The following is a 144,179-nucleotide window of genomic DNA, read 5'->3' on the forward strand; positions in this document are numbered from 1 at the left end:
CTCAAAGCCCTCACGAACGTCATGAAATTGATACCAAAGAAGAGTTCTTCAGCTCCATTTATCTCCATTTTCGATTAACTTCACGGTAAGATCTCTCTAACACTAAATTAAATCAGTTAACAAAGCTTCGAAAACTTACCAATTGATCTTTTCCTCAACAGGTTGAACCCTAATAAGGTTGATACCATTGCTAAAGGTCCAGATCTAGAGGTTCGTCTCTTAGACCCCTACTGTTTTGTATATGTCAACCCTATCTCTAGCCATTTATGGCTGCAATACTATCCAGTCCCTTGACTAATTGTGTTTGTTATTGTGTTGTCCGTCAATTTGTAGTTCCTGTTTTGGCATTTTCTAAATCGAATGTTAGGAGATCTGCTCTTTTCCATGTCATCTAAACTTGAATTAAATTGCTTTGACATTATACCTGCAAAACAAAAGGCTAGCCTTTTAATCTTTAATATCCTAGGAGAAATGACCCATGGTACTTCCCATATCCCATCGAGGATCCTGATAAAAGTCAACGAATCAGTCTCCAAAATCAAAGGAAGCAAATAATTATTGATATAGTATTGTAAAGCCATTAGGAAAGCTTCAGCCTCTGCTTTCAAAATAGTTCTATCTCTAATCATTTTATATTCTGCAAAAATTAACTCACCTTCCCAATCTCTAATTCAAAAAGCACTAGAACTAGTTTCAGGATTTCCTTTTATTGATTCATCTGTGTTACATTTATATACCCTATGATTGGGAAATTCCCAATAAACAATATTGCATTTTAAGATGGGTGTATAACCTTTAAGCAATTGCACTATCTTTGGCCAGTCCCTAGGCAATTCTCTCAACCTTGGAAATAAGTAGGAAACATATCGAACTAAGTTTTTATTTACCTCCAAATGCATAGTATTGAAGATCTTTTTCCTCCGCGAGAAATGTAATTCCTTATTTTCCAAATCTCCCAAATAATAAAACAGGAACAACTTTAACAATACACTTCAATTTATTTGCACAATTAGCCTCCCACCATATCTTAACTGTTTATTGCAACTGTATAAATGGATCTTGAATGCCTACGACATTTTCATAACCCACCCATAGCATTTGAGTTGCTGGACATGATATGAATATATGCTCTCTAATCTCTTGTACATCAGAATCATAACAACAATGAACTTTATCTACCATGCCTATTTTGTAGAATTTCCCCCACCAATAGTCTTTGTTTACAAAGCCTCCAAAAGAGAAAACTAACTTTGAAAGGTAACCCTTTGATCCATATATTTTTGAAATCATCATTCACCTCTTGCCTCTGCCTTATTAGATCCCAAGCACTTTTGCCGTAGAATCTGCCTGAACATTTTGCATCCACCAAGACTTATCCCAATCTGTGATTCTGTCCATCACTTGGACTTCCTGAGTTATGTATTCCAAGCCTCTAACAACTCCTTATTCCATACCCCTTGTGTCATCAAGGACTTCACCTCCTCCAAATGATAATGGTTATCGACCCCAATAGGTAAGTAGTAATGAAGAGCACCAAGTTTAGTCCAGTTGTCAAACCAGATACTTGAATTACCATATCTTGGTTCCCACAAAATCTCTTGATCAACCTGATTTCTAGCTTCTAACATGAACTTCCACACTTGAGACCCTCCATTCCATTCAACAACATGTGGTCTATGTCTTTTGCAATATTTGCTCCATACAAAATTAGCCCACATAGACTTCTTTGTTCTAAAAGACCACCAAAGCTTTGCAAATAAAGCCTTTGACACATCAAATAGTGATCTAAAACACAACCCTCCTCCCTCTTTAAGTAGACGGATACTATCCCAAGATACCCAGTGCTTATATCTTCTTTTTTTCATTAAAATACCATAAGAATTTTGCAAAGATTCTGTGTAGGTCTTGAGTAACACACTTCGACGGAATAATTGTAGCTAACAGATAGATCGGGATGCTTTGTAGGACTATAGTTATGAGCATATTTTTACCTCCAAGGGATAAAATTTTATCTTTCCAAGCCTTGAGGTTATTTTGTACTTTTTTTAACTAGATCACAGAAATGTATTTTCCTCCTCTTGGCATGACCAATTGGGCATCCAAGATAAATTAGGGGAAAGTTTCCTCTTTCAAAACAAGTGGAACTCCCAACTTCTTGACAATAGTCAAAACAATTTTATTAAACATGTAATATAAGCTCTTTTCTTTATTTATTTTCTGATCCGATTCTTTCTCATATCTCTCCAAAATATCCATTAACAATACCAAAGATATATTGTTTGCAGATACAAATATTATGGTATCATTTGTATATGCAAGGTGATTAATGTTGTCACTCCACTTAGGCATGCCAAAACTCTTAAAATCCTTGTTATCAAACAACAGATTGTTCAAAGTTCTTACAGTACCTCAAAAGATATAATAAATAGAGCAGGAGATAAAAAGTTTCCTTGCTTCACTCCTCTAGATGAGTGAAAAAAATCATGCGCCTAACCATTTATAAGAATAGAGTACTAGTTGTTAGCCAATAATCTCCAAATTTCTTCAATCTTGAATGCATTAAAACCCATTTTTTCCAGAACCTTTATCAAGAAGAATCAATCCACGCTATCATATGCTTTGGTCATGTCTAAGTTATTCACCACATTAGTAGGTTTCCCCCTCTTTCTAACGTCTGTATGATTTCGAGCCAATAATACATTCTTGATAATACTCCTCCATTTCACAAAGTCAGGTTGATTTTGCGAGAATAGTTTCGGTAACACACCTTGATCCTATCATATATCAACCAGGATATGACCTTATTCAAAAAATTACTCAAGCTAATTGGCCTCAGATCTATAAAACTCTGCACCACCTCTTTCTTAGATAATAAGATCAATTTGTGTGAGTGATGAATTTAGGAATGGTGTGCCCTTGAAAGAAGGAATGAACCACATCTACAATATCAGTACACACAATGTCCCAACAAGATTGGTAGAAAAGACCAGAAAGACCATCAGGTCCACTTACACTAGTTAATTCAAATACTAACCTTTTAATCTCTTCTACTGTAGATAATTCATTCAGCATATCATTGTCTCCGGCATCTACGATACATGGAATATGGTTCATTAGTGACATTTCATCAGAGTAGCCCCTCCAGTGAACTATTTTTGATAGAAAGAAATAGCTTCATTTATCAATTTTTCTTCTCCTTCTGTCCTATTGCCATATTCTTTTATTATTCTGTGCAAATATAATCTCTTCCTTCTTCCATTTACTAGGTTGTGAAAAAATCTAGTGTTCCTCTCTCCTTCTGATAACCAATGAGTACCTGCATTGTGTCTCCATAATTCCTCTTCATATCTTAAGTATTTGTTGAATTTAGCCTACGCTTGTTGCAAAATGGATCGGTTTTCAGTAATAGTCAACCATTTTAATTATGGTCAATAATTACATATTACTTCTACATTACAATCCACTTTCCTCTGTTGGAATAATTCAATATTAGAAAAGGGAAGAAGAACAACTCAAGTTATACCTTTTAGCAAAATCAAGTGAAGAAAAATACAGAAATACTATCCCATCAAATTTTCACTATTTTTGACTTTAAAAGAAAGGAAAGAGAACAAGTTTGGTAACCAAAGAAATGTTAAGGTATGAGTTTTTTTTATCATTTTTTTTTACCATTGATGAATCTCAATTAAAGTATAATTCTTTTCATTTTTCATCTTCTAGTTCTATCCTCCTCTACATATATGAAAATATATCAACCCAATTAATACATCATCGTAATTCCCAATAAGATTCAACTTGTATAGCAGGCTATATGAGTAAGAAGTAATATTTTTAGCTTTATATAGACTAGAGAATTCTGTTGAATTTCAGGTGACATGATAAAAAACCATCAACTTCCATTTTTTTCATACTTATTAGCTTCAGCAATTTTTTTTGCAGATATTTCAAATCTTCACATGTACCATCGAAGGTACCTGCTAATTTTGATTTAAGTTTTAAATTGACGGAAGTTTTTGGTGTGAAATTTTGTAGATCTGAAAGGGAAAGGAGAATGTTGGAAATTTGTGGAGAGAGAAGGATGATAATGTTTGATTGTGGTCAAATGGTTAGTTTTAGAAATAATCAGAATCATTTATTAATTTGAGGGACACATGTTGTAAAATTAAACCCCACCGTAGAAGTGGACAAATGGGCCACTTTAGGGGGAGTCAAATCCAATTTATTGTGCATTTTGGTGGGCAATACATTGATAGTTTCCCATTGTGGGACTCGGCTCCCCTCCAGTGGTCCATCTGTCTAGTTCCTCCACTTGGTATTAAATTTCCCCCAAATTAATAAACAGTTCAGATTATTTGCTAAAACTAACCATTTAACCACAGTCAAACCTTATCATCCTTTCCTCTCCACAAATTCTCAACCTCCTCCCTTCCCTTTCAGATCTACAAAATTGCACACCAAAAAATTTTCGTCAAGTTAAAACTCAAATCGAAACTAGCGGGTACCTTCAACGGTATATCAGGTGAAGATTTGAAGTATCTGGAAAAAAACATGTTGAAATTGTACACATGATAGGCTAATAAGTACGAAAAATGGAAGTTGATATTTCTTTATCACATTAATTGAAATCCAGGAGAATTCTCTAGTCTATACGAAGCTAAAAATATTACTTCTTACTCATGTAGCCAGAAGCACGAGTTGAATCTTATTGGAAATTACGATGGTGTATTAAATTTTCATATATGAAGAGGAAGATAGAATTGGAAGATGAAAAATGTAAAAGATTATACTTTAGTTGAGATTGATCAATGGTTAAAAAAATGGTTAAAAAACTCATAACTTAAAATTACACTGGTGATCAAACTTGTTCTCTTTTCCTTTCTATTAAAGTAAAAAATAGTGAAGATTCGATGGGATATTATTTTTGAGTTTTTCTTCACTTAATTTTCCAAAAGTTTATAACTTGAATTGTTCTTCTTCCCTTTTCTAATATTGAATTATTCTAGTAAAGGAAAGTGGATTGTAATGGAGATGTAATATGTAATTATTGAACATAGTTAAAATGGTTTGTTTGGGTAAACAAATCTGAACCATCTAGTAAAATGAAGAGCATGTGTAGAAATATACCCCCAACTGGAGGAACTGGATGTATTGTCCACTAGAGGGGAGCCCAATCTGAATAAATTCAACTTTTATATGTCTATATTTCTTAATATTTTTTATTTAATAAAATTTATATTTATTTCCTTTATTTTAGTTGTCGTTAGGGCTATCAATATGGGCTACGCTTGTTGGGCAGGTTTGTCCTAACTCGTAATTTGATACGGTTGAGCTATTTTAGGCCAATTTAAGAAATAGTTTTTTAGCTCGACCTGAATAAATCTGGCGATTTGTGAGACTTGAGAAATATGAATAGGGCGGGCCTGCGAGCTAAACAAAAATTAATTAAAACTAAAAATAAAAAATAATATTAAAAATAACAAGAGTGTAAACTCAAAATCTATTTAAAGTTGGAAAAATATTACAATTCAAATACAAATAATGTTTATAAAATATGGACTACAAAAAATAAAAAATTCTTAAAAATTTCTAGGGAATCACTACATAGGCTAGCCTATGAAATAGTATCATCTATTTATGCTTTTAATTTAAAACAAACTTAACAAATATTATAAAGATAATTTTATTTATGGATTTGATTCAAAAGTAGTAACACTAACACTATGTAATGTTGTTTTGTTGATATTTATGATAATATTTTTAAATTATTATTTTGACTTAAAAATTATAAAAATATACTTTTTAGGAAAAAGGATTGACCCGACAAAGCCCGTAACTCATGTACCTGTGGGCTGAGTCGATCATTTTCTAGCCCACACCAAAAATAGGTTGACCCGACCTGGTCAGTCAAATTTCAAAGCCTCTGTTAGTTATCCCTGATGGAGTGGGTCAGTCCATATTGACAACTTTAGTTGTCGTAGGTTTTTTTGTAGTTAAATGATATAAATTCTAACTAACATTTTAAGTTGTATTTTTCATCATTAATAAAAAAATTGCAATTTATAGTATTTTTCTTATGATTTTGAATATCTGAATTTTTATTTTAAAATATTGAATAAATGTGACCTAACTTTAAAATTTAGTCAAATTTACTTTTGAAAAATTTAACATGACAACTAAAAAGGAACTGATGGAGTACACAAATGACAAAATTCTTCATATTTTACCTTTGAAAGTTATTATCCTTGAAAATATGAATTTGACTTGATTCATATTCATTTGTCAATTTGATTAATCAAAATATATTAATTTATGTTATTTTGTTGAAAACTTGACTTCAAGATAACACTAAAATAGGGTACATTAGTGAACTTAACAAGTTTCTTAAAGGGCGTGAAATAAAAAACGATGACAATTAAATAGAAATTGAGGGAGCATAATAAGAGATGCTAAATAGACACGTCTCAAAATAAAAAAATAGAATCTATCTATATCTCTATCATTCTATATAAGACATATTTTCTTCGGAAAGTCAAACGAGTAAGTCGGTAGTTTTCCCCTTTCTCTTCCTTCTTTCTTTACGACATGCTTACCTATTAATGAAAAATAATCCACGTGTTGCATCTTTCATCTTCCACATTTATTATTATGAAAACTTTCTTTTATGTTCCATAGAAAACAACATATTCATTTTGTGCTCAAATTCGGAGGGCAAATGTTTAATTCTAATTCCTCAAAGATTCGCTCCTACAAACAAAAAAATATGCATGCTTTCTCTGCATCTTTTATTTCATGTGTTTCCTTTTCCCATTCATTGTTTTCTGGATTTTCCTTTCAATCGGAAATTTTTCCTGTTGAATTGTTACCTTCCTTTTAAAGTTAATATTAATTTGGTTGACTTGTTGAATTCAAAAAATTTCTTCGACTTTGATTTTCCTTATATTTACTCGGTTTGCTTCTTCATTTTAATATTTTCCAATCTTTTAATCTTAATATAATGGTTGAATTAGTTCTTTTGCTATGTGCTTTGGAACACACAATTTAATATGTCAAGAGCTATGCTCTCTTGGTGTTCGCAAAATTTCTTCAATGAAATAAACTGTGCTAGACTTCATGTACAGTGATGTACAATTGAGAACTTAACAAATGATTTCAGGTAACACTTTTTCATTGTGAGTGTTGCAAAGTACTTTATCGCGCGTCTCAGATGTGATCTTGTAATTCTTCTTATTTGAACCATAGTTCCTCAAAATGTAATAAAAAGAATTAACAAGTTATGTAGTTCTAACTTGTGAGAATGTGCAGAGCCATTTTATTTGTAACTTCTCGTAACTTGTAATAGCCAAGAATAAGATAAGAAACTAAAATTTATCATTTTTGGAAATAATAGGAAAAATCTGGAAAAATTTCCTAAGTGTAAAAAGTGGGTTTTTGGTCATTTTGAAATGTTCATAGCTTTTAGCTCAGGATCAGTTAGAGTCAGTTCTTTATATGATTGGAAATCCCTTGCAAATATCTTCCTAATGCCGCCGAGTTTGCGAATTTTTGATATCATATAAGGGAGATATGCCTTCCAGAAGTTAGGTTGTTGGATTGAGGAAGGTCCCACTATTCATCCTTATGTGGAATCCATGAGTCGGACTCCTAAGTGTGCAAGTCTATGCACTTCTTTTGCTAGTTCCTTCTTCTCTTTCTTAATATGGGTGGTACTACCCATAGAAAACCCGCTTAAGGCTTGAGCAACAATATTAGCCTTACTTGGGAGGTAAAATATGCTCATGTCATAATCTTTGAGATACTCTAACCACCTTCTTTGTCTGAGATTAATCTTATTCTGAGTGAACACATATTGTAAGCTCTTGTGATCAATGAAGACATCCACATGAACACAATACATATAGTGACACTATATCTTCAAGGCGAATACTACAACAGTCAACTCTAAGTCATGGGTTGGATAATTCTTCTCATGAACTTTCAACTGTGTGGAGGCATAAGCTATAACCTTGCCATTCTGTATTAACAAGAAGCGTAAATGAACTCCAGATGCATCACAATACACCACAAAACCTTGAGTAGCTTCTGGTAAGGTCAAAACTGGGGTCGTGGTCAACCTCTTCTTCAAATCGTGAAAGCTTTTATCACAAGCTTCAGGCCATTGAAACTTAACTATATTCTGAGTCAACTTGGTCAAAGGAGACGAAATAGATTAAAGTCCCTCAACAAACCTTCTATAGTAGCCAACCAAACTCAAGAAACTCTTTATATCAGTTGGAGATGTGGGTTTAAGCAAACTCTGAATTGCTTCTATCTTTTGGGTATCAACTCTAGTCCCATCATTGGAAACAATGTGGCCCAAAAATGCCACATACTTAATAAGCCAAAACTCACATTTTAAGAACTTAATATATAATTCCTTATCTTTCAAAGTCTGAAGGACTGTTCTGAGATGACTAGCATGATCCTCTTCATTCCTTGAATAGATTAGTATGTCAACAATGAAGATGATAAAAAAACATATCTAAATAAGATTTGAAGACTCAATTCATAAGATCCATGAATATTGGAGGCGCATTGTTCAACCCAAATGACATGACCAAAAACTCATAATGCTCATATCTAGTTCTAAAGTTGTCTTTGGAATATCACATTCCCTAACTTTCAACTGGTGGTAGCCTGATCTAAGGCCAATATTGGAAAATAAGGAACACGCTCAAGCTGATCGAAAAGATCATCTATCCTTGGAAGAGGATACTTATTCTTGATGGTAACCTTGTTCAATTGACGATAATCTATACACATCCTAAGAGAACCATCCTTAATTCTCACAAACAAGACCAGAACGCCTCAAGTTGAGACACTTTGATCAAATGAAACCCTTATCAAACAGATCTTTCAACTCTTTGAACTTAGCTGGTGCCATTCTATATGATGGAATACAGATTGGACAAGTATATTGATACGCTCAAACTTACTTATCAAATGAGAATTAAAGCGGTCGTATCAAGTAAAAAACCCAACTAATGAGGTTGGGATCGTTCCCACGAGGAAAATAGTTCAGACTTAACTTAAATCTGTTACTACTACTATTTGGTCAATTGTTTTTCTTGGAAAGCAAAGACAATAAAAAGGGGAGTTTTTTACTTCTAAATGAATTAAAATAACTAGCTAAATTAAAGGAGACACTAACAGCTTCAAATGATGGAGTTTAATCAATTAATAAAAGTAACTAGGGTTTACGTTTTCCTCACAGGTTCATAACTTGATAATTCTAACTATAATAATTTTTTCCTAGTATCTTGCATGCAAAGTGATAAGTTATGTATTTCTAAATTCTTAATCCGGCATCTAGAAAATTTCACTCCGCACCTTGGTCCGGCAACGTGTGTTGCTATACTAACCCTTACATTTACCTCATATTAAGCATCATATTCGATATTTGACTAAGTTATTACCTAGTACCAATCAATACTAGCCTATTAGATAGTATACACTAAATCTATGTTGATAATTCTTTTCTTATTGTCTACCTCCTTGGTCCGGCAAGTAGCATTAAGGCGAGTTCTAACGTTGGCCATCCGTTAAAAAGACTTTTAAGCGAAAAACTTATCAATACATGCAAGACACTATTCCAGAATTGTTATTTTAGTTAGGTTTTACCTCATTATTCACCTATGGTTCCCATAACCCTAGTTATAGAGTTTAGTTACCCATAGTCATAATCACAATATTCAAATATGTAATATAAGAATTCATGCACTTACTTCAATGAGAAAGAATAAAATCCAAAATTTCACATGATTAATCGATAAAAGTCACCAACAATCAATTACTGAAATTAATTGAAGACTAAAGATTCTCCAAAAGTGTAACAATAATCACCAAGTCTAATCCACAAAAGAAGCTCAAATAACCAATAGTCTAACTATATGAAAATCTAACTACCAAAGAGTCTAACCCCAAAAATGAGGTTTTTTGAACTATTTTTAAAAAAATAAAAACCTAACTAAATAAGGACTCTATTTGCTGGAAATCTGTCAAAACACGGTTGGGTCGACGGACCTCGCGACGGATCGTCGTGGTCACGACGGGCCGTCATGGATTCCATCGTCCCATGCTTGTGCAATTTCTTCTGCTGCTCTCTTTATTACCCTCGACGGCAGGTATGACGGATCGTCACAGGCACAACGGTCCGTCAAGGGTCTCCATTCCAAAATACTTGAACTCTTGGAATTTGGGTACTAGGACTACTTTTCTGATCTTCATGACAAACTAGCAGGACGGACCGTCATGGATACGACGGTCCGTCACGCACTCCTTAACCCCACACTTGGTCAGAATTCCCCATCTTCCTTCAGCAGCTGCACTACGATGCCACCTACAGACCGCCACGAGCACGACGAACCTTCACAAGCTCCGTAGGTGGTACTTTTCTGTATTTCTTGCTCAAAAACCTCCGCATTCATCTTTTAGATAGATTTCCTGCAAATAAAGAGAAACTTACATAAAAATTAGTACAAAAAGGCTTTTTTGACACACTAAACTTAAGGAAAAAGTATTAAAATTACAGTGAAACCACGGTATATCAATACCCTTAACTTAAATTCGTTGTTTGTCCTCAAGCGACACACTATGACTCAATAGAAAATATTTGTACAATAGTATCCATGTTTTATCTTTCGCAATCTTTTTTCTATCAATCCCGATCAGTCTCATCAGGTTTATGCATGCTATCACTATTAGGCTTGAATTATGTGGAATCAGACCATGACACAGACTCACCATGCACTAACACTTATCCTCTTCAATTTCTCACCGAGGTGATAATATTTCCGGTATTGCAACTAGTGTTCTCACTTCCAAAACAATATCCTCATTTTTCACACAATGATTTCAGTTTTAGTATAAGGATTACTTTTTAACACTCACTCTCAGAACAAATTAATACTCATTCATGCATATTTCCATAAGCTTGCCTTTATTTTCACTGCTTTAAATTCGCTATACAACTCTTAGCTCGTAACATAGGCTCAGGGTCAGGTAGGGTATATTTAGGTATACTTTAGTGACTTTTTGCCCTTCTTGAGATATCGGCTAAACATACCACTTTTTATCATTTTATTTCGCCTAGTGTCTCATATTCTTTCACCTTGCTATTTTCCCTTCTTTCTTCACTTGTGTAAGTGACTCTCTTCTTTTCTTGCTTGTATTTCTTGTATTTTTTTATTATTTTTTTTCACTTTTCTTTTAAATGATTCTTGAGTCACTTTACTTTTGTTCTTTCTCTCTCTTTGTTCTTTCAACCCCACTTTCCAGAGCATTCCTCATAATAGTCACCCTCAAAGCCATGAGTCAAAGTACACAATACCCAAAGTTGGGTCAGGGCCATAAAAAAGGTTGTTACTGCATTAGCCACCCTCAATTTATGCTTTTGGCATAAGCTGAGGTGCACATGTCCAAGGAGGGGCCATGACCAACACATTATTCCCAGAAAAGATTAGTTGGGGTGAAAAAGAAAGGTCTAATTTAAGCTCAAATCATTTGGATCAAAGAAGGATTAATTTCATTTGGTTTTCTTTTATTTAGGCTAAAAATGGCTATATTGAACAAGGGCCTATGATCCTTTCCTAATTGTCTATTACAACTTACTTTTAACAGGACTAATCAGGCATGTTCTAGCTTAGTACAAATAGTGGACTATTCAAATCTTCCACACACTAAGTTGACATCTCATTATTCTACCAAATTATCAGACACCTAGTTCGAATTTTAGACTTAGGGTCATGCAGTGGTGTACCTCTATCTCATTCTTAGAGCCACACATTTATCAATTACTATGCCTAGTCATGCATCATTTTCATTTTATCAGGATATCATTTTAGCCATCATGCTTCATAATTAAACTATGTACACAAGATATAGACATGCCAGTTCAACAGAAAAAATAATCAGTCTCTTAGGGAAAAAGAACACAGGCAAGAAAACCCCAAAAGAGGATAGTGAATTGGGCTACTAAGACTTCACCCTAGCACTCACATTCAATTTACCCTACCCCTTACAAAAAGACATGCAATTGTCTCCAATGCATAAAAAAATTCAAATACAAGAGTGGTAGGTGAAGCAAACCTGGGGCGCAAATCGCCAACGATCAGCAAACTGGTGGGTCCGGTTACCCGGAACCCACTACCTCTGTAATCTGGACACCCTCAATAGTGTCCACAACATCAACAACACTATCAGCAGTGCCTCCTGCTATATCCACATTTCTAAAGCTAGATGCCCCAGCATCTAACTCTTCTGCCCTCATTTGATGCGCCTCCTCATCAGCAAGCGAGGCTCTCCTCACAGCCTCCATCTCACGGCGCTCCCTCTTCCGTGCTTGAAACTCATCCTCCTCTCGACCCCTACGCCTCTTGGTATGATCTCGAGGGGAGGTGGTGGAATCTCAAAAGTGGAGAATAAGGCTGCCATCACTGTGTCTTCAGCAGGCTCTACAGAAGGGGCCTCAGACTCAGGCACCCTAGCCTCTAAGATCATATCGATGTCTGCGCGATGACTGTCGACCGTAGCCTGAAGGGTCGACACATCCACCTGAGGGGCTGGCCAGGCTAGCACCCGCAACTCAAAAGCGTCCAAGCGTTGATGAACCTCAGCGATCTTCCTCTCTGTGTGCTGGACCATTCTACGCTTCAAGCGCTCTTCTGCCTCAGTAATAGACCTCTGCATCCAAGGCTGGATATGATGCAGATGTGTAGCCATAAGTGCCTCTAATTTTTTGACCCTAGAAAGCGGGATCAGAGCAGGGAAAGGGGCTGAGCAAGAGGAGCTCAGGGTAGTGCTACTACTCGAGATAAACTTGACCGGGGTAGTGTCAGTGGAAGCCGCCTGCGTAGTCGTGTGGGCCTGTGCTACCGTATCAACCAGATTTCACCAAGTGGAGGCAACTCTGGATGGGGCCCTCTGCGTGGAGCCAACTCATTGGTCTCATCCCTGATGAGGGCGATATAAACAGTGCCCAGTGGGGTCTTGAGCTGATCAACGTGCCATATAGGCACACCTGCGGACCTGCATAGAGAAAATATCATGCACAGGAAAGGGTAAGTAGTTGTGACCTTAAAAGCCCTCTCCTGCATGACCGCCTATAGAAGCCAAGCTAAGTCCACCTCAAACCCGGATATCATCGCCGCCATCAGTACTGCACGATCCCATGTGACTATATTATCAGCGACTGTGGGGGAAAGGCAGTGGCGGATAATCAACAATAACAACTTCGCCATGAAGGTCAGGTTAGCCTTCTTGATGGCTCCCTTCGGCTCGGTCACCCAGTCAGAACCCTTTCCATCAACAGACAAGTGTAGGGCCATCCACCTCTTGGTGGTCTCTCTCAGCGATGGCTCACGCAGGAATTGGCCATCTTTGATAATTTTCCATCGATAGTACTCGGACATGCTCCAGTGGGGCCTGTTTGGCGGGGGCAGCCCACCTATCAATTTGTGATCTGAGAGTAGCTACGTAAGAGGCGTAGAACTCTCTGACCAACTCTTCACTATAACATTCCAACGAACGCGATGTCCACTCCAGTTGATGTCTGGTGAAGAGATTGTGGATCTCTGCATAGTCGGGAGACTTCCCGTAAGAACCCGCCGCTCCAATGTAAGTGTCTGTGTCATGACTCCTTTGTCATTCAGAAACTTTGCATCGGAATAGACTTGATACTACCCGTCGACACACCACCGGTTGGGGTGGTCGGCAATTGGGGTGAGAGCACGAGTGTGTGAATCGGTGTGGATTTCGAACTGTCAAACTCATCAGACGAGGCAGACTGTGCAGCGGTGGCGGGTGTAGGGACCTCAGCAGAGTCGGAGGCTTCCTCCGACCACAAAACTCCTAAGGAGCCAAACGTTCCTTCTTCATTAGTAGCTGACCCAGAAGGTGTGCCGGTCAGTGTGCGTTCCTTATCAACTGGGAGGCAGTGACTACGCCAGACTCCACCTTTTTAGGTGTGGCTCTGGAAGCACGTGCAGCTCGGGATGGGGTGGAAGTGCGTGGGGGCACGTACTCGGGGTCACGCTCATCATTGGTCAGACGGGGCGACAGACTTCGATCACTCGCGTGCGTTGACTCGATCTTGTTTTGGTGCCATAATAGATAGTACCGTAAATAATCATTATTAGTACTAGAAGGAGCAAACAAGACAAGCAAAACGACACAAAATAAATAAAAGGGTAAAGATGTAATGACATTTCTATAGTAATAGTGAAAGACGACAGACCAGGTGACGGCTTGTAGTGAATACGATGGACCGTCATGGGGTCCATTATGTCTTACTTAACTTTGTTTATATGGAGAACCCTGAAGGAAAGTCTCTAACAAGTATGACGGTATATGCAGGATGGACCGTTGTGATTATGACGGTCCGTTGTCGATGTCCGTCGTGGGACACTTTGAAAGAAATGAGGAACCTTAGGAGAGGGGTCTCTGACCGTCATAACGGTTATGCAGGACAGACCGTCGAGGGTACAATAGTCCGTTGCAGATGTCCGTTGGAGAACACTTAGAAAAAGTGAGAGACCCTTAGGAACAGACTCTTTGACAAATAGAATGGTTGTGCATGACGGACTGTCGTGGGAACGACGGCCCGTCGCATGTGTTCGTTGGTGGACAAATTGGACAGTGGGGTGTTAGGGATGTTGGAACGGACCCAATGACGGTCCGTCGTGGGTAGACGGTTCGTCATCGGGGTCTTGTTCTGTCATTCAGTGACAGAACTGGGGATGCCCCATTCATCCCCTATAACCCAAATGGAATTGTTTGTGTTTTAACCTACATTTGTCTAACCCAACTACCTAGTAAACTACCAATGGTAAAGCACCTATTTCTAGAGTTTTAACATGGCAATTTTGAGGATTCTCAACCTAGGTCAGACAAAATTTTATTAAAGAATGAACCCATCAAGAAGAACTAGGCTAATACTAATTGATAAACAAAAATGCAATGTAAATGGGTAGAAATCAGAGACAAATACATGAGAATTTGAGAAAAACAAGCGAGGAAGGTACTTGGTGATCAAGTAAAGAACCACAGCAGCAGACTCCGACTAGTAGATAGTGAATTTCAGGAATTGGGGAATTTGGGAAAATGATCGGTTGTAAGAGAGGAAGGTATGAAATTGGAAGTTGAAAAGGGAGGGAATGGGAGGAAGAGGGAAGGAAATGGGTGAAATGAAGGGGTGGGGTTTTTAAATGTTAAGAATTTTTTAAAAAACCCCAGCCGGGTCCTCGGGTACGCTTCATTAATGACGCGACGAGTCCCCGACGACGGTCCGTCGCAGTTGTGACGGTTCGTAATTGGTTCTATCGCGTGTGCCTTAGTTTTGAAAATAACAGAATGACATGCCTAGCATGACGGATTCATGCGATGGTCCATCGCGGTTGTGACGGGCCGTGGATGTATCAGTCAGTGACTGCTGCAGAGTGATTTTCTGCAAAATTTCCTGGTGATGTGCCTACAAATTTAAAACCCATTAGTAGAAAATGCTACCATTACTAAAAAGAAAAAACTATAAGTATTGGGTTGCCTCCCAACAAACGCCTTATTTAATGTCGCGGCACGACTGAGGACACTTGATTACTCAGCCTTCATCAAGATGATATGCCTCTATCACTTCATTCACCGATGCAGTGTGCCAAAAATAGAGTTTTATTCATTATCCATTCACTTTAAACCACACTCCCTCCTTGGTTTCTAACTCAAATGCTCCATGAGGGAATACTTGGGTAATTAAGTAAGGGCCAGTCCGTTTGGACTTGAGCTTGCCCGAAAGACAACGCACCTAGAGCTATCTAAAAGCGCCAAATCCCCAACCATAAACTCTCATTTTTCACTTTTTAGGTCATTATCCTTCTTCATCCTTTCTTTGTAGGATACAACAGATGTTGATTGGAGCTCACCACTCTGCCTCATGGATCTACAAATGTTGAAGGTTGCTTCTTCATTGTTCAACCGATATTTCATCTTCCCATTTTCCATATCAACTAAGGCTCTACCCATTGTAAGGAATGGCCTCCCAAGAATAATAGGCACTTCAAAATCGACTTCACAATCAAGAATAACAAAATCTTCCGGAAATATGAACGACTCCACTTTTACTAGCACATCGTGGAGTATCCTTATAGGCCTTTTCATTGTTCTATCAACCATCAGTAGCGCATCGCAGTGGGCTTTGGGTCACCCAAACCCAACTTCTTGTAAATCGAGAGGGGCATGAGATTTATGCTTGCCCCCAGATCACATAATGCTTTCACAAAATGTAATGACCCGACTATACAAGGAATAGTAAACGCACCAGGATCTTCTTTCTTTTGTATGAGAGATCTTGTAGCAATAGCACTACAATGCTACATTCTATCATCATCGTCGAAAGTGAACGATCTTTTCTTTGTAACCAGATCTTTCATAAACTTAGCATAACCGGGCATTTATTCTAGAGCTTCTACCAAAGGGACTTTGATAGAAAGCTGCTTCAACATTGTTATAAAACGCCGATATTTACCATCCTCTATCTTTTTCACTAATCTTTGAGGAAAGGGAGTGATGGTCTAGGCATGGGAATTACCTTTATAGGGACTTCTGCATCTTTTCCAGTGCTATCTTCTGTTTCACCACTACCCTCTACCACCTTATCATTATCCTTTCTCACCTTTTCCTCATTAGAGGGCATAGGTGGGTCAATGGTTTGCTTACCACCCCGAGTAGTGATTGCCATACAATATGCATCATTTTTTGGATTTTGGACAGTGTCTAGGAAGAGTGACCGGTTGCCGCGTGTTCACAGTTGCAGATAATTGGGTCATTTGCAACTCGATCTACTTAATCGATATTGCATGATCGAATTTCTACCCAATACCTGCTAAATCACTCCTTAACTCTTTAATTTTCTCATCATTAGCATTGAACCTCCTTATCATTTTGTGCAACATATCCTCAACTCGCGCCATACTATCTCCACCATCCCTAGGAGTAATTCACGATTTTGAGGAGGGACATAGGGCCCATTCCAATCGTTTCTGTTATCGTAGTTACCCCTATTGAAGTTGTTGTCGCGGTTGTAGTTTGCATCTCGGATATAATGACCCTTACGGTTATAGTTACCATAGATCCTACCTTGGTTCTCTTGACCTTGGAGCCAATTATCCTGATTTGAGCCTAGGGCACTCGGTCGAAAAACCCCGGTCTGCTCATTTACTGCATAGGAATCATCCGCATAATAGCATTCATCATTTGGTGGTGGTGGTTTAGACAAGTAGTTAAGTGCATTTATCTTTTTGCACCCCTACTGACATGTTTTAATACCAACCCAAGCTCAGTTCTCATATGAGCCATCTCATCGCGAATCTCATCTGTGGCCGGGTTGTGAGTGGATTGCACTGCGAAGGTATTTCTCCCTGTATCTGACTTCCTATTACTCCAAACTTTATTGTTCCGGGAGATTTTCTCTAACTTTTCAGCAATCTCAGCATAAGGACACTCCCCATCAGAACCACCCGCTATAGTATCCAACACCACTTTATTATTATCATCCTGTCCCCGATAGAAGTATTCCTTCAGTGACTCATCATCTATAAGGTGATTTGGGACGCTTCTAAAAAACGAGGTGAATCTATCCCACGAACTACTAACTTACTCTCCTGGTAGTGCCACAAAGTTGTTTACTTTGTCTTTGTAGTTTAGTTTCTTGGAGACCGGGTAGTAGCGTGTTAAGAAAACGTCCCTTAGTTGGTTCCAAGTGAAAATTGAGTTGTAAGGAAGCTCAGTGAACCAAATAGTAGCCTCTCCCGTCAGTGAAAGAGGAAACACTCTTAGCCCTATTACATCCAAGTCCAAGTCAGGCCTCCCTACACAGCTTTTACACACTGCCCTTACCTTAGCTATATGGGCATGTGGATCCTCAAAAAGCAGCCCTGAAAACAAACCTCTGGCAGTTAGCATTTGCATCAGGCTACTAGTTACCACAAAGGTGTGGCCTGGTGGTAGAGGGGGCAAGACAAGCGGCTCATCGGAGTCTGCTATATTGTCATAGCCTCTGTAGTATTCTTCGGGCCGTGGAGCGGGATTTTGTCCCCTCTGTTGGTGTCCCGGAGCATCGGGTAGCAACTGACCAGGTATATCAACCAGAGCTGGGATGTTCTAGTTTGGATCATCATCATTAATTCCCAAGTTTCGATTCATGTTGCATAGTGTACGCTCTAATTCGTGATCGTAGGGAAACAAGGGTTATATTCCTCTCCATGTATTTGGCATGCAAAGAGTATGGTTCTGCAAGAATCAAAAATAATAAAACAAGGTAAAATCAAGAAAATATTGACTAAACTATAATAATAAGTTTAAGTTAATCTAAAAGCTACTTTTCCTGGCAGCGGCGCCAAAATTTGATACGCTCAAACTTTACTTCTCAAATAAGAAGTAAAGCGGTCGTGTCAAGTAAATAACCCAACTAATGAGGTTGGGATCGTTCCCACGAGGAAAATAGTTTAGACTTAACTTCAATATATTATTACTATTTTTAAGTCAATTATTTCCTTGGAAAATAAAGACAATAAAAAGGGGGGTTTTTTCTTCTAAATGAATGAAAATAACTAGCTAAATTAAAGGAGACAACTAACAGCTTCAAAATGTTGGAGTTTAATTAATTAATCAAAGTAACTAGGGTTTACGTGTTCCCCACAAGTTCATAACTTGATAATTCTAACTATAACAGCTCTTTCCTAGTATCTTGCATGCAAAGTGATAAGTTATGTATTTCTAAATCCTTGGTCCGGCATCTAGAAAATTTCACTCTGCACCTTGGTCGGGCTACGTGTGTTGCTATACTAACCCTTACCTTTACCTCATATTAAGCATCATATTTGATATTTGACTAAGTTATTATCTCGTACCAATCAGTACTAGCCTTTTAGATAGTATACACTAAATCTATGTTGATAATTATTTTCCTATTGTCTACCTCCTTGGTCCGACAAGTAGCATTAAGTCGAGTTCTAACATAGGCCATCCGTTAAAAAGACTTCTAAGCGAAAGAATTATCAATACATGCAAGACACTATTCCAGAATTGTTATTTTAGTTAGGTTTTACCTTATTATTTACCTATGGTTCCCACAACCCTATTTATGGAGTTTAGTTACCCATAGTCATAATCACAATATTCAAATATGTAATATAAAAATTCATGCACTTGCTTCAATGAGAAAGAATAAAATCCAAAAGTTCACTTGATTAATCAACAAAAGTCACCAACAATCAATTACTGAAATTAATTGAAGAACTAAAGATTATCCAAAAGTGTAACAATAATCACCAATTCTAATCCAAAAAAGAAGTTCAAATAACCAAGAGCCTAACTATATGAAAATCTAACTACCAAAGAGTCTAACCCCAAAAATGAGGTTTTTTGAACTATTTATAAAAAAAATAAAAACCTAATTAAATAAGGACTCTATTTGCTGGAAATCTATCAAAACGCGGCTGGTCGACGGACCTTGCGACGAATCATCTTGGTCACGATGGGCCGTCATGGATTCCGTCGTCCCATACTTGTGCAATTTCTTCTGTTGCTCTTTTTATTACCCTCGACGACAGGTATGACGGATCATCACAGGCACAACGGTCCGTCGAGGGTCTCCGTTCCAAAACACTTGAACTCTTGGAATTTGGATACTGGACTACTTCTCTGATCTTCATGACGAACCAGCAAGACGGACCATCATAGCTACGACGGTCCGTCACGCACTCCGTAACCCCACACTTGGTCAAAATTCCCCATCTTCCTTCAGCAGCTGCACTACAATGCCACCTAAGGACCATCACGAGCACGACAAACAGTCACAAGCTCCGTAGGTGGTACTTTTTTGTATTTATTGCTCAAAAACCTCTGCATTCATCTTTTAGACAGATTTCCTGCAAATAAAGAGAAACTTACATAAAAATTAGTATAAAAGGGCTTTTTGGACACACTAAACTTAAGGAAAAAGTATTAAAAATACTGTGAAACCACGATATATCATATATGGAAGAAGATCTATAGCAAAGTTTATCTCTCTCAGGAGGGACTCTGGGAAGATCATCTGGAAATACTTTTAAGAACTCTTTTACTACTGGAACTGGTTGAATATTAGATATCTCAACATTAAAGTCATTAACTTGGACTAAGTGATAGACACACCCCTTAGAAACTAATTTCCTCCTTAAGGTACGAAATAATACGACCCTTAGGCACTGCTGAACTGCTTGTCCACTCCAAGACTGGATCATTTGGAAACTAAAGCTTGACTACTCGAGTTGTACAATCAACTGAGGCATTACATGCATCAAGCCAGTCCATACCAATAACGACATCAAATTCTACCATGTCTAACTCAACTAAATCATCCATGGTAATCTTGTGATTGACAAAAATGGGAAAATCACGATAGACTCTTTATGCTAGAATGGATTCACCAGCAGGTGTGGAAAAACTGAATGATTCACTAAGTTACTCAAGTATAATATCAAAGTTCATGGAAACATATGGAGTTATAAAATATGAACTCGCTCATGAATCTAGCAATGCATAAACAGTAAAGTTGAATTCTCATGCTCTTTTTGATTATTGAAAGCATACAAGCGATTTGTTCCTCGCCAGTGCTGGAAAAAGATCCTATAGGTGCAACCCTATCTAGTGGAGCAACTGATTAAGATTGGGTTCGATTGCCCCTATTACCACAACCTTGCTTATTCTTTGGAAACTTTCTCATTAAATGCCTGATCTCACCGCACTTGAAACAACTAGTGGAGCCCTCATGAAAAACACCGGAGTGGTTTCTACCACACTTGGCGCAGGCAAGAGGCTTACTACCCCGTTTCGCCACACCACCCTGCGAATATGCAGGCAGGTGCACTAGCAGATGATGGGGCATAACCCTTCTTTTATCGTTGGAAGGATGATCGGTTAGCATTACTCTTCTGATTCCTGGACTCATTCCATGTCTTAGCTCTCTTGCTTCTATAATCTTCTATGTACCTTAAATTTTCCTATTCAACCTACTATACATAGACCATCAACCTGGATATATCCATGTCACCTATTAGAATCGTAGGCCTACCATCCTAGCTTGATGAACGACCCAAGCGAGTGATAAATAAGCTCATTCTGCTCCTCATGTCTTTAACTATTTCAAGAGCATAGCGGGACGATTGGGTGAACTTCAACCCATACTCATGCACACTCAAAGAGTCATATTACAATTTAAGAAACTCCCGTAACTTATCTTCTTTCAATTCACGGGGAAAGAAATGCCCTAAGAAAGTTTCTTCAAAACAGGCCCAACTCAGATGTGGTGCATCCTCATCTCTACCCTCCTTCCACTGATTGAACCAAGTCCTAGCCACATTTTTCAATTGATATGCAGTTATTTCGACTCTTTCAACATTAATGACATGCATCTTGTCAAAAACCTTTTTCGGTTCCTCAACAAAACTCTCAGTATCAACAGTAGTGATCGAACCCATGAAACTTGAAGGATTCATTCTTAAGAATTCATGAACCCTTGAAGTGCAGCCTCTTCTTTTCAATTTTCCCTTTCCTATCCAACTTGATTAGTTACTACTTGGCTTAATATCTGGATAGCCTGACGGAACTCATCATTGGTAACTTTCCCTTGAGGTTGCACTTTAGGTGGATTGGGCGACCCTGGTTCCTTTACATTCCTCCTTACTGGAGGACCTCTTGCTGCTCTTCGTGGAGGCATGTTTATCTGAAAACACGCGCAAACACGAATTAGAGAGAAACTTTTAGAGATAAACTCTAATGCATAAAGGGAATATGAAAGAAGTGAAGTATTTCCTAAATATTTCAACCTTTTAATTATAGATATAGCGCGCTTCACACCGATAACTAGGACTCTATAGATACGAATTCATAGACTCCCTAGGACTCTTGAATTTTGTGCTCTTATACCACATTTGTCATGGCCTGAGCCTACACCCTAGGCATGGTTGTCACTCAAAGGTCATTGCTGGCCTTGAGCGGACCCTTGTTTTGGCTTGCTTAACTCAGCTGAAGACAATACAATAACTATAATTATCAAGCTTAACTAAACTCATTAAGCATACTAACTGATAATGTTCTAAAGGTGTAAAACATTCATCTGGCTATAAGTGGCAACTCGAGTCTTAACAAAAAGAAAGAAATAGAAAGACAAAAGGACGAACATATAACTGTCTATTTATAAAGCCTTCTAAAACAAAGATGGATATTGGGACAGACCCCACAACATCCTAATAAATAAAATACTGTAAAAACAATAAAACGAGTCCTCCAGAATGCCAGGAGGCTCACCAACTGATTCAGGAGTGCTTTACTGGATCAATGGTGCACCGGATGACGATCCTCGTTACATGTGTCTACATCATGATACTATGCAGAGCAATTGGCATCAGTAAATTAAATGTACGAGTATGCAAATTGGAATGCTAAAACAACTTAATCTTGAAAAGAGTAAAAAGAAATACTTACCTTGACTCTGCTCAACTTATGAATAATGTAACTCAATAGTACGAAATCATTTCAATATAAATCTATTTAAAAGCAAGTGCAATATGAAGGAATGTTGTTTAAAAACATGTTGTAAATTCTAAAAGTATACAAGGATACAAATAACTCCGAGATGTATGTAAAAATACAAATAAACTGATGTATATATATATATATAAATAAATTTAACTTCTGTGGGAGTTTCTCTAATCGATAACTATTACTTAAGAGCTATAATGATGATACAACGATCTACCTCAAGCTGACAACGCATCTTATACCTGGCCAAAGGTATAAGACCTGAGCTGCCTAATGGATTCACTAGTCTACTATGAAAAGGGTTCATCTAAAATGTATGACCCTTTTCTACCCATGGTGGCTACATGGTTTATGGGGGATGTGAGTTGTCTGAACTTTTCCCCATATCAGTGCTCAAGACTACTCCTAAAATATACAGGATCTTATGTTATAAAAACATACTTATTCTGTGATTTGAGATTAGTGCTCAAAACTTAGCTCATGGGCTATCTTGGAAATCTCAGTTTCCCTACATGCTTTATTTAGAAAGTTATTAATCTTTTTTCAAAACTAGCCCGAAAGGTGTTTGAAAATCTTACTTTCACTTATTTTTAAATGTGAAAACATTTAGTGCTCATTTGGGAATACTTAGTCCCCATATACTGCTTTAAACAAATACTTCACTTTACTCTGAACTGAAACTTAAGTCTTAAAATGAAATTAAAACATTTTTGAAAGACTTATGAAACTTGAAATGAACTTCTTCTTATTATATTTACTCCTTACTCAAACTGATCTTTAAGTCTTAAATCAAGTTTAAAGTATTTGTAAAAGACTTCTTGAAAGGACTCTAGGAACTCTATATACTTGTCTCTAACTTTCCTTGAATTTGAAATTATGGATTCAAGGTTGTAAATCTGTGTTTCTGGATGATTTCTATATGATTAGAATTCATTTAAAGTCGTTAGAATCATTAGGAAGTGTTAAAACACTTTAGAAAGGCTTGGTCGGACTGAATTACGAATATTGGGCAAAAAATGCCGATTTAGGCGTGTTCAAGGTGCGCTGCGCCATCCCCCACTAACTGAGGCACCAAAATGGCGCATTGCAGGCGTGCCGCCCCAGGCCCTTTGACGGAGATGGGGCACGCCGGTCCTAGTGTTGCCCAGGTAACGCCTGACAAATTTCTCAACTAATTTTTCAATGCTAATCCCCCTAAACCTCCGTAGTTCGTTTCCCAAACCATTAGGATCATTAGTACCTTAAATACTCAATAGATCTAACTCGAAAAACAACCCAAAATTACGAATCAATTCAAATTAGGCATTCAACACCTCAATGAACAGGATTTAACCAATGCTCTTCAACAACTTCACCATTCTTTTTCAAGCAAGCTTAGTGTGTGGGTAAATTGACCAACACTAAAAGATCTCACATACTTTTATAGGGATCACCCCCGATGAAATCCACTCGCAAATCTTGATGTTCTTGACGAATTCTTGACTTTTCTCCTTTCCTTCTTCTTTTCTCTGTTCTCCAAGCCCTAAGCTTAGATTTGATTTTCCAAAACCGAATTAAGACTCTTTTTGTAATGACAGGAAGCACCCCCTAGACGTAACACGGCGTACTCGTCCTCTCGCAGGTCTTATACATGCACTTAGACATCTTTCATTGCATAAACATAAAATAGCAGAAAATTTGGAACTCTTCATACCATAACACAAGACTAAAATTCATCTCATTTAAAACCTTTCTAAAATAGAATGGAAGTATTAAGTCTCGATATAGCCATCTTACAACACAACTATAACACAATAGGGACCAACCCTTATAATACAAAAGCCTACAATCTAATACTTGAACTTAAAGAAAACTCTTGGCATAAAAGTCCTTGAATCTTTAAGGACACACCCAAACATGGGAATAATAATACAAGATCTTCATTCTAGGAAATGTCCATAAGCCGCCGCCGCCTACACTTTGTGTAAAAAGATGAAGAAGAATGGTGTTAGTACAAGAATGCACTAAGTATGATAACCATGCAAAAACATGCTTTAAAAGGGAAATTTGGTTGTAAAACATGCATCATTTATTTTTTATATAACTTCATGAACATTGATACAATAGGCACAATATAAGCCACATAAATCATCATAGACATGGAAGCCATTTATCAGAATTGAGATAATATTCAATACACACCACACATTACCTTTTTTTTTTATCTTTACTCTTTTCTTTAATCAACTCTTCAGTAATACTTAGTTCAATGTATTAACTTAAGGTCACCAAAGATGATCTTTCATATAAGATTCATCAATACAACCACATATATTCATAAAGTCATAAGCACATCATAGGAATAATTTTCACATAAGAACCATCACCTAAGACAACCACAAGTCACACTAGTGTAATGTGCATGTCACGACCCAAATCGGATCGCGACTGGCACCCACACTTACCCTCCTATGTGAGCGAACCAACCAATCTAAACCTTAACATTTCAATGTAATAACAACAGAAAGTAATGCGGAAGACTTAAACTCAGTAATAAAAACCAATTCAATAACTATCAATATTCAACATCTATTATTCCCAAAACCTGGAAGTCATCATCACAAGAACATCTACTTTAAACTACTAATTCTAAGAGTTTCTAAGAAGCTAAAAATACATAAGAAGCTAGTCCATGCCGGAAGTTCAAGGCATCAAGACATGAAGGAGAAGATCCAGTCCAAGCTAGAAGCGTTAGCTCACCCTGACGATCCGGTGTGACGAAGACTGGCTTGAGTTACTGTTGAGTCGAAGATGACGGCACGTTTGCTGCACTCCACAAATAACAAGAAGAAAAACATAAAAGTAGGGGTCAGTACAACCCACGGGTACTGAGTAGATATCATCGGTCAACTCAAAATAGAGAACAGTATATATCAAGTAATATCATAAATCAACTATAAAACTCAACATGTAGCAACAACAAGTACTATAATCATCAGTAATTACCATCAAGTTCATCCATGAGGGATCAAGCCTCAACACCATACTCATTTGGGAATTAAGTTTTATTAAATTGAGTATATTATCATCTTCCAAGATTCATTATCTTTCTTCCTCTTGTGTCGGTACGTGACACTCCGATCCCCTACTACTATGTGTCGGTACGTGACACTCCGATCCCCTAATTCTATGTGTCGGAACGTGACACTCCGATCCCCTACATGTGTCGGTACGTGACACTCCGATCCCCTACATGTGTCGGAACGTGACACTCCGATCCCCTACATGTATCGGAACGTGACACTCCGATCCCCTACATGTGTCGGTACGTGACACTCCGATCCACTAAGACTATGTGTCGGAACGTGACACTCCGATCCACTAATATCATTCTGTAAATCATCAAGCCTTCTCTATACCAAGGCATCATCAATCCCATTACTTTAATTCATCAAGCCTTCTTCTATACCAAGGCATCATCATTAATAATGTATATTAAAGTTTCTTTTCAAGATTTGGGATTCAATATTTTCATCATGCTTATCTTATCACAATCACATAATCATATTCATGCAAACATACCATTAAGCATATAGTAGGGTTTACAATACTACCAATACATATCATTCACTATTAAGAGTTTACTTATGAAAGCATGAAAACCATAACCTACCTCCACCGAAGATTCGTGATCAAGCAAGCAATTTCCCAAGCTTTGTGTTTTTCCTCTCGTTCGATCCTCTCTCTCGTTCAACTTTCCCTTTCTTTCTCTTGTTCTTTCTATTTTCTTTACTCAAACCCTCTTTCTTTTACCCTAATTAGTATATAATTAAGAATAAAAGATGGCAATAATACCCCACTAATTAACTTAGGGTTACCTCTTTTAACCCCCAAGAATTTGAGTTATTAATATAAACCCACGAACTTTATAATTAAGGCAAGAACAGTCAAAAACGTCCCTTAAAACTTAACCAGAAATCCGACTCCAACTGGGATTATGCAAACTGTGACGGGCCGTCGCGCCTGCGACGGTCCGTCCTGCAGGTCGTCGCAGAGTTCAGAGACCCAAATTTCCACCAAGGGTCTGTGACGGTCCGTCACACCTGTGACGGTCCGTCCTGCCATTCCGTCACAAAGTTCAGAGAGTCGATTTTTAGTACCCAATTTCAGATTTTCTAAGTGTTTTGAAACGAGACCCTGCGACGGTCCGTCGTGCCCATGACGGTCCGTCGTGGGGTTCGTCGCTTCTGCCAGTTTTTCCAGAATTGAAGTCTGTTGCTTAAAACGACTAAACAGGTCGTTACAATAGATACCAATTTACCCATCGTTCGTCCCCGAACGATCAAAAGAAGGAAAACAAGGGCGAAAAGGAGTACCTGAATCTGTAAACAGATGTGGATATTTTTCTCGCATATCCGCCTCCTTCTCCCAAGTGGCTTCTTCAACGGGTCGATTCTTCCATTGCACCTTGATGGATGCAATCTCTCTTGAACTCAACTTGCGAACTTCTCTATCTAAAATAGCAAAAGGCTCCTCCTCATAAGACAAGTTCTCATCAAGCAAAACTGAATCCCAAAGGATAATGTAGTTTCCATCCCCATGGTATCTTTTCAACATCTACACATGGAATACCGGATGCACTCCGGACAGCCCTGGAGGCAAGGCTAACTCATAAGCCACCTCCCCTACTCGCTTAAGTACTTCAAATGGTCCAATGTACCTTGGACTTAGTTTACCCCTTTTACCAAACCGCATCACCCCTTTCATGGGTGAAACTTTCAACAAGACTTGTTCACCCTCCATGAACTCTAAGTCTCTAACCTTTCCATCTGCATATTCTTTTTGTCTACCTTGCGCCGCTAGAAGCTTTTCTTGAATAGACTTCACTTTTTCCATCGAATCCCTCAAGAGATCAGTACCCCAAGGTCTAACCTCGAACGCATCAAACCAACCAATGGGAGACCTACATCTCCTACCATACAAGGCTTCAAATGGAGCCATATCAATGCTTGAGTGATAGCTATTATTGTATGAAAACTCCGCTAAGGGTAAGAAGCTATCCCAATGGCCACCAAACTCTATCACGCATGCACGAAGCATATCTTCCAACACTTGAATCGTTCGTTCAGACTGACCATCGGTCTGGGGATGGAACGCAGTACTAAGGTCCAACCTAGTACCCAATTCTGCATGCAATGTTTTCCAAAACTTAGAAGTAAACTGCGTACCTCTATCTGATATGATGGATAGTGGAACCCCATGCAATCGCACCACTTCCGAGATGTAAAGTTTGGCTAACTTCTCTGCATTGTAAGTCACCTTGACCGGAATGAAGTGAGCAGACTTAGTTAACCTATCAACAATTACCCAAATAGAATCATACTTACCCATTGTCTTCGGAAGACCAACCACAAAATCCATTGCAATTCTTTCCCACTTCCATTCCGGAATGGGCATTCTCTGAAGTGTTCCTCCGGGCCTTTGGTGTTCACACTTTACTTGTTGACAGTTTGGACACTTGGAAATAAATTCAACAATATCACGCTTCATTCTACTCCACCAAAAGTGTTGCTTTAGGTCACGATACATCTTGGTTGCACCCGGATGTATAGAATACCTTGAACTATGAGCCTCTGTCAGAATAGTGTTGATCAAATCATCGACGCGGGGTACACATACCCTTCCCTTGATTCTCAAAACACCTTCCTCATCGATTTGTGCTTCCTTAGCCTCTCCTCGCAATACTTTATCTTGAATTCTGCGCAGTTTCTCATCATCAGACTGTCTTCCCTTAATCTTGTCAAGAAAGGAAGATCTTGCCTCCACAGAAGCCAACAATCCTCCCTTCTCATTTTCTTCTAATCTCATCAAGTCATTAGCTAGAGTCTGAACCTCTCTAGCCAATGGGCGTCTAGAAGCTTGCAAGTGAGCTAGACTTCCCATGCTTCCCGCCTTTCTACTTAAAGCATCCGCTACAACATTCGCCTTCCCCGGATGATACAAGATAGTGATATCGTAGTCCATTAGTAACTCCATCCATCTCCTCTGTCTTAAGTTCAAATCTTTCTGAGTAAAGACATACTGTAGGCTACGATGATCCGTATAGATCTCACACTTAACCCCATATAAATAGTGTCTCCATTGCTTTAATGCAAACACTACCGCAGCCAATTCCAAATCATGAGTTGGATAGTTACGTTCATGCACTTTTAATTGTCTTGAAGCATAGGCAATCACACTCTTCTCTTGCATTAGTACTGCACCCAAACCAGAATAGGATGCATCACAATAAACAATGAAGTTCTTACCCTCTACTGGCAAGGTAAGGATAGGTGCGGTAGTCAACAAAGTCTTGAGCTTCTGAAAGCTTTCCTCACATTCCTCCGACCATACAAATGGGACATTCTGCTTAGTCAAGTTCGTCAATTGGGAAGCGATAGAAGAGAATCCCTTGACGAATCGGCGGTAGTAGCTAGCTAACCCAACAAAGCTCCTTATTTCTGACACATTAGTAGGTCTTACCCAATTCTTCACTGTCTCAATCTTAGAAGGATCCAACATCACTCCATCCTTAGAAACCACGTGTCCCAAGAAGGACACTGCATCTAGCCAAAACTCACACTTAGAGAACTTGGCATAAAGCTTTTTCTCCCTTAACATTTCCAATACCATTCTCAAATGCTCTTTATGTTCCTTCTTGCTCTTTGAGTATTCCAATATATCATCAATAAATACGATCACGAAGAGGTCCAAATATGGCTTAAAAATCCCGTTCATCAAGCTCATGAACGCAGTAGGGGCATTCGTAAGACCAAAAGACATCAGTACAAATTCGTAATGCCCATACCTCGTTCGAAAAGCAGTCTTTGGCACATTCGTTGCCCGTATTTTCAATTGATGATAAACGGATCTCAAGTCAATCTTAGAGAAGACACAAGCACCTTGTAACTGATCGAACAAGTCATCAATGCGGGGAAGAGGGTACTTGTTCTTTATGGTTACCTTATTCAGTTGTCTGTAGTCTATGCACATTCGAAAACTGCCATCCTTTTTCTTTACAAACAAAACCGGAGCACCCCAAGGAGATGCACTTGGTCTAATGAAGCCTTTGTTCAATAACTCTTGAAGTTGTGCTTTTAACTCTCTTAACTCCGCGGGAGCCATTCTATAAGGGGGTATAGAAATGGGGCGAGTACCGGGTTCAAGATCAATACAGAAGTCAATATCCCTATCCGGTGGCATACCAGGAAGATCTGCAGGGAACACATCCAGAAACTCACGAACTACTGAAACCGACTCAATTGAAGGTACTTGAGTAGTGTCATCCTTGAGATGTGCCAAGAAAGCTAAACACCCTTTACTAACCATTTTCTTAGCACGAAGAAAGGAGATGATACGCACCAGATTGGAAGTGTAGTCACCCTCCCACACTAACGGGTCTGTCCCAGGCTTGGCTAACGTCACCATTTTAGCATTACAATCCAAGATTGCAAATTGCGGAGAAAGCCAAGTCATACCCAGAATCACATCAAAATCATCCATTTCTAAGATAACCAAATCTACATAAGTGTTGCTCCCCACAAAGTTTACCAAACAAGACCTATATACCTTTTCAACTACCACAGACTCACCCACCGGAGTAGAGACACGAATAGGCATATCAAGAAATTCACAATGTAAATTTAGACCATTAGCAAATGAGGAAGATACATAAGAAAACGTGGATCCAGGATCAAACAATACAGAAGCCATGCAATCACAAACCAGAAGATTACCTGTGATGACAGCATCAGATGCCTCCGCTTCAGACCGCCCAGGGAAAGCGTAACAATGGGCCCTATCGTTCGTCTGTCCGTTGCCCCTACCATGTTGTGATGTAGTGGCCCCAGTTTGCCCATTACCTCTGCCGTTTTGGTGACCACCATTACCTCGACCACCACGTCCTCCAGAATAACGGCCTCTACCATGACCACCTCTACCTCTAGCTATTGGGGGTCTATAACTTTGTCTGGGACAATTTTTCCTAATATGTCCAATCTCCCCACATCCATAACACTCTCTGGAGTCAAGCATAGGCCCCTCGGAGAAGTGTTGACCGGTCTGAGGTGGTCCCCCAACTACAGTCTGTAGTGAAGACTGAATTGGTCGGACTGAGTAACTTCCCGAACCCTGTCCTTTAGTGTAAGAACCATTAAACTCACCTCCCTTTCAAAACCTTTTTGATGTCGATGTTGTGGTGAAGTCGTCTGGCTTCACTCCTTCCACTTCTATCACAAAGTCTACCACTTCTTGGAAGGATTTTGCCGTTGCCGCTACCTGTAAGGCCAAAATCCGCAATTCTGACCTCAACCCCTTCACAAACCGGCGAATCCGCTCTTGAGGACTGAAACAGAGTTGAGTGGCATATCTGGATAGTGCACGGAACTTAGCCTCATAAGCATTAACCGACATCCTACCTTGCTCTAGGCTCAGGAACTCATCCCTTTTCCTATCCCTCAAAGTCCGGGGGATATACTTCTCCATAAACAAACTAGAGAATGTGGCCCAAGTCATAGGTGGTGCCTCTATTGGTTGACACTCGATATGTGACCGCCACCACATTTTGGCGTTCCCTTGAAACTGATAAGTCACAAACTCCACACCAAACCGTTCTACTATACCCATCTTGTGTAGTAGCTCGTGACAGTCAACCAGAAAATCATAAGCATCCTCCGATTCAGCACCCTTGAAGACCAGAGGTTTCAATTTCAAGAACTTACTGAAAAGTTCATGTTGATCATTTGTCATTATAGGCCCAGTAGTCAGACGTGGAAATGTGACTATGTCCAATGGAACATCCATGCGGGGAGCCATAGTAGCCGCATGTTGTACTTCTGAAACCGGAGGTGTTGGCGCAGAAAACACTGGAGGTGCCTGGCCTTGATCAGATAACCCGCTAAGATAAGCCAGAACCTGATTGATCATCTCTGGGGTAGGTTGGGGTGGCATTTCCTCATTTTGCACTTGTTCAGTTTCCCCATCCTCCTCTTCTCTTATTACTTCCTCAGTCGGTGGAGGAGTCACTGCCCTAGTATCAGATGGGCTAGGTGTTCGTCCTCTTCCCCTAGAGGACGTCCTCCCACGACCTCTTCCACGGCCCCTCGCCGCTGTTCTTCCTCGAGCCGCAGCCCCAGTGGCTGGCTCAGTTATTTCTTGTCTAGCCGGTGTTGGTGTTGACGTAGTCGTTGCTCTAGTTCTAACCATCTGTGAAAGAGAGTGAAGATGGTCAGATACCAATTCGTATCGCCTAGATACCAATTGGACTCAAGTATTAGCACGAAAGGAAGAATGAAAGAGTGAAATTTTCCTAAAGTCTTATAGCCTCTCAAGGAAAAGTAAAGGCGTCCCCCTACCGTTCCTTAAGACTCTACTAGACCTGTTCTTGTGTGATGAGACCAACGAACCTAATGCTCTGATACCAAGTTTGTCACGACCCAAATCGGATCGCAACTGGCACCCACACTTACCCTCCTATGTGAGCGAACCAACCAATCTAAACCTTAACATTTCAATGTAATAACAACAGAAAGTAATGCGGAAGACTTAAACTCAGTAATAAAAACCAATTCAATAACTATCAATATTCAACATCTATTATTCCCAAAACCTGGAAGTCATCATCACAAGAACATCTACTTTAAACTACTAATTCTAAGAGTTTCTAAGAAGCTAAAAATACATAAGAAGCTAGTCCATGCCGGAAGTTCAAGGCATCAAGACATGAAGGAGAAGATCCAGTCAAAGCTAGAAGCGTTAGCTCACCCTGACGATCCGGTGTGACGAAGACTGGCTTGAGTTACTGTTGAGTCGAAGATGACGGCACGTTTGCTGCACTCCACAAATAACAAGAAGAAAAACATAAAAGTAGGGGTCAGTACAACCCACGGGTACTGAGTAGATATCATCGGTCAACTCAAAATAGAGAATAGTATATATCAAGTAATATCATAAATCAACTATAAAACTCAACATGTAGCAACAACAAGTACTATAATCATCAGTAATTACCATCAAGTTCATCCATGAGGGCTCAAGCCTCAACACCATACTCATTTGGGAATTAAGTTTTATTAAATTGAGTATATTATCATCTTCCAAGATTCATTATCTTTCTTCCTCTTGTGTCGGTACGTGACACTCCGATCCCCTACTACTATGTGTCGGTACGTGACACTCCGATCCCCTAATTCTATGTGTCGGAACGTGACACTCCGATCCCCTACATGTGTCGGTACGTGACACTCCGATCCCCTACATGTGTCGGAACGTGACACTCCGATCCCCTACATGTGTCGGAACGTGACACTCCGATCCCCTACATGTGTCGGTACGTGACACTCCGATCCACTAAGACTATGTGTCGGAACGTGACACTCCGATCCACTAATATCATTCTGTAAATCATCAAGCCTTCTCTATACCAAGGCATCATCAATCCCATTACTTTAATTCATCAAGCCTTCTTCAATACCAAGGCATCATCATTAATAATGTATATTAAAGTTTCTTTTCAAGATTTGGGATTCAATATTTTCATCATGCTTATCTTATCACAATCACATAATCATATTCATGCAAACATACCATTAAGCATATAGTAGGGTTTACAATACTACCAATACATATCATTCACTATTAAGAGTTTACTTATGAAAGCATGAAAACCATAACCTACATCCACCGAAGATTCGTGATCAAGCAAGCAATTTCCCAAGCTTTGTGTTTTTCCTCTCGTTCGATCCTCTCTCTCGTTCAACTTTCCCTCTCTTTCTCTTGTTCTTTCTATTTTCTTTACTCAAAACCTCTTTCTTTTACCCTAATTAGTATATAATTAAGAATAAAAGATGGCAATAATACCCCACTAATTAACTTAGGGTTACCTCTTTTAACCCCCAAGAATTTGAGTTATTAATATAAACCCACGAACTTTATAATTAAGGCAAGAACAGTCAAAAACGTCCCTTAAAACTTAACCAGAAATCCGACTCCAACTGGGATTATGCAAACTGTGACGGGCCGTCGCGCCTGCGACGGTCCGTCCTGCAGGTAGTCGCAGAGTTCAGAGACCCAAATTTCCACCAAGGGTCTGTGACGGTCCGTCACACCTGTGACGGTCCGTCACACCTGTGACGGTCCGTCCTGCCATTCCGTCACAAAGTTCAGAGAGTCGATTTTTAGTACCCAATTTCAGATTTTCTAAGTGTTTTGAAACAAGACCCTGCGACGGTCCGTCGTGCCCATGACGGTCCGTCGTGGGGTTCGTTGCTTCTGCCAGTTTTTCCAGAATTGAAGTCTGTTGCTCAAAACGACTAAACAGGTCGTTACAGTGCAAGTACCATCCTATAATACTACTCACACCAATTGATCCTAGAAGCCACACTAGACTAGGCATCATTTTCAACAAGTCACAACATGTTCATTTATCATTACACATAAGACCAGCATACTTCATTAATGTTCACATAAGAAATCATTCATTAGTTACCTTTTAGTCATAAACCACTTAGTTCATACCATAGGCAAACCACCCTCACAACCCCTTCACAAGCTTACTTGTAAATGTACACATGGAGTCTCATTCCTCCAAATATACTAAGCAAACCCATTAAGAAGTCATAAACTTAATCCACATGCATAATCATACTTCATATGTTAACATAAGCAAATTCAACCTTAACATGCACTCATACTAACCATACATAAACATAAGTCTATCTTTCATAAGAGGCTCTAATCATATCCTCTTTTATATCCCACTTGTGGAATGCACGAGTAGGGTCCATAGTCCTACCTATATTAAGTAAACTTCTCAAGGAGTTATGAGTAGAGTTTATATTCTTATCTTAGTTCATTTCTTAACTTTCGGGAGACATAGTAATAGCCAACATAGACCATGTGAGTTACATGGAATCCGGTGTTCTACTCCCATACCAAAAAGAGAGGGTACTACTTGCCAAGGTAGGACATTCATACATATTAGCTATCTAGTGAATCCACTAAGCTAAGACCTGCGGCTATACGTAGTTATGGAACAAGAAGATTGCTACTAGAAGCCTTGACTTGCTAGACATGGAGGTTTCTATCTCATGAGAAAACATCTATGTTGGGAAGCCGGACTTACTAAACGTGAATGTTCTATAGTGGGAAGGCGGACTTGCCAGACGCAAAGCCCCCACTCTTATTTTTCATGTTATGTCGGTGCTAAGCTCAAACTCCCTTTTAAAACATCTTAAGCCTTACTTAACATTAGTTCATAAAGTAGTCTTTAGGGACTTAATTCTCTCACACATCATATAGCTAAAAGGTTGCTAAGATGAGAATGACCTTTCAACATAGAACCTACATTATGTGAGAATGTCCTTTCACATAATCATATCATATCCATAACATAGTCTACTTTAGAGTACAATTGAGGAAATCTTTCAAGAGGCTCACTTTCACTAGATTATCATAAACCTTATTAATTCATACATTCATGTGTATGTATACATATGTGAGAAAGTCTTTCACATAAATACTTTTAGACAACACATGTTCATTCTTCACTAGTCATATAATTTTCATACATAAGAAGATATAAAGGTGCAAATGAGAATTATCCTTTCAATCAGCACTCTATATATATCATACTTATATCTATGCACGGGGGGAGGGGGGGTGTACATATAGGTCCTCATAATGACATAATAGCAACAACATTGATATTGAGAAAACCACCTTTGGAAGGATCACAACACCTTTACAATACCCTCAAGTCATGAACAACTCACACATAGAGTTTTAAGGATTATAGACCACACACCCATATTTCATCATACGAGACAAAAGCACATTCAACATTTGAATAGATAATCCTAAATGCATAAGATCACATATTAATATAGGGATCATATAGGTAGGGGTCATTCCACAATAGTACTTAACATAATCAATCATGTATACCACACTTTATCCTTAATATTCTCATACACATTATACTTCACATTATTAATACACCTTAATCGTTATAGTAACATGTAGTTTTACATACATAACATTCATGGCACACCTTCATACTCATGTTAATCATAATAAGACTTCACTTTACATCTATTCCCCTCATAGCAATGATCACAACATGTATATATATACAAGAAGTAAACAACACCATCATCAGTGGACCAAACAATCCTACATCAATTCAAATACTATAGACTAGAAGTTAGGTCACTTACCAATTTATCCAAGTGATGATCAACATATACCAATCCTCCACAATTATAATCATTAGATATAGATAACAATCGAATCTAACAATATAATTCAATTCGAGTACAATTCATTAATATAAAATCATATTCACAAAGACCCACATCGTAGGCCCATTTCGAGAATTAGGAGGATCATGGGTTCTTAAATAAATTACATAATAAATCATCATAAAAACAATAATTTATCATTTATTCATCAGTAGAATGACTTAGAAAATTGTTTGACAAGGAAACCATGCTTAGATTGAAAATTTGGAAATTTGATCATAGAAACTCTTTGGAAAATCATTGATAGAACTCCTTGAATGAAAGGTTATCTAAGGATCAAGTTTTATCATACCTTATTGATTGAAGACCCATAAAAATTGGAGAATAAATCGTTAGAATACCCATCTTCTAGCTTGAGCTTGAGCTTCACCTCCAATGGAGTTTTGAGAGAATATTTTTGGAGGGAAGGGTTTAGTTTTGAAGAATGAATTCCAATTTGGGTTTACTATGTTTTAACCCACTTGAAATACCCTAAAATAAGTAGAATAACCATTTATAATAAATCCCCTAAAGAAACAGAACACCCCTACACTTTTTTGGACTTTAGAAATGTCCAACATGACTTTTACGCGACGAGACCAAAACTAGGACATAACTGCGCGTTGCGGAGGCATCTCCCATATTTATTTTTTGAAAGAATTTTAAGGTAGAATGGTTCGTGTTGAGCCCGGGATGCGAGGAAATTTTTGCCAACGTTTTGGATCCTCCTCAAGGAACCGTAGGGTGGTCCTTGGGGAGTCGTACCCAAAATTTTTGACCCTAAACATGATCATTAATACAATAGGGTCGAGTCCAAATGACACACCAAAACAAGGAAAACATAGTAGAACACACGAGCACACAAGAGACTAGTTTCCCGACGTCTTGGTCGTCCTTTGACGTTTCACTTCAAACCTGTTCAAATCAACTATTGCAAGTTGTTTATCACCTTATTTACAAGTTATTAACTCTTACAACTCATGTGAGTCTCTACTTTATCCTAGTTTGTTTTGAGGGTGTTTCATGTTTTTACCCCAATAAACTCGTAAAAATGAAATAGGAAGCTAGTTGGTGAAAAGACTAGTTTGCCCTTCTTTAAATTCGGATTTGGACTTACCTCACTTCAACATCCCAACTTCTGATAGGCATATCTTACTCATATGTTATTGAAAATGCGCAAACGCGGCGGCGTTGGAAAGATCTCTCCAAGGGCTTTCCAACCATATCAAGAACTACCTCTAACTCATCCTGAGCTAGAAGTTATGCCCGTTTGAAAATAAATGAAATTCACTTTCTTAACTTAGACAATTTTTCAGATTTTTCTTTTTCTTTCCAAAGATGAATATTTTTTTAGTTTCTTAGCGTATTCTTAGACTTCTCAAATTGTGAGATGCTACAAAATCACACTAAGCAAAATAAGGGTAGGAAGCACCTAAAAAGCCCCAACCTAGAACCTAACATACATTCAAAATAACTCAGCATATACACTTAAATAGTACTTTACAAAGAGTTAGTACCTTGGTCTTAAATTTCTCAAGAAGGAAAGAGATGTGGGTATCTTTTATTCATGTCCTCATCAGCCTCCAATTAGCTTCCTCAACAAATTGATTCTCTACAAGACCTTCAGTGATGCAACCTCCTTGGTTCTCAACTTGCGAACTTTACAATCAAGAATCTAAATTGGCGTCTCCAAATAAGATGAATTGTCTTGATACCAATATTCTTGGCAGGCACAATAAGTGAAGGATCACTCGTACACTTCTTTAGCATAGAAATATGGAATACTGGATGGACTGTTTCTAACTCTGATGGTATCTCCGACTCATAATCTACATTGCCAACTCTCTTGGATATTCAATAAGAACTAATATATCGGGAACTGAGTTTTCCTTTCGTACCAAATCTCATAACACCCTTCATGGGTGAAACCTTCAAGTAGACTCAATAATCAATTTCAAATTCGAATCTATCCTTCTAACATTGGTATAGGATTTTTTATGACTCTGTGTTGTTTTCAGCCTTTCTCGAATAATCTTCACTTTCTCAAATTGCTTGATGAACCAAGTCTGGTCTTATCAACTCAGCCTCACTAACCTCAAACCAACCAATAGACGATTGACATCTTCTCCCATAAAGAGCCTCATAAGGATCCATTTGGATACTTGAGGGATATCTATTATTGTAAGCAAACTCTTTAAGAGGCAAGTGGTCATCCCTATTACCTTTGAAGTCTATGACACATGCCCTCAACATATCTAGGGTTTGGGTTGTGCGCTCTACTTGACAAGTCTGAGAATGACAAACAGTACTCATATTTACCTTTGAATCCAAACCTTTTTGGTAAAGACTTCAAAAATTGAGCAGTGAATTGTGCACCTCTATCTAAAATGATAAACACATAAACTCCATAAAGTTGTAATGTTCTTGAATGTACAATCTATAATAATCTTGTGTTGAATTGGTAGTCTTTACCGGCAAAATATGGGCTGATTTAGTTATTTGATCTACAATTTCCCAAATTGAGTTTAGTAAAATCTGAAGAATTTAGCATCAGATGAGGATTCATTTAGTTCCATCAGTTTTGAAAGAGATATTTTTGTCTCATAGGATGGTTGGTTTGGATTTTGAGGTTGTTTTGAGTTTGTGCAGTTAGGCCTTTCAGCTTTGATGTTTTGGCCAATGTTTGACTTCGGTCAACATTTTTTTGAACACACTCAAATGAAAATTTCATTAGCGTGATTACATCTTAAGGACCAAATTAGGTCTACAATGACCTTTGGTTTGGATCCAATGTGTTTGAGATGAGTAAATGTCCAAATTTAGGTAATGTTCCCAAATTATTACTCCTCCTGAAGCCCTTTTTTTGGCAAATATTTTGTGCCTAAAACCTCAACAAATCTGCCCAACACATTTTAACTCATACAACATTACATTCAAAATACAACAACTCAACACCAGCATAACAGCCACATACAACAATACAACGATGATACACACGCATACACTATACACATGACCCCGTACTCTTCTTCCTCACCTAGCGAACACGACCCAAACCCAGCAAACCCAACTCGCATAGACTTGTCTCTCTTGTCTCTACCTTATCCTCTCAGTACAAGAACCTTATCGGATCATCCAAATGTTTTCATCATGTACCTCAACAAAATCAAAGGGCATCTATTCTCAATCTGTTGAGAATCATTCAATATTGGTCCAATTTACAAGTCGCTTAGCCTTATTGTTACGACCCAAAGTACACCCTAGACGTTACATAACGTAACAAATCCCGAGAAGTCCTACACATGACACTTGACATATATATGATACAACATAATGAAACAGTTTGCCATAAAAGTGTAAGTCTACACATGGTCTTGACAAGATAATCTGATACATCAAAAAAAGTGGTTGAGACGTAACACGTACACCACGTAGAATGTATGAAAACTAAAACATAAGAAATCAAAGTAAAGGTGACATAGTCCTCGGAACATGAGGACTCACCAAGTCTTCAGCCATTAAGAATTCGATCACTAGCCACGAGCGGGGGGAGGAGAAGCGTCAGATTCTACATAATGAGACAATGTAGGCTCAATTATGCATTAGTTCATGAAATGTACTAAGTATGAAGTATATGCATAAGAATGTAAAACATTATAATAAGAGGACATACAGAAAAACATGATATGCATAACCATGATAAAATATGCATAACCTTCAAAAAATAATCATAACTCATGAACTTGGTCAATCCATCTTAAACCATAACGAAAGCTTCATAAAACTTTCAAGTGATTTTAGTTCATTTTGTGGGATATAAACTTTAACCGACATTAGACCATGCAAGAATAACATGAAATTTGATGTAACTCCCACACCGAGAAGGAAGAGTCTACTTTCCATGTATAACTCCATATCATTTATTCATATGTTATTTGTTGATCTACTAGCAAGATCATTTAAGATAGTCATACGGGTGCACATAGTTTGAAGCTAGAGGTTGCTACTAGAGACTACTTTATTTGCTTTCACCTTAAAATTGTCTCGGTGCTAAGTTAAATCCCAATAAAATAGACAAAGTCAATTATCAAAACGTAAAATCATACATGGAGAAGCACAATTAAGTTACTAGTTCAAGATTAAATCATCATAGAGTAGCTCTTTATCTCATGAATAATGCATGTGGGAGAAAACCTTCACCAATCATGATCTCTTAATAGGAGATAATCTTTCAGAATTTCATTGATACTTGTCATGAATCAACCTTTAGATCATAAAATATTTTTTATAAATCATGCATAACTTTTCATAAATTATCATTCATAAGTTCATAATTTTCTTCATAAAATCATATCTTCATAAATTCATAATAAAAAATAATGAATGATGCATGGGTTTGTATAGAATCAATTGAAAAACATGTAATTAAATCAACACATGCATAGGAAGATTAAAATTGAACAATAAACTCAAAACCAAACAAGACCCATGGAGATCGCATGAACCCTAATGAAAATTAGGTGAAACTGAAGTGGGAAGATAAGATCTTTTCGGACCCAATAGATGAACGAAATCCATTGACGAATTCACACATACCTTGAAGTTTAAATCCCAAAAGCAATGGAAGCAAAAAGAGACTTGAAGTATGAACCCTAGTTTCTTCCTTGAAGCTTGAGAGAATTTGGAGGAGATGAACTTGGATGAGATTTGAGAATTTGAGAGAATGAGATAGTTACAGGTCTTTAATTTAGGATAAAAAAACAAATTGGAATAGACCCTAATACCCTTAAGAATTATAACTGTTGGATTGTTTCTACTGTTTGTCTGTACTAGTCAATTGTAGAACCAACTTTAGAAATCATTGATTTATCTTTTCCATGAAACCAATTTACGACTCATCGTTCATCCTATTGTCCATAGACCCTATCCATCGAACCCAAGTTCAAGTCCAAAATTTTAATAAGTGTGGAACCTTTCAACGAGATCCCTCTACGATCCGTAGAACCAACCACGACCCCGTCAAATCCTTTCGTAGATCTGAGGTTCAAAATCAAATCTCTGAATCCTTTCTATGAAGATCATCTACGACTCGTCAAAATTCTTACTGTCAAGTCATAGGTCAAACTTCAAAAATTTAAAATTCCAAAAACTCAACTTGTGTCGTGTGAATTCTTCCATGTGGCTCGTAGGACTTCCTATGATCAGTAGGTCAGTCCTGTGGACCATTGCCTTAGTGGAAAATTGTACTTTTCCTTTTGATAACTTTACTTTTCAATTTCTGAGATGTTACTCTTATCTCTAAAAGAGTTTGAATTCCTAATTCGAACTCCCCAAATCTTTTAAGTTCACTCACTTGTTATTCCCCCTAAAACGACCTAATTTTCCCCTATAAATGCTCTTGCTTGGTCACTGTTGAGGAGGGGAATTTTTGTACTCCCTCCGTCCCATTTTATGTGGCATCATTCGACCCAACACGGAGTTTAAGAAATAAATGAAGACTTTGAATTGTTTATCAAATTGTCCTTCAAAAGTGGACTCACTTTTCTCTCTCCTCATAAATGTATTAAATTACTATTTAAAATTAAGTGGGACCAACAAGGATAAAAGAGGAATTGTACCTTTAAATACTTACCATATAAGGAAATGTGACATTTTTTTTGGGATTGACAAAAAAGAAAATGGTGCCACATACAATGGGACGGAGGGAGTATTATTTAGCTAATATAGTACACCCCCCCCCCCCCCCCCCAAGTTCATGAATTTGTTTATTTAGTTGGTTAAAGTGCGTAATATATCTTCCAAACGTGTGATTTAAAACTCTTTATTAAAATGGTGTTTCTTGACATTTTATTTCTATTATGTCCAATATAGTGTTTTCATGGTTTACGTTCTCTCCATAGTAAATGGATTGTTCCTTGTTTGAATATGTATTGTGATTTCAACTCATGTATGAAAAATCATGCCACATGCTTTTAAAAATATGAAAATTTGATAGTTAAGACATATTTGTTTCTTTTCCATGTTAGAGATATTGTTTGGTGTATGTTAATTGACCTATTCAATTCAAAGTAATGTTTGTAATGATATGGTTAAAATTTATTAAATAATTGATACCTTCTGTGCAAGCTATGGATTAATTGCTTTCAAATATATGTGTTTGTGTGAATAATCTAAGCTTACTGTCTCACTTTTGTTTAATCATCCAAAGAGTCATATATGCTAATCCCTTCCTCTTTTTTATGCAGGAATTTGGTCTCGAGAGTCCAGAATTGAGTTGTATACATCACTATAGATATAATATATAGTACTCCATTCGTTTCAAAAAGAATTATCTAATTTGACTTAGAACGGAGTTTAAGAAAAGAAAGAAGGTCTTTTAATTTTGTGGTTTTAAATTAAAGCTATGTCAAATGTACAAAAATGTTCTTTAATCTTGTGACCTAAAACATGTCACGTGAAAAGTTAAAGTTAAATTTGCTTAAAAAAAGTTATTTTTTTATACAGACTAAAAAAATTAGATCATTTTTTAAAAAAGAAGAGAGTAATATACATGTAAACTATTGTATACACAGGGCCAAACCCATGATGATCAGTAATTGAAAGCCCATTGAATGTTTTTTAACGAGTGAAAATTAGGTATATAGCATATTTTATAATAATATTCTCAATCTATAGCATTACAGTTTGTCTTTCAATGTATAATATTTAATATAGCAAGTTATAGCATATTATTAAAAATAAAACTTAAACTTTAAATAAATTAAAATAATTAATAAAAAAGGGACCAATTTTGAAATGGAAAATAGCATTTTTTTTTTATTTAAATAAAATACATTTAATAGAAAGATAACTGATTAGCACCTTTTAAGGAAATTTTAAAAAAAAATGATTATATCTAGTTATTTTAAAACACTCAATTTAGTTGAAAATCAAATTAAGTTGTGATTTATTTTCTTAAAACACTCTAACAAATTGATATCATTGTAAAATCTATTTTTTTTTTCTCGCGTTTCTCTCAATTTTTTTCAACAGATTTGATTTCATTTTTTTGTATTGATTGAATATATTTTGTTGTTGAGAAAACGTGATTTGTTGTGATGGACAATATTTTTTATCAACAATTAAACATGGTGGAAGGTGGAACTCATCAGGTTGGTATTTGTTACATTTTGTTGGTTTGTGTTCATTTGTTTTAATCAATATATATAATATTGCTTGTTTTGTATGAAACATTATTTTAGTATAAATCATATTTCAAAAAAAGCATGTAACTTTATAGATGTTTAATTTATAATAAAATTGAAGATTCTGATTTGTTATGTTATTTTTGTGTGTGACATGATGTTTTTCTAAAATAATTGTGTATGAATTGTATGTAAATTATGTATCATGTTAGTATCTAGTATATTTTGAATATATGTTACTGTTCGATAAACAAAGGTAAATTCTGTATGAAATGTTTTCAATATGTGTATGAAATTTATATTTTTTTTTGTAGATATTTTGTTTGTGAATGAATTATGTATTATGTTAGTATTTAGTATATTTTGAATATATGTTACTATTTGGTAAATGAAGTTAAATTTTATATGAAATGTTTTCAATATGTGTATGAAATTTGTATTTATTTTTTGTAGATATTCTGTTTGTGAAAATAATGTATATATGTCATGTGATGATGAAATGCATATTAATTGTGTATGAATTTATGATTTTATGTGTATGAGCTATCTTTTCAAAGTAATGTCGGTATGATATAGTTTTTTGAAAGGTATAATAAGTGTGTAGGAATGGTGTATAAAATATTTTGCAATTAATATATATTATGTTGTACTAATTTTTATTTCAATGTTGTGAAATAGGTAAATATGTTGATTTTCAGATGGAGGGCATCATATATGATACGTCTACTCTGTATAGTGATCTAATTAGTACGATAATATCGCAAATTAATATATATGTTACCAGTGGCGGACCCAAGATTTTTCGTTCAAGAGGTTCGAAATGTCTTTCGGAATGGGCCTTTTGAAGTTTTTTGAGTTTAAAATCACACTTTTGGCACGTTTTTATAATAAAAATGCTTGTAAAGCAAAACTGATTTTTTAAACAAAAATAAACTGAAACTATAAAGAAAAATAAATAAATGTTGTTGCAGGAATTCGAACCTAGGGTGTGCAGCTTAATATTCAAGGATCTTACCATTGAGCCTTCTATTTTTATTTGTTATTGAGGAGGTTCAAAATATATGCATCTACAAAAATATAAAAAATTTACCTTATATATATCATGTATTATTTTACCGAGGGTGTTCAGGTGAACACAATGGACCCAACGTGGATCCACCCCTGAATGTTAATATAAGTGCTATTGAGATAAAATATATTGTTAGCGATATGTGTCCACCTATTAGTATTCACAATGATGTTGGGATAAACGTTTTTCCAGATCAAAAGAGAATATTTAGATTTCTTTACAAAATATCCATTGTGCATCTCTTTGAAAGATTGTGAGATATATAATCAAGATTCTGGAGTTATTACTGATATAATACATTCTGAAGTTAGTTTAACACAAACTAGCATTGATTTATACTCTAACAATTTTATCCGTTTGATCGGAGTGAATTTAGACGAATATGTCGATGAGAATAGTGAAGGAGATAATGACGTAGTAAGTGACCATTCCAACCTATTTGTAGCTGAGAATCAGATTTACAATAATAGGGAAACACTTGAGGAGGTGATTAGGCATGTTGGACTTGTCGAAAAATTCAATTTTCGTGTAGTGCTTTCTAATGCATCTTAGTAAGTACACGTCATTCTTTTAATTTATGTTTTTTATTTGATTTATTTTGCTTTATAAAATTTAAATGTATATTTATTATTTGTTAAACAGTTATCACATGATTTGTCTTTCTGAGAGTTGTTCTTGGATGATGAGAGCATCTAGTTTGAATAAATCAAGTTTATTCAAAGTTAGGAAGTACAATGTTGAACACACTTGTTCTGTTAGAGATAGAGTGTATGCAAGACGTCAGGGGATAACTGACGTTGTAGCTGTCTTAATAATGGATAAGTATATTCATCCATCTACCGTATACATTCCAAAGGATATAGCTGATGATATGTTGAAATTGCATGGTGTTTTGCTAACATACATACAGGCGTGGAGAGCTAGAGAAAAAGCAATAAGATTGGTGTGTGGAGATCCGGCCAAATCATATGTCAAACTATCAGGAAATTCCAAAGTAAATTATGAATTAGAAATTTTTTTAATTGTGAAAGTGAAAAAAATTACCATACAGTTTGTTTTCAAACTGAAATAAAATTTTCTGTGTAGTAACTTTTATGTATGAATTTTGTATCATTTATGTGTGTATCTATATTTAAATAGGTATTAAAGCATGTATCTTTTTTGTATCAATTAAGTGTTCTTTATGTATCCATTCAGTAATGTATATGATGTTTTGAACTATCGTATTTTATAATTGAAAAAATTTCAGGTTATCTATACATATTGGAGCAAACATATCCGGGATCGATTTTGAAAATAGAAAGGAAGGAATGTGATAAATTTCTATACGCATTTGTTGCATTAGAAGCTTGTATTAGAGGCTGGGAGTATTGTAGGCCAATTGTAGTTGTTGATGGGGCCGGATTAAAATGTTCATATGGTGGTACAATGTTCACTGCCAGCACCATGGATCCGGGAGGTAATTTTTTATCCCTTGTACTTTTACACTTACACAATAAAAAATTATATGATATTACGTATGTTTTCAATTCGTGTGATATTTTTTTCAAAAAATAAATCAGGTCATACACTTCTGTTGGCGTATGCGATAGTGAATTCTAAAAACGACGCTTCATGGACCTGGTTCTTTGAACAGTTTAAGAAAGCGTATGGAGTTAGAAAAAACATGTGTTTTATGTCAGATCGAAATGAGAGCATATGGAAGGGGACTACTACTGTATATCCTGAATGTGAACATTAAGCCTGCATATGGGAACCATCAGTTAATGTGTTGAGAATTTCAATAAAAATACTGAAGATTTGAAGATTTTATTTTTTACACTACCAAATGCTTATATAAAACAACAGTTTGAGACGATTATAAAAAGAATAGACCAGATAGATCCGCGAATAAGACCTTACTTATTTGATATTGGTTATAGCTAATGGTCAAGAGTTTATTCGAATTGTAAGCGCACATGGACCATGACTTCAAACATCGCTGAGTCGTTGACAGGTTGACAAGGAGGTTACCAGTGTTTCACTTTTTGAATTTAGGAGAGTAACAATTTAAAGATGGATTCACAAGCACAATGAGGAGGCTGATAAAACAACATCTGATCTGACAAAAAAATATGATATGTATCTCCAGAAAAGTATTGCTTTGTCTTGCAATATGAACGTATGTTTTTTCTCAATTCAATAATAATTAAATGTATTTTATTTCAAAAAATTTAGTAGCATATATATATTTACAATTTCACATTGAAATTGTTGTTAAGGTGATACCTTCAACACTCGATATGCATGTTGCAACTGAAGGAGCAAAGAAGTACATAGTAAACTTGAACACAATGATGAGTAGTTGCGGGAGATTTCAACATTATGAAATACCATGTGGTCATGTAATCGCAGTTCTTAGATACAGAAAGTTGCATGAAGCAGATTTTTGTTCTGCTTTTTATAGCCTGAAGAATTTCAAAGATGCATATGTCATCCCTGTTGAACTTATCCCTTGCAAGAATACATGGGATACACCAAATTATATTTCAGAGCCTAAAATGATGTCACCGGGTCCAAAGAGAATAGTGGAAAGACCAAAACTTGAACGATGAAAAGGGTTTTCTGACGTGAAACTCAAAAGGTCAAAAATGACTTGCAGTAGATCCCGTCAAGTTGGACACAACAGAAAGACATGTTCAAATTATCCAATGATTAAAAAATGATATCTTGTGTATGTTGTTTTCACTGTTAGACACAATTTTTTATATATGTATTGTATTTTGGTATCATTAACAGTGAAACACACTATTTATAGATATGAACTAACGTATACAATTATTATTCAAATTCCATACATAGTACATAGTGATTACATGAATACTATTGAAAAACAAATTTCATACAAAGTTCATACAAAAATAAAATAAAATAAATCATACATCAATTAACATCTATTAACTATGGCATACGTAATTAATACAAAGTTTCATACATAATGATAAAATATTTTTCAACAAATATTTCAAACAATATGCATACATAGTTCATACATATTTATACGAAGGTGATAATATATGTGTATCAAAAAATATATGATATTTATCATACTCGAAATATAAGATAGTAAAAATGTGAACTAATTGTATACAATTATTATTAAAATTTCATAGAAAGTACATAGTGTGTCACGATCCAAAACGAGCCGCGAGTGGCACCCACATTTATCCTCCTATGTGAGCGAACCAACCAATCTAAACCCCAACATTTCAAACATAATAAATAGAAAAACAATGCGGAATACTTAAAACTCATTAACGAAATCAATAATCAACTTCTAAAACTCAAACTTATCATTATCCCCAAAATCTGGAAGTCATCATCACAAGAACATCTATCCTCAAATTACTAATTCTAAGAGTATCTAGAAAGCTAAAATAAATAAAAAGCTAGTCCATGCCGGAACTTCAAGGCATCAAGACATGAAGAAGAAGATCCAGTCCAAGCTAGAAGCGTTAGCTCACCCTGAAATCCGGTGTAATGAAGACTGGCTAGAGTTGCGGTTGAATTGAGGACGACGGTACGTTCGCTGTACTCCACAAATAACAAAGAAAGAAACATACAAGTAGGGGTCAGTACAAACACAAGTACTGAGTAGATATCATCGGCCAACTCAAAATAGAAAACAGTATATATCAGATAATATCATAAAATCAACTACAATACTCAACATGCAGCATTTACAATTACCATAACCCTTGGTCACAACACCAAGCACATCAATGAGGACTCACGCCTCCCCATCATACTCATTTGGGAAATAGGTTCATTAAATTGAGTATATTAACATCTTTCAAGATTCATTATCTTTATTTCTCTTGTGTCGAAACGTGACATTCCGATCCCCTAATACTACGTGTCGGTTCGTGACACCCGATCCCCTAATACTACGTGTCGGTTCGTGACACCCGATCCCCTAATACTACATGTCGGTTCGTGACACCCGATCCCCTAATACTACATGTCGGTTCGTGACACCCGATCCCCCTATTACTACGTGTCGATTCGTGACACCCGATCCCCCTATGACTACGTGTCGGTTCGTGACACCCGATCCTCTAACCTCATTCTTTCGTTCATCAAGCCTTCTTTTATACCAAGGCATCATCATTAACAAGAGGTTTTCAAGATTTAGGATTCAATAGTTTCATCATGTTTATTTCATCACAATTATATCATCACATCCATGCAAGCATACAATTAAGCATATAGAAGGGTTTACAACACTACCCAATACATATCATTCGCTATTAAGAGTTTACTACGAATAGCATAAAAACCATAACCTACCTCCACCGAAGATTATTGATCGAGCAAGCAAATTCCGCAAAGCTTTGTTTTCCTCTTCGTTTCTCCTCTCTCTCGATCGTTCTTCTCCCTCTCTCTGTTCTTTTTATTTTTCTTATTCAACCCTCTTTCTTTTACCCTAATTAGCATATAATTAAGTATAAAAGATGACAAAAGTAACCCACTAATTAATTTAAGGTTATCTCTTTTAACCCTCGAGAATTTGGATTATTAATATTCAACCACTAACTTTATAATTATAAGCAGGAATAGTCCAAAACACCCCTTAAAACAGTTAACAGAAATTCGACCCAGCCTGGGATTATGCAGTCTGTGACGGGCCATCGTGCCTGCGACGGTCCGTCCTGCTGAGTTGTCACAGAGTTCAGAGACTGAAATTTACTGAAGGGCCTGTGACGGTCCGTCCTGCCATTTCGTCACGAAGTTCAGAGAGTCGATTTCAGTACCCAAATTTTAGAAATCTAAGTGTTTTGGAACGAGACCCCCTCGACGGTCCGTCGTGCCCATGACGGTCCGTCGTGACCATGACGGTCCGTCGTGGGATCCGTCGTCTCTGCCAGTTTTTTCAGAAATAAAATCTGCTGCTCAAAACGACTAAACAGGTCGTTACATAGTGCTTACAACATTCATATTATATGGATCAACTATGTTTTTAAAATTTCTAAAATGTACAATGACTCCGCTGATATACAAATTGTATATAAAATGCATAAAAAATTCAAATACAATAATGATACAAAGTTCATACATATTTCATAAAATAAGTTCATAAATAATTCATACATATTTCATACAAAAGTTCATATTTCATACAAAGTTCATATATGATAAACTATTTTCAACATATTTTGGTACATGAATGTATTGTTAAATTAGTTAATATAAATTTGCAATATATTTCAAACAATATGCATACATATTGGATATATATTTATACAAAAGTGATAATATATGTGTATCAAAAAATATATGACATTTGTCATAGTCGAAAGATAAAATAGTAAAAATGTTGTGTTATATGTATAAACGTAGTAATCAGTTCATACAAAAATAAGGGTAACATTGATAAATTATATAAACAAAACTGAAATTCATATTAATAAAAAAACTGGAAAATAACATAAATTGTTATATTGTTAAAAAAAAAAACAAGAAGTTCAAAAAGAATGCAAAGTGTGCACTAAACTTTTTCTATTTCCTATTTCGTGGTCTTGGAGTGGGATAATTGGTGGTGTCCATAACTTGTTCTTTTTGCATGCGAGGTCCACCATACTTGCTGGTAACTGTACCTGTAACTTCACTGTCGCTTATTGCTCCCTCTTTATTCTTTGATTTTGCATAGTGTCAAAGTAATGTGACATACATCTAACGATGATATGTTGCATCGACATCAATATTAGACACATCAAAAAGTATCATTGCTAATATATTCAACAAAAAGAGAGGTGTATAGACCATAATCGCTGTATTCAATTTGAAATTAGAAAATTTTATAATAACTAAATATTTGAAATCAATATAGTATAGAGATTACATACTTGGAATTGTCTTCTTGTTGAGGAACATCTGTTACATGTTTGATTTCGAGAAGTTCGGGTTCAGACTTGTTTTGATATTCAGGGATATTGTTTGCATATATATCAAGTCTTTTACCATAAAACCCTGTACTTGTCAGAAATAATGGTATCATGGTTGCAAGTTTATCAACAACTTCTTTAACTAATTTGTTATGAACAACTCCGTCACTCATCGAATCGTATACATGTAGACATCTATGTTTGATTCGGAGTACAACAAGAAACCAATAAAATTTCTCAGAAACATTGACAGAGATAAGGACTTCGTCGATTCTGTCCCAAGCAATGTTAGCAAGCAGCTTAAATCCTCTAATGCACTAACCAACGTCGTGGTCGGGGGTAATTGATCTCAAGTTACAATCTGACAGTCTCCACTATTTCTCAATGTTATCAATCCACGCTATAAACCAACAGTCAACAGTGTTGTATGAAATTGATGTTTGAGAGTATTTTGCCTTCTTTCGAAGATAACACATAATTGTATTAATATGCTGTTACAACAAAAAAAATACATTCGATTTTTCATACATTGTCGTATCATATATACATCTATATAAGTACATGCACACATTGTATAAACATGTATATACATGTTTCATACACATTTCATACACACATAATGCAAACATAAAAACTATCTCATACATAATTCATAGATTAATAATGCACTAGTTGTTACTTAAATTCGTACATCAATTATTACACAAGATTCAAACAATTCTAAAAAAATAGCATTTATTACGTAAACTAAAATAGAGTTCAAGAAAATACTAATACAACATATGGGTATCAAAAATATACAATGTGGCTTTATAACTAATAAATAGCAGGTATATAACCTTTTACTCAATTCATGTATAGTAAAAGTTCATTATATACCTCAATACATACACAAATCATACAACATTAAAATACAACAATTCAAACATCAAGTAACATATAATTCAGATATATTAATCATAATATTGATTCAAAGTATGTCTTACCCCGTCCTCCTAAGGTCTGCCCTGTTGACTCATTATGTGAAAAAATCCTTTTCTGCGATTTTGGCAACGCCAAAGACCATTTGAAGATGAAAGGTATTTTTCACCTTTGTATATGCTGCTTTCCTGTGAATATTGCAATAAATTTTGTATAAGATTTGATATTGTTAAATGTAAAATAAAATAATATTATTTATATATATCTATACCTGTCACGCCTATTTGAAACATCTTTCATAACCCATTGGTTGAACTGGTCAATCATATAAGCTGGAACGTCAAAATCATTTTGACATGCGAATGGATGTTTGATTGGGAAGAATATTGGAACTCTTTTTGAACTGTTTTCGGCTTTCGACATCGAATATAAGGAGAAAATTCATATTTTCTGGGGTTCGTGTGTCTTTGTTGCACATCTGGTGTTGTGGTGGCGTTTAGAATCGGATCAAGTGCAATGATTTGTGTCATAGTAAAATCAGGGTAATCATCCAAAGTTGGTGATTTTGAAGTTGATGATCCAGATAAGTCGGCGATGAAAAAATCACCAGTTGACTTTTGAGCTTCATCTAGATAAGAAAAATCGTTAGCTCAAAACAAATTTGTAAAAGAACATACATGTCATAATATTTTATATAGCATACCATATGTGTTTGAAATGTGAACATATTCACCCATTGAAATCGAAGGTTGGTCCGTTTGAGGTTTATCAGACTGTGCAACATTTAGAGTGACGTCATCCTAATATTATTTTTTAAACAATATCAATATATTCTAATTTTTTTAAATAAATTAAATTAAACATTAGTATAATAGTTTCATTAGTATATAGTTTCACAAATATGAAAACAGTAATTAAACTAAATTTAAAATAACCTAAAATTGTAGAAGCAGTTTCATTACTATATAGTTTCGCATCAATTAATACAATATTTATACAATTTTCATACAGATGTTAAGAACAAATTTTTATATATTTTTAACATATCATTTTTGCAGTGCTCATACATGAATGAAAAACAAAGGTCATGCATTTCTACACAAAAGTTATACATAATTAATTAATTAATTAATTAATATATATATATATATATCGTGTTTGTCAATCTTATGAATGTAAGGAAAAAAATATTAAAATAGTAAAATAAAACATGTAATAATTATATTATTAAATTTAAATGTGATTGGAACTAACATTAGTTTTGAACTCTTTTAATTCCGCCTTAACCTGTTCATCATAGAATAATAAGTTTGATATGTATAATCTAAAATCTTAAAAATATTTTAATCGTAAATTTCATTTATACCTCTGCAATTTTTGCTTTCAACTCTACGTATTTTTGTTCAAAATCAACGCCCTGCTTTTCCGAGATTCCTTGCTCTTCAGAATCATAGTGACTGAGAGATTGATTTAAAATGGTTTCATCCATGACATTTAACTCTTCTTCAGTAAAAATTATATTTCTGAACTTTTGCTGCAGAAAAGAAAAATATGAGAATGTGTAGTAATTTAAAATTACTTTAATAACATTCAATAAAAAAATTACCTGATTGTCATGTGTTCTGAAATCATTTTCTTCAAATCATCAAAAAATAACATCATTTGTTGTCTTCCAGTTCAGGATACGCGGTGTGCGATCTGAAGCATGGATAACAATTGTGTTTTCAAATGGATGACAACACTCATAAACCATACCAACAAGGCTATATGGAACTGGCTAAACTTGAATGACGAAGGATTTTTTTATAACTTATAACTGCACGCTTTAAGTGTTAAATTAAAACACTCATTCCCCCCATGAAAACGTGGCATACTGGCCAGACTCAACTAAATCAAAATATAATTTAGGAATTGTTGTTTTTGAAGGGTCTGAAGCAGTCGGAAATGACGGAATGAAGTACAGCATTCCGATTTTTAAACGGTCATCCTCTTTCAAAAAGTTTTCCAATCTAAACTTGTGGTAAAAATTTGACTTGGGAACTTTGTCCATATCCCCAAAATTTTCTGAGATAAGTCTTTTTGAAATAAACGGGTCAGAAACAAAATAATAAATTGGTCCAGATTTCAGACCGGTTACAGCGACAAACTCTTTTAATCCAAAGTGTAACTCTGTACCATTTACGTTGATAACAAACATGTTATCTCTGTCATTTTCAGTTTCAAGAAGAAAACTATGGCGCAACAATTGACATTGAATTTTTATGTTATGTAAATCATAAAAAAAATTCAAATGGTGTTTCTCGTAAAAATTGTTGGAACTTATCTTGACCGAGGAAGGTCAACAGATTAGCGAACACATTCATATTGATACATGAAGACAAATGTGTTTGTACCTTCTTCTCCTATAAAATTGGTAAAACTAAATTAATACTTTTAACATACTACATAATTTCATAGGAAAATCATATATACACTGCTATATTAAATGGATAGTCAATTTAATTCATACACAAATCATACAAACTAATACATCAGTTCATACATAATTCATACAATATTAATACATATTAGATTTTAAAAAAAACTAATCTGTGACTTTCAAACTACAAATTAAAACTCATACAGTACCAATACATCAGTTCATACATCAAATCAAAACATAAAAAATACAGTGGCAATACGTATTATAATAGTCAAAATTATACGATATACAACATTAATACATCATTCATACACTGATATTCTAATGGACAATAAAGTTATTTCATACACATATCATACAAGGTTAATACATCATTTTATACAAATCATACAAATTGAATACATCGGTTCATACATAGTTCATGACAGTCAATGCAATTCATATACAAGTCATACAATTGGAATACATCAGTTCATACATAATTCAAACAAAATTAATGCATATTAGATTTTTTTAAAAATTACAACGTGTTCCTCATACAACGTTGAAATTCAATTCATACACGATTATACATAACTCATATAATATTCATACATAAAAAAATTGTCAAGTAAAATAATGAATAAACAACTATACAATACAAAAATAGCAACTCATACAAAACTCATTCAAAATTCATATATTATATGATTGCCAAATAAAATAAAAATTTAAACTCAACTACATATAATATTTTAACAAAAATTTTAAATAATTTTTTTTACTAAACTTGACAATTTGGGTTTCTTTGTGCATTTTATCTCTTATTCCTTCTTTGAGGACGTTCTTATCGATCGACCAATTTCAATACATTTTCATCTTTTATTTTTTAATTCATCAACATAGTCAGAATCTGAATCTGACGATGTTTGAATTTTTTTTCCCTTCCTCTTCATACTGCTTTCCTTTGCATCTTTTTTTTTTTGTTTTTTACAGTCTTTGATTTACCAGAACTGGCAGTCTGTTTTCCAGTTGATTTTTGCGTTTGAGTCTGTGTCAATATATTGAATGAAGAAGCATGAAAGTCATCATCTGATGACTTCTCAATCAATTTTCTACTTTTACTGGTTCTTCCACTGACTTTCCTCGACATTCTTCACGAACTTAACAAAAAGTAAAATAATTTATGAAGATGATGTGGAATGAAATCGATCTATGATGAAAATGGGATGAATCAATTCGTGATGGGAAAGATGATGGGTGAGGACGATTTAGGGATTGCTGGTGAATATGATGATGATCTAGGACGACTTGGGGAAGATACTTGATTAAGGCGTTTTGAGTAAGTTTGAAAGGTGTTCGGGTATAGGATGTAGTGGGGGTGGGTAGTTATTGGACAACGGTAAAGTAGGGATTTAATTAAAAATAAATCCCTAATATTTAGATTTTGATTTAAAAAGGTAACACTATAATTTAAACTTTAATTAGAAATAACTTATTATTTATTTTAAAACTGTAAAAGGTAACTGTAAAAAAAAGATAACGAAAAAAATTTATTATTAATATTAATCTGAAAAAAATTTAAGATTTTGTTTCAAAAAAGGTAACTGAAAGACTAAAAAAATATTTAAACATATTAATTATTATTTACATAATTACTTATAATTTATTTTTAATTAAATATATTTTTAATTGAAATGTTATAACTTGATAATTATATGCTATAAGTAATTTATTTATAAAGAGTGTGTTTATAACTTGATATATATGATCTTAAATGTGTATGGGGTGTTAATTTTTATTTTTAACTACACCTTTTGTGCTTATTTACTTATCTATATTTCCTCTTTTAGTTGATCCTATTTACTTGTCCATTTTGACAAATCAAAAAATGAAAAAAAATTATATTATACTCTCATTTAAACTTCTTGAAAAATTTTAAGTTTTAATTCATGTTTTTTGAAACCATAATTATTAAGGTAAAATTGTAACATTACTATGTTAATTATTGTTATTTTAATATGTGTGTTATTTCTAAAGTGGACAACTAAATAGAGATGGAGGGAATATAATTTAACTTAAATAAATTCTCTAATAGAAGAAGTTATTTCTTTTGTGCGGGTTCATTCGATTAAAAGATTTATCAACTCTTTTATTTATTTATTCAAATATTTTTGTACAAATTCTTTACTTGTTTTAAATTTTAATTCAAGTTATTATCTTTTCAAAATGATTCAAGTGCTTTTCTATAGTTAAATCATATTTTTTTCAAGTCTTAATCACTCTCAATTTGCTTAATGTGTTTAGTAATTTTTTTTCAAATATTTTTATTTACTTTTTAAAGTGTTTTTCCAAAAGTTAGTCAAATAAACCTTTCAGCTATAACTCCGCGTTAGCTGATATTTTACGTGTAAAACTTTTTTAAAATGAAAAATAAGAACCTCTTACCCTTTCTTTGAAATTTCGAAAGAATTCACTAGCTTAAATCTTCTTGAAATTAATTAACATTTTTTTGATTTTCCTTTAAAAATAAAGAGTACTTATTTCAGAAAAGTTGAAACCAATTTTGGAAAAAAACAAGTTTTTTTCTCTGTAAAAACACACCATGAAACCTTATCTATTTGTGGTGTACATTGGATAAGGGTAACCTTGTTGACTTTTTAATATCCAACTTACAATTTCTTATCTATTGTATCATCAAGACAACCATTAACTGAGACTATTAATTATAACACAACTACTTTGTTTTTACTCAAAAGTCATAGGTACGTCCATTACACTGCTAAACTCAGTATTAATAAAATATAACGATCTACCTAACAAAAGATGTATTAATCTGAATAATTTATGTCTATTACAAGTAACTAGCAATGAATATTTTATGAATACCACATGATACTTTAGATAACTTAAAAAGGAACACTTTTCCTTTCATCTTTGACAGAAGAATCACAGAAGTTATGGGATATTCCCTCAAAGTTCATTGACAGAGTAATTCAAATTTGCATCAGATAAATAATGCTTTTAAAAAATAAAAAAATAATTATTTTATTCTCTTTAATCCTATTTAAATAAAAGAAATTATTTTGTATTCTTACATTCTTTTTGCTAATATTCCTATTTTTTTTAAAACTCCCTTTGTATTTTCTTTCTTCATAATTTTGATTAGTTAAAATGATAGTGTGACGAAAATATGAATCAATAGTCAAAATGTATTGAACAGAATTAAGAATATTATCCTTATATCTTCTTAAACTTTCAAGCATTACAACAAACACATTTAAGCGTGGACCAAATTATCAAATTCTTGAATTAGATTCTATAATTCTAACTCTGTCTTTATTTAAAATTTGTCACTTTTTTAACTTATAAAATTATGTTAACCATTCATATAACGATTGCCTAAGAAAGGATATTTTTCAATGTTAAATTGATAAAAATTTACCTCAAACTAATAATTGACAAAAAAAAAGTAAAAAAAGAATCATTTATAGAAAAATTAAATAATAATTTCCATATAAAAAAGTATCAAACAAAATAAAATATTAAATAAATATATATGACATTTAATTAGATTTTAGACATCTAATTAATATGAAGGTTAGGTATCTCAGAGTTTTGAGTAAAGTAATAAATTATCAAAACATATCACATCCACACAAGCGTCATTACACGTGAATAATAAGGGAAGGTTTGTATATCTACTTAGATACGAAATTGTCTATGTTAGGAAACGATTTACGCTCTAACGTGAAATTTTCAACTACAAATTCATATTTAGTCAAACTCCAATAAAGATATCGAACATCGATTAAGAAAAAAAAAGAGAGAGAGAGAGAAGGTTAGTATGTAGTCAGTTAAGACTGCCAGCAATTTTCTATTGTTAGGACAGTTGGGTCAACGCTATAGACAAAAATGGTAGGAGATCAAAGCAATACTCCAACTTGCCTTAGAAAATAAAGAGAGCAACGTACATAACCAGCCATATATTTACATTCCTACCCAATAATTAATATTTTATCCGTTTTTATTTGTCTTAATCTATTTCCTTAAAATAATTTAAATATTTTTACTTTTGTGACAACTGAAATAGAGATATTATATCAAACACTTTGACTAAAAGAGTGCAAGTGGATGTAGTAAAGATATGCATAAATAGAAATACATTAGTTTCTACATTTTTGAAAATCAAACAGAGAAGAAGAACAGTATGGCTGGTGGAGGATTTAGTGATGATAAAGGAGGAAAAAGAGCTCATCTCTATGAGTATAAGATAACTGGCTATTTTATTTTTGCTTGTGTGGTTGCAGCAATGGGAGGATCTCTATTTGGCTACGATCTCGGTGTTTCTGGTGAGTATTAATCAAAAACCATCTTTTTTTTCCTGATCTGTTTAGGAATGTATTTCTCAAGTCATTGTTCGAAAACAACGAGACACCTAAATTTGTTACTAGATGTACAAAATACAAAGGCTTGTAGATATCAGTAAATTGATTTTTTGTGTCTTTTGCTTTATGAATCAATTAGTCAGATAGGCCAAAAAAAAAAAAAACACTTGAATTGTAGAAAGAAAAATTCTGATTCTAATTTGTGGTTTTTAAGGTGGGGTGACTTCCATGGATGATTTCTTGAAAGAGTTTTTCCCCAAAGTGTACAGAAGGAAGCATGCACATCTCAAAGAAACTGATTACTGTAAATATGACAATCAGATACTCACCTTGTTTACTTCCTCTTTGTACTTTGCTGCACTTGTTTCGACATTTGGTGCTTCACATGTTACCCGCAACAAAGGGCGTCGAGCTAGTATACTTTGTGGAGCAGTCAGTTTTTTTCTTGGTGCAATACTTAATGCTTTTGCAAAGAACATTGCAATGCTGATCCTTGGTCGATGTCTTCTTGGAGTTGGCATTGGATTTGGCAATCAGGCAGTCCCTCTGTATCTCTCAGAAATGGCACCTGCAAAAGTTCGAGGAGCAGTTAACCAAATGTTTCAACTCACAACTTGCTTGGGGATATTGATAGCCAACTTCATCAATTATGCAACTGATAAAATTCATCCATGGGGATGGAGATTATCACTTGGCTTAGCCACAGTTCCTGCTACAGTTATGTTTATTGGTGGGCTTTTTCTACCTGAGACCCCAAACAGTCTCGTAGAACAGGGTAAATTACAGGAAGCAAGACAAGTATTAGAGAAAATTAGAGGTACCACAAAAGTTGATGCTGAGTTTGCGGATCTTAAAGATGCAAGTGATGCTGCGAGAGCCATAAAAGATCCATTCAGGAATCTCCTCAAGAGGAAAAACCGTCCCCAATTGGTAATAGCAGCTTTGGGGATCCCAGCATTCCAACAGCTTACCGGCATGAACTCCATTCTTTTCTACGCCCCTGTCATATTTCAGAGTTTAGGATTTGGCTCAGGAGCATCATTGTATTCATCTGCTATAACCAGTGGTGCACTTGTTCTAGCTACATTCATTTCAATGGCTTTTGTTGACAAGTTTGGAAGAAGAGCTTTCTTTCTGGAAGCTGGAGTTGAAATGATATGTGTTTTGGTAATTTTCTGCTTTGAAATTCTTCCTGACAAGGCTTTCGTTATAGCATATACTTGACTGGAAGTTTGTTTCACAGGTAGCGGTTGCTGTTACTCTGGCTTTGAAGTTTGGAGAAGGTGAAGAACTCCCAAAAGGAATTGGCATCTTCCTTGTAGTCATAATCTGCATATTTGTTGTCGCATATGGAAGGTCTTGGGGTCCCTTAGGTTGGCTGGTGCCAAGTGAACTATTTCCCCTGGAAACAAGATCTGCAGGACAGAGCATGGTGGTTTGTGTCAATATGATCTTCACTGCCCTCATTGCACAATGCTTCCTTGTGTCTCTCTGTCACCTCAAATATGGAATCTTTCTGCTGTTCGCGGGCTTGATATTCATCATGAGCTGCTTCATCTTCTTCCTCTTGCCCGAGACAAAGCAGGTTCCCATAGAGGAAATATACTTGCTTTGGCAAAATCATTGGTTCTGGAAAAGATACTGCACCCCAGAAGAGAATGAACATGGTTTGGACGCAAAGTCTCTACCTCCAATCTAAGAGAACCTGGATTCCAGAGAAAGGAGATAGGCATTTGTTCCATGAGTGAATGAAGTGGACATTCTTCAAAGATTATACTACTACTACTAGTGTAAACACAATGGATTCCTTCAGGAATGAAAACTATATGAACATCTTATCTCTTCATGTTTTTCAATATGCTCTCCAAATATCAATTTTTTAGCATGTGTAAGTCTTACTCAACAAAATTATCATATCGCCACGTGTAATTGAGCCTATTTATGGGTTTACAAGTTATCAAATGGCAGAAATACTTGAAGAGAACCAGCATGACTAAAAGAACAAAAAGGAAAGACAGTATATTGACATATATAGATAAATTACAGGAAAACATACCATGACATATCGACATTATAGAAAAGAATAATTGACTTGATCGTTGAAATATTGTTATTCATTCATAAAGCTATGCTAGCAATTTGGCAAGCTCGTCTACTCCTAAGCTTCCTTTTGGTACTACATTCAGATAATCTTTTCGAATACCCTTCTTCTTCTCCTTTCTCGTACTCGTTGTTGAATTGACCTTTCTACTCGAAACAACAGTTTCTTTTCTCGAAGAAGCTGGAGTATCTAATTTGGTGCATCCTACCTCCAAATCACCAATTTCCTCTTCCCCGCGTCTTTGAACTGATACTTTCTTAGGTTGATGCTGAAAAACTGGTCCAGGTGGGACAGATGTAGAGAGAGCAACAGCCCTTTGATAGACAATGTCAGCATCGATACTAGAATCATTTAATACAACTGCACTCCCACTTTCAATAGCCTGCTTCCAAAGTAGTAAAATTCCTTCCGTACACGGCGTGATAGAGCTTACCAGCTGACAGGTTTGGTTCGTATCTACCGTTAGAGAATGCACCTTGTAACCAGTCAAGGGAACCAAAGATGAGGAATCAAACTTGTTTTCTACATCATCTGAAGCGCTCTCAAACTCACTTTCTTTATCCACCACTGAATCATCCGACCTTGTTTTGCATTCACGGCAGTCACTCAGAATTCTAGAATTGTCACCTGTATCTCCTGCATACACCAGAGGGATTTCGCTTTTACTTATCCCAGTCGTTGTAACAGAAACCTTATTGGAAGATTCCGGATAGTGATCCTCCGATCTATCTTCCTTCGTTCCATCCTTTCTAACATACTCTGCATCTTCATCACCCAGAGGAAAAGTGTTAGCACTGAGATTGCAAGTATTCACTTCTGTAACTGGTAAACTTGAACTTCCCGCAGTAGATGCAACCACTTGAACTTCAAAGGATCGGTTAGTGTTAGCAGCATTAACAGATTCCGAGCCCTCCCTTATCTCTGGATTGTCTCCGTCTTCAGGTAGAGAGGATACCCAATCCCGTCCTCTCCATATGAGTATGTGCTCTTGCTCAAAAGAGATTAACACACATGGGACAAGATCCTACAGTTAAGAAAAGCAATTTACAGTAATGAGGTCATAATTTCTTGCAATTCTTTTTTCTTTCCCAAAAGTAATTGTGTGCGCATACTAAAGCATTTACTACTATTACTGGGCATACCTTAAGCTTGGCACCTATCTTCCTATAGTCGCTTGGGTTCAATCCTTGACAATTTATACAGACCAATTCACAAGCTTCAAATGCTTCTCTGACATTCTTTACAAGGTCACAATACACCCCATTTTTTGCTGCAAAACATTCAAGACTTATTATCAGAGAGATTTCTTGTAGAGTTAACCACGTGTAGGAAAAACAAATGGAAAACAGACCAAGCTTGCAGATAGGTATCAGATTGCGTCCTTTTTTGCGCATTTCAGTTGCTTCCTCTAAAGTCAGACCCTCTGGAACTCGTCGAACCAACCTTGGGTAGACAGGAGTTACAGGCCGCCATAACATGAGAGGAAAGCGTGGCCGAGTCATGTAGTTGTAGTTTCGACCACGGAAAAGGTATATCACACCACCTTTATGGTAGATAATTTTTCCACCTGTCTTCTCCTGTACATATAGGATACCAAAATTTAAACCATGTCAAATAACTAGGCGAGGAGTCTGTAAGAAAAAGAATAGTACTAGAGAAAAACAAGATAAACTTTAGTATTGACAGAAATTCTATTTAGCCTTCAATGAGAGAAATAATTAGAAAGGTTTCCTTTCCCGGAAAAAAAAAGGAACAGTTAGAATGGCAGGTGTATTTTCTAGTTAGTAGAACTTCTTCAGCAAGAAGTGCAGATTCTTCACTTTAGGAGGAAAAGTCAATACCTTTCTTTAGGGCAGATTAGTTCTCATTAATAGTATAATGGATGATATCATGTCGTTGTTTCCTGTACCGCCAAAAATAGAAAGGAGAATGGATGCCCTAAGGAGAAACTTTCTATGGCAAGGTATAAAAAAAATAGAGTTCATTTGGTAAAATGGAAAACCATCACACTTAACAAGAAGCAGGGAGGCATGGGGATAAAGAACCTGAGGAGACAAAACCAGAGATATACAAATGAAGAACAATCTTTAAGAAGGATGGTAATGAAAGATCCTTTTGGGGAGGAAGGGCCTTGAAAAACTAAGGTAAAAATTTTCAGTACATATGGGGTAAATGTTTGGAAGTCAATCAAAATTCTCTGTCAAATATTCAATGACAATATAAGCTATAGAGTGGGCAATAGGCAGAACACTCCTTTAGGGGAAGACAACTGGTTCAGACAGGGCCTCTGAAGACAAGGTAATTTCCTGATCTTTTCTCAATAAATCAGCAACAGAAGGCTACCATCTATAAAGTCTGGTCAGCTCAAAGATGGAATCTTAGCTGCAGAACATTCCTAAATGATTGGGATATCAGTAGATTTTCTGAATTCTACAATAAACTCAATCAGTTCACAGGTTTTAGTCAGAATGATGATAAGATATGGTGGTTTGGTCACAGCTCAGGTAGATTTCTGTCAAAGCTTCCTCTCAGATGTGATAAATCTAACCAATACTATGACTGATATTTTATCCTAGAATCGTATTTGGAAAGTGAAAGAAACCTACAGTGTCTTGTCTTGTTTGGTTGGTAGCTAGGAATGCCTTTTTAACCGAGGACAACCTAATGAAGAGGGAAGTACAACTGTGTTCTAGATGTCACTTATGTGGTAGAGAACCTGAAACTATCAGTGATTTGTTCCTTCACTGTGCAGTGACTATCTAGTCTGGAATATTTTTCTAGCACTAACAGGGACACATTGGGTCATGCCAAATAGCACTAAAGATATGTTGTCGTGCTAGAACAAGGGCAGAAAACCTGTAGCTCAAAAGAATACTTGGATTTGATCCTTGCTTGCATATGGTGGACTGTTTGGAAAGAAAGGAACTCAAGATATTCTGAAGATAATGCAAACACAATTCAGAAGATAAAGATGAATTGTCTAATGCTATTTCATTTTTGGTGTAAACATGAATATTCACAGGCCTCTGAAACTAAAATAGATGCTCTAGGTTCTCTATAGGATGATATAAATTGCGTACGTTAGAATAGAATAAGTATTTCCTACTTAAAATAGGAATAGGTATAAGAATAAGAATAGGATTCCTAGTCGGAAAAGGATTCTAATGTAGTGACTATAAATAGGGTCTCAATGTAAAATTTAGATACACAATTCAATAATATTTTTCCCATACATTTATTTTTTTGAGAAAAGTAACATTTTTCCCATATATTTCTCACATTGTAATAGAGCATTGGTGAGAACTTCAAGTCACTGGTGTCAAATTTCGGTGACGACGGTGGGACTGATTTGCGTCATCTCTGAAGGTGTTGTGCAAAAGACAACAACGTCACGAGGCTCAAGAAGCTCAGGCGACCAAACCCCAACCAGACCCACTCACCCACCGGAAAATACCCCTCCACGCGCCCCCACGCGCCCGTCAGAGATGGGAATTTTTCTGCGAGATCTGTTCACGCGCCGGCGCGTGAGTGGTTCTCTGGTCACTTTTTTTTGAGAATTTCTTTTCTGTTGGGGTCGCCCAGTATTTCCAACCAAAACCCCACCAGTTTTCTCTAGATCCAATCACCAGAATTAGGGTTCCGGTGATTTTTGGGTCGTTTTCGGCAAGATTCCGGCGAAATTAGAATTTTCAGGCCACTGTGGGCAGATTCCGACAGCTTCCAAATATTTTCAGACTAGTGTAGCACTTGCGGCAGTTTTCAGCGTACATACGAGTCTATGGAGAATAGACGAGGGAGAGAACATTTTGGAAAACCTCGATCCAGGTGTAGTCATTGTCATAAACATGGACACACCCGTGACATGTTATATTTTGCAGGTCCACCACCTAGTTATGATCCTGTTGTTCTTAAGGAATATAGAGAGTTCCTTCGGTATCGTGCAAATAAACAAACGTCTCCACAAGTAGTTTCGGTTGCACAACCTCATGTTTCTGTTGTAGGTAATTCTTTTACTCGTGTGTCACAGTCTAGCACTCTTGGATCATGGGTCATAGACTCAAGGGCTTCTGATCATATCTCTGGTAATAAATCACTTTTGTCTGATATTGTTTATTCACAATCTCTTCCAGATATTACTTTAGCCAATGGGATCCAAACAAAACCAAAAGGGGTTGGAAAAGTCAAACCCGTATAATCTGTCACCCTAGACTCTGTTCTTTATGTCCCTGGTTCTCCTTTTAATCTAGCATCAGTTAGTCATTTGACGAAATCCCTACAATGTAGCATAACTTTTTTGATGATTTTTTTCTCATGCAAGACTGCAGTACAGGAAAGACGATTGGAATAGGACATGAATCACAAGGCCTTTACTATCTTACCTCTTCTGATTCCCTAACAGCATGCTCCGTTACAGATTCCCCACATCTAATTCACAAACGTTTGGGACATCCAAGTCTATCCAAACTGCAAAACATGGTGCCTAGCTTGTCTAGTTTATCCACATTAGATTGAGAGTCGTGTCAACTTGGAAAACACACTTGTGCTACATTTTCACGTGTGTAGTATTGAGGGTCGTTCAGAGTCTATTTTTTCATTAATTCATTCTAATATTTGGGGTCCTAGTAGAGTCAGTTCCACCTTAGGATTTTGTTATTTTGTTAGTTTCAATAATGATTATTCGAGATGCACTTGGGTTTTCTTAATGAAAGATCGTTTTGAGTTATTCTCTATATTCAAAGGTTTCTTTGCTGAAATACAAAATCAGTTTGGTGTTTCTATTCGTACTTTTCGTAGTGATAATGTCTTAGAATACTTATCATCCCAGTTTCAGGAATTTATGTCTCACCACAGAATTATTCACCAAACATCTTGTCCATACACTCCTCAACAAAATGGTGTCGCAGAAAGAAAGAATAGGCATCTCATAGAGACTGCTCACACTCTCCTCATTGAATCCCATGTACCGCTGTGTTTTTGGGGCGATGCAGTCCTTTCATCTTGTTATAGTCCTTTCATCTTGTTATTTAATTAACAGAATGCCCTCTTCTGCTATTCAAAATCAGGTTCCACATTCCATACTGTTTCCTCAGTCACATCTCTATCCTATCCCCCCTCATGTCTTTGGGATCACATGCTTTGTTCATAATTTAGCCCCAAGGAAAGATAAATTAGCTCCTCGTGCCCTTAAATGTGTCTTTCTTGGTTACTCTAAGGTTCAAAAAGGATATCGTTGTTATTCACATGATCTTCGTCGACACCTTGTGTCCGCTAATGTTACATTTTTTGAGTCTCAGCCTTATTATACATCTTCTGATCATCCTAATGTATCTATGATTTTACCCATACCTCAAGTTTTACCGGTGCCAACCTTTGAAGAATCTACGGTTACTTCTACATCTCCAGTTGTAGTGCCACCACTACTAACTTATCATCTCCGTCCATGTCCAGCCCTAGTCCTAGATGATTCATGTCATGTGGCAGACCCTGCTCCTATTGCGGACTTGCCTCCTCCTAGCCAACCACTTGCACTTCAAAAAGGTATACGATCCACTCAAAATGTTAACCCACATTATACCTACTTAAGTTATCATTGTCTATCATCACCCCATTATGCCTTTGTGTCGTCTTTGTCCTCTATTTCCATCCCTAAAACTACAGGTGAGGCACTTGCTCATTCTGGATGGAGATAGGTTATGGTTAATGAGATATTTGTTTTGCATAAAAGTTGTACTTGGGAGCTTGTCTCCCTTCCTGCAGGTAAATCTACGGTTGGTTGTCGTTGGGTTTACGCAGTCAAAATTGGCCTAGACAGTCAGGCTGATTGACTTAAGGCTCGCTTGTTGTCAAAGGGTATACTCAGATATTTGATCTAGATTATACTGACACTTTCACTCCTGTGGTTAAAATAGCATTTATCCGCCTTTTTATAAATATTGCTGTCGTTCGTCATTGGCCTCTTCATCAGTTGGACATTAAGAATGTTTTTCTGCATGGTGATCTTGAGGAAGAAGTCTATATGAAGCAACCACCTGGTTTTGTTGCTCATGGAGAGTATAGTAGCCTTTATGTCGATTGCGTAGATCACTCTATGGTCTGAAACAATCTCCTCAAGCTTGGTTTGGGAAGTTCAGCACAGTACTTCAGCAGTTTCGTATGACTCGTAGTGGAACTAATCACTCGGTGTTTAATCGGCATTTTGCACAAAGTCGATGTATCTATTTGGTTGTTTACGTTGATGATATTGTTATCACCGGTAATGATCAAGATGGTATCATCGATTTAAAGCAACGTCTTTTTAAGCATTTCCAGACTAAATACCTTGGTAGATTGAAGTATTTTCTAGGTATTGAGGTTGCTCAATCTAGTTCAGGTATAGTTATATCCCAACGCAAGTATGCCTTATACATTCTTGACACTCCTATGGATCCCAATGTTAAACTCCTTCCAGGAGGGGAGCCACTTTGTAATCCTGAAAGGTATAGATGGCTCGTTGGAAAGTTGAATTATCTCACAGTGACTAGACCTGACATCTCTTTTCCTGTGAGTGTTGTAAGTCAGTTTATGACTTCCCCTTGTCAAAGTCATTGGGAAGCAGTGGTTCGTATTCTGCGATATATAAAGTCAGCTACTGGGAAAGGACTACTCTTTGAGGATCAAGGCCATGAGCATATCATTGGATATACAGACGCTGATTGGGCAGGATCACCCTCTGACAGACGTTCAACATCCGGATATTGTGTTTTAGTCGAAGGTAATTTGGTGTTGTGGAAGAGTAAGAAACCGAATGTGGTTGCTCGATCTAGTGCAGAATCAGAATATCGAGCAATGGCGACAGTAACTTGTGAGCTAGTTTGGATCAAAAACAGTTACTAGGAGAACTAAACTTTAGCAAAATTGATCAGATGGAACTCGTATGTGATAATCAAGCAGTTCTTCATATCGCATCACATCCAGTGTTTCATGAAAAAACTAAGCACATTGACATTGACTGTCACTTTGTCAGAGAAAAAATACTCTAAGGAGATATTGTTACAAAATTCGTGAAGTCAAATGATCAGCTTGCAGATATTTCACCAAGTCCCTCATAGGTCCTCGTACTAATTACCTCGTACTAATTACATTTGTAACAAGCTAGGTACATATGATTTGTATGAACCAGCTTGAGTGGGAGTATTAGAAAAAGAATAAGTATTTCCTACTTAAAATAGGAATACGAATAAGAATAAGAATAGGAGTCTTAGTCGGAAAAAGATTATAATGTAGTGTCTAGGGTCATAATGTAAAATTTAGATACACAATTCAATAATATTTTTTGCCATATATTTCTCACAGTGTATACTTTAGGTTCTCTCTATATATAATTATGGTCCGCATAGCCTTTGTGCTTCTAATATAAATTGTTACCTTCTCAAAAAATGTGCAGATTCATCAAAGAAAAAGAAAATAACATATCTGATTTTGTGCCTCAAGTTTCAACTTGACAGGGCAATTATCAATGCTTGGAATAAAGTAATTTACAATGAGATTAGAGCTTGCAATGACCTTGATTCACTGGGAGTGATAATATTCCAAAGAAACAGAACAGTAACAACATCTTGCTAAGAGTAAAATATATAAACACCACTAACCTCTAACTTTTCACAGACATTGTCCATGTCCACAGTACACACACCCTTGCATTTTATCTTGCACACCCTTTTTCGCTTCCAATGAGCATGGATGTTCTCTAACATGTTATGTGTTAAGCCGTCTCGTCCTGGAAACAGAAAACGTATTGAGAGTCAAAGCAAACAAAATTCAGTGTCGCCATATTTATTTCTTTTACATGAATGGACAAGAGTGGATCTATAAAGAGCATTTCATGAACTTTATAAGGACCATTAATACCTTAATGTAAATCCAACTACCATCACTAATGCACTGAAATTAAGAAAAGACAAAACCTACGGCCAGAAGAAGCTTTTTAATGAGAATTGAGTTATTCACATTGAGTCCGGGGTAAACGTTTCCAAGAATGAACCAAATCATCCTGATATAGTAATATATATATATATATGCATCAGAACACACCCTACAACACCCACCTCCCAAACGCCCTCCTATCTTCTCCTTCTCCTCAAATAATCAATTCCATAGAAACAAGAAAACAAAAAAATAAGTAAATGAATTAGGCATATGTGCGAGTACAACCTGCCAACAGCAATTAAGCTTTGTAAACCTAGAGGAACTTGCATATACTTGGAAACAATTGAGGGGATTGAAAAGTAAGAATGAGAAGTGTCCCACACGATTGCATGTTTCCAAAACAACATGTGGAACCACTCGGTTAAAATAAACATTAGTATTAGTATATGCATCGGTGTATCCATTCTGCTCTATTCAGTATCAGAATGAAATGGGTGACAACTGGGATTAAGGGACAAATCCTTCAATGATAATATATGTGCCAAATGTTCTACCTACGTTGCAAAAAGATTAAAATAGCTCTTCAAGCTCGTAAAGTTTCTACTTTTGTCCGTAGAAAATTCACATTCTAAAACAAATTCACAGTAAAACACAATCTTCCAAGTCTAAAAATAATGCAATTTACCGTGATCAACAAATAATCTCACATAGAATGATATACCTATATTCATTTGCCGTGTTGTTTTCTTACAACTATTTATAAGCTCCATCATCTCCTCCTTTGTCAATGGCTCTCCCAATACCTCCTCTCTGGACTTAACGTACTTCGGCCCAGAACCTGCCAAGAATGGTCCAGGAGCCTGAACCGGCTTGACCCCTTTCTTATGGGGAGGAGGCAGCTGAAATGAATCAAATTCTGGAAGCTTCTTCTTGCTCGGTGGCAACGGCTTCCGACCTGTCCATGGCCTCTGCATTGACTCCGGTCCAAATGGTGAAACTAACGGTTCACGCAACTTTCTAGGCTTCACCTTTGGTGTTTCAGTATAGCTATATTGATATACAAAAGGGGCTTCTGGAAATTCATAACAAACCCCATTTTCATCAACTTTGATATCAATATCTGATTTTCCTGCTGTTTCATCAGGGGTTTCAACTGGAATCTTGCGGGTTCTAACTAAAGGTTTAAATGCGGGGTGTATTTGACGAGGGTTGTTGTGGAAATTTCTGGAATACTTGGACTTTTTCCCAGGGATGGAAGGTGAAGAAGGAGTTGAAGGAGTGCCAGTGGATTTGAAGGTTTTTTCAGTGACTGGTGATGGAGGGGCAGGGTTGTAATTATTGGCAATGCTAAGGACAGAATCGAAGCGCTTATGGAAGCGGATTTCATCTTCAATTTCCTTCTGAGTTCGTTCATGGCGAATGAATTTTTCGGCGTTGGCATTGTTCCACCGTGAGAAGCGGATTTCAGTCGCCGGACGGTGGCTGTGTGGTGGAGCTGGTGGTGAGAAAATTGGGAATTGGATTAGGGTTGTTGAACCCATTATTTCACTACGTTTTTGCTACAAAAAGATGAAAGGCATTCAAAAATGCGAACGAGAATTTAGGATTACTATTTTTCTCGATATTTCTGAATGAGGAATGAAAAATAAAATCTATTTTATTGATTAGAGAGGGACCAAAACTATTATTGATTTTATTTGATGATCATACATATAATATAATATGATAATTTTATTGAAAATTTTTACTTTTAACAATAAGGGTGAAAATATTATTGGACTATTTGAATAGATTAAAATATATATTTATTTATGAAAAATTATTTGGATAATTGTATAGAATGACAAATTAATAGTATAAAATGAATATAGTAGTTATTCTTTGATTTATTTGTGTTCGACAGCAAATTGTCTGTCAGTCTTTCTCTCATAATCTCGCCCGTTACTCTCCTTCTCTTGCTCGCTTGTTGTCGTCGCTCGCTTTTCTCGCTTCATACAATATAATTTGTATAAAACGAGAGAAAATTGTGTAAACGCATGCAAATACATATATCTTCGTCCTATACACTTATAATTATACAATACAAACATTTCTCTGCCCAAGTCTCTTTTGTCTTTCTCGTTTTATACAAATTCAAATTTTGAATAATTTTTCTCTTTCTCGTTTTATACAATTCAATTCAATTGTATATTCCCTGCACAAGTCTATTTTTGCCTTTCTCTCTTTCTCGTTTTATACATATTCAAATTGTATATAATTTCTCTCTTTTTCGTTTTATACAATTCAATTTTGTCTTTCTCGCTTTCGTGTTTTATACAATTCAAATTGTATATAATTTCTCTCTTTCTCATTTTATACAATTTGTTTTATACAATTCGCTTCAATTGTATATGTATAGCGAATTATACATATATAAATTTGCTATGAGCACAATTATGCAGACTTTGCTATAGTATAAAAATAATGAATTTTATGTTTGCTATATGTGAAAGTTGCTCAAAATTATTTGGATGAGTATTTTTTTAATAGATAATTACGGATTCTAGCAATTATTTTATTTATTATTAGTTGTAACAATAAATAATAATACTACTTTAAATATGCAATATGTATTAGAAGTGAATTATGTATGTAATATTATGTTTGTTTGGTAAGAATTTGGTACATTGTATTACAACTGTATTAAAATATGTGATAAATATATTATTCATCAATAAAACTTGTATTACATGTGAATAATAAATTGTTATTTGTAATGTATATTAAAATTGTATTATATCTATAGTATTATTGTATTAAAAGAGATAAAGTGAAAAGAAAATATTATTATAATAAATGATAAATATTTTCTTAATTTAGTATATTTATGTCAGTTTCTTCATTCTCTATTTGGTTAAAAATATCGCGCACTCTACATTTTTGGTCCACTCTTATACTCAAAACTAACACACTTTTATTAAATTAATTTTATTATTTACTATTTATTATGTGGCAAATTTCTATTTACTGAATTAAAACCCCACCTGCACCGCACCTCTTTATTTAATGGAAAAATTACTTGTACACACAACTTAAGTTTTTTTATTCTCAATTTTCCCTATATTTTTAAATATATTTTAAAATTTTCTTTTTTATCTCAATTCTTAATACTTCTAGATACATAAGTGAAACTCACGTTTACCTGCTTCCTTTTAAACTTCTTTAATCTCAGTTTAAATTCTCTCCAAATTGTTAGCAGTTATCAAGTTGATATTAAAACGATTCTCTCTCTAGTCAACCAATTTCAAACATCTGAATAAGTAGAGGTTGTCTTCTCCATTACTCTTTTATTCGAGTTTTTGTTTAAGTTCAAATTTTTGTTCATGATATATATAGATAAGGGTGATTCTTCTAAGGTTGGGGTTACTCAATCAATTTCTTATATGATAATTGAATATATTATTCTGACGATGACAAATAGATTGAAAACAGATTCAAAATTTTGAACGACCGAGTAGCAACCAAGAAGAATCAAAGTATTTTCAAGTCAAAAAAGGAAGCACAATCATCTTCAAATAAATGTTATAAAATCCAAAAAAGGAAGAAAACAATACAACCAATCTCCAAGCTTTTACCGTCCAACGTATGTGTTTTTGTTTTTTTTTTCCTACAAATTTTGGTGTTTGATAACTATTTGGTATATTGGATCTGAACAAAGTGATACATTATTTGCATGTGCTATGTTATATGGGTTATTTGGAGCAAAAATAATACGTTATTTTACATTTCAATGTTCTAATATTTTGTTAGATACTAATCATTTGTAAAAGGTTGATACGTTAAAATTTATATTCTTATATGTATCAAATTACAAATTTTATAGTTGATTTTTTGTTAGTTATATTCATAATAGTGTATCATATGCAATATATTATGTTCATAATATATAACAAAGTCTTTTTGTGTTGATTTGATGTTTTTTATTAATATATCATATACAATATAGAGTGGTCATGTTTCAACGTATTTTATTATGTACTAGTAAATGCCAGTTGTATTCATTAGCTTTAATATCCCAGATCATCAAAAGATTTTCAATTCCTACTGGATTACCATTGTATTGTGTAGACGACATTTAAATTTTGATTAACTGTGATAGACAGTTTCATTCGATCTTGTGCAACTATGTTGCGGAGATATGCCATCAACAAGATGGGTTCGCTAGCGAAAAATAATAATCCACCGAAGTTTAAGGGTCAATTCACACCACTACTCGAAGAAGACTTGATTTACATAAAATAGTAATTAAGTATCTATGCATAGACAATATTTTTATGCCTTTTATTTTAAAGACAATTTCAATTAAGTTTTAATGTGTTTCTCTAATAACTTATTCATCTTACAGTATTTTATAATTTCCTAAATTTCGTGTTTTCAATATATGATATTGATACATATTATACCACTTTATTCTTAGAGTAGTAATCATTGTTCTTTTAAATTTTTTATCTTCTTCAAATTTCTAACAAATATTGAAGATGCACTAACAATGTATCTTCTTTCAAGAATAACAATATATCAAGATTTATGTATCAAATATAAAAAACTAATTCACAACTTAAGAACTAGACAGTATACTTACTTCAATACCTGAAGTATTAAATCATCAATGCTGCAAATTCATTTTTCTAGGCAATACATGATTAACTCTACAAAAAGATGAATAGCCTCCATAACTACAAGTTCAACTCGCTCAACTGTGATAATATCAAATAAGTCGTGAATTTTTTTTTTGCTAAGTATATTAAATTAATAACCTGAAATTTATGGATAAAGATATATCAAAGGAAGAACATAGATTTTTTAAATGTATCTATTATCCAATTTAGACACACAAATATCTTGGGTATCGTTTTCACCAACTTCGACACATAATTTCACCGAATGTAGCATCAAATCATGCATCTCTCCCGCCATCTTGTCATTTGTTAAATAAATGGCGGATTCAAGATTCACTTTCACTATAATGGTGGATTTAAGATTCACGAAAGCGGAAACGTTCTCGAGATTCTCAATCACTCTTTTTAGTGGGGAGGAATAGTGCGGGAAGGGGGCGAGACCAAGCCGAGCCACTAATAGAGTAAATCGTTTGTCCAACAACTATTTCATCACTATTGCATCGTTCATAACTCAAATCGCACACCCAAATTTCTGAATATCTCAACAAAATCGATACATTCATCTATTATTGGATTTGTTATGATTGGGATAGATGGAGGAGAAGAAAATTTAAATTTTGAATTCTCTGAATTTGTTACAAATTAGAATAGATTGATATCAATTTATTTTGTGTGATTTATTTTGCGTGATTCGTGGGACTACTAATTAATTTTACGTTTAGACTCCTTATTAAGCGCAACAATCAAGTTATTTTATGTATCAGGCGTTATGTATCCAGTTCAATATAATATTCCGGATGCTATAATTATTGAGGGATTATTGTATAATAGAAAATAATAGGGATTAGATGTATTATGAGTTTTACACTATGGAATTTTATGTAAGTTATACTTATTTAGTCCACCCCATGATCCAATTACCCATCTAATTAAACAACCTGTCTCTTTCATTTTGAAATCCAAAACATACTCTTTTTTTCCGAAGTGGAGACATATTTAGTTCTTCATTGACAAATTTTGACGGCGGCGAGTGGTTCACTAAAATTTCTTCAAAAAAATATAGTATATATCTAACATAAAAAATTGTTACTCCTAAATTACTATTAGCATAAAGTGATTTTTTGGGGGTGGGGCTGGAGGGTGGGGTAACTGAACAATTTTGTTACCAAAACAATAGTGACAAAATTAGACAAAGCCGACTCTGTCTCTCAAAATTAGACGACTAAATAATCCTTTTCCTACAATTTTATTTGCAACTACTAGAAACAAAATCTTAAAGGAAGTACAATACAAAGAAACGAACTACTACGACTAGTTAACAACTATGAAAATTAGCTTGCCGCTCCAAAGGATCTGTCAATCGGCACTGCAATATATAAACATCACGAAGGCCATATTTGCAACTAAAATAATACTAATGTCACTTTTCTCTCTCTCTAACCTCTGTATGTTCATGAATAGTAATCTCCTTACTAAGTATGTCCATATTAGATGTCAAACCGGATTCTGATCATGTTCCTCTCCTTCCATATAATATAAACAGTCATATCAAACACACAACAAAAGATGATGTTTATATATTGCAGTGCCGATTGACAGATCCTTTGGAGCGGCATTGAGATTCAGTTTGTCAGTCCCATAATATTCTTTGGATATCTATCCAATCTAACATTCATCGTCATGGGAGTTTTGTCACACAACATTCAGAAAACAAGTGTGACATTGTTTAATCGATCAGGTTACAAAAGACATACTAAGAGACTTGTATTCTAATTTTAAGCAATCTTTCAGCAGGCAACCTTTTCCAGCAGGTCAACCATAAGATGAATCTAAACCTAGGTGACTACTTAGATTCAAAGCAAGGTTCTTCCTGTACACTCTAGGATATTGTGGAGTTAGTGTCAGATACAATCTCTTAATAGAAAACCTACCCATGTGTTCTATAATAAATAGTCTCCCGTGTAGGTTGCCCTGCAGAACTAGAGCTTGCATTATAATCTGTCTCAGACTAAAGATCTATCATATTACCCATGTTGCATTACTACGGATATGTAACGATCCAAAATCACAAATCGTGATGGCACCTATGTTCCCAATCGATAGGTAAGCTAACCCCATACCTTTATCAGTTTAATTCAGTATCTAAAGTAGAAGGAAGTGAAAATATAATATCCAAACACTAAATGATTTACAAGTATTAAATACGAAAATCTAAAAATACCATCCAAGATTTAGTGTCATAAGTACAAAAGCCTCTAAACTACTATACAAGTTTGGAACTAAATGACCAACCTAAACGCAAGGAATACCTTAAATACTAAAAATGATAACGTCTAAAGACATAGAGGGAGGTGTGAGCCACATAATAGCCAAGTAGCTCACCACAACTCCAAGATAATTCAAATACTCAGCTCTGAGAGCTCCACGAAATGAACTTGAATATTGAATTACAATCTACACCACAAAAGAATGCAGCAAGTGAGTATGAGTATGAAATCACATGTACCCAGTATATCTCATTGACCGACAACGAATAAGTAGTAATAGGAGGGCTAAGAAAATAGTCCTTTAATTTTACAAGTCCATAATATATTTATCATCAATATGGACAATCAAATTTCACGAAATGTCTAACCACAAGATAAGAACATAATAAACAAGAATGAAGGATGTAATGAGATGCAATGCAATGTGACACCATGAAATGATATGCCTTAGATGTCCAATACTCTCTCAACCATATATACATGATACTCCTTGAAAATATATCGAGAGTTCATGACCCATGAGGTACTCGCAAGTCCATATATTGACACAGACATTCTTCAAGTGTCTGTGCGGACGATCTCAACGCACTATCATAAAATCAAATAATCCCTAGGACGGACGATATCCATGAGCCCAACTTATAATCATAACCAATCACTCGCGTGAACGATCTTTACGTGCCTAAATTGTAATCATAACTCGGTCTCAACACGGACGATCTCCACGTGTTAGTTTTTTTACTCATACTCAGTCTCATATCAATGCATGTGCACAATATGATATTAACCAAGGGGATGATGCAACATTTCAATAAATCAAATGTCGCTATGACATATAATCACCTCAATTACAACAATTATATGGGTTCAATAAAGAAACACAGCCACACACAAGATATCAAGTCACTAAATACATCAGCTAATGCCCATATGCTTTGGCATTCTCAAATCACAATCTATCATATTATAGTAATAAGCTTTTCCATTAATCACACCGGTACTCGTACCAATGTCTGTCACATCATTGTACGAGACCCCCATCCTTCAATCATTACCCATTGTCTATTCCATTTTTAATTTTTAATTAGAAAATGTCCCTCAAAGAAGTCTATAAAGTCTTTACATACCTCAGATGCTGAACATGTTTCATAAATCCTCAAGATTTTGCCCTTCACTTTCGCAAAGCTTCAACGTGTTCACAATCTATCACATATGCATTATGTGTAAGCACACGAATTTGTTGACATGACCCAAAAACTCACTCAACTCTAATCAAGATCCTAATTTTGATATAATTTATACATCAACAAATCAAATTTGTTAAATAGCCGAGGAGGGTGTAGTCAAGGAGAGAACTCCCGAGGAGAGTGATTTGGCTCATAGAAGCGAGGATCTGGAAGAGAGGGTCAACTATGGCAGTGACTGAGGGGGACTTGTTCTGTGATAAACAAATGTCTGATCTATAGGGCTCAGAAAAAGACCAAGATGATTGCCACAGAATCGAGAAGTAGCAGACATGACCGCTTCTACCACTTCACTATAAGTACTCAAACAGTACTTGCCGCCGGAACTGTCACTCTTTATTGCCACTAGTTTCTAACTACTATGTCATTAGCTCGAAGTGCAGTGATCCCAAACGGGAATCTAACATTGTTCATGGAATTACTATCGAGATTCTTCGGACCATATTTCCTAGTATCATCCCTATGTTCATTGCTATACCATCATTTGCTCTATTATACTCAATGGACGAGGTAGTAGTAGATCCAGCCATTACTATAAAAGCTATTGGACATCAATGGTATCGGAGTGCGCCTCTTCACGAGGGTGATTAAAGTGCAACGAAATGCCTTAAAGTTGAATAGTTTCGAGCCTAGGATTAAGCCTCAATCTCTCCAAATATCCTACAATTCAAAGTTAATCATATAATATACACATAATAATTAATTACCTATCTCAATATATATAAAAAAAAATAAACTTGATTACACAACAACAATAATAATAATAGAAATAGTCTTTCAAACTATGTGCTACACACTAATCACAGAACCTCGAAATAACTTCATCTATATCCCTATGTATAAATTCTAAATTTCACATATTAGTACCTATGTCAATAATTAGCAAATCATTGGCAGTTCTATAAATAAATAAAAACTAAACCTTAGCAATTAGTAGGAAATTATTAGCAATTTAATGTAAAAACAAACCCTAGTGAGTAGGAATTCACAAAGTGAAGTCACACATTACGTACTTCTCAATATACTCCAATATTCCCGTATAAAATTCAAGCTAAGCAAAAATTATTATTTACTTACTTTACCTGAAGATCCAAATTTTATTGCTTTTGTCCTTCCTGTTCGTTGTCGTTGGAGAGTTTCTTCTTTATTCCTTTTGTTTTTCTTTTCTTCTTCTTTCCCCCCTTTTTCTCATGAATATAATTAGGTATTAAAGTGTAAATTCCCCTTAACTTAAAGTCAATACATGGGTCAAGTGGTAACTATTAATTAAGGATGTGACCCATTAACTATTTAACAATAATACTCATTTAACCAAAATTCATCAACTAGATACTTGTAGTTACCGAAGAGTTTAAAATACCCCTTTAATTTTTTTTGAAAAGATTCAAAATAGTCCTAGTTATCAAAATGATCTAGCGGGTCGTTACATCATCTACCACTAAAAAAAATGTTCGTCCCCGAACGGTAAAAGAATAGAAAGTTTATTAACGCTAAAAAATTTGCAGTTATTTGATCCACATGTTTTACCCCATCCCTCAAGTAGCTTTCTCAATCACACAATTGTTCCATTGAACTTTTAGCAAAGCATTTTTCTTCGACCTCAATTTCCACATTTATCTATCCAATATGGTTGTTGGTTCCTCCTTAAAAGTAAAATTCTTATCAAGTAACACCTAATATCATTAAATTACATGAACACCAACTTGATGATACTTCTTCAACATCAATATATTAAACACAAGGCGAACACCTTATAAGCCAAGTGGCAAAGCCAACTCATAAACCACCTCACTTATATGCTTAACAATATCGGGGGAACGAATATACCTCATGTTCATCTTGCTCTCTTTTCAAAATCTCATCACCCATGAACTCCAAATCATGAACCTTTTCGATCTACGTAACTCTTCTTCCTACTTTGAACCATGAGGAACCTACCCTGAATTAACTTGACCTTATCCAAGGACTTTCTCGATATATATATTCGTACTCATAACTAACATCATTTAGACCAACCCAACCAATTGAAAATCGAATCACCTACTATATAAAGCCTCAAATGATATCATCTCGATGCTCAAATGATAACTATCATAGCATGTAAACTCCACTAGAAACAAAAACCTATTCCAATGGCTATCAAAATTGATCATACATGTCATAAGGAACATAGATAGTCCATTAAAATACACCATCAATCTAAATGTGGAAAGTTATACTAAGTTCATTTGAGTACCCAACTTCATCGGCATAGACTTCAAGACATGAGATGTCAATTATGTACCTCAAAGAAATAATTAAAAAATGGACATCTCATACAAGTGAACTATCTCTCGAATGTAGATCAAGGCTAACTTATCTAACTACAAGTAATCTGAATTGATATAAAATATGTACAATTGGTATATCGATATATAACATCAAACTTGCACAAGATACGTGGCAACCTACCACAAATTCATAGCAATATGTTTTCACTCCAACTCTAGTGTAAGCATCATTTACGTCATACATTCATGCTTTTGGTGCTCATAATTTACTTGATAACAATTCACGCACGAGATGCAAATTCAATCCTATTTTAATATTGCTTCAAGTTAAAGTATACCCCAATAGCCTCTGGATGAATAAAATATCTGAACTATTGACATCTTCCATGATTAATCTAGTCAGCTCACATATTGGAAGAACATAATAAAATCCCTTATCCTTAAAACTCACTCACCACCAAGAATTTCTTCCTTGACTTCTCCTTGTAACACCTTATCATAAGCCGTACACAAATTTTCATCACCATACTATCCAATAAGAATCTTCTCCAATAAGGATTATCTCGCCTCCATGTAACAAAGATAGACTACCTATACTCACCGTATTTCATCCTAAGTTATCTACTATCACATTCGCTTTGTCCAAACGATAAACAGTAATCATTCCATAGTTCTTGAGAAACTTTCATATTCATTGTCTTAAATTTAGATTCCTCTTATTAAATATTATTCTAAAACACCTTGCAATACACACTATAAATATAACGTCCCTACAATTTTACTGCAAGCACCACCACCACCAAGTTTAAGATATAACTAAGACAACTCTTTTCATGAACATTCAATTATCTCGAAGCATCAGTTATCATGTACCTTTCTACATTAATACCCAACCAAAAGATAAATATAACGAAATACCATCCAAATATAGCTGCTGTTCGGGACCTAAAACAATATTTTGGTGACCTCCAAATCTGATCTCCACCGTTCAAATCAACCACCATGATGTCAGAAACACTCAATCCAAATTTTAGCTCAATCCAACGGCTCGTTAATTCTAAAACATGATCTGAAGGTTGATGGTCGGAGTAAAAGAGTGCAACAAAACAAGTATTTTTCTTATCTCTCTTGTTGAAAACTCTCTTAAAAACTCTCTTATGTCCTAATATCTTTTAAAGAAAATACTAATGAGTAATTGCATTATTCTCTCAAGACCATCTTCTATTTATGAAGTTGTGCTTTCCTTACAATTCAAAAGCAACTACAAATAGGAATACAATTTCAATCATTTTCCTAATATATTTGGAAATAAAATAAAGCGAATAATTTCAATCATTTTTAAAGTAGGATTATGCCATGAGCCCTTTGGCTGGAACATGGACATAGCCCAACATTGAGCTTTAGAAGTCTCACCTCACACACATCAACCATTGAAAAACCACTTACTTCTAGGTTAATCTAGTCAATGCAAACGTAATAAATGAGAGCACCCTCGACCAACTAGGCCTAGGAAATCTAAATATCGCAACTAAAATAGGTTAGACCTAATTTTGAATTGCCTCAATTCTCTTTGGAGCCCTTATAATACATTTCTTGATTACTACACATTTCAACCACGACACCAAACTAATAGAAAGCCACACTTTAAAAAAAAATATTTTTTTTCTTCATATTTTAAAGAACTATTCTTAAATAATGCTCGTGACCCTTCCTACTATGGGAGTATACCAATATATCCTCGATGAAAATAATGACAAAGGAATCTCAATATGATAGAAACACCCAATAGAAGTATACTTGATCTAGCAAAATCTCTTACTCAATAAGTCTTGTTACCTTTCTTTCAAATTCACTGGAGTATTCTAATAAGAAATAATAAAAATAGGCCAAGTGCCTAACTATAAGTCAATACTAAATCTGATATCAAACTCACATGGATTACCCTAAAAAAAAAAACAAAAAAACTCTTTCACTATTGAAATTGGCTCTAAAGGAATATATCATCACTAGTATCACAAACATAAGACGAATAGGTGAAACAACACTTGTTCCCACAAATTGAAACTTAAGAGACAATGATGCCTTTTTCTTGTATGGGTACTGAGACTATCCAACCACTTATATTTTGAAATATTAGACATATTTGAAGTTAGTATGAAAGTGTATGATATAGAGAAATTTATTCCGTTTTCAAAATGTTATTGAAGTCTACCACATTCAGAATATTTTAGTATGTCCACGTGTCATATACTACCAAGTCAACAACATAAGATCGATGTAATCTATCTACCACTAAGAATAATCTACCGATTAAAAATATGTGCAAACATAGAAGAAGAGCTTCAAACATATTCAAATCTAGATATGAAGTAAATCTTCACTTGAAATAAAAGTATAGTCAACTGAGAGCATATCGAATTATACCTTCAACCACCCCGATTATCTCGATACAACTAGTTATTTACGAAGGTAATATTTTCAATCAATCCTATATTGGTCTATGATCTAATTAGCGATCCATAACCACTATGCATATAGGTGTCCTCATGTAGCTTAATACAACTATCCATTCCAAAATCCCTTAACTAAAGAATCATTTCTCTCTTTTATTTTCAATTGATATTACTAATCCTCAATTCAATATATGGAAATCTCCTCACGATATGTAATTATCACTTATTATCAATAACCCCCATTTAAACGTCCCTACTGACTGATATTCAATATAACCTTTTGTAATCTTTTAATATATTAGACTTAACCAACCTTGTGACTTCTATAAAATAAACATCAATATGGTCATAGTGCTATTCAACTTGAACTATCCAATTTATCTTCAGTACACCTCCACTATAAAGGATAAAGAAAAAGAAATTTTTCATACAAATCATATAACAAATCTTACCATCTCAAACGTCATGAGAAGTGATCACATTTTATATCTCTATTCTTTCTCAACTTCTCACTGTGGACTTCCATAATCACTAAACTCTTATTTGATCAATTGAATCTTCCAAACCTTACACTTATCTTCAGGAAATCAACATATTAATTTTTCATTACTTAATTACTCACTAATCGTGAGCATGAGTCCTAAAATTGTCCTAATAAATTCAAATGAAATTCCAGTATCCTTGTCTAAACAATACCTCGAGAAAAGTCATTCTTACTATCTTCAACCTCGTTTTTTCCTTCTTTTGAATAGAAAATCTCTTTATCAACGTATTTTTCTAACCACATAACTTATGTACTCAACCAAGCAATGTCATCCCCTTTCACAAGGGTCAAATTTGAAAATGTCTCCTCACCATTGATGAGAGAATGGACCGAGAAATTTTGACCTTAAATCAAACCACACACGCACGATAAAGAATGAAAGAAGAAACTTTCCTAAAGTCCTATACCCTCTCGAAGATAAGTAACAAACCTCTCCACAAGACTCTACTAGACTCAGCTCTTGTATTCAAGAGACCGATGAACCGAGGGCTCTGATACCAATTTGTCATGACCCAAAATTACAAGTCGTGATGACACCTATGTTCCTAACCGATAGGTAATCCAACCCCATACCTTTACCAATTTAATTCTGTATTTAAAGTAGAAGGATAAGAAAAAATATAATATCCAAACACTAAATGATTTACAAGTATTATGTACAGAAACCTAAAAATATGCCACCTAAGATTTAGTGTCATAAGTACAAGAGTCTCTAAACTACGATACAAGTCTTGAACAAAACGACCAACCTAAATGCAAGGAATACCCTAAATACTAAAATAAAATGATAACGCATAAAGACATAGAGGGAGGTGTGGGCCACAAAATAACCAAGTAGCTTACCACAACTCCAAGATAATTCAAATACTCAACTGTCAAAGCTCCATGAAATGAACTTGAAATCGAAATCCAATCTGCACCACAAAAGAGTGCAACGAGTGTAGTATGACTATGAAATCACATGTACCCAGTATATCTCATTGACCGACAACGAATAAGTAGTAACAGGAGGGTATAAGAAAATAGTCCTTTAATTTTACAAGTCCATAATATATATATCAGCCAATTTATCATCAATATGGACAATCAAATTTCACGAAATGTCTAACCACAAGATAAGAACATAATAAACAAGAATGAAGGATGTAATGAGATGCAATGCAATGTGACAACATGAAATGATATGCCTTAGATGTCCAATAATCTCTCAACCGTATATACATGAAACTCCTTGAAAATACATCGAGAGTTCATGACCCATGAGGGACTCGTGAGGTCCATATACCGACACGGACGATCTTCAAGTGTCAGTGCGGACGATCTCAATGCACTACCATAAAATCAAATAATCCCTAGTACGGACTTCTCCACGTGCCCAACTTATAATCATAACCAATCACTCGCGTGAACGATCTTTATGTGCCCAAATTATAATCATAACTCGGTCTCAACTCGGACGATCTCCACGTGTTAGAAATTTACTCATACTCAATCCCAGGTCAATCCATGTGCACAATATGATACCAACCAAGGGGATGATGCAACATTTCAATAAATCAAATGTCGCTATGACATATAATCACCTCAGTTATCACAATTATATGGGTTCAATAAAGAAACACAGCCACACACAAGAAATCAGGTCACTAAATACATCAGCTAATGCTCATATGCTTTGGCTTTCTCAAATCACAATCTATCATATTATAGTAATAAACTTTTCCATTAATCACACCGATACTCGTACCAATGTACGTCACATCATTAGTACAAGACCCCCATCCTTCAGTCATTACCCATTGTCTATTCCATTTTTAATTTTTAATTAGAAAACGTCCCTCAACGAAGTCTAGAAAGTCTTAACATACCTCGAATGCTGAACACGTTTCATAAATCCTCAAGATTTTGCCCTTCCCTTTCGCAAAGCTTCAACATGTTCATAATCTCTGACATATGCATTATTTGTAAGCACACGAATTTGTAGACACCCATATTATTATATGTCTATCCTAGACCCAAAACCTCACTCAACCCTAATCAAGATCCTAATTTTGATATAATTTATATATCAACAAATCAAACTTGTTAAATTTCGAGCCTAGGATTAAACCTCAATCTCTGCAAATATCCTAGAATTCAAAGTTAATCATATAATATACACGTAATAATTAATTACCTATCTCAATATATATAGAAAAATAAACTTGATTACATTGCAATAATAATTATAATAGAAATAGTTCAAATTTTCAAACTTTGTGCTACACACAAATCATTGCAGTTCTATAAATAAATAAAAACTAAACTTTAGCAATCATTAGGAAATTATTAGTAATTTAATGTAAAAACAAACCCTAGTGATTAGGAATTCACAAAGTGAAGTCATACATTACGTACTTCTCAATATACTCCAATATCCCATTGATATGCTAAAATTTACTTCTTGAAACGAAGTAAAAGTGATGGCATCATGTAAAGAATCCAAATATGGGATCGTTCCCACGAGGAAAATGGTTCAGACTTAACTTTATTTTATTATTACTTCTATTAGTCAATTGTTTCACGAAAATAAATAACTAAAGGGGGGTTTTGATTAATGAAAGCAACTAGCTAAATTAAAGTAAACAAGTGACAGGTTCAAGTATTGCAGTTTAGTCAAGTAATAAGAGTAACTAGGGCGTAAGTGTTCCCCACAGGCTCCTAACTCGGTAATTTTAGCTATAACAATCCTTTCCTAGTATCTTGCATGCAAAGTGATAAGTTAGGTATCTCTAAATCCTTGGTTCGGCATCTAGATAATTTCACTTCGAACCTTGGTCCGGCTACGTGTGTTGCTTTACTAAAATTTAGCTTTATCTCATATTACGCATCATATTCGATATTTGACTAAGTTGTTACTTCGTACTAACCGACACTAGCCTATTAGATAGTATACACTAAATCTATGTTGATAATTTCTTTTTCTATTATCTACCTCCTTGGTGCGGAAAGTAGCAATAAGGCGAGTTCTAACGTTGATCATCCATTAAAAAAACTTCTAAGCGAAAAAATTATCAATACACAAAAGACACTATTCTAGAATCGTTATTTTAGCTAGGTTTTACCTTGTTATTTATCCATGGTTCCCACAACCCAAGTTATGAAGTTTAGTTACCCATGCTAATAATCACACAATTCATAATAATAATGTAAGAGTTCAAGCACTTACTTTGATGAGAATGAACAAAATCCAGAAATTTACTTGAATAAATCACAAAACACCAATAATCGTTACGGAAAAGTAATATCAAATCCCAAAATTGAAAATTCAATACTAAGACAGTAAAATTGAAAATTATCCAAGAGTCTAACCCCAAAAATGAGGTTTTTCGGACTATTTATAATAAACAAAGCCTAATAAAAGAAGGAAATCTATTTATGGAAAAATCTGCTCAAATGGCATCTGAGTCGATGACCCTCGTGACGGACTGTCGTGGTCTTTCGTCGCTCCATACTTAGCTCTTTTTCTGCTGCTTTTCTTCATCAACTCTCTGTTACCCTTGACAAAAAAGGTGTGACGGACCGTTGCAAGCACGACGGTCCGTCGAGGGGATTTGTTCCACGACACTTAGAATCTTCTGAAATTGGGTACTGAGACTTCTTTCTGTTAGCATTGACGAATGTGCAGGACCACCATTGTGGCTATGACGGTCCGTTGTGAGCTTCCGTAATCCTACACTTGGTCAAAATTCCCCAACTTCTTTCAGCAGCCATTATCTTCTCATGATAGTTGACCCCTACGGACCGTCACAGTCACGATGGACCATTTGGGGTCCGTAGGTTGTCACTTTTGCAATTTCAACTCAAAATATCTGTGGTCTTCTTTTGACAGATTTCCTGAAAAATAAATAGAAAACTACATCAAAAATTAATACAAAAAGGCTTTAGTCACACACTAAAATTAAGGAAAAGGTGAAAGTACCGTGAAACCACGATACATCACCCGTATAAAATTTAAGCTAAGCAAAAATTATTATTTACTTACTTTACCCGAAGATCCAAATTTTATGCTTTTGTCCTTCTTGTTTGTTGCCGCTGGAGAGTTTCTCCTCTATTCCTTTTGTTTTTCTCTTCTTCTTTTTCCCCCCCTTTACCCCATAAATATAATTAGGTATTAAAGTGTAAATTTCCCTTAACTTAAAGTCAATACATGGGTCAAGTGGAAACTATTAATTAAGGATGTGATCCACTAACTATTCAACTATAATACTCATTTAACCAAAATTCATCAACTAGATACTTGTAGTTATCGAATAATTTAAAATATCCCTTTAATTTTTTTTTAAAAGATTCAAAATAGTCCTAGTTCTCAAAATGACCTAGCCAGTCGCTAGAGGATAGAACAATCTTCCAGGGAACTATTCTTCTTATAGTAAATGTGAATCTATAGAGGTTCTATCTTTTCAAAAAGGCCCATAAGTGTTTTTGAAAATTGCTACTTTGTTCCACCTGAGAAACCTTATAACATTGTGACCCCAGCTACCTCAGGCATACATATCTTTTCCCATGAAACCAGTGATCTCCTAGATATAGTTTCTTTTCCAATACAAAAAAAAGACCTACAGGGACTCTCCACATGTTTCATCATCTTTTTAAGGAGAAGAAACTCTTCAGCCCAATAAGTTTGACAAATAAAATATGTTCAATCAATTGCCACCTAACATCATACTAGAATGCTTGGCTGATCAATATTTGATATATCAATGATTTTTCCATAAGAGGCGAACACTAACTAGTGATAGGCTTTTTGGAGGACAGTTGGAAACCCAAATATTTAAAAGGTAGGTTTCCTTCAAACTATCACAAAAAACAGTCTTTTTAAGTTCAGATTTAACCCTAGAAACATAGATAAGAATCTTCCCAATGTTGGCTTGAAGTACTGAAACACTTGAAAACTTGACAAAGGCAGCCTCACACAACTTTATAGATGTAATGTCAACTTTGCAAAACACGAGAAGGTCATTAGCAAAACATATATGTACACACTTAGCTTTTTGCGCCTGTGTGGAATAGGAATTAAGGATAGATAAGAACTTGATTTAACTCTCTTTGAAGGTTCTCCATAGCAATATCAAATAGATAAGAGGACATGAGGCCCCCTTTTCTAATACCTTCCTCATCATAAGTGGTTCAATAAGCCCCTCATCATCAATAAAGAGTATGAAATCGGGGTGACATAGTCCATAAAACATTAAATGACTTTATTAGGGAAATTAGCTCTACTAGTATACTTCTTGGGAAACACCATTGAGTAGAGTCATAAGCCTTCCTCAATCCACCTTCATGACACGTGTAGGTGAATCTCTTCCTAGCATACCACTTCAAAACTTTATGGCTGAATAACACATAGGATGCTTCTCAACTTCAATAAAGGTCGTTTGTGAAAGACTCATAATGTCACTAATAAACTCTTTGATTTTCTCTGTTTAGATCTTAGTTATGATTTTATACATTCTTGTGCAAAATGAAATGACATATAATCATTCACTTTTTTTTATTTGGGGGGGGGGGGACTTTAGGAATTAGTGCGATGACACCACTATAACTAAAAGACTTGAAAAATTTACCAGAATTAAAGAACTCTTTAACAACTAGAATGAGCCTTTCCTCAACAATAGTCCAGTTTTTGGTGAAACACTCAACCGGAAAACACTCATTCCTGGGACTTTGTCACGTGGCTAGGCATCGACTTCATATTTAATCTCTTGGTCTGCAACATGAGTGATTAGCTTATAAATCTGTGGGTAAGTCAAGCATTTCCCTCTCTGTGTCAGTGAGGAATCCAGATAAGGCATTAAATCAGTTTCAACACGCATGAGATTCTTAAAGAAAGTTATATATTCATGTTTCATTTGTACCGGGTGAGTGAGTTTGATGTCAGAGTTTGCTAGTGATGACATTTCTACTTACTCAAAAATTTTCATTGAGCATAAAAATACGCTGAGTTAACATCCCTAGAAGGAATCCATAAAAACTTAGGATCCGACACCATGATAAAATACTACCCTCATGATTAGACCATGTCCCTGAGATTTGAAAAAAGAAAGGTGCATTAGCGGTTAATACGTTGTAATTGGATAAGTTATTAGGAATATGACGGAACGAAAGACCAAGGAAAGAAAGAAGAATACACCAAAATGCAAGTGCTGCACCAAACACTGGTGGTTGTTTCTTGTTGTAAGTGAATGCAACGAAAAGACCCGGAAATAACGAATAATGAAACAATTCATATATTGACATTTCGTGCTCATTTCTACATTATATCCAGAAAGCTCTAGCCTTCTATCGAATCAAGGACCTGTCCTCTACAACACTCCATTAATTTAGGGTTTGGAGAATGACTTCTTTCTCATCTTCAATAAGTACTTGCCCAAAGGTCTACCCATCATTTCAGTTTGAATAAACGTTAATCATTGTCTTGCATGGGCTAGTCTTTAGGATTATGCCACATATTTATTGATTTTCTTCAAGCTAGTCTTTAATAGCTTTAGTTTTTTACTCAGTTTGAATTGCTTTATGCCATGACATGATCTGGTCCATACGTCAGCCAAAACACTTTCAAAATCTAAATGTTCCATCACCATCTTGAATAACCTAAAAGGCTTAGGATACAAATACACTATGAGTTCATGTTGTACGTAAGTGAAAAATTGATGTGACACTTTAGGATTGAGAAAATCATCCTCCACATGGCTATAATCTTGGATCCATTTGAGATTCCCAAGAGCCCAATCAATCTTGGAATATTCTAGATTCTATTGGTCTTGCTTATTACAGAACATATAACATCATCCAACCTACTTTAAAGTTGTGAGTTGGATGGTATCAAGGCAACTCCGGAAGTATTGAGTTTCAGCTTGTGTGATATGTTCCCAAACTATCCTCATTAGATAGGACAGTGTAGAAATCTCCCTTAATAACCAGACACCCTGAACAGTTTATTGGATATCACATAAGTTTTTCCTCTATTGTGGTTTTTCTTCGCATAGAGAATTTATGGTCTCTAAAATATGTACCCACATCCTCCACATGATAGTCTATAAATTGTTCAACCAACCTCAATATCTGAAATTGAATGTGAGGCTTCTATAACAATCATATCCTCCATTAGGAGCCATAGGATAATTAAAACACAATTATTTGTGTATTAAAATTATAAATGGAGATAAAAAAAATTTAATATCATAGTTATCATCAAAAAGATTAGGGATATAATTAAAAAAAAAAGAGAGAAATAATTTAAAATTAAATCACTAAATTAAATTAAAAAATTAATATTTCTCCTATGTTTATATTTTTTAAAATTACATTTGTAATTAAAATGAAGTATGTGCATATGTTGTTAATTTAAGTCTTAAGTAGCATATTATTGTAGTTTTCACATTTTTGAACCACATAAAACTTACTATCACATACAATCCTAATACGATCAGATTTTGAATTAACTTTCAAGAACAACATACCTAATTTCATCTGTAACACAAAAAAGTATATTAACAGAATTTGATGTATTTTTATCATCAATATTATCAAATACACAAACGCCATCAAATAAAGCACTAATATTTCTAGATTAGAAGATAAAAATGATAAGAAAAAACACCAAATATGTTAAATGCATAATGTAAAAGAATCACAAATTCATTTGCAATTTATTATACATAGATAATGCATCCCATCGTTGGGTTAAATTATAATTGAGACACTTTTGGTATTAATAATTGTTATCTTTTTGAATTTAGGAGGTAGAGAGTCTCTTTTGGTAAAACCCCTTTTTTTATGGTAGAGAATGAAGGTAAAAGTATAAAAGAATCAGGTAATGAGAAACAATAAATTATTGAAAATATAAATTATTCTTACTTTACTTACATTGATATAATCAAAAAGGAAGAACAATACTTAAAAACACTGAATAACATGTGTATTATAAACTATAATTAGAGAAATTAAAAATAAAAAATAAACACCATAATTATCATCACCAAAAAAGGCACATAATTCAAAAAAGAGGAGAGAAGTAAATCAAAATTATGTAGTTAAATTAAATTCATAAATGATTTTTTTATTGTGTTTGTATTTTAAAAATTATGTATGTAATTAAAAAGAAGCATGTGCATATTTTTTTAATTAATATATTAAGTAGTGTACTATTGTATTCTTCTCATTTTTAAACTACCTAAAATTTTCCACCACAACTCACAATTTCACATACAATCTTGAATACAATAAGATACGATTGTAACACACAAAATTATACCAACTGAATTTGGTATATTTATAATTGGCCAAAGGCATATGCGGCCACTCAAACTTGTCCCGATTATTCACTTAGACACCTCAACTAGACGTACTACCTATTGAACACCTTAACCACCCCAGATTTGAACCGTAAAACCATTTTTTGCCTACATGGCAAATCGTTTGTGATTTACGCAAATGGAGCGCGTGAATTTGTTTTTCTCTCATTTTTTACCCTGCCTACATGGCACCAACGGTAACATTATACTTCAATGTTAAAGTTGAAGTGAAATCCCCAATTTCTCTTCCCCAAAATCCCCTTCCCCAATTTCTCTTCCCCAAAATCCATTTAGAACCCTAAATCTCCAATTCTCTCTTCTACTTCTAAATCTCCAAGTTTCTCTCTTCTTCTCTAAATCCATTCTCTTTTATCAAATGTCGTAAATTTCAATAAATATCGAGGAAGTTGATATATGCAAGTGTGGTTATTATTGTCAACTGAAAACTTCGAGGACTCCTTTGAACCCAGGTCGTCGATTTTTTGGATGCAAATCATCAAAGGTTTGTTATTTTTCGAACAAAAATTGTTCTTGTTGTACTATTTGAAAAATCAATATTTTGGTATATTTATTACGCCTTACTACTGTTATATAGTTTGTAGGAAAATGGTGGATGTAGATATTTTAGATGGATTGATCCGTCGCTTAAAAATGTTGAAGAATCATCCTCAATGAATAGATTCATAGATGGTCAAAATCCGATTCATAGAAAAAGATTCTTTGAAATTTCAATTGAATGAAAGTGAAGTGAAATTGATGGTATTGAACAAGAAGCTTAAGGAAGTTAAACTCCAAAGGAATTGGGAAAATGTCAAATTTAACCGAGTTGTGATTGTTTTTCTTTGTCTACTAACTATCAAATGGTTCTTTAATATTTTGTAGTTGATAGTAGTTCAGGATTGTAGTACTTAATTGTTTAGTTTTGCAGTAGTTAGGTAGCTATTCTAGATCAATTAGTGATGTTTTAATTGGTATATGTCCTTCATATTTTTTATCAGATTGGAAGTTTGTGTTGAATTTATCTCTGTTGAATTGATCACTTGCCATGTGTTTTGAATTTTTTTTTCTGGAATTGAATTGATCAGTAGTCTTATTGACAAAAACAAAAGGCATGCATTGAAAGGTAGTGTAGTTGTTGTTCAAAAAGTAAGTTAATGACACAAATGCATGACTGAAAAATACATAACACACAGTAATGAAAATACATAACACAAATGCATTGAGAGGTAATAGAAAATCATTGTCTTACAATAGGCATAGTCTTGCTAACACAAAGACAACGTTCAAAAATACATTACACGAACGTTCAAATAAACCAAAGAGTAAATTGTTTTCAAATAGACACCCATTTAACATGGGCCAAGATAATAATGAACTACTTTTAGTTTTTCTTTTTAGCTTTCATTTGTTGTAACTGTGAGGTGCTGACTGCATCTTTTCCCTTCCATTTTAGGCCATGAGGTTTAAAAACAATGTCTATATTGGTTGGTGAAGCACTCTTCAATGTTGTTGGCCCATGTAGAATCTTCTCACTTGATGTACCAGGCTGCAATATACGATAGAAAGTGTAAAATAAGGTTTGATTATAAGGCTATAACATATACACTAAAACAGGTAAACATGTTAAGTGAACATATATTAAATACTTGAGCTCCAGTTGTAGGATTAGAGTAAACACCAAAACCAATTGCAGGCCTTCTGTTTTCTCCAGTAGTAGCAGCAAATGAGGCAGGACTGTATGGTCTCTTGTGACCTGATAAAGGTGGCAATTCACTAGAAGAACTACCCCTTTTTGTAACAAATGGGGTTCCTCTTGCATTACTTTTTATTCTTCCGAATCCTCTTCCAGTTCCAACTTGAACCTTATTTTGAGCAGGTCTTGGCATAGATGTTGTGTCAGCACAAATAGAAGTTGTTTGACTTGATTGTGTAGTTGCATATGTGGTTCTGGAAGTAGAATGTGATGGACCTCCCATTGTAGATGGACCTCCCATTATAGACTATATAACATAAATAAGGATATATGAAAACTTGTAGAACAAACATAAAATGCAAATGAATTTTTAAAGGATAGCCATTCTCTAATCTTACTGTTGTTTGGGTAGTTCTTGGCACAGTTCTTGGCACAACACTGGTATCAGGACAAACAGAACTTTGTGTTCTAACCTGTTAAATAAAAATAAGTACATATGAATAACTGTCTAAATGAAAATTAAGGCAAATGAATATGTAAAGCAAATCTTACTTTTGTTTGAGAATAACTTTGTTGGCTGTTTCCTTGACTTGTAGGTTGAGAAGTGCTCCCCCTCCCATACTATGTCACCACAAAATAAAAACATATGATTATAAACTTCAAGCAATTTACAAATGTGAATATGACTAGTATTACTTACTCTTGCACACACAGCTTTGTTATGACCAGTTTTCTTGCAAATGGAACATGTCATCTTTACTCCTTTTCTGGAAATTTTTCCCTATTTTTTTGGGCTCATCCTTGCTCTTTCTTCTCTTCTTGCCAGGTCTGCCTGGCATTTTTCTTGGTTTTGGAGGCTCAATTGATGGATTTTTAGTTTTAGGCCACATTCTCATATTGGGTATTGGTTGGATGAAATGATTGTAAGCCTTAAGAAATGTTTCCTTTATATACCAGTGCTCTACATGTTGATAAGGATCTTGATTCAAGTAATAATAAGCAGAAATAGCATGAGGGCAAGGAATACCTCTCAACATCCACAACCTACAGTCACAATGCTTCTTCTCCAAGTCAACAACAAATGAGTATTCCCCATCACTAATCTCAAAACCATTCACCCCATTCTATTGAACATTACAGTTCTTTGAATACTCCTTGTTTCTTTCTAGTATTGCCCTTTCCATAGGTGCAATGTCTGATATCCATGTTTCAGCAAATTTGATCATGTTTATGTGTTTTTTCATCATTTAATGCCTAATATCCTCTAGCATGGTAATAATTGATTTATGTCTAGCAGCTAAGATACAGGAATTGAAAGTCTCACACATGTTATTTTCTACAACATCACACTTGAAATGAGTCTGAAAAAAAGCTCTACACCAATTTATGGGATCATAATGTAGTAAGTCCTCTGTTATTTCCTTCTTACCTAGATTAGACATTGCGTGAACTTCTTCACCAAACTTGAATTCAAAAGAGGCCTTTGAGCATCTCCAAAACTGTTTCCTTCTTTCTTCTCCTTTCCAGTTAACATGACAATTACTCCATATATGTATAACACACATTCTTTTCTCAGCATTTGGTAACAACTCAAACAATACAGGAATAAGTCCCTAACAAAAAATATATACAAAATAAGTAATTGGAGTAGTAAAACTAAACTAAAAAAAGAAGAAATTGTATAAACATTACCTTTTGCATATCTGACATCACACTCAAACCTTCACCAGTTCCCAAGTTTAGATCAGCAATGATATAACTTATGAACCAGCTCCAACTATGTTTTGTTTCTGTATCGACAACAACCCAGACAATGGGATACATTTGATTGTTCCCATTCTTTCCAACAGCAACTAATAATTCAACCTTACAAGCTCCCTTGAGAAAACAACCATTGATATACCGTGGTTTCACGGTATAATTAATACCTTTTCCTTAAGTTTATTGTGTCTGAAAGCCTTTTTGTGCTAATTTTGATATAAGTTTTTCTTTGCTTTGCAGGAAATCTGTCTAAAACTGAATGTGGAGATTTTGAGCGAAAAATGCAGAAGAGACCACCTACGGAGCTTATGACGGTCCGTCGTGCTTGTGACGGTCCGTAGGTGGCAGCGTAGAGAAGCTGCTGAAGGAAGATGGGGAAGTCTGACCAAGTGTGGGATTACGAAGCTTGTGACGGTCCGTCATGGATATGACGGTCCGTCCTGCAGGTTCGTCGCGAAGATCAGAGAAGTGATCCCAGTACCCAGATTCCAAGAGTTGAAGTATTTGGTAACGAAGACCCTCGACGGACCGTCGTGCCTGTGACGGTCCGTCACACTTGCCGTCAAGGGGAATGAAGAAAGCAGCAGAAGAATTGCACCAAGTATGGGGCGACGGAGCCCACGACGGTCCGTCATGACCACGACGTTCCGTCGCGTGGTCCGTCGACCCAGCCGCGTTTTGACAGATTTCCAGTAATTAGAATCCTTGTTCAATTAGGTTTTTATTTTTTTATAAATAGTTCGAAAAACCTCATTTTTGAGGTTAGACTCTGGGAGATAAAACACCATATTATTAGACTTTGTTTTTCTGAGTTTTTGATTGTTGGAGATTCTTACAAGTAACTCTTGTTGATTAATCAAGCAAATTTTCAGACTTTATTCTTTCTCATTAAAGTAAGTACATGACTTCTTGTTTAATATATTTGAATATTGTGTATGGATATGAGGAACTAAACTCTATAACTAGGGTTGTGGGAACCATAGGCAAATAATGAGATAAACCCTAGCTAAAATAACAATTCTAGAATAGTGTCTTGTATGTATTAATAATTCTTTCGCTTAGAAATCTTTTTAACGGATGATCAACGTTAGAACTCGCCTTAATGCTACTTGCCGGACCAAGGAGGTAGATAATAGGAAAAGAATTATTAACATAGATTTAGTGTATACTATCTAATAGGCTAGTATTGATTGGTACGAGGTAATAACTGAGTCAAATATCGAATATGATGCTTAATATGAGGTAAGGATAAGGGTTAGGAAAGCAACACACGTAGCCGGACCAAGGTGCGGAGTGAGATTTTCTAGATGCCGGACCAAGGATTTAGAAATACATAGCTTATCACTTTGCATGCAAGATACTAGGAAAGAATTGTTATAGCTAGAATTATCAAGTTATGAACCTGTGGGGAACACGTAAACCCTAGTTACTTTGATTACTTGATTAAAACTCAACATTAAAAGCTGTTAAGTGTCTCTGTCAAGTTCGTTAGTTATTTTTTTTTATTTTATTAGGAAGTACAAAACCCCCCTTTTATGCTTTTACTTTTTAAGGAAGTCATCAACCGAACAATAGTAATAACAAGTTGGAGTTAAGTCTAGACTATTTTCCTCGTGGGAACGATCCCAACCTCACTAGTTGGGTTATTTACTTGACGCGACCGCTTTACTTCTCATTTGAGAAGTAAGTTTGAGCGTATCAAATTTTGGCGCCGTTGCCGGGGAATTTAGCTTTTAGATTAACTTGAACTTCTTACTATAGTTTAGTTGATATTTTCTGGATTTTACTTTGTTTTATTGTTTTTGATTCCTTTTCAGAATTATCCTCCTTGTATGCCAAATACACGGAGAGGAAGAGAACCGTTGTTCCCCTACGATCACGAGCTAGAACGTACACTGCGAAACATGAATCGTAACTTGGGAATCAATGATGAGGATCCAAACCAGAACATCCCAGCTCCAGCTGATGTTCATGGTCAGATGTTACCCGATGCTCCGGGTGAACATCAACAGAGGGGACAGAACCCCGCTCCACGGCCCCAAGCATACTACAGAGGCTATGATAACATAGCAGATTCGGACGGGCCACTGGTTTTGCCTCCTCTACCTACAGGCCACACTTTTGTGGTAACTAGTAGTCTGATGCAAATGCTCACTGCCAGAGGTTTTTTTTCAGGGCTACCTTCTGAGGATCCACATGCCCATATAGATAAGGTAAGGGCAGTGTGTAAAAGTTGTGTGGGGAGGCCTGATTTGGATCTAGATGTAATAGGTCTCAGAGTGTTTCCTCTCTCACTGACGGGAGAGGCTGCTATGTGGTTTACTGAGCTCCCATACAACTTCATTTTCACTTGGAACCAACTACGGGATGTCTTCTTAGCACGCTACTATCCGGTCTCCAAGAAATTAAATCACAAAGACAGGGTGAATAACTTTGTGGCACTACCAGGAGAGTCAGTTAGTAGTTCTTGGGATAGATTCACCTCATTCTTGAGAAGTGTCCCAAATCACCGTATTGATGATGAGTCACTAAAGGAATACTTCTATAGGGGACAAGATGATAACAATAAAGCGGTGTTGGACACTATAGCAGGTGGATCTTATGGAGAATGCCCTTATGCTGAGATTGCTGAGAAATTAGAGAAAATCTCCCGTAACAACAAAGCTTGGAGTACTAAAAAGTCCGATACAGGGAGAAACACCTTCGCAGTGCAGTCCACTCACAACCCAGCCACAGATGATATTCGGGAAGAAATGGCTCAGATGAGAACTGAGCTTGGGTTGGTACTAAAACATGTCACTGGGGGTGCAGAAAAGATTAATGCAGTCAACTACTTGGCTAAACCACCACCCCCTAACGGTGAATGTTACTATGAGGAGGATTCCTATGCAGTCAATGAACAAATGGGGGGTTTCCGACCAAGCGCCCAAGGCTCAAATCAGGATAATTGGCGCCAAGGTCAAGGTAACCAAGGTCGGAATCATGGTAACTACAACCGTGAGGGTCATTATGTCCGAGATGGTAACTACAACCGCGACAACAACTTCAACAAGAGTAACTATGGTAATAGAAACGACAGGAGTGGACCCTATGTTCCTCCTCAAAATCGTGAAGTTACTCCTAGGGATGGTGGAGATAGTATGGCGCGAGTTGAGGATATGTTGCACAAAATGATGAGGAGGTTCGATGCTAGTGATGAGCACATTAAAGAATTAAGGGGTGATTTAGCTAGTATTGGGCAAAAAGTGGACACACACGCAATTTCGATTAAACAGATCGAATTGCAAGTGGCCCAATTATCTGCGACAGTGAACACACGGCAACCGGGCACTCTTCCTAGCAACACTGTCCAAAATCCAAAGAATGATGCACACTGTATGGCAATTACTACTCGGGGTGGTAGGCAAACCATTGACCCACCCATGCCATCTGCTGAGAAAAATGTAAGAAAGGATAATGATAAGGTGGTAAAGGGTAGTGGTGAAATAGATGAAAGTAATGTAACAGATGCAGAAGTACCCATCAAGGTAATCCCCATGCCTAGGCCACCACCACCCTTCCCTCAGAGATTAGTGAAAAAGACTGAGGATGGTAAATACCGGCGCTTCATAACAATGTTGAAGCAGCTCTCTATCAATGTCCCTTTGGTAGAAGCTCTAGAACAAATGCCCGGTTATGCCAAATTTATGAAAGATCTGGTCACCAAGAGAAGATCGGTCACGTTTGAGGATGATGATAGATTGCAGCATTGTAGTGCTATCGCTACAAGATCCCTAGTACAAAAGAAAGAAGATCCGGGTGCGTTCACTATTCCTTGCACAGTTGGGTCATTACATTTTGCGAAAGCATTATGTGATCCGGGGGTAAGCATAAATCTAATGCCCCTCTCAATTTACAAGAAGTTGGGTTTGGGGGATCCAAAACCCACTGCGATGCGGCTACTGATGGCCGATCGGACTGTGAAAAAGCCCATAGGGATACTCCATGATGTGCTAGTAAAAGTGGAGTCATTCATCTTTCCAGCAGATTTTGTTATTCTTGATTGCGAAGTCGATTTCGAGGTGCCCATTATTCTTGGGAGGCCATTTCTTGCTACAGGTAGAGCCTTAGTTGACATGGAGAAGGGACAGATGACATTTCGGTTGAATAATGAAGAAGCAACCTTCAACATTTGTAGGACCATGAGGCAGAGTGGTGAGCTCCAATCGGTATCTGCCATATCCCACAAAGAAAAGATGAAGAAGGGGACTGAACAAAATTTGCAAAACAAGAGTTTGTGGTTGGGGATTCGGTACTTGTAGACAGTTCTGGGGTGCCTTGTCTTCCAGGTAGGCTCAAGTCCAAATGGACTGGCCCTTACTTGATTACCCAAGTATTCCCTCATGGGGCAGTTGAGTTAAAAGCCAAGGAGGAAGTGCGGTTTAAGAAGAATAGAGATAGAATAAAACTCTATTTTGGGCATAAAGCATCGGGCAATAAAGTGATAGAGGCATGCCATCTTGATGAAGTCTGAGTAATCAAGTGGCCCCAGTCGTGCCGCGACGTTAAATCTGGCGCTTGTTGGGAGGCAACCCAATACTTATCGTCTTTTTAATAATGGTAGCATTTTTCTATAAATGGGTTTTAAATTTGCAGGCACATCACCAGGAAATTCTGCAAAAAACTACTCCGCAGTAGCCACTGACGGATACAACGACAGACCGTCGCGAGTAAAATGGACCGTCGTATGCACCGTCACACCAGGTACATATTTCTGTCATTTTTGAAATTAGGGCACACACGACGGACACCACGACGGGGCGTCGCATGTGCGACGGAACGTCGTCGGGGAACCGTCGCGCGATTAATGAAATTAACCCGACCCGACCCGCTGGACCCCTTTTCGAAATTTGACTGTTTATACTCCCCACCCCTCCATATTCCACCCCATTACTTCCACTTCCTCTCATCTCCCCTCTCTTTTCCACTTCCACACTTCCCCCACTGATCATTACTTCCACAATCTCCCCAACCTTATTACTATCCGTTACTTGTCGGTGCTGCTGTTTTTGGTATCTACCTTGCCACCTGAATCATTCCCCACTTGTGTTTTCTCCATTTCCAAGGTATGTGTCTCTAAATTTGTACTCATTTCTCTTGTATTTTTGTTTATTAGTTATTATTAGATTCGTTCCTAGTCGTCTCTTGTTACCTTGATATGATTATGTCTAGACCTAGGCTCTAAATGTTTGAATTTGCCATGATAATAACCCCAGACATAGGTGATTTCACATTAATAGTTTCCTAGGTAGTTGGGATAGACACATAGAGGTCCACAACACTACACGACCATATGTGTTCATTGGGGTTGCTTAGGGTACCTACAGTTCTGTCTCTGATATTCAGAACGAGACCCCGATGACGGTCCGTCGTATTCACGACGGACCGTCGTAGGGTCCGTCGCATAAGCCCTAGCACCCTCCCCAACGACGCCTGTGACGGACCGTTGTCTTCACGACGGTCCGTCCTGCATGGTCGTCATGATGGTCAGAGACCCCTTTGAAAAGGGTCTCCAAAAATTTTCCAAGTGTCCAACGACGGACACTTACGACGGACCGTCATACACACGACGGTCCATCCTGCACGACCGTCATGATGGTCAGAGACCCCGATGATAAGGGTCTCCAAAAATTTTCCAAGTGTCCAACGACGGACACTTACGATGGACCGTCACACCCACGACGGTCCGTCCTGCACGACCGTCATGATGGTCAGAGACCCCTATGATAAGGGCCTCCAAAAATTTTCCAAGTGTCCAACGACGTACACTTACGATGGACCGTCACACCCACGACGGTCCGTCCTGCACGACCGTCATGATAGTCAGAGAACCCTCTTCTGAGGGTCTCCCATCATTTTCTAAGTGTCCAACGACGGATCCTTACGACGGACCGTCATACCCACGACGGTCTGTCCTGCTTAACCGTCATGATGGTCAGCGACCCCTCCTTCAGGGTTCCTTATATATACATATACCAAGTATAACACGACGGACCTCATGACGGTCCGTCATAGTCACGACGAGCCGTCATAGGTCCCGTCGTGTGGTATAGTTTCAATATTACTAACACATTTTTTTAAAGTTTCATGTCATATGATCTTGCCTGATTTGATTGCCACTACTCATACTAATATTGCCCCTTTACAGGTAATATCGACTATGGCACCCAAGCAAGACCGCACTTATGCACGCGGGCGATCTAAGTCTGTCGCCCCATCTGCACGCTTGATCATCAGGTCTGATGATGAGCGGGACCCTGAATACATGCCCCCAGGCACCTCCGCCCCTTCCCGTGCTACACGTGCCCCCAGAGCCACACCCAAGACGGTGGCGTCCGGCGTAGTCACTGCCTCCCAGTCTGATGAGGAGCGCACACTGACCGGCACACCCTCTGGGTCGGCCACAAATGAGGAAGGAGCGTCTGGCTCCTTGGGAGCATCCTGGTCCGAGGAAGCTTCAGGATCTGCTGAGGTTCCCGCACCCGCCACTGCTGCAGCGTCGGCCTCGTCTGATGAGGCTGACAGTTCAGACTCCACATCCAGCGCACCAGCCCCGGTCCCCACCCCAGCCTCTGACCAGCCAAATCGGTGGTGCGTTGAAGGCCAGTTTCAGGTTTACTCCGACGCGAAGTTCTTGACCGATAAAGGAGTAATGACTCGAACACTCACCCTGGAGCGGCGGGTACTTACAGGGAGTCTCCCCTCGATGCCGGAGATCCACAACATATTAACCAGGCATCGCCTAGAGTGGATAGCCCGTCCCTTGGGACGATACAGTGAGGAGATGGTCCGAGAGTTCTACGCGTCCTACGTAGCGACTCTCCGATCACAGATCGACAGGCGGGCTGCTCCCGCGCAACAGGCCCTATTGGAGCAGGTTCTAGTCCGGGGCGTGCAGGTTGACATTTCCCTGCCCGCCATCCGCCGGTTCCTATACGGCGAGAGTGCAGATGCTACTCGGACCCCCATCACTGCCGAGTTTGACTACCGCTGGCAGGTAGTGAAGGATGGACAGTTCCTGCGAGAGCCAGCACTGAGGGAGACCACCAAGCGGTGGATGGCCCTACACTTATCAGTCGACGGAGAGGGTGCAGATTGGGTCACCGAGCCGAAGGGGGCCATCAAGAAGGCCAACCTCACGTTCGTCGCCAAGTTCTTGTGGCTGCTCGTGCGTCACTGCCTTTCCCCCACAGCTGCTGATAACATAGTCACCTGGGATCGAGCAGTGCTGATGGCGGCGATGATAGCCGGCTTCGAGGTGGACTATGCATGGCTTCTCCAGGCAGTCATGCACGAGAGGGCATTCAAGGTCACCACCACCTACCCCTTTCCGTGCATGATCTTTGCCCTTTGCAGGTCTGCAGGTGTGCCCATATGGCACATAGATCAGTTGAGGACCCCGCCGGGTACCGTTGACGTCGGCCTCATCAGAGACGAGGCCAATGAGTTGGCCCTACGTCGAGGGCCCCGTCCAGAGCTGCCACCACTATCTGATGACCTTGCGGATACGGTGGCCCAGGACCGCACAGCTACACAGGCATCCACGGACACTACCCCGGTCGAGTCTATCCCGGGTAGCAGCACAGCCCCTCAACCGACACCGGCCCCGCTTGCCCGAGTCCAAAAACTGGAGGCACAAATGGCCACTCTTCTGCATCATATCTAGCCGTGGATGCAGAAGTCTATTGCTGAGTCTGAGGCGCGTATGGAGAGGCAGATGCAGCGGAAGATTGCTGAGGTTAACCAGCGCCTCGATGCCTTTGAATTGAGAGTATTAGCTCGACCAGCCCCTCCGGTAGATGTGTCGACTCTCCAAGCTGCAGTCGCCAGTCTTCGTGCAGACATCGACACGATCCTAGCGGCAAGAGTGTCAGAGTCTGTCGAGCCTGCTGAGGATACTGTATTGGCGGCTCTGTTTCCTACTCCAGACATTCCCCCATCTTCCCCGAGAGAGAGTGACAAGAGGCGGAGGGGTCGATCAGAGGATGAGGCGCGAGCAAGAAAGAAGGAGCGCCGAGAGATGGAGGCCGCGAGGAGAGCCTCACTTGCTGAGGCAGAGGCACACCAGATCAGAGCATCACAGATGGCGGCTGGGGCGTCTAGCTCCCGCACTGTAGAGACAGCAGGAGGCACTACTGAGGGTGCAGTTGTTGCTGAGGAAATCACTGAGGGTGTCCAGATTGCAGAGGATGTGGGTTCTGGGAAACCAGACCCACCAGCTTGTTGATCGACGGCGCTATGCGCCACAGGTTTGCTTCACCTACCCCTCTAATCTTTAGATTTTTTTATGCATTGGGGACAATTGCATGCTTTTTTGTTAGGGGTGGGGTAAATGGAAAGTGAGTGTTAGGGTGAAGTCTGAGTAGCCCAACTCACTATCCTCTTTTGGGGTTTTCTTGTTTGTATTCTTTTTCCCCAAAAGACTGATTACTTTTTCTGTTGAACCGGCACGTTATATCTTTTGTACATAGTTTAACTCTGAAGCATGATGGCTGAAATGATATCCCGATAAAACTGGAAAAGGTTGCATGAAAAGGCGTAGTAACTGATAATTGTGTGGATCTAAACATGAAATAGAGTTACACCATAGCACTACCCTAAACCTTCAAGTCGAACTAGGTGTCTGATAATCTGGTATAGTGATGATATGTCAAGTGAGTGTGAGGAAATTTGAATAGTCCACTACTGATACTGAGCTAGAACTTGCCTGGTTAGTCCTGCTAAAAGTAAGCTGTAACATACAATTAGGAAAGGATCATAGGCCCTTATTCAATATAGCCCATTTCTAGCCTAAATAAAAGAAACCAAATGAAAGTTATCCTTCGTTGATCCAAATAATTTGAGCTTAAAATTAGACCTTTCTTTTTCACCCCAACTGATCTTTTCTGGGAACAATATGTTGGCCCTGGTCCCTCCTTGGACATGTGCACCTCAGCTTATGCCAAAAGCATAAGTTGAGGGTGGCTAATGTATAAACAACCTTCGTTATGGCCCTGACCCGATTTTGGGTATTGTGTACCTTGACTCATGGCAAAGCCATGAGTTGAGGGTGGCTGTTTTGAGGAATGCTCTGGAAAGTGGGGTTGAAAGAACAAAAGTAAAGTGACTCAAGAACTCGTAAAAAAAAGAAATATTCAAGAATTACAAACAAGAAAAGAAAAGAGTCACTTACACAAACGAAGAAAGAAGGGAAACAGCAAGGTGAAAGAATAGGAGAAACTGGGCGAGATAAAGTGATATAGAGCGGAAGGTTTAGCCGATATGTCAAGGAGGGCAAAAAGTCACTAAAGTATACCTAAATATACCCTACCTGACTCTGAGCCTACGTTACAAGCTAAAAAAGTCCTATCGTGATCCTAAGGGTTGTATAGCGAACTTAAGGCAGTGAAAATAAGGGCAAGCTTATGGCAATAGGTATGAATGAGTGTGACTTTGTTCTGAGAGCGAGTGTTGAAATGTAATCCTTATACTCAAACTAAAATCATTGTGTGAAAAATGAGGATTTTGTTCTAAAGTGAGGACACTAGTTGCAATACCGGAATTATTAGCACCTCGGTGAGAAATTGAAGAGGATAGGTGTTAGTGCATGATGAGTCTGTGTCATGTTCGAATCCCACAAAAGTCAAGCCTAATAATGATAGCATGCATAGATTTGATGGGATTAGTCGGGGTTGATAGCCAAATGATTGCAAAGGATAAAACATGAATACTATTGTACAAAGATTGTGTAGTGAGTCATAGTGCGTCGCTTGAGGACAAACAACGAATTTAAGTTTAGGGTGTTGATATACCGTGGTTTCACGGTATAATTAATACCTTTTCCTTAAGTTTATTGTGTCCGAAAGCCTTTTTGTGCTAATTTTGATATAAGTTTTTCTTTGTTTTGCAGGAAATCTGTCTAAAACTGAATGCGGAGATTTTGAGCGAAAAATGCAGAAGAGACCACCTACGGAGCTTATGACGGTCCGTCGTGCTTGTGACGGTCCGTAGGTGGCAGCGTAGAGAAGCTGCTGAAGGAAGATGGGGAAGTCTGACCAAGTGTGGGATTACGAAGCTTGTGACGGTCTGTCATGGATATGACGGTCCGTCCTGCAGGTTTGTCGCGAAGATCAGAGAAGTGATCCCAGTACCCAGATTCCAAGAGTTGAAGTATTTGGTAACGAAGACCCTTGACGGACCGTCGTGCCTGTGACGGTCCGTCACACTTGCCGTCGAGGGGAATGAAGAAAGCAGCAGAAGAATTGCACCAAGTATGGGGCGACGGATCCCACGACGGTCCGTCATGACCACGACGTTCCGTCGCGTGGTCCGTCGACCCAGCCGCGTTTTGACAGATTTCCAGTAATTAGAATCCTTGTTCAATTAGGTTTTTATTTTTTTATAAATAGTTCGAAAAACCTCGTTTTTGAGGTTAGACTCTGGGAGATAAAACACCATATTATTAGACTTTGTTTTTCTGAGTTTTTGATTGTTGGAGATTCTTACAAGTAACTCTTGTTGATTAATCAAGCAAATTTTCAGACTTTATTCTTTCTCATTAAAGTAAGTACATGACTTCTTGTTTAATATATTTGAATATTGTGTTTATGGATATGAGGAACTAAACTCTATAACTAGGGTTGTGGGAACCATAGGCAAATAATGAGATAAACCCTAGCTAAAATAACAATTCTAGAATAGTGTCTTGTATGTATTAATAATTCTTTCGCTTAGAAATCTTTTTAACGGATGATCAACGTTAGAACTCGCCTTAATGCTACTTGCCGGACCAAGGAGGTAGATAATAGGAAAAGAATTATTAACATAGATTTAGTGTATACTATCTAATAGGCTAGTATTGATTGGTACGAGGTAATAACTGAGTCAAATATCGAATATGATGCTTAATATGAGGTAAGGATAAGGGTTAGGAAAGCAACACACGTAGCCGGACCAAGGTGCGGAGTGAGATTTTCTAGATGCCGGACCAAGGATTTAGAAATACATAGCTTATCACTTTGCATGCAAGATACTAGGAAAGAATTGTTATAGCTAGAATTATCAAGTTATGAACCTGTGGGGAACACGTAAATCCTAGTTACTTTGATTACTTGATTAAAACTCAACATTAAAAGCTGTTAAGTGTCTCTGTCAAGTTCGTTAGTTATTTTTTTTTTTTTATTAGGAAGTACAAAACCCCCCTTTTATGCTTTTACTTTTTAAGGAAGTCATCAACCGAACAATAGTAATAACAAGTTGGAGTTAAGTCTAGACTATTTTCCTCGTGGGAACGATCCCAACCTCACTAGTTGGGTTATTTACTTGACGCGACCGCTTTACTTCTCATTTGAGAAGTAAGTTTGAGCGTATCAACCATCAAATCTAATTATATTTTTACACCCCTCCAACCATCCTTGCTTAAATACATGAAAGCATACATAAAAATACATAAAAAGGTTCTTCCTTGGTTCAGTTTCCTTATCAATTTTTTCCCAACAAGAGCTTCCAAGATTGGTTTGTTTGATCACATCTGCATAGTCACACAATCTGGCGAATTCCAGATTCCAATCACCCATGTCTTCCCTCATAATTTTCTGTTTAGCCCTGTAACAAAGAGTCTTACCAACATAAAGACCCAATGTCTTTCTAACCAAATCTTGAATTTCCCAAATCCTTATGTATGGTTGAGATATAATTCTGTCCTTAAACTTTCTAGCAATAAACTTTGAATTACACAACTTATTTCTGTTTAATGGAATACACTTGTGAATAGGATGATAGTTCTTTACAATAAAATCACCCGAGTCCCTGTTAATCGAAACATATAACAACCACTTACACTTAACATTTTTGCACTTCACCCTCACTCTATGTTTTTCATTAGGTCTTAGCTTTAACTGTCTTCTATACTCTACATCATAATCTGCCACTGCTTTCCTGAACTGATCTTCCCCTTCAAAGACCATTCCAAGCTAAAAAATTGACACTTCACTATCTTCATCATACCTAACCTTTTTGGTTCTCCTTTTAGCAGGTATGTCTACTCCCCTAACATCATCCACATCTAGTTGTTCATCACTATCATCACTCCAACAGTCAGAGCTATCAATGTAATCTTCATCTCCACCCAATTTTCCAGCATATTCGTCAGTTTTGTTCTTTCCAATATCCTCAAAACCTCTATCTATACCACCAGCTTCTCCAACTGGTATTTCTTCAAATTTAGTAGCCTTTTTTCTCTGTTTTTTGTTTCTTCTTTCTTCTCTAAATGCTCTCAGCTCCTCATCAATATCTGAACCATCTTCTGAAGGTATATCTAAATCTGAATCACTACTCGAGAAATCAGATGCATCTTCTCCACCTAGGTTATCATCCACTTCCTCTCCACCTAGGCTAACATGCTCACCCTCACCACCCTCACCAGTAAGGTTAACAGCTTCACCCTCACAACCCTCACCACTAAGGTTACAAGCCTCACCTTCTTCACCTAAGTTAACAGCCTCACCATCTTCACCATTAGTTAGATATCCTATAGTTACCTTAGTGTCAAGTAAGGGTTTATCTAATACATGACAGACATATACTTCAAAAGTGTCCTCATGTTTTAAGTCTTTAATAAGGTGTAGTAAATGTTGGTCAGTTGTAATTAGGATCCATTTTTTATTCAATAAATCTTTAACATAAAAGCCTCCAACAGTTTCATACCCTAATTCTTTAGTATAATACAATAGTTTTAAAATGAAAAAGTGGTCCTTGATGATATACTTTAGTGCAGACACACAGTTTCCAACATAAGTAGGGACAACCGCTAACTCAGATAAGATTCCACCATGGTAAATCTTCGTAAATATGATTCCCTCCATGGTCAATTGTTAGCAGCCCCCTACAAAATATCAAGCAAACCCAAGATTTAACGGAATATACTCATACAAACAACTAAAAAACAAAGCTTTAAATCATACTTTTGAGTAATAGTAAAGAATGGATAGAATATCCGCAAACCCTACATTTTGACAAAACCACAACTTTATGAAATTCATATAAGAAAGCATGTAAAGAAAAAAAATCAAACTTACAGGAGGATAGATCGTAACACGAAGAAGAGGAATCAAACAACAATCGAACAAGGAACTGGAATGAATCGCGAGATGGAGAGCTTGAAATCAAAAGAAATTGTGAAGTTAGAGAGAGAGAGAGAGAGAGAAAGAGAAATGTTCTGTAAAAGTTAAAGATTTGGGAATTTTCCCAAATTTAGGCATTAACAAATACACGTGGGATACACGTGGGACTTTTTAAATGGTCATTCAATACGCATCAGATACACGTGGGGCGGTTAACTACACGCGCCACATAATTAATGAAAAATGATTAAAAAATGGTTTTACGGTTCAAATCTGGGGTGGTTAAGGTGTTCAATAGGTAGTATGTCTAGTTAAGGTGTCTAAGTGAATAATCGGGACAAGTTTGAGTGGCCGCATATGACTTTGGCCTTTATAATTTCTATACTATGCTATATCAAATATACGAATATCATCAAATACAACACTTATATTTTCATATTATTACAAACTAAACAACACGAAAAAAATACCAAATAAATTAAATATATTATGTAAAAAACCACCAATTCAGTTGTGGTTTATCATACATTCATAATGCGTCCCATCATTCGTTGTATTTATTTGGAATGCAACATTATTGGTATCCATGATTGAATAATCCTTAAGAATTTAAGAGGTAGACAATTTTTTTTGGTTATTTTTTTTTTAATGGGAGAAAATGTATCACCAATCTGAGTAAGATTGAAAAGTAAAAGAATGAGAGAAAATAAAAAAAAAAAAGAATAAATTATTGGAAACATAAGTACGTTTTACTTCACTTACGTTAATTAATTGTATCAAAAAGAAAGAAAAAAACAAAATAATATTTGAAAAACACAGTTACATGTGTATTAGAAACTGTAATTGGAGAGATAAAAAATAAAATAAAATTTACTACCATAAACATTTTCCAAAAAAATTAGGCACATAATCCGAAATAGAGGTTAGAAGTAAATTGAAATTAAATTATCAATTAGATTCCAAAATTAATTTTTCTGCTATGTTTGTGATTTAAAAACAACGTTTATAATTAATTGGAAGTATGTGCATATATTGTTGATTAAAATCTTAAGCAGTACATCATTGTAATTTTAACATTTTTAAAATCACCTAAAATTTACAACAACATACAATCCTAATATGGTTAAATTTAGAACTAACGATCAAAATCAAACATCTAATTCTGTCAGTAACACAAAAAAATATCAACCAAATTTGTTGTATTTATATTATCTATATACTATGTCAAATACACAAACACCATCAAATACAATATTAATATTTTCATAGCATAAGAAAAATTCACGAAAAAATATCAAATATATTAAATACATTATGTAAAAGAATCACCAATTTAATCATGCTATATCACATCTACGCATGTGTTTCATCCATAAGTTTAGCTAGAATTGAAACATTATTGGTATTTATAGTTGAATAATATTTCAAAACCGTTTTTTAATAAAAGAAAATGTATAATCAATCGAAGTAGATTAAGGAAGATAAAAGAATGAGGGAAAATCACGAAATAAGAGAAAGAACGAATTGTTGGAAATACATATAAATAAAGTTACTTTACTTACATTGACTTCATCAAAAAAGAAGAAAATAAAATAATAATTGAAAAGCACAATAACATGTGTATTAGAAACAATAATTGGAGAGACTAAAATAAGAAAATCTAATATCATAATGTCGTCTCCAAAAATTAGGCACATAATCCGAAAAAAGAGGAGTGAAATAAATTGAAATTAAAAAATTAAAAAAATAAATTGAATTCAAAAGTTAATTTTGCGGTCATGTTTGTATTTAAAATATTACGTTTAAATTTTTTAAAAAGGCTTAAGTCATCGAATCACCCCTCAAAGTTGTCCACATAATTCACTTAGACACCTCAATTAAGATTTATATCTATTGAACACCTAAATTGTTCAAATATGTACCTATTAGACACAAAATGTTGATATGACAAAAAATGTGTATTGCACTTCCCTGAAGCGTGTGAAAAGATTTAAAAAATGTTTTTTTTTTAATATTTTTTTCTTCTTTTATTGACACTTGGCATTATAATTAACTTAAAAAATATTTTTCTTCTTTTAGTTACACTTTTTTCAAAAAAGGAAAGCATCTCACTCCCTACCTATCATCTTCTTCATAATTTAGTTTACAAGACTTTCTTCATTTTAGCTCCAACATTGTCTTTTTTTTCTTTTTTTTTATATAAAAAAAAATTTATATCTTCCAAATATGAAGATAAATGAAAATCAACTATGAAGATTTTGATTTGAAAGAAAGTCTTCGTATGATTTATATCAAATCTCATAAAAAGAAGGAACAAATATGAAGAAAATGAAAGAAGATAAATGATTTTTACATATAAAAAAAGTTAGCCGATATTTATTTATCACAATTTTTGAACAAAAAATTTTACTCAAATTCATACGTGTTTATTAAATTTATCAAAAATGATATCAAAAAATTTGAAAAAAAATAATTTTGGAGCTATCAATGTCATCGATCTAGAGTTGAATAACCGCCAACAAAATTTTCTTTCTTCTTCACTCTTAGTATGAGAAAGAATGTGTTTTGGGGAAGAAGATGAAGATATATATATATATATATATATATATATATCTTGAACTTATTGAAAAAGAATAAGATTTTGTAATTTGAGAAAGAATGTGTTTTGGGGAAGAAGATGACGATGAAGATGAAGATGAAAAGGGGATGGGTGAGGTGAGGTAAGGTGGGGTATAATAGGTTGACATTTTCATTTTTTTTAAAAAAAATATTAGATATTAAATGTCTAATAGAAACGATTTTTTATAGGTAAAAGTATTCAATTGGTACTAGTATTAGTTGAGATGTCTAAGTTAATTATGCAGACAATTTTAAAGGGCCGCTGACGACTTAAACCTTTTACCAAAGTATGTGCATATAATGTTAATTAAAGTCTTAAGTTGTATATTATTGTAATTTTAATAGTTTTAGATCACTTAAAATTTATCATCAAATACAATCTTAATACGGTCAATTCGAATTAACTTATAAGAACAAAACACTCATTTCGTCTGTAACACAAAAACATGTCAATCAAATTTGATGTATTTATATTATATATACTTTATCAAATACAACACTACTATTTTCATATTAAAAATAAAAATTATAGAAAAAATACAATATGTTAAATACATTAGGCAAAAGAATCACATTTTAGTACTGATTTATCACATATATATATATGATGTGTTTCATTGTTCGTTATGTTTAGTTAGAATTGAAACATCATTGGTATTCATTATTGGACAATCTTTCATAATTTAGGAGGTAGATGGTTTTTTTTAATATTTAAAGCCATTTTTTATGAGAGAGAATGTATAACTAATCTGATTAATTGTGGAAGGCAAAGTGAGAAAATGAGGGAAAGAAAAAAAGAATAAATTGTTGGAAACATATTGGAGAGAATAAAAAAAAAAAAAAAAAACTAATGTCACAATTCTCATCACAAACAATTATGCACAAAATCTTAAAAAGAAGAGAGAAGTAAATTAAAATTATATAATTAAATTAAATTTATAAATTATTTTTTCTACTATGTTTGTATTTTAAAAACTATGTTTGCAATTAAAAAGAAGATGTGCATATATTGTAAATTAAAGTCTTTAGTAATATTTCATTGTAATTTTCACATTTTAAAACACTTAAAATTTACCATCATATATAGTCTTAATGCAGTGACATTCGAACTAACACCCAAGAACAAAACATCTAATTCCGACTCTTAACACAAAAAATATACCAACCAACTTTGGTTTTTTATGTTATCTATACTATATTAAATACATCAATTATATTATTTGGCTACAATCATCCCTGAAGTATGACTTAAACCTAAAATATATCCTTATGTTATATAAGTGAACAAAAAACATCCTTGCACTATTCAAAAAGTTGCAAGTTTCATCCTCATGTCTATTTTTTTTTAAGAAACTCACGCCACTAACAAAAAAAAAATGTTTCAAATTGAATGAAAAAATGTACGCATGATTAAGCTAGTCAAGTTGAATTTTTTTAATTTTTTTTTGAAATTGAGGGTTTAAAATCACATTTAGACAAAATATATTTATATTCTAAATGCTCTTTGTAAAAAGTATAGTCAAATACAAACTCCAACTTCAAAAATTTTAAAATAAAGTAATTATTTTTTATTTTCATAACAAAACGCTAGCATTTATGTACATTGCATGAAATGTGAATTGCATTGTATATAAGGTATATACTTACTAAATATTTTATTCAAAAAAATCTCTAATTAATTGGTGCAATATTTTTAAAATGAATTTTTTTACAACTATCGAACCTACGGTATAAATATTTCAAGACTTATGTATTATTGAAAATCAATTTACTTGATAATGCAATAAACATTTAGATTAACAACACACAAAAATTCAATTCTGGAAATGAAGGATTCATTTCCTATTCATATCCTTATTAATTTTAGTTAAGTTTGATCTTCTCGTCGTGGCTAAGACATAACCAAATTAAAAAAATATTTTTTTACTAGTTCAATCAGTTTCTTAATAAAAAAAATAGAGTGAAAGATGATTCTTGTTGTTATTTGGATAGTATAAGGATGTTTTTGGCCCACTTAAATAATATAAAGATGTACATTAGATTTGAGTTATATTTGAAGGATGTTTGTTAGCCAAAAACTCAATACAACACTAATATCTTAAGCTTACAAGATAAAAAATGAAAAAAAAATCAAATATGTTAAATACATTATGTAAAGGATCCGATCGTGATTTATCACACATACATAATGCGTCCCATCATTCGTTTTGTTTAATTAGAATTCACACCATTAGTATGCATATTGAAATAATCTTTCAGAATTTAGGAGGTAGAATTTTATTTTTTTTTAAATTTTTTTTATGAGAAAGAACGTATAACTAATCTGAGTAAATTGTGAAAAGTAAAAAAAAATGAAGAGAATCAGGGAAGGGAGAAAGAATAAATTGTAGAAAACATATAAAAGTTTTACTTTACTTACATTGATTGTATCAAAATGAGAGAAAAACAAAATAATATTTGAAAACACAGTAACGTGTGTATTGGAAATTGTAATTGGAGAGAAAAAAATTTAGTACCATAATTATCATCCCCAAAATTTAGTACCATAATTATCATCCCCAAAAAATAGGCTCATAATTCGAAATAGAGATGAGAAGTAAATCGAAAGTAAATAATTAAATTAGATTCAAAAATTATTTTTTTGCTATGTTGTAATTTTGAAACTATGTTTGTAAGTTAAAAGAAGTATGTGCAAATATTGTTAATTAAAGTCTTTAGTGGTATTTTTGTATTTTTCACATTTTTAAACCACCTAAAATTTATCATCACATGCAATCCTAATACAATTAGGTTTTGAACTACCATTCAAGAACAAAACACCTAATTTTATCTGTAACATAAAAAAATATACCCATTAAATTTGGCGTATTTATATTATCTATACTATATGAAATACACAAACACCATCAAATACATCACTAATATTTTCAGAGTACAAGATAAAAATCATGCAAAAAATCATCAAATAATTTGTAAAAGAATTACCAATTCAATCGTGATTTATTACACATACCTGATGTGTATCATCATCCATTTTTTTAATTAGAATTGAAACACAGTTGATATACATAATTGAACAATCTTTCAGAATTTAGGAGCGAATGTATAATAAATTTGAGTAAACTATGAAATATAAAAAGATGGGAGAAAATAAAATTGTTGGAGACATATAAAGATTTGACTTTACTTGATTGTATCAGAAAAAAATAAGAAAATAAATAATATTTAAAAAATACAGTAACTTTTGAGAAAGTTTAACTGGGGAAATAAAAAGTAAAAGAATTTAGTATCATAATCTCAAAAAGAGGAGAGAAGTGAATTTTGTACACAACATACTAATGCATACCTTTGAAAAAAAATATTCGCTTAAAATAAATCTCTTTATTTGAAGAAGACAATTAAGTTTCTGTTATAAAATCAAGCTCATAAGAATATAATCATAAAGAGAAGAAGACAAGAGAAGTAGATAGAAGAAGAGGAATTTTCTTCATATTCAAGTGTGTGTAAGTCTCATCTGTATACAATACTGAATGAACAATCCTATTTATAGAGTGAGAAATCACTCCAAAAGTCACCATATTAAGTATTATAATAAATAGATACATTCTTATCCAAAATGGTTCATGAATCTAGTGAATATGGATGGTTGTTCATGTATCAACCTTATGGACTATCCACTCATTCAATGAATTTATAACACTCCCCCTTGGATGTCCATAGATAATGTGCCTCGTTAAAACCTTACTAGAAGAAACCCTGTGGGAAAAAATTCTAGTGAAGGAAAAAGAGTACACATATCTTTTGATACGCACTGTTTGTTACCTCATTAAAAACCTTGCCAGGAAAACCCAGTGGGAAAAAATCTCGGTCAAGGGAAAAAGAGTGCAATGCGTATTATACTCTCCCTGATTAAAACATCACTTAATTTCTTGTGATGATGTCTCCAATCTTCGTACATTGTAGTTGGTATATTCTTTTTCAAAGAAAAACCACACATTTCTTGAATATGGTGTGTCATTTATCTCAACCAGACGCTCTTTCGACTTGCTTCATGGAGGACTTTTATTTCTGCATAGCAACATTTGCTTCATTGATCGCCAGGATATTATTGTGCCTCCACATGCAAACACATAGCGTGCTTAAGATAGATCTTTATGCGGATCAAATAAATATTATGTATCTGCGTAACCAATCCATTTTGTCTTGGATTCCTCGGGATAGAATAAACCCATAAATATGGTCCTTCGAGGATATTCAATCATGTGCTAAACACCATTTCAATGTCCTTTTATCGGGGAGAAACTGAATCTTGCCAGTAAATTTACTGTAAAACAAATATCTGGTCCAATATTGTTAGTAAGATGCACTAGTGCCCTGATTGCACCAAGATATAGAGTTTCATCACCAAGAAACTCTTCATCCTTCTTTTGAGATCAAACTGAATCATCATTTATGTCAAGTGATCTCATAATTATTGGGATACTCAATGAATGCAATTTATCCATATAAAATTGCATCAAAATTTTTCAGTGTATGTGCACTGTTAGACAAATATTTCATTTCTCAAACTATCAATCTGTAGGTCAAGACAAAATTTTGTCTTACCAAGACCTTTTCATAAAAATACAAGGACAATTAGGGTCATTCTTTTGTACCCTTTTCTTCCTTGACTATTTCAATCCATATAAGGATTCTTGAAGCTTTATTGAAAAAGTTTCTTTCAAACTCTTATATGTTTCAGACACCTCGATTGTTTCAAGGATTTTCATATAACCTTCATTGTCTAGCTAGACATTACATTATTCATTACATGCATTCAAGTTTTTCATATGTTGCCAGATCAAAACAAACCTCATTGCATCCACCAAAGGAGAAAACATCTCCAATAATGTCAGGATTTTTGCGATAAACCTTTATGCCCCAAGGCACAAACCGTATTTGATATCTTACGGTTATACTATCGCATAATAATTTATTTGTACCCCACTGACATTATACCTTAATTTATGGACTACCAGTCCAAAATGTCACTTTTCTAAGTGAAACAAAATATACTTGAATTGTGCATTTTATTTGGCCAACCATTTATCTGTCCACACCATATGACAGATTTGAATTCAAGATCCTCGTCACAATTTATATCATTGAGCGCTACCTCATATCAAAGATACCGTTGACGGTTATTTGATATCGATTCCAAAAAGACATAACTTATTGAGATCTCTTCATTTTTCATTATTTCAGGTACCTGAACCTTTTTCAAGATTTTATGAAGTGTTATGTCAATGTTCTCTTTTATAGCACTTGCCTCATTATCATGACCATATTAATCATTTGCTCCTTCCTTCTTCAGGGATTTTATATTTGGAATCGATTGGTCTATTACGCTTCCGGTGTATTATAAACTTTGTCCTTCAAGGACTTCACACTGGAGCATTTGCAGCTGAATTATATTATAGGGTCAGTGCATTCATCTGGCAACTGATTTGCAACATTATGCAACTGAATTATCCCTGAACTTTAAGTTCACATATTTATTTAACGAGGATTTAGATAATTCATAATTAACCTCACACATAATTTTCAGCTGTCAATCATCTCTCCCCCTAATGTTAGAAAATCTAACATTCATTCCAACATTATTTGGAAGTTCATCTTTGTGCGTGGTGGAACAATTAAAATCATAACCGCACATTCAACATTTTAAATGAAAATTATATGGTTCCTGACCCTGAACCAATTTTAATGGGGAAACCTTGTTGGTTTGATGCATACATGTGTTGCTACATGTTAAATAAAATTATCTCATACCAAATCTTATTTGGGAGTTTTGTTCTTATAACCATGATTTAGCTATAATTGGAGGCATACAATTTGTGCTAAATCAACCAGCATTATCAATATAATTTCATAATTTGGAACTGTGCTCTTAATTTTAACAATTCGAGCAAACAACAACCTTACAAAAACCAATTTGTAAGTTGACAACAAAATACATGTGACCATCGCATAGATGCATCAATCATATAGTTGCAAATGATCCACATGACAGGTGAACGGGCCCATATTCACCCTTTTATATGTTCCAAAAATTTTAGGGGATTACAATCCCAACCTTAGCTGGTACAATGATAATTTTATTAAGAGAACAAACAACACAAGAGAATTCTTGAAGATTCTTTATTTCTTCATCATATAAATTACCTGAATTCTCAATCACGTTTGCATCACATTTAATCGGAATGGTCAACCAGTCATGCCAACTGATCTTTATTTTAGTACACTTATAATTTACTTTTACATGTGATTTCATCAGCATGTACATGTTTGTATGGAACAAACAAGAGAAAAAAGTGGGGTAATCTTTTACATAAACATTTATAACTCTCTTCGATTGTCGTGATTTATAGTCTCAATATTTATTTTCAATTCATCCGAAACTTAAAAAGTTTCTTTTGAGACTTACTACCACCCCAATATCATTCCTCTGATAATAGCACAACTCGTTAGAGTTTGCAATTAATTTTGTGTACTATCACATATTGCATGACACCATCCCTATGGTGAGCATCTCCTTCAAGGAGGAAATTATATTATTATTGTCATGATCAAAATCATTACGAGCAAGACGTCTTTCTTGCTTTACTTTTGTTGTACCATAGGTACACAACCAATGACAAATTTGTATTGCCACACAATAATGACCACAATCCTTATAGGCAAGAACTATTTCTTTCTTTTGTCCTTTCGGTAGTTCACAATAAACATACCATAGTGACGTATAAAACGTACAATACAATTAGCCATTTCTGTCAAATAAAATTTATTTCCTCTCAAATCTCCTGTAGAGATGAGAAATGATATATATCATTTTTTCTCAAACCTCCCATAGAGGTAAGTTGTGGCATATACCCAACCTATAATGATTTTATCACATCTAGACTCATTCTCTTATAGAATGGTTGAGTATTCACGATACTCATCACAAGTCACATTCTCTTCAAGGAATGAACTAATTATTTATATGTACTTCATAAATTTGCATTATAAGCACATTGTCATGGCTTTAAAATTCATCATATTTCCATGACACACCTCAACATCACTTTGAAATATCAAGTGTACCATCACTTTATCTTCTTGTATCATGATAGAGGATTTATAAACTTGTCAAATTATTGTGTTGACAATATACACCTCCGAATCTCTCATTCAATATATTAGACAAACAAGAATAATAATAATAAAGAAAATAAGGCCACAACAATTTAAAGCTCAAATAAAAGCGGTTAATATAGTAACACAGTCATCTATGGTTATCACTCTTGATCCCTTTTAATTTGGGTTAATAAAAGAAAATTATTAAATTGCAATAGAAAAAAATGGTTAAATTAATTGAGGGTAATGTTTATTGTCGATTCATAATTAAATTTTTCTTTAAATATAATCAACTAAATAAATTCTTTTATATAATGAATGGTTTTCAAGAGAAAAAATAATGTAATATTGAAAGTTAGATATTTATAAAAAAAAATAACTGAAGAAAGACTTTTGTAATTTTTAATAACACGTTAATTTTTTATATTATAATAATTCCAAACAAGAATTGACCTATATAGAAATTGCTGGAATTATTTCACTAATTTTAACCATGAAGAAAAAAATTAAAGTAATCGTATAATACTAATTAAGAGGATGTTTCAAAAAGAATAAATAAAAGATCACTCAAAACCTAAGGATCAATTATAATACTTTAAAATAGATGTATTTTATGTAGGATTCTTAAATTACAATATGCTTAATGTACGTAAATAAAGTATAACATAATTAGTGTATTTAATATAGAGTTTTATATCAAGGGAGACAATTAAAATTCATGTTAATAATAGACAAATTAGATTATTCTCCAATTAAAATATATACTAACTACTTGTTCATACATAATTTAGTTGAATTAAGTATAACTTTCAAATTAATAATTGACTTTTATTTAAATAAAATCAATTAATAAACTTATATATACCATGATTAATAGACCGATCATATAAAGTGTATGTTTTTTTTACGAAGAAAATAAGAAATATAATTTTGAGAATTATATGTTTTAAATATGAAAAAGATATAATCAGACATTTATAACTATAAACATATCAAATTTTGCATATACTAATTGCTCTAAACAAATTTATAATGGCTTATAATAATTGTTAAAATTATGTTACCATTTCTAACCACTAAAATGCACGATTAGTTACTTCAATTATATTAATTTAAAAGATATTTCAAAATAAGACGTAAATATAAATAAAATTGTATACATATATATATGTATGTATATGATTATAAATAGTTAAGCCCTATTCTTAATTAAATAATGAATAAGATCATATATATAATCACAAAATTCTATTAAGACATATTTTTAAATAATAAAATCAAAAAATTATATCAACTTTAGTTATCAAGGTTAAAAATATATAATTTAAACAATCAAATGATTACAAATACATATTTAATATATTTAATGTATATCTATTGATTTGATATAACTTAAACAATTATTTTTGAAAAAGTTGAACATATGATTTGAATTTATTTAAATATATCAATCGTAAAATTACTTAATTAGAGGTTATATTAATACTTAATAAATATAGGTAATCATGTTCAAGTTATAAAATAGACATAAAATATGGGCGCGAAACTACAACACTGGTACATAATTCTCTCAGGTTTTTGTTAATTATTATATATAACTAGGATCAATACATATGAAATATATGATGCTTATAATTTTTATAATATATTGATATCCATCATATCTAAAGTGTTTTGAATTTTTAAATGTCGTTATTGAAATAAAAATTAAATAACGTTTAAATATAAATTAATTTAAAATAGTTTCTCTTATGATGTGTTGATTTCTAACAAATTTTTTTATTTTTATAAAAATGTTGTGCAAATTATTATTATTTATTATTATTATTATTATTATTATTTATTTATTTATTTATTTTGAAAAGGGTGAAAATAAAAAGAAAGAGTGAGAATGGAATAAAAGAGAGAAAAGAAAAAATACTAAAATTATTTTCTTTTGCAGTGATATTTGTAATTGTATAAGTAAGTTTATTTTGTAATGTAATATATTCTAAATTTTAATTTTTGTATTCTAATTATCAATTTAAATTTTGTATTATTTACAGATTTTTTATGAGAAAATATGTATTGTTCTTTGACCATTTCACAATATTTCTATAAAAAATTAAAAGTCATATATGTATGGAAGTTAGAGAAATTTAAATATTAGTCAATTTACTAAGTATTGAAAAACCTTTTCATTTATTGAAACATAATTAATGAATGAATTAATAATAAATATAAATTTGAGAAAAAAAGGGATAGAATTGTCAAATAATAAATCACTTTATAATGTGAACACATATTTGGACCATTATGGTCAAATTATGACCAAATTTTCTGGCCAAAAGAATCTATCCCTATTGTAATTATATATGTATATACACAGTGAAAGGACTCAACAAGCGAAATTTAATTTGCAATAACTTATTGGATACAAAATTTCAGTATTATATCATCACAAATAATAAAAACAAAATTAAACTTGCATTTATATCTTAGTGAGTTTCTGTAATCAGTCTAGACACAAAAAATATTCTAACAAAAATTTAATTTTCATTAATAGCTGTATTTGGTCAGACACAAAAATTAAAATTCAACAACGTTAGACTGAAATTAGCTTTTGTATTATTTATAAATTTGAGTTATATAAAATAGTGTTATTATTAAAGGGTAGGGTGTTTTAATTAGATAGGTAATTGAGTCATGGGGTGGTTAAATAAAGGGATGAATGTGGAATTTTAATTAGCAAATAGAAATCGATTACATAGTAATAAAAGTAAAAATTACGCAAATGACATACTATAAATGACAAATTACATTCTATTCCTATTATATCAATATTTATCAAAAATTTCTTCTTTTTGAGAAATTCGGATACTTTATGAAACAAAATGATACGTATATAGAAATGGCCAGATACTTTAATTATAATTTTTATGGTTACTGTGACGGCGCAAAAAAAGGGTAACAACTTTCTCATGATTTACGTTAATTTATAACAAGATTATCGTCAAATCTACATAGAAAACATACTAATTTATTGCATTATTCAATTTCATAATATTGAAAAATTCAGATTTGGAATCAGCAAAAAAAAAAAAGATTTTGCGTAAAAAAATTCTCTGGAACGCCGATTCTGAATTTTCGAAGATGAATATTTCGATCTTGTTTGGACATTCTGGAATATGGGAAAGTGATGTTATGTATGAGCGATAAAAAGTGATGGGATAGTGGTTGGTGAAAATATTTCGTCCATGAATCTTATTTCAGCATTGCAGCTGAGCTGGGTATTGACGAATCGAAAAAAAAATATAGTGATTAGATATATTGTTGAAGGGAATTCGTCTCCATTGTGTATTCGGACTGATGTGGGTGTAAAATTGTATATATAAATTAAGAAACATGAGGCTGGTTTCGAAACTTATCCTTTATGCATTGATACTTCAGATAAAGGTGTTGAAGAGATAACAAAATTAGATGCAACAACAGGTGCCATCATGTGTGTTGAGGGTGAAAAAAGTGACGCACAGGCTCTCAATATTGTTGAATCATCAATTGATGATGCATATTACATACCAGAAATGGATGTTGATAAGCATATATCAGACACCAATAATTCAGTTGTGGAAGAGAATCAAATGTATAAGGATAAGTCAACTCTGAGGGCGGTAATGGAAAATTACAAAATAAAGAATAGTTTCAACTTTTAAAGTTAAAAGATCTGATAACAAAAGGTATGTCTTCAATTTATATGTTAATATTTTTAATAATATATTATTTGTTTGTAATATATTTAGTATGATACATTAATATTATATGTTGCGTGTAGTTTTCTGTGTAATATGATTTGATCGTAATGATGTTTTTCACATTTTGAATGTTAAAACCAGTAAATATAATATTTCTGATCAATTTACAGAATAAGTTATCAAGGTGTTACATATTTATTATGAAGTATCGTTTCTATTGTGAAAATGAAATAAAGTATCTTTTTTTATTTTTTTCTTTTTTATTTATTAAAACAGTCAGCCTTAGCAAATAATTAATATATTTTTTTATTGCAGCTACGTATTAATTTTTCATTCAGATGATTGTTGTTGGAAATTGAAGGAATCTGTGAGGAAGAATTCAGAAACATTCATAGTGAGATACTTTAATAGTGAACATATCTGTCCATTAAGGGATAGGGTATTAAGCAAGGTACGAGCCACACTTGAATTTGTTAGTGGTGTGACATAAAAGAAAACATACTCTGAGCGATATAACTGATGATATCAGGGAAATGTATGGCGTTGAGATTTCTTATCAACAAGCATGGCGCGCAAAAGAGCGTGCATTAGAACTTATAAGAGATAAACCTGTTGATGGATACATAAACATGCCAACATACATATATATGCTTGAAACTGTGTATCCAAATTCATATATAAGGATGCATAAGTCTAAATACAACAAATTTATGTATCTTTTCATATCATTAAGTCCAATGATGAGAGGATTTGAGTTCTGTAGGCCAGTTGTTGTTGTTGATGCTTCACATCTTAGTGGAGCTTATCGAGGTACATTTGTGTCTGCTAGTACACTCGATGGAGCAGGTATGACATGTTATTTATGAATTTATTTTATTATTTTCTTAATATTAAGTAGTTATTTAGTATATGTTGTTTTGTGTTTATATATTAAGGTTGCATATTGCCTTTGACATACGAAATTGTTGACACGGAAAATGATTGTTCATGGACATGGTTCTTTCAACAATTTAAGAATGCATTTGGTGAGAGGGGAAAAATGTGCGTTGTATCTGACAGAAATGAAAGCATAAAGAAAGGTGTGAGTATTGTTTATCCAACTGTTCCTCATTTTGCATGCATATGGCACCTCTGAAAAAAATGTGTGTTCAAACTTTAGGAGAAGCAGGACCATTCTAAGTGATCTATTTTATTCAATGTCTAAGGCTTATAGAAAAGATGATTTTGAAAAATTGATGGCTAAATTGGATAAAATAGATGGAAGAGTAAAAAAATATCTTCAAGATGCTGGGTATGAAAGGTGGTCTAGGTCTCATGCAACAGTGAACCGTGGGAGAATGATGACTTCAAATATAGCTGAATGTATCAATGGTTGCCTTGTTGATGCACGACAACTACTTATTATATATTTTTTTTGGAGGAAGTTAGAATTCTACTTGGTTCTTGGAATTGCAAATAGAGAAATAACTTCTTATACGAAAGAAACATTGGGTAGAAGATTTAAAGAAATATTGATTTTAAACGCATCAAAAATTGCAAAAATGAAAGTACATAATTACTTTGTATTTATTATTTTATTGTTAAACAAAAATGAAAAAAAAATTGTTGACTGTCTTTATTTTTTTTTAAAATTGCAGGTTGTTCCATCTTCTGAGTTTATTTTTTCAGTGAATAGAGGTGGGATTAGATACATTATTTGTGTTGAGAGGAAAACTTGTTCATGTGGAAGATTTCAACTTGAGGAGATACCTTGTCCACATGCAATAACCATCTTGAAGAAGAAGAATATAACAGATGTACACCCCTACTGCTCTGATTATTATAAACACGATGCATTATCAAATACTTATGCAATTCCAATAGAACCAATGCTAGACAAAAGAGAATGGAAAGCTCCGGACTCTGTTTTGGAAGAAGTGGTTTTGCCACCTAGATACAAAAAGATGTCTGGAAGACCAAGAAAAAAGATAAAGAAAAATCCAGATGAAAAGATAACAACAAAAACGAATTGTTGTGGACGTTGTGATCAAGAAGGTCATAATAAAAGAACATGTACCTTCTTTCCAAAAGATTCTTGATTTATATATTTTTTAGAATCTTTGATGTGTAATAATGTTTCTGGATATTTTTAATTTGATAATAATATGTGAACTTTTTTTATTTGATGTGATTAACAACATGTGAATGATTTAAGCTTCAAATCTGATTTGATACTTAATATATCAAATTTTGTCTGTATTATATTACGTGCAAAGACATTTACAAATTTTTAAAAATATATAACTTGTTTAATCTCAATTACATAAAATAGTAATCGTATAATGAATCTGATAACAAAAATTTGTTATCCCATTCAAAACAATAATTGATATCAAATATTATCAGTTATATTATGAACATACTTTATATGGTATCATATGTTATTTTGTAGAACTAATTTTTTTTCAAAAATTAATTATATGTACTGTTAATTAACTAATATAATGGATTCAAACAGTTGACAAAAATATAAACTAAACTAAATGTATAGATATAACTATTTTATTCAAACTCTTGAACGATACTAAATATGATGAACACAATAATTTGCATTATTTAATAAAGATATACTTATTTTATTTTTTGATACTAAAATAAGAATCATATTTGTAATAATTCTATTGTTACTTCGTATTTGACTAATATAGTATCATATATTGTTATATATCGAATAATTAATAATTTTTAACTAAATAATTATGTGTCATTTTGTGTAATAATTGAATAAATAACTTAACAGTTATATTGTTAAAAAATTTAATATAGTATCATCAGCTATTTGAGAAGATAAATTATTAAAACTAGAAAATGCTTAGTAGTATTGAATGAAAAATAGAAGTTGAAATACAAAATATTTCATTCCAATAATAGTTCAAAAATAATATAAACCTAACTCATCAACATCAACCAATGCATCTTCTGCCTGTTTAGAATACCCATCCTTTGGCCTTGTTGGATCATCGCTATGAATAACATATCCAGCCTTGAATTTATCCAAGCCATACTTCCATAACAATGTTCCGTATCTGTTGCGAAGATAGTCACTTTGAAGACCAATGGATGAAATTTTAATTTCGTCGCTCAAATATTCTGCATAAGCAGCTACGAACAGTCCACAATCACTGAAAAAATGAAGATACATTAAAAAGGATTTTAATGTCCACAAGCACCTATGATGTTCTCTTTAACAAAATATCTGGAGATTTTGTTGTGAAGTCTTCAAAATCAGGAATCTCCTTTGGATGCACATCATCATTATCTTGAATTGATGAAACTGGTGGATTTGGAGGTACATAATTGTGATCTGGTAACCCAAGTGATGCTATTTCCTCAGGAGTTGGCTGAATATTAGAACATCCAATCTAAAAAAACAAACAATTAATTAATGACAATAAACATATTAAAGTTGTATCGCATAGTTAAACTAATTAATTAAGAATGTTGTATTGAATTAGTTACCTCTAAAAAAATTGTTTCCATAAACAACTCAAACTTGGCTTCAAACTAACAACTTGCCAGTTGCGAATTCTTGGTATACTGTTTTCTTCTTTGACAGCAATATCGATATTTATCGTAGAAGCACATTCATAAATCCATATATTAAGTGCATATGGAAATTCATTCAACCGATACAACTTCTTGGAGGGTTTGTACTTTTTTCAAAAAGATCTCATTAACTTTTGAAAAGCAACTATTCCCCAAGAAAACTGTTGGTAACTACCATATTCCACCATATAGAAATATTCAATAGGAATTCGTGTATCACCAAGTTGGGAATACAAAAATGTATGGATAAAATACTGTATAGCCATCTGAAGGGCATCCTCATTATTGTCCCATTCACCTACCATAAATCGATCTACCAATGTTTGTTTATTAACATTATATGTAGTATCAGAAAAAAATCTTTCAACTAACCTACTAATTTTTAAGTCCGGATATGTAAAGTCCTTTACATCACCTTTACAATTCAAACCAATAGCAATGACAAAATCACTGATACTAAATTTTAACACATTCACTTTGGCATGACGAATGTGAATCTCTTGATCTAAATTATCATGCTCAATCTCTAACAAGTATAAACACTTAGTAATTTGACATTGGCAATTGCATGTAGGGATACTTAGTTATAGTGCAAAAATTATTTCTTTAAATAATTTCATACCTTCATCCTTAATAGATGATACTAAGTGTTCAACAAAATCCGTGTTGTATGTTGGACCAAACTTAAATGCATTAGTTGGAATATGTTTAATGACGTAATTCATATTCTGCAATAAAACAAATAAAATTTTATTAAATTGTAACATATATAAAATGTTTCTAAACTATTGATTGCATATAATTATGTTTCTGTTTTAAATGATATTAAAAATTGCCTAATAGTGATACTAAATATTACTAAACATGTTAACATGAAACTTACAAATTCTATTTGAAACTATGTATAAACGAAACTATAAAGTTAAATGTATTTCTTTGATACATTAAATTTCATGTCCAACACATCAAAAGATACTCAAATTCACAATTCCAATTAGATATATAAAAATGATATACTTGATTTAGGACTCAAATTCGGATGAATATTGATAATAATCCATAGAATATTTTGAATTTCAAATTTGATTTACAATTGAAACTGAAAATTAGGGGAGAAATTGGGGAAGACGAGATTTTTGGGGGAATTGAATTAATTTTAACTTGGGACAGTTACTTCTGACTTTGTGAAGGTTAATATAACTTTTTAAGTTTCCAACATGGGGTAAAAAAAGGAATTTTTGAAATTTAATAAATTAGTAGGAAATTAATAAAATTAGATAAATTAAGGTAGTGTAGTTTAGTAATTTTTTCATAATAAAATTAATTTAAGAAAAGTATGTTCGAGTGGAGAGGAAGATATTTTTAGTCAAATAGGTGGATTGAAGTATATTTAAATCTTTTTGGATGGTCCAATAGTATTTTGGACATTTTTTTTTTTAATTGGGTTAAGAAAAGAGGAAATGAAAATCCTATATTTTTATCTATATATACTAGTATACGTATTTCTCTGATGCATAAATAATATTAAATTTTTATTTTTAAAGCACTTTGAGTTAATGATGTTTTGTTGTAACATTTTAAAAGATATTATTTTTAAAAAATAGACGTACTATTATATTGTTTCTCAATAAAAATTTTGCCCCTACCCCTTCTCCCACATCCTAATCCCCCATAATTGAAATATATGAATATGCATAGACAACGAATCATGTAATTATTATATAATATTTGTAGAAAATGAAAAATATTGAATAATGCAGTTAATAAATTCACAAATTATAAATACATTGATTTAAGTGGATTGCCCATTAAGCTTATCATAAACTTAATCTTGTCATGGATATGTATTCCCAAGGTGATATGAACCTTTTTGGGATAAAAATGTATCTACTAATGTGACATTAAACATGGTGACCTTTTGGTTGATTTCTCTACCTATAAATAGAGTTATCATTGACCATTGTAATATACACTTGAATAAGAAGAAAATTCCTTTTCTTCTATCTACTTCTCTTGTCTTCTTCATATTCTTATAGCTTGATTTTGTAACACGTTATCAGCACGAGTCTCTAGCCAATTAAAATTTTTGAGTTTTAGTTTTTCTTTAACTCATGTTTTGGTTGATCTCATTATGAGAATCAAGGTATTATATGCATAAAATCAGGTATGTATTTTCTAATATATTTTTATGATTTAGAATAAAATAGCATTCAATCACTAATAATTATCAGGAGCCAAAGACATATACAACTATTGGTTGAATATGACATGCTATACAAAACTTCTTAAATAGAAGAAGGTATAAAACTTTAATAGCATGAGTTTGAATGTTATTTTGATTGTTTCGAAAGACTCAAAGGGTAAGTCATGTTGTACTTCGGTCTATTATACCGTTGGTTAAGGGTAAGACGATGAATTCAAGTTTCATCGCACCAAAAGGGTAAGACATCAGGTTAAAGTCCGGATGCACCATAATGAAAAATATTTGAGGATAAGACGATAGACTCAAGTTCTATCGCACCAAAAAGGTAAGAGATCAATTTGAGTTTTGATGCACCATGATTGGGTTCAAGTCCTATAGAATTATGGTGTAACACGCCTTATATGGGTAAGACATTGAGTTTGAGCCAATGCACCATAGCGATGATAAAATGATGACTAAGAAAAATAATATATTTTTTATGAAAAACCTTGGAATTTGTCCCGTTGAATTTGCTCCATTCCTTGAAAAGAATGTGGTAGCAACATATGATAACTTTGAAATCTGATGTTGACTTGCTCCATTCTATCGTATGAATGTGGTAGAAGTAAATAATTAATTTGAAAGATGAAAAATGATTAACGATATGAAAAAGGGAATGAAGAGACAGAATTATAATAGTCATCATTGTGGTAATTATAAAAGGAAGAACACTATTGTTATCCAAATAGTCCTTCGAAATGTGAAAGCACTTTTCATTATCAAAATGGTATGAAAGGACATTGGACTTGTGAATGTTGTCGATCCAATGATTTGACAAGTTTATAAGTCCTCCATCAAAAGACAAGAAGATAAAGTGATGGTACACTTGATCTTTCAAAGTGATGTTGAGGTGTATCATGTAAATATGATGAATTTTAAAATCATGACAATGTACTTATAATGAAAATTTATGAAGTACATATAAATGATTAGTTCATTCCTTGAAGAGAATGTGACTTGTGATGAGTATCATGAGTGCTCGACCATTCTATAAGAGAATGAGTCAAGATGTGATAAAATCATTATGGGTTGAATATATGCCACAACTCACCTCTATGGGATGTTTGAGAAAAAATGATATATACACCAAAATTCACCTCTACAGGAGGTTTGAGAGGAAATAAATTTTATTTGCAAGAAATAGTTAATGGTATTGTATGTTTATACGTCACTATGGTATGTTTATTGTGAATTACCGAAAAGGCAAAAAAAAAAGATAGTTCTTGCCTATAAGGGTTGTAGTCATTATTGTGTGGGAATACAAGTTTGTCATTGGTTGTGTACCTATGTTACAACAAAAGTAAAGCAAGAAATATGTCTTGCTCGTAATGATTTTGACCATGACAATGATAATATAATTTCCTCATTGAAGGAGATGCTCACATAGGGATGGTGTCATGGAATATGTGATAGTACACAAAATTAAATTGCAAGCTCTAACGAGTTGTGATATTATCAAAGGAATAATTTTGGGTTGTAGTAAGTCTCAAAAGAAACTTTTTAAGTTTCGGATAAATTGAAAAGAAATACTGAGACTATAAATTATGAAAAGATTTAATATCTTTAAATTACTACAATCGAAGAGGGTTATAAATATTACCCATTTTTTCCTCGTGTTTGTTGCACACATGAGCATGCTGATGGAATCACATGCAAAATTAAACTATAAGTGTATTGAAATAAAGATTAATTGGCATGATCAGTTGACCATTCTGTATAAATGTGATTCAAACGTAATTGAGAATTTATGTGGCTTATATGATGAAGAAATAAATGATTCTTCAAGAATTCTCTTGTATTGCTTGTTTTTATTGTAATCCCCTGATGTTTTTGGAACATATAAAAATGTGAATATGGGCTCATTCATCTCCATGTGGATCATCTGCAACTATATGATAGATGCATCTATGCAATGATCACATGTGCTTTATTGTCAATTACAAATTGGTGTTTGTAAGGTTGTTTGCTCGAATTGTTATATTAAGAGCACAGTTCCAAATTATAAAATTATATTGATAATGCTGGTTGATTTAGCACAAATTGTATGCCTCAAACTATAACTAAATTATGGTTATGAGAACAGAACTCCTAAAATAAAATTTGGTATGAGATAAATATATTTAACATGTAGCAACACATGTATGCATCAAGCCAACAAGGTCTCCCCATTAAAATTGGTTCAGGGTTAGGAACCATATAATTTTCATCTAAAATGTTAAATGTGAGGTTATGATATTAATTGCTCCACCACGCACAAAGATGAATTCCAAATACGATTGGGATGAATGTTAGATTTTCTAACATTAAGGGAGAGATGATTTTGACAGCTGAAAATTATGTGTGAGCTTAATTATGAATTATCTGGATCCTCGTTAAATATATATGTGAACTTAAAGTTCAAGGGATAATTCATTTGAATAATGTTACAAATCAATTTCCAGATGAAACGCACTGACCTTATGATATAATTCAACTGCAAATGCTCCAATTTGAAGTCTTTGAAGGACATAGTCTATGGTACACCGAAAGTGTAATAGACCAATCAGTTTCAAATATAAAATTCCTTGAAGAAGGAAGGAGCAAATGATCAATATGGTCATGATAACGAGGCAAGTTCTATAAAATAGCACATTGACATAACACTTCATAAAACCTCGAAAAAGGTTAAGACACCTGAAAAATAATGAAGAATGAAGAGATCTCGATAAGTTGTCATATTGGAATCAATATCAAATAACCGTCGACGGTATCTTTGATATGAGGTAGCGCTCAATGATATAAATTGTGACGATGATCTTGAATTCAAAACTGTCATATAGTGTGGACAGATTAAAGGTTGGCCAAGTAAAATGCATGATTCAAATATATTATATAGTGTGGACAGATAAAATGTTGTCCAAGTAAAATGCATGATTCAAGTATATTGTTTCACTTACAAAAGTGACGTTTTGGACAAATAGTCCATAAATCAAGGTATAATGTCAGTGGGATATAAATAAATTATTATGCGATTGTATAACCGTAAGATATCAAATACGTTTGTGCCTTGGAACATATAGATTTGTCGCAAAAGTCCTGACATTTTTTGAAATATTTTTCTCGTACGGTGGATGCAATGAGGTTTATTTTGATCTGGCAACATACGAAAAACTTGAATGCATGTAACGAATAATTTCAATGTCTAGCTAGACAACGAATGTTATATTAAAATCCTTGAAACAATCGAGGTGTCTGAAGCATATAAGAGTTAGAAGAAACTTTTTCAATAAAGCTTCAAGAATCGTTATATGGATTGAAATAGTCAAGAAAAAAAAGGGTACAAAGAAATGACCCTAATTGTCCTTGTATTTTATAAAAATATTTTGGTAAGACAGAATTTTGTCTTGACCTACAGATTGGTGATTTGACAAATGAAATATTTGTCTAACAGTGCACAACTGAAAAGTTTTGATGCAATTTTATATGGATAAATCACATTCATTGAGTACCCCAATGATTATGAGATTACTTGACATAAATGATGATTCAATTTGATTTCAAAAGAAGGATGACGAGTTTCATGGTGATGAAACTTCATATCTTGGTGCAATCAAGGCACTAGTGCATCTTACTAACAATATTTGACCAGATATTTGTTTTGCAGTAAATTTACTGGCAAGATTCAGTTTCTCCTCGATAAAAGGACATTCAAATGGTGTTGAGCACATGTTTGAATATCCTCGAAGGACCATAGTTATGAGTTTATTCTATTCCGAGGAATCCAAGACAAAATTGATTGTTTATGCAGATGCAGAATATTTATCTGATCCGCATAAAACACGATCTCAAACACGCTATTTGTTTTCATGTGGAGGCACAATAATATCCTGACATTTAATAAAGCAAATGTTGCTACGCAAAAATAAAAGCCCTCCATGAAGCAAGTCAAAAGTGCGTCTGGTTGAGATAAATGACACACCATATTCAGAAAATGTGTGGTTTTTCTTTGAAAAAGAATATACCAACCACAATGTACGAAAATTGGAGACATCATCACAAGAAATTAAGTGATGTTTTACTCAGGGGGAGTATAATACGCGTTGCACTCTTTTTTTCTTGACCGAGATTTTTTTCCACAGGGTTTTCCTGGCAAGGTTTTTAATGAGACAACAAATAGTGCGTATCAAAAGATATGTGTACTCTTTTTCTTTCACTAGAATTCTTTTCTCACAGGGTTTTTCCTAGTAAGATTTTAACGAGGCACATTATCTATGGACATCCAAGCGGGAGTTTTATAAATACATTGAATTAAGTGGATTGTCCATTAAGCTTATCATAAACTTATCCTTATCATGGATATGTATTTCCAAGGTGATATGAACCTTTTTGGGATAGAAATGTATCTACTAATGTGACATTAAACATGGTGATCTTTTGGTTGATTTCTCTACCTGTAAATAGAGATATCATTCACCATTGTAACACACTTAAATAAGAAGAAAATTCCTCTTCTTCTATCTGTTTCTCTTGTCTTCTTCTCTTTATAATTATATTCTTATAGCTTGATTTTATAACAACCAATGAAAAATATAAAGAATGCAGTAAACGCAATTCATCAATAAAACTAATAATTATTAACTTAAAAAAAGTATGATGACTTTATTAGGACTATATATAAGAGAAGCTAAAAAAGTTAAAATTCTATTACAATTTAAATTTCATTTAAATTTGAATTCAAAATATCATATCTATTTTTTAAAATAAGATCTTTTTGTTTTGCTTCGTTATCCTTAAATTTTTAAAGGAAAATTTATATAAATATATTATAAATAAAAAATATCTACCATTTATTGCAATAACATTTTTTTCACTTGATCACTTTTAATATATTTATAATACACTTTTAATTCATATTACAAAGAACAATTTATTATTCACATATAATACATTTATTGATGGGATAATACATTTATCATACATTTTAATACTCTTATAATAAAATGTGTCAACTTCTTACCATAGAAGCATAATATATATATATATATATATATACTTAATTCACTTAATACATATTACAAATTTAACATATAATATTAATAATAAATAAAAAATATAGCTACCCTCAACCAAATCAAGTATTTGCTTTGGCAATCCCTCCTTAATCGGCTCTCTACTAATTACTACCTCAACACCTTCCTATTCTCCCATCTAATATATGTTTAGTTTGTCACAATGCCGTAGAAGACGCTAAACAGAATGTTGTATTGCATTGGATATTTGGAACCAACTTGGCATACTTATTCCTATTCCAACGGACAACCAATTAATTCCATTGGATTCTCCAAATTAAAAACCTTCACCCAACCCCCATAACCCTTCAGTCTTCACGTTAAACATGGATAATGCTTTTGATCATGACAATTTGCCTCTATTCACAAATATAATCTCTTGTTGAGGGAATGCTCTTATCATGCATAAGGTAGCACATACTTTGGCAGCAAAAGCTAAAATAAATGCAACTGATCTTCAATGCTCTTTTTGGAACCTCCTTTGTACATGTTGCATACGCTAACCGAAGATCAGCTTAGTACTAATTTAGTTACTACAAGTATTAACATATCTAATATTAGGAATAATAAATTACGGGATAAATAACACCATTAACGTTATGGCTGACTAAACCTTTTATACTCTACTACTATATAAATATATATAATATCCTTTCTTACAAAATAAAATAATATTGAGAGAAATAATTAAAATCCATAAAATATCCCCCCCACCCCCGCCCTCTGTTTCCTTTTTTCCTCATTTTGTCTTCTTTTCTTTATTTGTTATTTTTTTATTTTTTTAAAAATTATTTTCACTACTATTACTACAACTATTTATTATTATTACTATTTTTCTTATTAATAATATTACTCTCTCGATTATTGCCATTGTTATTATTATTATTATTATTTTTATTTTTATTTTTTTATTATTTTTGCCATCACTACTGTTGTTGTTGTTGCTATTGTTACATATTAATACTTTAATTTAATGTAAAATTAAATATATTTAAATTTATTTTACAATACCTTGAGATAATAAGTTATTGAAATAAAAAGAGTTCATTTAGAATTCTTTTGCCTAAGAGTTTTTATTTTAAAGCTGATAAAAATATTTTTTAATTTAAATTTAAAAATTCAATTATCATATAAATATATTTAATGAAGACCTTTTTATAATTCTTTCTTATCCTTCATTTTTTTTAAACTGAAAAGGGTCATATTTGCCCTTGAACTCTTAGAAAAGGGTTATATTTACCTTCGTCATACTTTTTTGATATATTTGCCCTCATCATCCAACTTAAATCACATGCTTGTCCTTACATAGTTAAGTATTATGTCAACATTTTTATTAGTCTACCTGATGCCTACATGTCTCTTACGTGGTGTATACATTTTTATTATAATTAAAATTTACTTTCTATTTAGTATTCTATTCGATCCATTTGGTAAAATCCGACCTAACCAAAATGAAGACCCATTAATCCGATTTCAATACTCATTCGACCTAACTTCTATACTCATCATTCTTGCGACGCTTCATATATAGAGAAAAGCCATTCATGTCTTGATTGAGAGAGAAGATCCAACAATAGGTAAAAGTTTTATCCTTAAATTATCTCTTTACTCTTTTGTATTGTATTTATTTCTTGAATCTTTTCAAAATTTGGGCAAAAGATCTCAAAATTTGTATATCTTCTTTTATTGCAATTAGGGTTCGTCAATTTTAACATTTAAAAACTTAATAATTGCAGTGCTTGTTATTTCGTCTATTTTATCTCTTTACTCTATGGTAGAAATTAGGGTTGTCAATTTTCAATATTTATGGGCATTTCGATAAGTGTTAGTTTATTGTAAAACTATATCGTAAAGGCAAATACAACAACTTGGGTTTTCCATTAGCACAACGAGATATATATAGTTACATAATTACAGTGGGCTACAACCCAGTATAAGAGTCTAAACCTAAACCTAATAATCTTAGTCAACACTCCTCCTCAAGTTGGAGCATGAACATCGTGAATGCCCAGCTTGGATAAAAGAAACGAAAAATTAGGATGAGATAAACGTTTGGTAAACAAATCAGCTCGCTGGAGTCGCGTGGGAACGTAATGAGTTGAGAGCTCGTGACGTCGTACACATTTACGTACAATATGGCAATCAATGTCGACATGTTTCATTCGCTCATGAAATACTGGATTAGCTGCGATGTAGAGAGCAGATTGGTTATCACAATATAACCTCGGAATTGAGGTAGTCGCGACTCCAAGGCAGCCAAGAATATGCTGAATCTATCGAATTTCGTAGCAAGTGTCAGCCATGGCCCGGTATTCAGCTTCGGCGGAAGAACGAGAGACTGTAGTCTGTTTCTTGGTCTTCAAAGAAATGGGAGAGCGCCCCAACATAACAAAGTAGCCGCTGACAGACTTTCTAGAGAGAGGACATGTAGCCCAATCAGAGTCACAATAAGCCATAATCTGTAATTTACTAGCGGAGAAGGATTCCCTGACCAGGATGACCTTTGAGGTAACGCAGCACACGCATAGCAGCGTTGAGATGGCCAACTCGGGGCTCATGCATAAAATGGGACAGGAGATGAACTGAATAGGCCAAGTTCGGGTACGTAATATTCAGATAGATGAGACGACCAACCAGACGACGATATTTACTTGGATCTCGAATCGGCGCGCTGGTCGACATAGCCAAGCCGTGACCAGGAGGCAAGGGGGTCGAAGCCGGTTTGCAGTCGGTGAGGCCGGCTTCCTGCAGAATTTCCAGTGCATATTTGCGTTGGCACAGCACTAAACCGGTTGACGAACGGGCACATTCGATTCCCAGAAAATATTTCAAAGGCCCCAAGTCCTTCAGCTGAAAACAATTGTGTAAATATTTTTTGAATGAAGCACATAGAGTGAGGTTGTTACCTGTGACTAAAATGTTGTCGACATAAATTAAGATAGCTAGGAAATCGGCGCCACGTCGAAAAATGAACAGAGTATGATCCTTATGAGCCTGTTTGAAACCATAACGCCTCAATGCAATTGTCAGTTTTTCGAACCAATTTCTGGGTGATTGTCGTAGACCATAGAGAGATTTTTGTAGTCGACATACTTTGCCTGGGTGTGCGGTAGAATAACCGGGTGGAAGTCGCATGTAGACCTCCTCGGTAATATCCCCGTGTAAAAAGGCGTTATTTACATTCAGTTGGTGAATTTCCCAATTCTTGGCAACGGCTACGGACAATAAAATACGTACAGTTCCCATTCGGGCAACTGGATCAAAAGTATCCGTGTAATCTGTTCCAAATTCCTGATGATTGCCCAAAACAACCAGCCGTGCTTTGTCCCGTTCTTTAGATCCATTGGCATGAAATTTTGTCTTGTACACCCATTGACAACCCAACGCGCGTCTACCGGCTGGAAGATCAGTCAACACCCAAGTCTGATTATTTTCCAAGGCTCGGATTTCTGTTTGCATAGCCTCCCTCCAATTAGCAAATTTGGCAGCATCTTGAAATGATCGGAGGATGTCTGTAGCAGATATGGCAGCCAAGAAATCACGATACCTGTCATGCAATTTTTCATAATGAATGTAGTTAGTGATGGGGAACCGTGTACCTGAACGAGGACTCGTCGTGGGACAAGTAACGGAAAATACGTGGGTAGCAAATTGGCACACATATTTAGAAAGGTAGCCAGGTGGATGACGGACGCGATTCGAAGCACGGGCAGGTGGTGGAACTGGCAGAACCTCGATGGGAGGCACGGTGGTTGTGGGTGCTGACTGTTGAGGCGTACTGCTGTTTTGCTGGGTATTAGAAACAGTGGTTGGATCGGATGACGAGGTAGAGACAGCGACGGGAAAGTCGGCTTGTTGGACCGGTGGTGTGGACGTCGTGGGCTGCTGGTTGGTATGTGTGGGCGCGAAAGAAAAGGTCGTTTCATCAAACGCGATGTCACGCGTATGAAAAAAAAATGATGAGTTTCCAAATCGTATACCCGCCAACCTTTCGTCCCGGAAGGATAACCGAGGAACATACATTTGAGACTTCGAGGTGCAAATTTATTTTGTGGACGCTGGATGTTTCAAACAAAACACAGACACCCGAAAACACGTAAATGAGATATATCTGGTGGGGTTTTATTTAGTATTTCGAATGGGGATTTTCCACCGAGGACACGGCTAGGTGTGCGGTTGATGAGATAAACCGCAGTACGAACACACTCCCCCCAAAACTCGACTGGTAGTGACGCTTGGAACATTAAGGAGCGTGCTACGTTTAAGATATGACGGTGTTTGCGCTCGACCCTCCCATTTTGTTGGGGGGTTCCGACGCATGATGTTTGGATAAGGGCGCCCATGTCGTGATAAAACTGACGAAGAGGAGTGTTAAGAAATTCGGTACCATTGTCAGATCGAATAGTTTTTATAGTTTTATGGTACTGAGTTTAGATTAAGGTAAAGAATTGTTTTAAACAAGATGTTACTTCACTTTTATCTCTTACGAGGTACACCCATACAACTCGAGAATGATCATCTACAATGGTCAAAAAATAATGTGACCCAGAAGATAGACAGGTGGAGTAAGGACCCCATAAATCGCAATAAATTAAATAAAAAATGGATGCAGCTTTATTAGAACTAGAAGGAAAACTTGAACGAGTTTGCTTAGAATAAAAACAAATCTCACATGACTCTAAGTGTTTGATATCTGAGGGGGTTTTATTAAAAGGAGGGGAACATAAAATTGCAGGAGATGGATGACCCAGTCGCTTGTGCAACAACTCGACCTGGTCGACTCTAGAAGCTGACACGAAGGCTTGAGACTGGAACACGTGTATCCCGTTACGAGCTGTACCCCGACCAATCTCCGTTGTCAAAATACGGTCCTGTATCACACAACAACAATCATAAAAAATCACACGATAATTATTTGACTTAATCAGACAGCCAATAGAGATCAAATTGCATTTCAGGTTAGGGACAAATAATACATTGTTCAAAATTAAGTTGGCAGAAATCTGTACGCTCCCACATGAATTTGCCACAACTCGAGTGCCATCCGGGAGACCAATAGAACACTCAGGGACAGATATAATATCATAAAGTGAAGAAAAATTACCTGTCATGTGATGTGAATCACCACTATCAATTAACCAATCGGGTGACAGAGCGTGTACCGTACCCGTGTTATTGGCAGATTGTGTAGGAGTGTCTAGCATATTTAATAGTCGAGTCATCTATTCAGCCGACAATGCTGGAAAATTCGTGCCTTGGTTGATGCCGATCGTTGCTGCTGGTGTAGTTGGACGGTCGGTGTGTGCAGCCATGCCCCCACTGCGGCCTGCAGGTTGTTATCGGCCAGAAGGTGGACCACGACCTCCTCGACCTCCGCGTCCTCCCCCACGACCCCTTCTTCCTCCGCTGGGAAATCCTATCAAAAGAAAGCACCGGTCAGCAGAGTGACCATTTTTTCCGCAATGAGTGCATTTGTATTTCGGAGGTGGTGTGGGTTGAGTTTCAGCCGCGAATGCCAGTCCATCAGTTTGGTCATCTCGGTTACGCACAATTGACTTATGTCTCTCTTCTTGAGAGACAAGATAATAGGCTTCATTAAGGACATGAAGTGGTCGGGTGCCAAATATTTGGGAGCGAGTGGCTCCGAACTGTGCATCGTCCAGCCCTAGAAGAAACGCCTACGTCTTCTCCTCGTCAAATCGAAGACGCATTTTGGCAGCCGCAGGACATATACATCCGCAAGTTGGATCGATCGAGCCATACAATTGGTTCCAAACCGTGATAAAGTGATTGTAGTAAGAGACTACTGATTGACCTTTTTGCCGCAACATTTGTAGATCGGACTTTAACTGCCACGATTTTGGAGCATTCGTGCCGCCGTACCTTGATTTTATATCGGTCCACAATTCGTGGCAATTTTGTGAGTGACTAGACTAGGTTAGATCGTTTCGTCAGCACTGTTAAAGATCCACGAACATATGATGGAGTTGTTCGCTTTCCAGGCATCGAGTTCCAAATCGTTCGTCGTTTTGGAAAACCGTTTTCATATAGAAAACCAATCTTGCTTCTGCCTTCGAGTGCATTACAAATCGCTTGTTCCCAAACATCAAAATTATCTCCCTTCAGTAGATATTTAGTTAGAGAGTTACTTGGTCATTCTGATGGGTGCAAGTAGTAGACGGAGCTTGGATCATGGATCGGTCGAATCTTCGCAGCAATCGTTGTTGAAACAGTGCTGGATTGAATGGATTCGCCTGTCATGATTCTTCGTGGGGATGTTGCGATCTGTGAGTTGGGTGGATTTGGCGTGCGAGATTGCAGCGACGATTGAGAGAATTGGGAGATCGTACGTTGGCGGCGGAAGTGGTCAGCTCTCGGCTAGGATTTGATTCCTGATCGAGGCTCTGATACAATGTAAAACTGTATCGTAAAGGCAAATACAACCGCTTGGGTTTTCCATTAGCACAACGAGATATATATAGTTACGTAATTACAGTGGGCTAAAACCCAGTATAAGAGTCTAAACCTAAACCTAATAATCTTAGTCAACATTTATAATTTTGGTTTAGAATTTGGTGTTTAGTGATTTAGAACTCACTGGATATAAATTTAAACAAAATTGTTTGTTGTATGGGGTATCCATCTTTTTTAATGTAATTTTTGTTTCCTAATTGAATGACACAATGTGAATATTATAATGTTACTGAGACTTTTTTCCTTTTTCATGGTTTGTGGTCATTGAATGTGTTACTATTTTGTGGTCACATAACCTCAAATGATTGAAGTAAAACTTAGAATTTTTCAAGGCTTCAATGCACATCCAATGACATTTTTGAAGAGTCCAAGCAACATAGATGATTCACTATATCAAACCATTTGATCAATACACAACATTAACAATACTATGCGACATGGATGTCAAAGATGAACTTGGTGGACATAATATTCAATTATGTTGAAGAGTGGATTAAAAAACCAAATGCCATGTATTCAAAGAAATTAATCGATACTTGGACAGATTCTGATCCTGACCTCCTTTCCTTTATTGATATTGTAAATGAGTACAACATTAAGTTTTAATATTTAGGTGTTTAACGACAACTTATTATTATTGTTTTTTCTGGTAACTATTTCAAGATAAATGGTGATAATGATATAGGACAGTTATGTACTTAGTGTGTGAAGAATTTAAGGTCCTTAACATATATATTGTAGATGAAAGTGAGAATTAATAAATGTTCATAATATTTCTCGATATTCTAAGACATATGTTACAACAACTGAAGTTGAAATTGACGGTGAGAGTGATAATGAGAGTGATGATAATCATGTCGAGGTAGAGTATGATTCTAATGACTTGAATGATATTGCCTTTCAAAAGTATAGGATCATTGACAAAACATTGCTAGATTACAAGGTATTATGCATAGGTATGAGCTTCAAGTATATACCCGAAGTTAAATTATGCATTAACTTATATGCTCTTGTAAAACTTGAAGTAGTTGAAAAGTGATCCATCAAGGTTGAGGTATGAGTGTGTTGCAGAATGTCATTTTCATTACATACTTCTGGAGATAAAGACATGTCGGTGTTAGGATAAAAACCCTAAAAAATACGCATGATTGTAGCGAAGCATTTGACAATGAAAGGGTTGATACTCCGTTACAATCATGCATTTTTCCAGGGTTTTTATTCAAACCCCCCGTATGTCTTTATCTCCAGAAATATGCAATGAAAAACGACATCATGCAACACACTCATATGTCAACCTTGATGAATCACTTTTCAACTGTTTCAAGTTTCTTTTGTTTACAAGAGCATACAAGTTAATGCATAATCTAGCTTCGGGTATATTTTTGAAACTCATACCTATGCATAACTCTAACAACGTTTCATCAATATCCTATTTTTTTTGAAACACAATCTTATTCAAGTTATCAGAATCATACTCTACCTCGACATGATTATCATCACTCTTATTTTCACTCTAACTGTCATTTCCAACTTCAGTTGTTGCAACATATGACTCAAAATGTTGAGAAATATTATGAACTTCTATCACTTCCTCACCTTCATCTACAACATATATGTTAAGGACCTTAGATTCTTTAGATACTAAGTACAATAATCGTCTCATACCATTATCACCATCTATCTCTTGATAGTTACCAGAGGGAATGACAAAAATAAGTTGTTGAACACCTAAATATCCAAGCTTACTATTGTACTTGTTTACGATATCAAAAAAGAAAAGGAGATCAAGATCATAACTTTTCCAGTAACGATTAATTTCTTTCAATGCATGACATTTGATTTTTCAATCCATTCTCCATCATAATTGAAGATTATGTCCACCAAGGTCACTTTAATATCCTTCAAAATAAAACAAAAAAAGAGACATGTATATAACGTATTATTGTTAATGTTATGTATTAATCAAATAGATTGGTATAGTATCGTCTATGTTGCTTGGAATCTTAAAAAATGTCATCGAATATGCGTTGCATCCTTGAAAAACTCTAAGTTTGACTTTAAATCGTGTGAACTTATGTGAACACAAAAAAGTAACACATTCAAGGACCACAAACCATGAAAAAAGAATAAAGTTTTGGTAACATTATAATATTCACATTGTGTCATTCAATTAGGGGACAAAAATTACCTTAAAATAAATGGATACCCCATATACAACAATCAATTCTGTTTAATTTTATATTCGGTGAGATCAAAACCACTAAACACCAAATTCTCAATCAAAAAATATAAACTAAAACTTGTCGAAATGCCCATAAATATAAAAAATTGACTACCCTAATTTCTACCATAGAGTAAAGAGATATAAAATAGCCGAATTAACAAGCACTACAATTATTAAGTTTAGAAATGTTAAAATTGACGAACCCTAATTGCAATAAAAGAAGATATATACAATTTTTGAGATATTTTGTCCAGATTTTGAAAAGATTCAACAAACAAATACAATACAAAAGATTAAACAAATAATTGAAGAATTAAACTTTTACCTATTGTTGGATCTTCTCTATCAATCAAGACATGAATGACTTTTCTCTCTATTTGAAGCGTTGCAAGAATGATGAGTATAGAAATTAGGGCTAATGGGTATTGAAATTGGATTAATGGATATTTATTTTGGTTAGGTTGTATTTTACTAAATGGGTCGGATAGAATATTTACTAGAATTAAAATTTTAATTATAATAATATAATTTTAATTGTTGTTGTTGCTGCAGCTGTTGTTGTAAATTAAAAAAAAAAGTAATAGAATATAAAAAATACAATAAACAAATTAAAACCTTTTGTTCTTTACATTAATATTCTTTTGAAACAATATCCTAGATAGTTCAATGATGCAAGAATATAGAACAAAGATCAATGAATTGTGTACCTTATATTTGCAGAGGATGTCCTCGATTTTGCTACAAAAACAAATTGCTCCACAATCACTCTTCAAATCACTAAGAATTAAATATGCATTTCACAAACTAAATATCAATTTGTTTTTAGACGTTCTCATGAAATTAGGCATATTAGAGTTAATATTCTTAATAGAGAAACTCTTCCAGACATCGATGCAGTGTTTGGAGAACCCATTCATGAGGAGACTCGCATCAATACTCTAGCATCCATGGATTCTTCCTACACAATTGACGCGACTATGTATACATCAAAAGGTACCCATAACTCATAACTCATATCTCAATTCAAAAGCTTAGACCACAATGCTTTGAATGCAAAGAGTACGACAATATTGTGTCACATTGCAAGAAAAGAAACATATGCAATTATTATAAGAAGCCTGGCCATATAATTTGGAGTGTGATCGACGCCCAAACACGTGTCAAAACAAGCACAAAGCTTATCAAGTGTCTGAAGCTTATGCACCATCTTCATTGAATCCAAATGCACTTCAAAAAATGATACAAAATTCAGTTGCATCTGCTCTCCCCGGGGCTATTTCTAGTGCTCTACCATTGCCTATCCTGGTGAGAATTTAAATAGGAATTCAAAAGTTTAGCATGTAGAAGATTCAGCTGTGTCTAACCATATGACAGGAGATACCTATAATTTACACTCTTCATCAACTCCATAAAAGATCATCTTATTTTCACAACCAATGATGAAACTTTACCTGCCTCTAAGATTGAAAAATCATATTGCTTCATTAATGTCCTTTTTGTCCCTAAACTTACTGTTAATCTTATTTCGGCTGGACAGTTAGTGGAACAAAATTGTCTTGTTATTTTCTCATGTCTTGGTTGTTGTAACGATCGGGGAGCATCCCCTAGAATTTATATGACGTACTTGACCTCTCGGAGGTCGTGTACAAGCCCTTAGACATCTTTCATTGCATATATATGAAAAGTAACACAAAATTGAGAACTTTTTCTCAAGAACATAACGTGAAATCATTTCATAAAACGAAAGCATTTCTAACATATGTCTAAAAAACCTTTGATGACAACATGAGTATAAATGTCTTGGAACGCAACCCACAAAAGTCTAAACATAACAAAGAACATAAAAGGCAACATAGGGGTGGTGTCCTAGGATGATATGAGGACTTATCAATATTCACTCCTTGAAAGTCTTGGAAACTTTACCCTTCAAAGCAACTCAATATCCTCAACACCCTACATAGGATTAGAATGTAGGTAAAATATACGTTAGTACAAAATGTACCAATTATGAAAACTATCATACCAAACATAAGATATCTCAAAGGGTTAGTCAACAATAGACATAATCATAAAAGATAATAGCATGAACATAACATGAATATCATTATCATAATAAGTCATCATAAAGCATATACAAGTTCAGACTTAGATCATTTGTCCTTCTTACTCAAAGTGAATTACTTCATAATCCACCTCCAAGTATACTTGTGCGAGGCTAAGTTAGCATTCCATACTACTACCTAAGCTAAGTACCTCTCTTTGGTCATTATTGATCATAATCCACTCTCATAGTTAAGACCTAAGTTCTTCATAACATATGAGCACTATGCCCCTAGATCATCTCAAGGCACACTTGTGCAATGCATGTGGGGCATCCCATTCTACCTCACTCACTAAGCATATCTTGAAGTCATCCTATTCCCTTTCATCAACTTTAGGTGTAACTTGCAGACCTACTTTATATTGATAAGGACCTATCATATTAAATCAATCATGTCATGGAAAGCAACTATAGCAACCATCCAAGCTAAGCATACATCACTTATGGGTCATGTTATAGGTAGCTTCAAGTCATACTTGTGCAATATATGAATGACATCCCATACTACCATCCATACTAAGTACTTCTCTAGACTATCCTAATTCAAGCTAACTTATCTTGCATCCTTGTCTATTAACCTCAACATACTAACATAATAGAGTTACCATCATGGAAAGTATCTTAAAATACCAACCAAGCTAACAAAGGAAGGACACAAAAGTACCAACCTAACCACCATGAAACCGATCATGTAGATACAAGCTAATCATAGGGGAGCATGAATTCTTAACCCTAAGCTACCATGAGAATACTATCTCAAGTTGTTCCATGAAATGCACCTTGCATTCAAATCAAGCTACCATTAGGAGAGTATAGGCCTTTCTCCTAAAAAGCTGCCATGAAATGGTTTTGTACTATCCAAGTCAAGCTAACATGAATTCACTTTAGTCTTGCTACTTCAAGCTAATCCTAGGAGAGTATAAATCTCTATCCTAGGTTGTCTTGCCTACTACTAATGCAAGCTACCATGATTAAGAATCATGGCAGCACAAGATCAAGCTAAACATGGGAGATTTTGGATTCATCCATCCCAAGCTATTATGAGATTTATCACCTCGAGCTACCATGAAGGACTCACAACTCAACCTCAAGATATTATACCTTGGTCTTATCTTGCCATGTCAATTGTACAATAAGTGACTCTTCAATACAACTTCAAGCTATTCTAGTGTATCATGCTTTGATTCATTTTAGGTTTATAGGTCAACCTAGAATCTATCTATGTGAGAGGACTTGCTTATCCTAGCTTGTTCATGTCTAAGTGTATAGGATAAAGAGAACAACTCATCACAAAACCATCATAATGACTTCATCCCCAAATCCCTAACAACAATGACATACAAGCCTTATAATCAAATATAACTTCACTCTATCATGATACATATCCAATTACAAGTTATTTCATTCAATTTGATCAATAGAAGGTAATTGTAGTCATACTTAATCACATAGGTTCAATTCCAACTTTACAAGTCAAGATTCTCATTAATTGATTAGGCCTAGTTCAGTTCATATATAGGCGATCCTATTATGATTAATTAGAATTTAAGACAATTGAATTAGGATGATTAACTTAATACCTTCAATCTTACATCTAATGGACTAAACCCACCATGACCACCTTCAACATCAAAACACTAATTCATAAAGGAAACCACATGAAAACATCATATTATTATTTTATAAACATAATTGAATGCTACCCACTAGATTGGGATCACAATCAAGCCTTACCAACAATGCAATCACAACCCTTCCTAGATTAAGGTCTTTTGGATTCACAATTGAGGGATATCTATGGGGGCTTCATGGATGGAAGAATCCATAGACGAATAAACTTCACATACATTTGATTAGAGACTTAAACCCAACTTGATTCAATGGAGAATTTCTTCCTATAAGCTGCCTCCTATTTCTCTTCTTCTTCAATGGTGTTCTTGAGAGAGTTTTAGGGAGGGAAAGGTTTTGATTTGGAGTCTAGAGTCTAAATGACTATTTTATTGCTTAAATATACTTAAAATACCTGAAAAATCTAAAAATAACCTCCCAAGTTTATTTGGAATGTGGGGTGAATTTCCCAATTCACCCCTAGCTAAGCCGAGACACCTGCAGAAAAGTTGCAGGTTCAATCGATGGTGCAGTCGACGGGCCGTTGTTTGGTTGAAGCAGTGTCATGCACGTCCATCGTTCTTGTCAGAGATACCCATTTTGGGGGCTTATATACCATGCCTATGTGTGGAGTGACTCCCCAATCGCCGGGCGTATGTCAAAGCACGAGGCGTCGTTTGGCTAGGCGTGATTTAGGACTACCTTGGGCAGTTTCACGCCAAAGTTTGGGTCCTCGTCAAGGACCTATAGGGTGGTTTTTATTGATTCGTACTTAGGATTTTGGACCTAAACACATTCATCTAGATGTTAGGAACCTCTCCTATAAATTTGAACCCCAAACAACACGTAAAGCATGCAAAGGCCCACTAGAACACACTAGTACGCTTTAAGGCTAACTTTCGAATGTCTTTGCCGTTCTTGGACGTTTGACCTCAAAACTCTTCTAAAATCCTCAAACTAACTTCTAATTCAATAAATCAGCCTTTTATACCTTATTAGCTCATGACACACATGTTAGGATCTTGTTTGACTGAATTCATTTTGAGATCCTAATAATATCCTCACATGGGAAACATTTGTCCTTGAATGACACCTTCCTAAACATTTCTTAAAGGACCAACTCTAGACTAACAGCCCATCGTGTATGCATTATTCCTAAATATACACACCCATATCAAGGAAACTTCAATTCCAAGCTAGACATGTCTAATGCAACTCTACATGCATGAAG

At 34.9% G+C, this 144,179-nt stretch overlaps 4 protein-coding genes and 2 long non-coding RNA genes across 7 annotated transcripts in view; 4 read left to right on the plus strand and 2 right to left on the minus strand.

Annotated features, from left to right (window-relative positions):
- LOC138348544 (uncharacterized) overlaps positions 1-1,212 on the plus strand; it is a 1,299-nt gene extending 87 nt beyond the window's left edge. The window contains exons 1-2 of the long non-coding RNA XR_011221222.1: positions 1-85; positions 162-1,212. The exon at positions 1-85 is cut by the window's left edge and continues 87 nt beyond it. This is a non-coding gene — a long non-coding RNA (uncharacterized lncRNA). The remainder of the gene's footprint in view (positions 86-161) is intronic.
- Positions 1,213-23,681: 22,469 nt separating this feature from the next.
- Positions 23,682-45,894, plus strand: LOC138348695 (uncharacterized). The gene is made up of 5 exons (XM_069298268.1): positions 23,682-23,753; positions 44,346-44,704; positions 44,796-45,040; positions 45,403-45,612; positions 45,716-45,894. Exons 1-5 carry the CDS (start codon positions 23,682-23,684, stop codon positions 45,892-45,894), a joined length of 1,065 nt encoding a protein of 354 aa, XP_069154369.1.
- A 3,677-nt stretch (positions 45,895-49,571) lies between these two features.
- On the minus strand, positions 49,572-53,400 carry LOC104647380 (uncharacterized). Of its 2 annotated transcripts, XR_011221223.1 has the most exons (6): positions 52,605-53,400; positions 52,365-52,532; positions 51,270-51,626; positions 51,064-51,186; positions 50,039-50,162; positions 49,572-49,865 (listed from the first exon to the last, which is right to left on the minus strand). It is a non-coding gene; the product is annotated as an uncharacterized lncRNA (long non-coding RNA). The 2 variants fall into 2 exon arrangements; XR_741474.4 differs by lacking the exons at positions 49,572-49,865; positions 50,039-50,162 and having other exon boundaries at positions 50,787-51,186.
- Positions 53,401-57,527: 4,127 nt separating this feature from the next.
- STP12 (sugar transport protein 14) lies at positions 57,528-59,643 on the plus strand. The gene is given in 3 exon segments (NM_001302907.2): positions 57,528-57,751; positions 58,002-58,954; positions 59,031-59,643. Coding segments are annotated over 3 exon segments (1,551 nt in total). The 5' UTR covers positions 57,528-57,609; the 3' UTR covers positions 59,487-59,643.
- Positions 59,644-59,858: 215 nt separating this feature from the next.
- LOC101265922 (CRS2-associated factor 1, chloroplastic) lies at positions 59,859-69,517 on the minus strand. The gene is made up of 5 exons (XM_004239220.5): positions 68,515-69,517; positions 67,517-67,644; positions 61,240-61,465; positions 61,031-61,158; positions 59,859-60,912 (listed from the first exon to the last, which is right to left on the minus strand). The coding sequence occupies exons 1-5, from the start codon at positions 69,332-69,334 to the stop codon at positions 59,914-59,916; spliced, it is 2,301 nt and encodes a 766-aa protein (XP_004239268.2). The 5' UTR covers positions 69,335-69,517; the 3' UTR covers positions 59,859-59,913.
- Positions 69,518-108,816: 39,299 nt separating this feature from the next.
- LOC138348696 (uncharacterized) lies at positions 108,817-121,744 on the plus strand. The gene is made up of 6 exons (XM_069298269.1): positions 108,817-108,878; positions 119,188-119,204; positions 119,365-119,557; positions 120,196-120,512; positions 120,602-120,747; positions 121,304-121,744. Exons 1-6 carry the CDS (start codon positions 108,817-108,819, stop codon positions 121,742-121,744), a joined length of 1,176 nt encoding a protein of 391 aa, XP_069154370.1.
- Positions 121,745-144,179: the final 22,435 nt, after the last annotated feature.

Source organism: Solanum lycopersicum, chromosome 5 (assembly GCF_036512215.1).
Source record: "Solanum lycopersicum chromosome 5, SLM_r2.1".
NCBI lineage: Eukaryota > Viridiplantae > Streptophyta > Magnoliopsida > Solanales > Solanaceae > Solanum > Solanum lycopersicum.

What these genes read in the sequence shown, in the direction of transcription:
- LOC101265922 (XM_004239220.5), bottom strand. Translation starts at nt 69,334, where the DNA reads ATGGGTTCAACAACCCTAATCCAATTCCCAATTTTCTCACCACCAGCT. An exon ending in AACACGGCAAATGAATATAG is followed by an intron (nt 67,645 to 68,514) that starts GTATATCATTCT and finishes TTCTGTTTCCAG; the next exon opens with GACGAGACGGCTTAACACAT. An exon ending in GATACCTATCTGCAAGCTTG is followed by an intron (nt 61,159 to 61,239) that starts GTCTGTTTTCCA and finishes AATGTTTTGCAG; the next exon opens with CAAAAAATGGGGTGTATTGT.
- LOC138348695 (XM_069298268.1), top strand. Translation starts at nt 23,682, where the DNA reads ATGGCGCATTGCAGGCGTGCCGCCCCAGGCCCTTTGACGGAGATGGGG. An exon ending in CCGGTCCTAGTGTTGCCCAG is followed by an intron (nt 23,754 to 44,345) that starts GTAACGCCTGAC and finishes ACGTTTTTCCAG; the next exon opens with ATCAAAAGAGAATATTTAGA. An exon ending in CAGCACCATGGATCCGGGAG is followed by an intron (nt 45,613 to 45,715) that starts GTAATTTTTTAT and finishes AAAATAAATCAG; the next exon opens with GTCATACACTTCTGTTGGCG.
- LOC138348696 (XM_069298269.1), top strand. Translation starts at nt 108,817, where the DNA reads ATGTGTTTTGGGGAAGAAGATGACGATGAAGATGAAGATGAAAAGGGG. An exon ending in GTTGTGGAAGAGAATCAAAT is followed by an intron (nt 119,558 to 120,195) that starts GTATAAGGATAA and finishes TGATGATATCAG; the next exon opens with GGAAATGTATGGCGTTGAGA. An exon ending in ATGAAAGCATAAAGAAAGGT is followed by an intron (nt 120,748 to 121,303) that starts GTGAGTATTGTT and finishes TTAAAATTGCAG; the next exon opens with GTTGTTCCATCTTCTGAGTT.